Genomic DNA, 144179 nt, shown 5'->3' with positions numbered 1-144179 from the left:
ACCACAAAGTCCAAGCCACAAAGTCTAAAACATTTGGTGGAAGCAAGTAGACCTACACTCTCTCTAGGACTAGAGAGTTCAAGTGAAATCCACCCACACATACAGCTTTCTACCCTTCTATAAACCCTTATGAATCACTAAGTCGTTCTATAGAAATAAAAAAAAAATCTTTGTGGTTGTTGAGTGCTTCGTTTAAAAGAAATTGTGATTGTCTTCTCATTAATTTACTGCTATGGCGAGTATCTCTTCCCCACATTTAGTGGAAAGAAGGGAGAAGACACTACCATAGACTTTTTGGATAATTTTGAAATTGCTTGTGTGATCTCCAACATGGATGATGATGCCTCGCGGCTACAAATCTTTCCTCTACTAATGAAAGTAGAGGCCAAGTCTTAGTATAATTCTTTGCTCTGAGCTACCAAGTCTGCATGGGACTTACTACGTGCTACCTTTGTAAAGAGGTTTGGTGAAGGCACTACCTCAAAGAAGTTATGGTAGCTACTGACAAAGTTGAAGCAGGGGGGTTTGCTAGAGTAAGCCACTTATGAATCCAAGTTTGTGGATCTATGGGAGCAATGGATTGCCTCACTGGGGAGCAAGGTGAAGGAGCGCCCCATTTTCAAGAAGGAACATTTTATTATTGACATGTGGTCGCTCCTTAAATAGAAGATGAAGGGGAGATTTCCTGGAACATATGAGTTGGTAGTGGAAGTAGCTCGTCTTAAAGAAAAGATGCTATGCATACATAGCTCACTATGGAAATTTCGGATAGCTAAAAAACGGCTATCATTAGCCCTCCCCCAGGATGATGGTACATTCCTATACCATCAAAAGGCTTTTTTTTTTTTAGAGTGGTTTATTTGCAATGTTTTGTGCCTCAAAAAAGTCTTCATTTTGTAGTTCTTCTTCACCTTGTCTTGAACTATTGACACAAACCAAACTACAAGACTTACATGATGATATGGTTGTTGCCGATGCTCTTGCAGATCCTTTGGTAGAGTACAACTCAAGTAGGACTTTAGTCAGTACCCATTCACCTTCTTAGGTGCTCCTTGCCATCTAAATCCATGAGCTGATAGTAACTTGAATTTAAAAATAAATTTTGACCACATACGGACCTTGCCATCTGGTGTTGAATTTGGCATCAAACCTATTGTCAAGTCGATTGTCATACCTTAACACCAGTCCACCTTCCTTGATACCCTTGTCCTTGACCTTCTTATCAAGCTTCTCCTTTTCTTTCATAGCTTTCCTCTTCTAGCACTCATAAGGTGCTTCTCTTTTTCACTCAAGCTCAGCTAAGGTGAGAAGTCGATTCATCCATGCTTCTTGATTATCTTGTGCTTCTTTGCCATGAAATTGCATTGTTGGAATGTTGAGCTCAATTGACTACAAAGCCTCTTGACCATACACCAAGTGAAATGGTGCGAACTCTATGGCCTCCCTATATGTGGTTCGCTATGCCCATAATGCCCCATCAAAGAAGTCTTCCCACAACTTTGTCTTGTTCTTCACCATTTTTTTAATGATGCCTGCAATGACCCCTTCAGCCTTCTCCACCAAACCATTTGAATGTGGGTAGTAGGGTGTGCTATGCCGATGTAAAATGTGAAGCTCTTCACAAAATTTTGTGAGTAAACCCTTCTTGAACCCTGGACCATTATCAAAAACAATTTCCAAAGGTGTGTCAAATCTACAACAGATGTGAGTGTAGACAAACTTGCTGATCATCCTCTCATTTACCTTTGCCACTTTTGTGCTTCTTCCCACCTAGTCAAATAGTCTATTGCCACCAGAATGTCCCACTTTTCAAAGGGTCCATTCACGAGTACAACTTGCCTTGGACCATGCACCAACCTTCTGTTCCATTAACCTGACAATTGATAACTTCTGCACCAATGTTGAACATCCACATGAAGGCTTGGCCAAACATACCCCGCAAGCAAAATCTTTTTTACAATTAACTCTTGGGCAAAATGGCCACCACATGATTCCTCATGCAAACCTTCTAGACTGGCTGGAATTTCCTCCATTGTTGGTACTGTTCTACACACTTGATCTTTTCCTCTTTGATAGAGGGAGACTTCTAGGAAGAGACAGACACTTGCCTTCTTTATGAGCCTCCTCTTAGGAGCCTTTGTAAAGCCTTATGGAAACTTGCCTTCCAGAATGTACCTCACAATGGGAGCCAAGGACTCCATCCCTTGGTACCTTGGTTGCTTTACCACTACTTCCGCCATGATGACATCTACTTCTTTGTCAACACACGCAATTTCTTTCTGTGCAAGCAAATCATTATCATCATTTTGTTTCCTAGAAATATGATACAATTGCGCTTCTTCAAACTGATTAAATAGTTTGCAGATAGAATGAACCTTTTGCCTTAAATCTTTCATTTTTACATGCCCAAATGCCTAATATTTGCTTTACAATAATGAGAAGTGTATCCCCTTTTACCATGAGATGTTGTATCTTCTAAGCAACACACATCTGCAAGCCATGGAGTAGTATATCATACTCTGCTTCATTGCTACTTATGGAGTCTCGTTGTCGGGAGTTTTTTGGAGCAAGGGATTGCGCATATGTACATATACATGCATGGTGCATCAAATAAATAATTGCCCATTTTTCAGAGCCAGGTGGTTACGTGGGGCCCACTTGTGTACAGGTAGGACAAGGTGTACATAGTGCATCGATTTTCACTATTACCAGTACCACTGTGTTTTTTCTACAATAAGGAGGAGTTGGTAGCGCGTAAAACTTCTCCAGGAAGCTATCCGCAGGCCGACGACATGAGGTAAGCAGGTGCGTCAGATGGCATCGAGTGGCGTCAGGAGGTCGAACGGGGTCAATACTTGCACGCGGAGAAGTATGGACACGACGTGGGTGTTTTCTTGTGATAATTATGCAGAAATGTCATCATGAGGACCACTTCTTGGGGCCACTTCACGTGGTTGTGGGATGAATTATTTGGAAAAACTGAGTGCCAGGTGTGCAGATGATGCAAAAAGGTGACAACTATGCACTGCGAGGTCTGTTTTTGGCATGTTCGGGGTCCGTTTGAGGTCATCTAAAAGGCCACGGGTGCCCAACTAATAAAGCTAAGTGTGGGAACTAAAAAAATAGAGAGAAGACCAGAAACAACGTGGAGAAGAGAGGAGGAACAGCCGCAACTATGTTTTTGTCCATTTTGGAGCCTGTTTTGGCTGTAAACTGCTTATTCGAGGTTGGATTTGAGCACTTTGACATTGTAGACTGGGGTTTTGGGCCGTTCCGAACGCGATGGCGCTATCCATTTTGCCAAATTCCTCACTCTTTTTCTGCTATTTTTCTGTGTAATCTTCTCCGGTGAGTGAAGCCTCTACTTAACTTTGTGGTTGTATCTGGTGTATTTCCTCAATACTGTGTAAACTATTTGACCCATTGGTGTTGGGCTGAGCTTCATTGAGTCTAAACAACAAGAATTTTCCTCCTTTGAGCTGAATTGAGAGTGTGTGTTGACGGGAGCAAAGCAAACCCCGAACCCCCGACGACCTCTAAAACACCGGGGACCGAATGGAGCGCCTCGAGCCTGTCATGGTAAAGCAAACAGGGGCACCACCTAGCTTCAGCGGCTAGGACGCAAACAACACACCACCATAACAAAGTTTTCATCCAAGACAGATGGATGCTTGGGAGTAATGATGAAGAGGAAAGGGAATGAGATCAAGTGAGAGAGAGAGAGAGAGAGAGAGAGTGTGAGGGAGGGGGTATAGAGGCTTAGTACTTAGGCACCACAAAAGGATGGAAAATCCGCACACCCTTCACACATACACAAGCTCACTCCAAACACAAGATTAGGTGGCGATTCCGCACACCTCATATGGGCAAAACATTGCAAGAAAACTTATACTCACAAAACCTCAAGCTTTATTTAGAGAATAAGGCGATGAAATGGGGAGCATAGGGTAGGGGAATGAGAAGGGAGAGAGTGGTAGAGCACATGGCGGATAGGTGGGAGTTGATGGCGAAGACTCGCACGAGGGTTATGGCCATCATCCTTCATTTAGTTGCCCTTCATCTTCCATAGCCAAGGGTGTAGAGGTCATGCTCAAGACAAGCTTGGTGATTGTGGTGATGGTGATGGTGATGGTGTGGGTGTGTGTGTGTGTGCACTAGGCACACACAGTGCATAGTGTGTTCTTTGGTGATGTTGTGTGTGTATTTAGTGTGATGGTGACCCCTCTTTATATAGGGGAGGAGGGGGGAGAAATTCTAGAATTTAGAAATGAAGAAATCATTATCTACATAGGCCATGTGACTGAGGGCCCCACTTGTCTGGCTGTGTGTATATGTGCCAGAACAGCAGTCTCATGAGAGAGAGACTAAGAGAGAGAGATGGGTGGATGAAAAAAAAGTGAGAGGTGACATGGAGAATAAAGTAATTACAAGAGGGGAGAGAGGGGAGTGTGTTCAGAGGTGAATCTGTGTGCAGATGTGTGTGAACACAAGAAAAATCAGGTAACCACCGGGTGGGGATGGGTCTGTGGGCACCTTTTTTAGTGAAACTGAGTGTGTGTGAGTGTGGGGGAGGTTATTTAGCTACAATACAAGAGACATGGCGCCCTTTAGAGAGAGAGGGGGGTATTTGGGTCATGGGATATGATAGGAGAGAGAAAGAGGGGATGGGGTATACTATTTTGGAAGATAGGGTAACTTGCATGTGAGTTAGGGTGCATTATTGGTGAGTTATAATGCATTATTGGTGAAAGGTGGGGTAGCTTGAGAGGAGAGAGAAAGGAGAAAGGACAAGGGGAAGAGAGAGGGGGTTGACCTTTTGAGTGGAGGAGAGGAAAAGGGACACACGGCGGGGCAACAGTGAAGAAAAAAGGAGGCAAGGTGGGGATGGGCTACCCCGCAGGCATGAGGTGGCCTATTTTACCTTTCTTATATATTTACATAATCATACTTTATTTTTTTCTTACTTTTTCCAATGCCTTTTATCACTCCCTCCCTAAGAAGGGGTTTTCATGGGGTGCGGACGAGAGAAGAGGGGTATGGGAGCTTGGCTTGTGAAAAGCCCTAATCATTAGCCCTCCCCTTTTCGCTAGAGGCATTCATGTCTCTAGCTCATCTGTTTGATGATTATCGTCGGAGGTGGCGGCTGATGGTGTGTCCTCATCTGGAATGTCAATTGGTGGAGCCTGGTCAAATCGAAGAAAATAAGGTTTAAGTCACCAACCATTTACCCTGGTTTTATGAATTTGTCCATCAGCCTCCATAAGCTGGTAGCTTCCATTGGCATACTTTTTCCTGACGATGAAAGGACCTTCCCATTGGAGTAGGAGTTTCTTATCCTTGCGCGTGTCGAAGCGATTGTCGTAGCGGAGCACCAACATTCCTTTCTTCAATTCTTTTTTCCGGAGATGATCGTTAAAGCTAAGCCGTCTATGCTCTGCTTGTGCTACATAATAATTTATTGCTTCTTCTCTGTCCAGCTGCAGTCTTTCCAAGTTGATGATGTGATCTCTCAAATGCATGTTGGGCTGTTGAAGCTGGCTTGCCATTACTCTGAGACTTTGTAGTTGCACTTCAATGGGCAAGATTGCTTCCTTACCAAATACTAGATGATACGGTGTGAATCCCAAGGATGTACGAAATGAAGTTCTGTAGGCCCATAAAGCTGGTAGTAGATACTTATCCCAGTCTCCAGGATGATTGTTTACCTGCTTGGTAATAATTTTAGAAACCATTCCATTTACCTTTTCAACTAGGCCATTACATTGAGGGTAATATGGTGAAGAGTGCCTCCTTGTAATGCCCAGTTTCTGCATTAATTCTCCTACCAAGTTTGCTCTGAAACCTGGCCCTCTATCAGAGATGATCTCTAAAGGTGTACCAAACCTACAGCATATGTGCTCGTAGATAAATTTAGTTACCTCTACCGCTGTGATTCTAGTGGTGGCTGTAGCCTCTGCCCATCTAGTCATGTAGTCGACCCCCATGATAATGTAGAATTTTCCTGAGTTGGCCCTAGGTAATGGCCCAATGGCATCGATACCCCATTTATCAAATGGGCCATATGAGAGAATAGGTGTCTGTGGTTCAGGCATAAGTGACCTAGTGCCGGCCTTTTGACACAACTTACACGTTTTGCACCAGTGGTGTACATCACGGTTGAGGCTAGGCCATATGAAGCCTGCCTGCAAGATTTTCCTACTTGTTATGTATAGGGCAAAGTGACCACCACAAACCCCGTCGTGACAACTAGCAATTACTCCCGTGATTTCCTGAGAGAGAGGGACCTTCCTGAGTATTTGGTCCTTACCCTTACAGTACAAACCGTCATTGATGAGTCGATACCTTGTGGCCTTCCGCGTCAACCATTGCTTCTGTCCCTTTGTTAAATCTGATGGGCATTCCCCTGTTTCCAAAAAATGCATGATGTCAGGCAAGGCATCACTTCCTTGAAATAGAGGGAGCTTTAGTTTTATTGCTCCAACCACCACTTCCTGTAGTCTTTCACTTGCTAGGGCATCTGCTTCTTGGTTTTGAGCCCTTGGGATATGGTGTATTTGAACTTCTTCAAACTTACCCAACAAGGTTTTTACACCACTTAAGTGAGTCCTTAAACTAGGATTCTTGCATGTCCATGCTCCATTACTTGCCTTACCAGAAGTAGAGCATCCCCAAATACATTAAGGCGTTGTACACCTTGTGAGACGCACCATTGTAGACCCTTGGTTAGTGTTGCATACTCAGCTTCATTGTTAGAATGTGAATCTAACAATTGGCCCAACGAAAATACCTTTGTCCCTTTGTCATCAAAGACCACTATGCCTGCAGCTGCTTTGTCGGACGCTCGCTTGTAGGCTCCATCAAAGTAGAGAGAGTATGCTCCTTCTACCATCGGTGGTACTGGAGGTAATCGGACTTCTCCTTCCTTAGATTGCTTCTCCTTCCCTTCAAAGACTTGGTAGGTCATGAGTCCCCCCAAACTTGCCCTTGTCATGCTTTCTACCTGTACCGTGTAGTCAAACTCTTGCAGACGAACTAGCCATTTAGTAATTCTAGCAGACACATCCATGTGTTGTACAACATAGGGAAATATTTCATCCGTGGTTAGAATCACAAATTGCTTAGGCAGCAAATATGACCTAAACTTTGTAGTTGCAAATCTAAGAGCTAGGACTAAGTGTTCCACATGGGTGAAACCTTTCTCTCCTACTGTCATCATTCGACTAGAGAAGTAGATTGGCCTCATGAAAGATGTCTTCGTATCCTTTTGGAGTAGCACAGCCCCCAATGAGTCATCACCAACACTTGAGGTGACATAGAATTTTTCATCCCACTTAGGTGGTGATATAGTTGTCAGAGTGGCTAAGACCTCCTTTACCTTGTTGTAGAGATGTTCGCTTTCCTCGTCCCAAGTGAAAGTTGATCTTTGAGTGAGTTGTTGCAGTGGTAGAACAAGTTTTGATAGTAGATGTATGAATCTACTTAAGTACCTCACCTTCTGTAGAAAAGAGACCAGTTGACGTGCGGTCGTTGATGAAGGTAGGGCTATGAGTGCGGACACCTTACTTGGGTCGGCGTTGATACCTCTTGCTGAAATTTCATGGCCTAGTAGAATGACTTTACTCTCCCCAATGTGACATTTATCCACATTTAATTGCCCACCTAGGCTCTGCAACCTGGCCAAACCTTCAGTTACCTTTTCTAAATGTGAAATACGGGAGCTATATATACAAAAATCATCAATGAACACTCTTATGGATGTTCCAAAGAACGGTTGAAAAACATATGTAACATATCTTTGGAATGTGGCAGGTGCATTTGTGAGACCAAATGGCATAACCCTGTATGCAAAACAACCCCATGGCGTGATAAAAGTGGTTTTTAGCTGATCTTCCAAGGCTATGCGTATTTGAAAGTATCCTGAATAACCATCACAGATGGTATAGCATTCAAAACCCGCTACTTCATTCATAATTTCATCCAAGAAAGGGAGAGGAAAGTGGTCTCTCTTTGTAGCTGCATTTAGTGGTTTGTAGTCAACACAGACCCTCCACTTACCATTCTTTTTAGGCGTCACCACTACGGGTGACACCCATTCTGAGTTTTCTACAGGATAGATGAATCCCGCCTTCAGCAGTTTCCTTACCTCGGCCAAGAGTGCCTTTTCTTGTATGACCCCCAGTCGTCGTAGCTTTTGCACAACTGGTTTTACCCCTTCCTTCATCTTAATATGATATTCCACCACTGTAATGCCTGTGATTCTTTCATAGTTGTCAATGAACAGGTTAGGAAATCCCATCAACATTTGCAAAAAACTATCTTTCTCCTCAAGTGTTAATTCCGTAGACAACATACCCTTCAACCTACTTCCTCCTAGGCCAGGTGATTTGCTCTCCTCTTCATTGGGTTGCCCTTTTGGTGATGGATCACCAGTTGTGCTTACCCTTTGTGGATCCTTCATAATGATACCCATCACATCAATGGAACTGTCACTTTCGTCGGTGGATGTGGTCTCCTCCTCAGAACTGGAAGATTCGCTAGTGGTTTCATCTGCGGATGTTTCCAGATTCATTTGCTTCTGCTTGCCAATCCTCATGTCGTAGTAGATTGTCTCCCCTTTCTTACCGGTCATGCGTAGAAGGCCAGTACCCCAGTCCTGTTTTGCCTTCATGGCCATCAACCATGGCCTTCCCAAAATTAGTGGATAGCCCTCCCCCTTAGTAGGCATTACAAAAACATCTACCTCTACCTCAGTGTTGAAAGCTTTGATTTTCACGGCACTTACCACACCCACACACTTTACTTTTGCGTTGTTTGCCATCTTTGCCTTGCATGGAGAAGGCCTATCAACCTCGAGCCCTAATCGAACCATCATAGCTTCGCTCATTACACAGATTTGTGCACCTCCATCAATGTAGGTGTTTCCAACCCTCTTTCCTTTTATGTTTACGTCGATAATTGGAAGGATGTCATCCATGTTGCATCCCGAAATTGCTCCGGCTACCTTTGTTTTGGAGCGTCTTGTACTTACCATTTTAGACCATTGTCGCCTTACTTTAGGTACAAGATGTAGCAGTTGTGGCCATGTAATCTTCGGTCCTTGCTCTGCCACATCCAATGTTAGATCATAGGGCTTAGAACTTTCCCCTAGCTGGAAGTCGGTGATGCCCAATTTCCATCGTGGCCTGGATGGCCTCTTGCTAGTTTCTCCTCTCATGCTTCTCTCATCATCTGATTGTGTAGCCTTCTCCCTCCTAGCTCTTTTCACAGTCATGGCCTCAAGTGGTTCTAAAAAGGTTACCTTCTCCTTACCCTTGTCCCTCTCCTTTTCTATGGGTGGATCCACTACTACGACTTTTCCTTTCTCTTCTAGCCTTATGATGTTTACAGGGCGATCAGGTGGTGGGGCTGGTGGAAGAGGTGGAATGGATGCTTGTAGTGGTGTTTGGGGTGGACGTAGAATTTGTGTTGGTGGGGGTGGTGCTCGGGGTGGGGGTGTTCTTTCTCTAGGGGGTGACAATTGGTTCCTCCTACCTCCTCTATTATAGTTTTGTCGTGGTTTGGGACAGTAGTACATACCGTGACCGTCTTCTCCGCATTTGTAGCAATGATACTCCCTGTTTTGTCGTCGTGCTCTTCCAGGGTCTTGATCTCTTTCTTGACTCCTCCCTTGCTGTATTAAGTGGACAGACAAATTCTGCAGTTGGTCAGTATTATGGGCCAACATATCTTGTTGGTCATCTCTTACCCCAAGAGCCGGTGGTGGTGGTATGGTGGTTGTAGTAGTTGCTGGTCTACGCGATGTTCCTGCTTCTGTTGACTCGGTTTCTTTGGCTTTCATTCGCAACTTCTTGTCCTTAAGGCGAGCAATCTCAACGGCTAACTCGTACGTAGCCGGGAATCTACCTTTCACCTTCTCCTTGAGAAGCGGCCATAAGCCATGCGTGAACCGATCTTTTTTTAGGAAATCGGGTGCGGCTTCCCCCCTTGCCAGTGACTCAACCCACCGTTCCCACAAATCCACAAATTTGGACTCATAGGTGGCATATTCTAAAAGACCCTCCTGCTTCAAGTCTCTCAACTTGTCCCACAACTTTTCTGAAGTGGTACCTCCCCCAAAGCGCCTCTTAAAAGCGGTTTTTAAGGGTTCCCAGTCATCCTTGGTTGCTTGTGGAAGTGTATTGTACCATGATCTAGCTTCTAGCTTTATGAGATGCTTAAAGATTCTAACCCGGGATTCATCCGTATCTTTGTTGCTTACTACACATGCTACTTCAAAGTCATCTAGGAAGTCTATTACCAAATCCTCCCCCTTCTTTCCTTTAAATGTTGGAAATGCTATTCTTACCATGATTACTGAGAGAGAGCTAGAAAGACACACTGCTTAACTTGCAAAAGTTTTTTCTTCTTTACAAGGAGGCGTGTATACCCTCTTATACTAGGACATAGATTAAAACTTCAAACGGTACATTGCCTTGTACCAAAGGTAAGACAAATGGTTGATCCGATGCCAGAACCTCAAAAAATCGCTCCCCACCTAGCATGGTGTCAATGACGTGCTGGTAGTGAGCCTTCAAATCCAGTATTACCTTGATTGAGCGTACACGTGTTGGTATGTGTGATCTGTCTTGAGGTAGGTTGTACTGATTCATGTGAAGCTTAGAGGTGCTTAGTCACTGTCCAAGCTTGTGGGAGAGGGTGGTGTTCTTTCCTGAAACAAACTCAGTAGATCCCTAGTTTCTCTAGTGAGAGTGTGAGCCAATGATTCCGTTATCTGTGCTGCAGCATCAGGTGCGACTTGAAAACTGACTGTGATAATTACCTCGGTGACTTGAGTTACCCGATTCTCAAAGTAGAATAGTGTTGATTCTCTATTGTGTAGAGCTCCTTCCATTTTGTTGTTGTGGGTTGGTTGTAGGTTGCGGACATGGTTTCGACCTTCTCCTTCTTCTTCTTGGCACTTGGCCTATGTATATCCACTGGGTTTGGCGTGTTGGTTGACTCTCCCACTGCAAATCGATTACCGTTACGCCTGGCACTCGAGCTTCGATGGAGATGCGGAGTTCGTCTAGTTGTGCTTGGAGCTCTTCTTCTTCTGTCGTCCAATTAGCAAATCCTGCTAGCCATTCATCCATTCACAATAGTTTAGGGGTTTAAGTCTTGTAAACTGAAGGGTTTCATGAAAAGATCTTCAGTGGGGGCACCAAATGACGGGAGCAAAGCGAACCCCAAACCCCCAACGGCCTCTAAAACACCAGGGACCGAATGGAGCGCCTCGAGCCTGTCATGGTAAAGCAAACAGGGGCACCACCTAGCTTCAGCGGCTAGGACGCAAACAACACACCACCATAACAAAGTTTTCATCCAAGAGAGATGGATGCTTGGGAGTAATGATGAAGAGGAAAGGGAATGAGATCAAGTGAGAGAGAGAGAGAGAGAGAGAGAGAGAGAGAGAGGGAGGGGGTATAGCGGCTTAGTACTTATGCACCACAAAAGGATGGAAAATCCGCACATCCTTCACACATACACAAGCTCACTCCAAACACAAGATTAGGTGGCGATTCCACACACCTCACATGGGCAAAACATTGCAAGAAAACATACTCACAAAACCACAAGCTTTATTTAGAGAATAAGGCGATGAAATGGGGAGCATAGGGTAGGGGAATGAGAAGGGTGTTGGGATTAAAGCCCAAGTGGCCTCTTATGCGGATATGGCTGGCCGCCCGCCTAACTCACTTCCCTCTAACTCTTTGTATATACTAACTTATACTTTGTGAATACTAAGGAATTGGGAGATAACCCTTCTAACAGTTCTCTGCGTACTGTACTGTGTAAGCTCACTGTGTGTGTGTGTGAGAGAGAGTCGACCCACGCTCCGCTCCGTGACTTCAATTGGTATCAGAGCCTTGGTTCAGTGCGATTTTGCGCAATCGCGCGCGCGCACTTTTCCAGCAGATTCTGGATCCGGAGTTCGAAAATTCACACTCGGCGTTCCGGGAGCGTTTCCACCAGGCGACCTAGGGTTTTACCCCCCTTTCGAAGCCGTTTATGCCCTCAGAATTCCGTTCTGAGCACTACAGCAGAAGATAGATTTCAGCCGCAAAGAAATCCGTCTTGTGTAGATTGGCAAGCAGGAGGTGGCCGACATCAATATCGGCATCGACATACATCACTCATTAGTCTTCAGAGCATCATCTATAGACCAGGTACACATATATATCATCAGATATATATATTGCAGTTTGCATTGTTACTTCTTGTGCTTGCCAGGTTCCAGGGGAGGTGTGGCCATACGACGGCTTGACACCACTGGCATGTATTGCAGATTGATGTACTGTGATTGTGGGTCTGCTAGTTGTGAGTCACGCTAGCAGACAGACCGTCGCAGCGGTCATAGGACAGTGATTGGTCTATTATAGGATGTATGCTAGTTCTGGGCAGTTTGTTGAGCCATCTGAGAGGGTCGTGTGTGAGGTTTTTTGAAGCCAAGCACTGGGGGCTGGGTTACCCAGTGTGAGGTGGATTAGGTTGCTAGAGTTCCCCTCTACACGCATCCTCTTCGGCGACTTTTATCCCTTAGGATGTATGACTTTGTGTAAACACTGAATTGCATCTTATGCGTCAGGCCGTTGAGGCATTGATCAGGGTTCAGTCTTGAGACAGATACAGGTTCTGTCATCGCCCAGAGAGGAGACAGTGTATGCTTACAGGACAGCATATTACAGAGATTTTTTAGATTTGTCACTGGTCAGCTATTTATGATTGTTTTTTGAGCTATCTTTTGGTTCCCAGAGCTCAGTTTACAGGGGAGACTCTGTCAAAAATTTTCAAAATACTGACAGTTCCTGAGGAGAGGTGTTCAGCTTGTTGATTACAGCTTGTTTACTGTGTACAGAGGCCAGTTTACAGGGGAAACTCTGCCGGATTTTCCTCAGGAGTAAGCAGTTTGGCAGATATGGCATCTTCTCAAAGTGAGACTCTTTACAACATAAAGAAGCTGGATGGCACAAACTTTCCATTCTGGAAGAAGCAGATTTGGCAGGTTTTGGTGCAGAAAAAACAAGTGAAGCCACTGAAGCTCAAAGGGGAGAGACCAGAAGGTATGGCTGAAGATGAGTGGGAAGAGCTTGACGAGTTAGCTTGTTCCACAATCATGCTGACACTGGCAGAAAATGTTTACTTCAACGTAGCAGAAGACACTACAGCGTATGGCGTATGGCAAAAGCTATGTGGTATGGACGAGAAACAAAGTGCTGCTTCTCAGATTTACTGGCTCAAGAAATTGGTGGATTTGAAGATGAAGGAAGGGACAGCCATGTCAAATCATCTGAATGAATTTCACACAATTTTCAGCCAGTTAACAGCACAGGAGATAGTCTTTCCAGATTCAGTGAAGGCTATGTTTCTCTTAATCACTTTGCCAGACAGTTGGGATACTTTTCGTACAGCGTTAAGTAATTCTGTTGGGCCAGAAGGTCTTACAAGTGCCAATGTAGAAGGCAGCTTGCTCACAGAGGAAGTGAATAGGAAGAACATTGACAAAGGCAAAGGCAATAGTGCTTTGGTCGTTCGAGGGAGACAACAGTTTAAAGAGAAGAAGGGTAAGAAGGCACAAAACCAAAGTAAGTCTCGTGATTCGAAGTCAAAGGATGACATAGAATGCTACCATTGTGGCAAGAAGGGTCACATGAAGCGAGACTGTACGAAGTGGAAACAAGAAAAAGGAAAAACAAAGAGTTCTGAGCAAGATGAAAAGAAGAGTTCAGTGAAGATTGAAGAGGTGAATGTCACAGGATCTGGTTCAGACAGTGATTCTCGTATAGCAGCTGGTGACATCTTCCTTACAAGCAATCTTGATTCTGTTTTCTTGACTGCAGAGGATGGACATGCTATGAGTGATTGGATTATCGACTCAGGGGCATCTTTACATGTTTCTCCGCACAAAGAGTGGTTTACATCATATGTGGCTACTAAAGATATGTCAGACTTGGCAATGAGCAGGTTTGTGACATACTTGGAGTGGGAGATGTGCAGTTGAAGTTTCAGAATGGCTCTTCTTTATGGCTCAAGAATGTCAGACATGTTCCAGCAATCCGAAAGAGCTTGATTAGTACAGGGAAGTTGGATGATGCGGGTTATGTGACAGTTTTTGGGAACAGCGCTTGGAAGATCTCCAAAGGTTCGATGACTGTAGCACATGGCAGCAAGTCAGGAACTCTGTACACTTTACATGTTTCAGAGGTTAAAAACCATGTAATTAATGTGATTGAGCAGCCAAGTGTGTCACTGTGGCATCGTAGGTTGGGACATATGTCAAAAAGAGGAATGGAAATACTTTCTCATTATGGTTATTTGCCTGGATTTTCATTTCAAGATTTTGAGTTTTGTGAGCATTGTGTTTATGGTAAGCAAACACAGGAACCGCACAGATCAAAGAGGAATTGTAGGGACGAACGGTTAGCTCTTGTACACAGTGATCTATGCGGACCAATGCCTAGTTTGTCACTAGGGGGAGCAGCGTACTTTTGTACATTCATAGATGACTATTCTCGCAAAGTATGGGTTTACTTCTTGAAGCACAAGGATGAGGTGCTCAAGGTCTTTAAGACATTCTTGCAGCTGGTGGAGAATCAGAGTGGTCAGAAGCTGAAGTGCTTGAGAACTGACAATGGTGGAGAGTACGTTTCCAAAGCTTTTCAAGACTTTTGTGAAACAAAAGGGATTAAGCGGGAACTTACTGCACCATATAATCCTTCACAAAATGGGGTTGCAGAACGTATGAATAGGACCATACAAGAGAAGGTCAGAAGCATGTTGTCAAATGCTGAGTTGCCTGATGGATTTTGGGCGGAAGCAGTGGCTACAGCAGTCCATTTGATCAACAGGTCTCCTAGTAGGGTTCTGGATAAGAGTGCAGTGGCCGAGATGCTATGGACAGGCAAGGCACCATCGTATAAGCATCTCAGAGTCTTTGGTTGTGAAGCTTATAGCCATATTCCTAAGGAGTTCAGAAATAAGTTAGAACCAAAGAGCAAGAAGTGTATATTTCTTGGCTACGGAGAATCGGGCGAGATGGGTTACCGGCTTTGGGATCCTGAGTCCAGAAAGCTTATTCGTAGCAATGATGTGCATTTCAATGAAGCCAAGTTTCACGCTAAGCCAGAGAAGAGAGAGGAGATCAGAAGAGTTGTCTTCAGGGAAGATGGACCTAGTGCTAGCACATCAAGACAGCATGGTCAGGCTCAGGAACAGCCTATAGTGGCTAGAGAGGCAGAATCAGTTGTGGTGAGACGTTTTGAGCGTGTCTCCAAACCACCTGATCATTATGTGCCATCTCTAAATTATGTCATGCTCACAGATTGCGGAGAACCATCTTGTTACAAGGAAGCATTACAAGTGGTTGACTCGAAAAAATGGCAGTTGGCCATGCAGTCAGAGATGACAGCTCTGCATAAAAACCAGACATGGAAGTTGGTTAAATTACCACAAGGCAAAAAGGCTCTACCTTGTAAATGGGTTTACAGGTATAAGATCACCGCTCATGATAGTCAGCCAAAGTACAAAGCAAGGCTTGTTGCCAAGGGCTTTAAGCAAGAACAAGGCATTGACTTTGATGAAGTCTTCTCTCCAGTGGTCAAGATGACTACATTGAGATGCTTTCTTGCATTGGTTGCTATATTGGATGTGGTGTTGCACCAAATGGATGTCAAGACAGCGTTCTTGCATGGTGATTTAGATGTGGAAATTTACATGCAGCAGCCAGAAGGGTTTGTTGAGAAAGGCATGGAACATTTGATATGCCAGTTGTTAAAGAGTCTTTATGGCTTAAAACAATCACCGAGGGCATGGTACCATAAGTTCCACCAGTTTATGCTTTCTCAAGGCTACAAACGTAGTGAGTTCGATCATTGTCTATATACAAAGAAGGCTAAGGATGGCAGTTGGCTGATCCTTATTTTGTATGTGGATGACATGTTGATTGCTGGCAAACACTTGGAAGAAATTTCAGCTTTGAAGTCAAATTTCAGCTTTGAAGTCAAAGATGGCAAAATCGTTTGACATGAAAGACATGGGTGAGGCAAGTCATATACTTGGTATGCGCATTGAGAGAGACAGATCAAAGAAGTTGATTTGGTTATCTCAAACAGAGTATATTGACAAGGTTTTGCAACGTTTCAATATGGAGAAGGGAAAGGCATTGAGTGTTCCATTGCCACCATATATGAAACTTAGCAAACAAGATTGTCCTGTGTCTGAGGAAGAAAAGGCTGAAATGGATAAGATTCCATATGCGTCTGCAGTGGGTAGTTTGATGTATGCAATGATTGCTACACGTCCGGATATTGCATTTGCAGTGGGAGTGGTTAGCAGATATATGTAAAATCCCGGCAAGAAACATTGGGAGGCAGTGAAAGGTATCATGAGATACTTAAAACATACAAAGAGTATGCGCATATGCTATGGTAGTCAGGATTTGAGTGTCAGAGGATACACTGACTCAGATTATGCAGGAGACTTGGATAAGAGGAGATCTACATCAGGCTATGTCTTTACATTGGCTAGAGGTGCCATATCATGGCGATCCCGATTACAAGATTGTGTTACGCAGTCTACTACAGAAGCTGAGTATGTTGCAGCAAATGAGGCATGCAAAGAAGCTATTTGGCTTGGTAGATTGGTTGCAGACTTGGGAATCAAAGTAGATATGCCAGAGTTATATTGTGATAGTCAAAGTGCTATACAATTGGCAAAGAATCCAGTGTTCCATTCGAAGACTAAGCATATTGATGTCAAATATCACTTCATTAGGGAAGTACTTGAAGACAAGCAGATACAACTGCTGAAGATCCACACCAAGGACAATCCTGCTGATCTACTCACAAAGGGACTTCCAGGAGAGGGCTTTGTGCATTGTCGTGAGTTATTGGGCATTGGATAGATGGCAGCCATGTAAATCTTTGTACATTTATGTTCATAGATTTACAGTTACTTAAAGTGCCACATTGGACTTTAAGTGGGAGGTTGTTGGGATTAAAGCCCAAGTGGCCTCTTATGCGGATATGGCTGGCCGCCCGCCTAACTCACTTCCCTCTAACTCTTTGTATATACTAACTTATACTTTGTGAATACTAAGGAATTGGGAGATAACCCTTCTAACAGTTCTCTGCGTACTGTACTGTGTAAGCTCACTGTGTGTGTGTGTGAGAGAGAGTCGACCCACGCTCCGCTCCGTGACTTCAAAGGGAGAGAGTGGTAGAGCACATGGCGGATAGGTGGGAGTTGATGGCGAAGACTCGCACGAGGGTTATGGCCATCATCCTTCATTTAGTTGCCCTTCATCTTCCATAGCCAAGGGTGTAGAGGTCATGCTCAAAACAAGCATGGTGATTGCGGTGATGGTGATGGTGTGGGTGTGTGTGTGTGTGCACTAGGCACACACAGAGCATAGTGTGTTCTTTGGTGATGTTGTGTGTGTATTTAGTGTGATGGTGACCCCTCTTTATATAGGGGAGGAGGGGGGAGAAATTCTAGAATTTAGAAATGAAGAAATCATTATCTACATAGGCCATGTGACTGTGGGCCCCACTTGTCTGGCTGTGTGTATATGTGCCAGAACAGCAGTCTCATGAGAGAGAGACTAAGAGAGAGAGATGGGTGGATGAAAAAAAAGTGAGAGGTGACATGGAGAATAAAGTAATTACAAGAGGGGAGAGAGGGGAGTGTGTTCAGAGGTGAATCTGTGTGCAAATGTGTGTGAACACAAGAAAAATCAGGTAACCACCTGGTGGGGATGGGTCTGTGGGCACGTTTTTTAGTGAAACTGAGTGTGTGTGAGTGTGGGGGAGGTTATTTAGCTACAATACAAGAGACATGGTGCCCTTTAGAGAGAGAGGGGGGTATTTGGGTCATGGGATATGATAGGAGAGAGAAAGAGGGGGTGGGGTATACTATTTTGGAAGATAGGGTAAGTTGCATGTGAGTTAGGGTGCATTATTGGTGAGTTATAATGCATTATTGGTGAGAGGTGGGGTAGCTTGAGGGGAGAGAGAAAGGAGAAAGGACAAGGGGAAGAGAGAGGGGGTTGACCTTTTGAGTGGAGGAGAGGAAAAGGGACACACGGCGGGGCAACAGTGAAGAAAAAAGGAGGCAAGGTGGGGATGGGCTACCCCGCAGGCATGAGGTGGCCTATTTTACCTTTCTTATATATTTACATAATCATACTTTATTTTTTTCTTACTTTTTCCAATGCCTTTTATCACTCCCTCCCTAAGAGGGGGTTTTCATGGGGTGGGGACGAGAGAAGAGGGGTATGGGAGCTTGGCTTGTGAAAAGCCCCCATCAGTGTGTGAGTGTCTATGTGTGAGTGTTGAGTGGGCAAGTGGGAAATGTCTCTCTTCTCACTCCGTCTGTGTGTTTCCTGTCTCGGCCAAGCTGGTTGTGTAAGCCGAGTGGTGCCCCATAATGTGTGTGTGTATCATCCCAAGAGTGTGTGTCGGGTCATTATAGAGGCGTTGTGTGTGTTTCCATCCCGCCCACATTCTTTTGGCGCCCCCACGGAGGATCTTCTTCGAGTACCTTCTGCTTCGAGCTTCAAGCTTCGAGATTCGGGGTTACAGGTTACAGGTTACAGGGATAGGTACAGGTACAGGTGATTCACACAGGTACAGGTAGCTGGAGTACAATGATATACTAGCAGTGATGTCACTTGCAGTTGTTTTGGGTATGCATCACTTGGCGCCTATTTGAGCGCATTGTCTGTTGGATTGTACGTTACTTGTGGAAACTGCCACTGTACGCATTTGTGGAGCCATACTTGGTTGTATTTGGAAGTCCCAGCCATTTCTGAGACTTGGTCTGGAAGATAGTCATTTCTGAGACTTGACTATACGCGATTTGCATTAGCCTTCGTGTGAGGGTCGATAGCGTGAAGTTTTTATTGAGCTGGGGGATTCTCAAATGTGGAGATCCTTTCGGTGATACAGGTAGCTGGAGCACCCTTTTTGTGACCTCGCCATAGGCTATGTACTAGTGAGTCCTACTTGATGCTCGGGTTCTATTATTGGCAGTTTATGCATACATATACAGTCTATGTTTTGGGTTCTCATTGCTCTACTTCTGGGGAAACTCTGTTGAATTTTTTCGAAGTTATGATGGCTGGTTTTTTGGTCTTTTGAGCCATTTATGTTGTGATGCTGCTGAAATTTTGGCAAAAATCAGAGGATAAGTCAGGTGTGCCTTCTTGGGAGCTTCATGGTTGGCTTTAATGGATGATCAAAATGGCCCTCAATTCACTCCATTTCATTTAACTCAAAGAATCCAGATAAATGTTCATGTGTCCAGGAAGATTTTTTTCCAGCAGCGCATAGTCTTTATGTTCCGGCCAAGAAGATTAAGAGAGATCCTGGAATGTCCTTTGCCTGTTGTAATTCCGATGATCAACTATGAAAACTCATTTGATGTGCATGTGTTTGTCCTTATCTAAAGTTGAGCTCCATTGAAGTTTCTGGGAATTGAGTCAGTAAAAGTTTTGGGTTCTTGCACGTGTGTTCAAAGGGGTTCTCAAAGCATTGTAACTTGGGTAGCCATGGCTTTCTCTTATCCGGAGTTTCATGGAAGAAGTGATGAAGATGTGGAAGATTTTTTGGAAAAGATGGAGGTTGCGTGCATTAGCAACCAGATTCATGACCCTGCGCAGATGTTACGCCTTCACCAAATTTGTTTGAAGAGTGATGCACGAGTTTGGTCTAAAGCATTTGAAGAGGAGTTGCGTGTGGTTGATCCACCTGTAAGGTTGAGTTGGGACAATCTACGACATGGGTTGGAAGTGGAGTTTGTGAAGATAGAAGATCCTGACAAAGTGTGGCAAGAAGTACAGGCTTTGGTGCAAAAGGAAGGTGAGCCAGTAGATGCGTACATACGTAAGTTCTCATTGGCATGGGAGCGGATGTGCAAGGCCTTAGCACCACAGGTACCCCCACCTGACATGATGAAGAAGGACAGGTTCTTGGCTGGTCTTTGGGAGAATATACGTTGGAGAGTGGAGCTAAAGAAGCCTAGGACATATGAAGATGCACTAGAGGTAGCAAGGAACAAAGAGTGGAAGTCGAGGAAAATGAGCCAGTTAGGGGTGGAGTCTTTTCCCATGAGGTCTGAATTTCATCCTATAGAGTCTTTACAAGGTCGCATGTCAGGGGTTCATCTTGAACCAGGGGTTCCTGTTACTACTCAAGTTATGCCAGCAGTGGTCACTACATCGGTGCAAGATGATGGGCTAAGGCAAGACATGAGGCAAGTGGTAGATTTGATGAAGAATCTCAGCCTAAACATGCTAGGTCAAGTGGGAAATAATCGAGGTCGAGGGAGGTATGCAAATCAGCCAGGAGGTGAAGAAAGGCCTAGAAATGGTGTTGGCCAAAGCAATGGTAGGTTTTGGAGGCAGACGCCCACATGTTATAATTGTGGAGAGTTGGGTCACATCAGCCCGCAATGTGATAAGCCACCAAGGATGGGGGGAGACATGTATCCATTGCCAAGACAGGTGCTAACTAGGTCAAATGATTATGGCATCGAAATTAAGGGAGACGAAGGAACCAGTGGACTGACCCAGGAGGAAAAGGGAGAGACAAAAGTGCTAAGTGTAGTCACCTTGGAGAAGGCATCAAAGCTAGAGGATACATTAGTGATGCCTATTGGGAACAGGACCACAAAGGATAAGGAAGGAAGAAGTGCCCCAGGTCCTAGTGAGAAGAAAGGAAAGAGCCAAGGCCAAGAGGAAAAGGAGAGCTCGTCGAAAGTTTCATGTTTCAGATTTTCCACTAGGGGATGGGCAATTAAGCTATGACTTGAAGGAGGATCTGACGAGCAGGAAGGCAGATGTTACTTTTGGGCAGCTTATAGAGATGGTGCCTAAGCTAAAGCGACAGTGGAAGAGGATGGTTAACCCAATGGAGAAAGAGCCAGAGAGAGGTTCAGTAAAGGTGTTGGCAATGGATGAGCTACCAGACATTTGTCCAATAGTAGATGTGTGGCATAAAAGGAAAAATTTGGGACAAGGTTATGTGGATGGCGGAGCCCAAATATGTGTCATAACACACTCATGCGTTGAGAAGATGGGTCTCACAGTGGCTGGGGTGTCAGGTTTTCGTATCAGATTGGCAAACCATCAAAAAGTAAAATGCTTGGGTGTTGTAAAGAGCTTAGCAGTGGAGGCATATGATGCAAAGGCAGTGGTTGATTTTCATGTGATGCCAACAGGGTTGGGAGCATATCCTATTATACTGGGCAGACCATGGTTACGTGCAGTGGGAGCTGTTCAAGATTGGCGACATGGTACGATTAGCCTCTATGGAAAGACAGGTACCAAGAAGCTTTATAATATGGACACAAGGAAACGATTAGAGGAGCTTTATGAAGATGAGGATGAGTCTAGTGATGAAGACTCTTCCACGGTGACAAATGAGGATAGTGATAGCACTACCAGCAGTGATGAGGATGCTGATGTTGCATTTCTTTTGATGGACAAAGAAATCCAGGAGTTTGGTTTAGTTGCATTTGCGAATGAGGTTGAAGATGAAAGTGAAGGGCCTTATGAAGTGATTGAAGGGCTGATGCAAGCCAAGGTTGAGTTGTCAAAGAAGCAGGAATTGATGACACAAATGATCAGTGGAGACCTCTCAGCTATGGAGAAGGATATATATTTGCACATGCTGGCTAGTTTTCCTGACTTGTTCATTACTTCATATGAAGAGATCAAAGGGTTCAAGGGCGAAGAGATGCATATAGAGCTGAAAGAAGGTGCTAAGCCAGTGCGGCAAAGGCTAAGAAGGATGGGTCAAGAGCAAATGGAAGCCTTGCGAGAAGAGGTGGACAAGTTGTTGAAGGCAGGGTTCATAGTCCCTGTGGAGACCACAGAATGGGTGAGTCCAGTTGTAGTCAGTCCAAAGAAGGATGGGAAGTGGAGACTTTGTGTAGATTTTAAACCCTTAAATGCAGCCACTAAGAAGAACCCATATCCTCTTCCATTCATCAATCAGATCTTGGATTCAGTGGCAGGTTATGAGAGGTACAGTGTGTGTGATGGTTTTTTAGGCTATTTTCAATTGAAGATTGCTCTTAAAGACCGCACAAAGACCACTTTTATTACGCCATGGGGCTGCTATTGCTACACAGTATTTCCATTTGGGTTGTCAAATGGACCTTCCTTCTATCAAGAGAGAGTAAATTGGGTGTTGGAACCATTCATTGGTAGTTGTGTTAAAGATTTTATGGATGACTTCTGTGTTTATAGCAATAGGGCTGAACACCATGAGAAGCTGCAAATGGTATTGGCTCGATATGATGAATGTGGAGGACAACTAAATCCAAAGAAATGTCATCTAGCACAGCCAAGGGTGAAGTTATTGGGCCATATGGTGTCAGAAAATGGCATTGAGGCAGATCCAGACAAGGTTAAGTCTATTATTCTTCTTCCATCACCTACGAGTACAAAGCAATTGGCAACTTTTATACACAAAGTGAAGTACATGGCACGGTTCATTCCATTGCCATTGCAATGGGATGACAAGTGTGAAGAAGTGTTTCAAGAGGTGAAAGAGGTGTTAGGGGGGTTGTCAGCCATGCAGGCTCCTGATTGGGAGAAAGTGTTTTATGTAAATCCATTAGTAGGGGATGATGCCATTGGAGCCATGCTATTGCAAAAGGGGAAGGGCAGCCATTATATGAGGCCAGTGTATTGTGCAAGCCGAGTGAAGTTGGTAGCGGAGAGAAAGTTATCGGAAGTAGAGCTAGTGATGGCCAGTGTAATATTTGTTTGTCGACGATTTCATCATTACTTGCTACCACGGCCTTTTGTTTTCTTGACGAGTTATGCCTTTTTGCCACAGTTAATTAATGGTACTAACATGTCAAATGTGGTGAAGAAATGGGTAATTGAGCTGCAAGAGTTTGAGTTCTCTTTTCTAGTGGAAGATAGTACAAGGGCTACCCTAGCTGATTTGTTGACCTACAAGGAGAATCCCCTTATTGTTAAGGAAGAGGTGGTGAGAAAGGTAGTTGAAGAAGTGCCACAGATCAGCAATGCACATGTGTTGTTCTTTGATGGTTCATACAGAAAGAGCCATGATGCAGCTTCAGGGGGTATAGCACTTTATGATCCATAGGGGAAGCTAGTATGCAAGAGAGGGTTCAAATTGGATGCTCATAGTAACAATGAGGCTGAATATGCTACTCTGGAAGCCGGATTACACATTTGTTTGAAGCATGGGGTTCGAAGGTTGAGCATAAAAGGTGATGCCTTGTTAGTGGTGAAGCAAGTGCTAGGTGTGTGGAAGAGCAAGAACACCTCATTGAAGGAAATGTGCTTCAGAATTAAAGGCCTGTTAAAAAAGTTCGAAGCATGGAGCATCAGACACATTGAACGTGCTCTAAATGGAGAGGCACATGAAGCAGCTCAAGGCATGATTGGGGAGCTATTTGTGTTGAGGACCACTTTACCTCTTTATCATGGCCGGGAAAGTTTGCTAACAGGAATCATTCCAAAGGAGATTCAAAAGTCTAAGAAGTATGGCTTTGTGAGTAGAGCATATAGGTACAAATTGATTGGTGATGTCTTATACATGAAAGGGGATGATCTCGTGTTGAGACGTGTACCTTGGCGGGAGGAGCTTTACAGAGTGTTGGAAGAGAATCATGAAGGCGCATGTGGTGGCCATTTTGCTCTAAAGATCACCTTGCATAAGATTTTGCAAGAGGGGTATGTATGGCCTAGTTTGCACAAGGATGTTCACCATTGGTGTAGGTCTTGCAATAGGTGTCAAGCATTTGGGAAGAGAGTGTTGAAGCCAGAGCTACGAAAAACCATTATGGCGTTTGATGTGTTTGAAAAGTGGGGGATTGATGCAATAGGCCCGTTACCTATCACAAGTAGGGGCAAAAGGTATATTTTGACTACAGTGGACTATCTCTCTAGATGGGCAGAGGCTATAGCAGTAAAATAGATCACTGCAAAGGATGTGGCAAAATTTGTGTATGATGAAATATGTTGCAAGTTTGGGGTGCCATTAGAGCTACTTTCAGATAAGGGGCCAGGATTTAGAGCTAAACTGCTAGACTTCTTATGCACAAAGATGAAGATTAGGCACCAGCATACCACTCCTTATTACCCGCAGTGTAATGGCTTAAATGAAAGATTCAATGGTGAGTTGGTACAAATTCTTTCTAAAGTGACAGAGCACCAAGGAAAGAATTGGGATTTGGAATTGCCTAGTGCATTATGGGCTTACCGTACTTCGGTGAAGACAGGTACTGGGTTTACTCCATTTCATTTGGTGTATGGAAAGGAAGCACTATTGCCTGTGGAGGTAGAGTTGCCTGCGGTGAAGATGTTAGAAAAGTTGCTTGGGCCGCCTAGTGATGCATTCAAAGAGAGGCTCTTGTAGTTACAAGAGGTCCAGTTGGATAGGATGAGCGCATTGGAGCATTATGGGCAGATGCAGGATAAGGCTTTGGCAAAGATAAATGAAAAGGTCAAAAGTAAGGGTATCAAGAAACATGACTTGGTTTTGCGCTACAATAGTAAGCTGGACAACACCTTCCAAAAGAAGTTTCAAATTAAGTGGGAAGGCCCTTTCAAGGTAGTGGAGTGTTTTCCAAATGGCACATATCAGCTGGCTAACCTAGATGGTGTTCTACATAAGTCAAGGGTAAATGGATTGCGTCTTAAATTGTATCATGCTAGATTGATGATGGTGGAGCAAGATGAGTTGTCTGTGGATCAAGCAGTGTTGGTGAGGGATGAGGAGACGTGTGATGCGGCGAGTCTCATATCTCTCTTTGTTGCTGCTGATCATGAATGATCTAGCAGGCTAGGGGATGCGCAAATTATGTCAGGAGTTTTTTGGAGCAAGGGATTGCGCATATGTACATATACATGCATGGTGCATCAAATAAAGAATTGCCCATTTTTCAGAGTCAGGTGGTTACGTGGGGCCCACATGTGTACAGGTAGGACAAGGTGTACATAGTGCATCGATTTTCAATATTACCAGTACCACTGTGTTTTTTCTACAATAAGGAGGAGTTGGTAGCGCGTAAAACATCTCCAGGAAGCTATCCACGGGCCGACGACATGAGGTAAGCAGGTGCGTCAGATGGCATCGAGTGGCGTCAGGAGGTCGAACGGGGTCAATACTTGCACGCGGAGAAGTATGGACACGACGTGGGTGTTTTCTTGTGATACTTATGCAGAAAGTTCATCATGAGGATCACTTTTTGGGGCCACTTCACGTGGTTGCGAGATGCATTATTTGGAAAAACTGAGTGTCAGGTGTGCGGATGATGCATGTTGGAATTAGGGTTGCAGAGAAACACACACAGCTTGGAGAAGACGAAGGAAGCTCAAGGCACACAATAGAGAGTGTGTTACTTAGTGTGCAATGGAAAGATAGATAGCCCTAGAGTGATGGGCGTATATACAATGCACGGGGGAAAAAACCTCCTAAAGAGGGAAAAAATGCCCCGGCGGTCCTAGTGTGTTCACACACATCACTACCACATGTATATGGTAACAAATCCCCCCTGGAGTGATGCGGTGAACGAGAGCTGGCACATGAGTAAAGGGAAGTGCCATGCCCTGAGGACAGGATCAGTCCACAAAGGGGAGTAAGCCCAAAGCTTTGCGGAAAGCTTCAAGCTTCTCACGAGACAATGCCTTTGTGAAAAGATCTGCAAGGTTGTCCTGTGTTGGCACATAAGCCAAGCTGATCTCTCCTGCTGAGAGCCTCTCCCTGACATAGTGGTAATGCACCTCAATGTGCTTTGTGCGAGCATGAAAAACTGGGTTCCTCGCAATTGCCAATGCGCTCTGACTGTCAGTGTAGATAGTGTTGGCAGTGTCCTGTCCAACACCCAAGTCAGCCATAAGGCGTCTGAGCCATACACACTCAACCGTAGCTGTGAAGACTGCCCTGTACTCAGCCTCACAACTCGAAGTGGCCACAGTAGGTTGCTTCTTGCTCAACCATGATATACATGAACTGCCAAGCATGAAACAAAAACCACTTGTGGACACTCGCGTGTCAAAACAACCAGCCCAATCTGAGTCCGAAAAAGCATGTAAGTCTGGCGGCAATGATCCCCCCTTGGGATAAAACAAGCCAAGATGTAAAGTGCCACTAAGGTAGCGGAAAATCCTCTTGACAGCCTGCCAATGCTTAGACCCTGGGCTATGCATAAATCTGCTGACTTGCGAGACTGCAAACTGAATATCTGGCCTCGTGTTGCATACATAAATGAGGCAGCCAACAGCAGTTTGGTAAAGAGTGACATCAGCAGGATCACCAGCATCATGTAGACTCAACTTCAAACCTGTTTCCATGGGAGTGGCAATAGGTTTGCAATCCTCAAGTCCAAACTTACAAAACAATGTCTCTATGTAACTTTTCTGACACAAGGCAATACCACCATCACACTGCTTAAACTGTATACCCAAGTAATGATGCAACAGCCCCAAATCTTTCATCTTGAAAGTAGCATTCAAATCAGCCTTAAATTCAGCAATATGTCTCTCATTTGGTCCAGTGATCAGCAAATCATCAACATAAAGAACCACAATGAGAAATACATCATCCTCACGCTTTACATACAATGTGCTTTCTGTTGGACTGTTACGAAAGCCTCGTTTAACCAAATGAGTGTCAGCTTTCTCATACCAAGCACGAGGAGATTGCTTCAACCCATACAAAGCCTTCTTACATTTGCACACTTTGTCCTCTTGTCCTTTTATGACAAAACCGCGAGGCTGCGTTACATAAACTTCCTCAAATATGTCACCATTCAAGAAAGCAGTAACAATGTCTGATTGATGTACATCCCAACCAAAATGAGCTGCCAATGCACATAGAAAACGCACAGTAGTCATACGACAAGTGGGAGCAAAAGTCTCTTCATAATCTATGCCTTTTTGTTGTGCATAACCCTTTGCAACAAGTCGAGCCTTATGGCGATCGATCTCACCATCCGGCTTGCGTTTCAACTTGTAAACCCACTTCGTACCAATGGCCTTTTTGCCAGGAGGCAAATCACATAAAGTCCATGTGTCATTCTCTATAAGTGCATCATATTCTGATTTCATGGCAGCAATCCAATTTTTTGAATTCTGTGCTTCATCAAAAGACAGAGGCTCCTCAACATCATGTAAACTAGACACAGCCAAAGCATAACAATCTGATGCATAAGATGCATGGCGAGAGCCTGAACGAGTACGACTAGATAAAGGTGCATCCAATTTACTGTCACGCAAAGTGTGCACCAGCCATTTTGGCATACCTCTAGCCTGCTCATTTTCAGCCCTTTCCTCATCAAGTACATCATGTACATCTGCATCAGTAATAGGCTGTTCTAAAACATTTTCAGAAACCCCCATAGGCTGTACATTTGCCTCATTGGAACTTACATTCGTATTTCCACCACTGAAAAGAGGCAACAAAGTGTCATAAATGTCCTGTGAGCTTACATTACTGTCTCTAGTACATGACAGCAAGGGTTGAACAGAATCTTCCACAAACACTACATCCCGTGAAACCAAAATACGTTTTGTTTGCGGATGATACAACCTGTAACCTTTGCTTTCAGCACTATAACCAACAAAAATACATTTGACAGCCTTATCATCCAATTTTCTGCGCTGCACTTGTGGCACCAAAGCATATGCCAAACAGCCAAAAACACGCATGTGCTCAATAGAAGGTTTTCTATCATGCCATGCTTCATATGGAGTAATAGACTGCAAAGCTTTCGTAGGACACCTGTTAAGTACATAAGTGGCACACATGATGGCCTCAAGCCAAAAAGAATGCGGCAAAGCTTGACTTTTGACCATACATCGTGCCATTTCCGTTAGTGACCTGTTTTTCCTCTCAGCAACACCATTTTGCTGAGGTGTATAAGGCACTGTACATTGGTGTTTTATCCCACGACTAGCCAGAAATGCATTAAATTCATGAGACATATACTCCCCCCCTCGATCGGAACGGAGGGTGCCCATAGTACATTTTGAGACATTTTCAGCCATAGCCAAAAATTGTTTGAAGCACATAAAAACTTCGGACTTTGCTTTAAGCGAAAATACCCATGCATGCCTGGAGTAATCATCAATGAAAGTCACGAAGTACAGGTAATTGCCCAAGGACGGAGTTTGCATGGGCCCACAAACATCACTATGCACAAGCTGCAACCTGCATGTGGCCCTAACTGAACCATCCTTTGGAAACTTAGAACGCTGCATTTTACCCAGAATAAAGTGATCAAGTGATCATTGGCTTTACAATAATGGCAACGCATCTTCTTTTTGCCCTTATCACCAGAATTGCCAGACGAAGTGCTGCCAGCAGAAGCATTAGGAACAGAATTTTTGCCACTCGCAGCAGAACCATAAGAAGTGGCTGCATTATTGTTACCACCCTTTCTTTGAGAAGCAATAAAAGCCTGTTCAACTGCACGCTGCCTAGTCCTGTTTTTTCTAGAAAGTGACTCTTGCAACAGCAATGTGCATAATGCATCAAACTTGACAACTTCAGGATTTCCTTGGGTCATCAGTCTCCAAGTACTAGCAAAAGTCTGGTAGGAATCTGGTAAGGCATCAAGAACAGTCTGCACAAGGGAACTGTCAGAAATGACTTCACCTGCAGAAATGAGTTGCTCATTGATATCCTTGACACTAGCAAGGAAAGTGTCCATATCATCTTCCTCATGCATAATCTTCGACTCTAGCTCTTTACGCAGCAAAGCAATTTTAGCCTCATTGCGGCTTGCATAAAGACCTGCTAGAATATCCCAAGCCTGTTTTGCAGATTTTGCTGAACGGATGTGAGGAATAATGGTGCGCTTCACAGACAACGCAATCAATGCATGAGCCTGCGCATCCTTAACATCCCAACGAGCTTGTTCTGCTGTAGGCAAAACAACTCTAACAGCTGCAATCCTTGCAGCAAGACCTGCAACATCCTCAATATCGCCTACATCTTCAGAACCAGGACGTACATCAATGCCTTGCACAATGTTCCAGACACCTTTTGACACAAGAACGTGTTGCATCATATAAGCCCACATAGGGTAGTTGTCCCCATCCAACCTGTCCTCAGCACCAAACATCTTGAACACATATGTGTTGTTGTTGTCAGCCATGGTAAATGCTGCACCTGATGTGAAAACTGCCCGAAAATAGGAGAAATGGAGCGGGAACAACTTGTGCTATATAGCACAAACCGTAGAAGACTATAAGGCACCTGTTATGCAGAAAACGGCACTGACAGAAAATCTGCACAAAATGACGAAATAACCTGTGCAGTACTGCCCGTAGTGGAAACGGAGGCCGAAATGAGCCCAAATCAAAATTCTGAGCAGACCGAGCTCTTCGAGCAACCCCAAAATATTTGTCGACCTGCGAACGCTTGCCAAAGCTCACTGAAATCGGAGAAAGTGAGCAGGCGTGTGCTGGAGCAGCTGGCGACTAAGCCCGGGAGGACGTGGCCTGCTCTGATACCAATTGTTGGAATTAGGGTTGCAGAGAAACACACACAGCTTGGAGAAGACGAAGGAAGCTCAAGGCACACAATAGAGAGTGTGTTACTTAGTGTGCAATGGAAAGATAGATAGCCCTAGAGTGATGGGCGTATATACAATGCACGGGGGAAAAAACCTCCTAAAGAGGGAAAAAATGCCCCGGCGGTCCTAGTGTGTTCACACACATCACTACCACATGTATATGGTAACAATGCAAAAAGGTGACAACTATGCACTGCGAGGTCAATTTTTGGCATGTTCGGGGTCCGTTTGAGGTCATCTAAAAGGCCACGGGTGCCCAAATAATAAAGCTAAGTGTGGAAACTAAAAAAATAGAGAGAAGACCAGAAAAAATGTAGAAGAGAGAAGGAACAGCCGCAACTGTGTTTTTGCCCATTTTGGAGCCTGTTTTGGCTGTAAACTTCTCATCCAAGGTCGGATTTGAGCACTTTGACATTGTAGACTGGGGTTTTGGGCCATTCCGGACGCGATGGAGCTATCCATTTTTCCAAATTCCTCACTCTTTTTTTGCTGTTTTTCTGTGTAATCTTGTCCGGTGAGTGAAGCCTCTGCTTAACTTTGTGGTTGTATCTGGTGTATTTCCTCAATACTGTGTAAACTATTTGACCCATTGGTGTTGGGCTGAGCTTCATTGAGTCTAAACAACAGGAATTTGCCTCCTTTGAGCTGAATTGAGAGTGTGTGTGTGAGTGTGTATGTGTGAGTGTTGAGTGGGCAAGTGGGAAATCTCTCTCTTCTCACTCCGTCTGTGTGTTTCCTGTCTCGGCCAGGCTGGTTGTGTAAGCCGAGTGGTGCCCCATAATGTGTGTGTGTATCATCCCAAGAGTGTGTGTCGGGTCATTATAGAGGCGTTGTGTGTGTTTCCATCCCGCTCACATCGTAAACTCACATGGTCTTCCACAACATCCACACCATTTGGATCAAGCAACACAAGCCCTTCCCCTAATTTTCATGTGGCCTTCCTGAATGCTCCATCAAAGAACAATGTGAATAGATTAGGTATGCTTTTAGGTGTTGGCAAGGGTAGGCTTTTCACTTCAGGCACCTTAATATCCCTTTTGTGCTCTCTATAGGTGAGAATCCCTGCCAATTGTGCATGTACATTGTCTTCTACCTTGAAAGAGTATTGGAATTCTTGCAATTTCATAAGCCACTTTGAGATCCTGGGACTTAGTGTCATTTGAGAGGACACCCAAGGAAACAAGTTTTCAGTATTGAGTATTACAAAGCGTTTTGGCAACAAGTAGGATCTAAATTTTCTCGCCGCAAACATGAGAGAAAGCATCATGAGTTCTACTTTTGTGTAGCCTCTCTCTAATGCATTCATGACCCTACTAGCAAAGTAGATGGGCCACATCCTGGTAGTGTGGGGATCTTGTTGTAGCAAAATAGTGCCAATTGTTTCTTTCCCAACACTAGAGCTAACAAAGAATGTGTACTCCCAACAAGGAGGCATGAGTGTTGGTAACTCTGACAGAATGACTTTAATGCTACAAAAGTACTCTTCAAGCTCATTAGACCAAACAAACTCTACTTGTTGTGTCAATTTCTGCAAGGGGTGAAGTAACTCCAAGGATAAGTGAATGAAGCATAACATATACTTCACCTTTTGAATGAATGAGATGACCTCCTTAAGACTCTTGGGTGATGGTAACTCAATAAGAGCCTTTGCCTTTGAAGGATTTACCTCGATGCCTTTGTAAGAAATTTTGTGACCAAGCAAGATCACTTCATCCTCACCTATGGCATTTGTCAAGATTGAGTTGACCTCCCAGGTCATAGAGTTTCTTCAAACCTTCTTCTATGGACTTTCCAAAGAATGCTTGAAACACCATGTTCATGAAATGTTGAAATATTGTTGGAGCATTTGTCAAACCAAATGGCATGACTCTAAAAGCATAACAATCCCAAGGAGTGATGAAGGTTGTTTTCAATTGATCCTATAAGGTGACACCTATTTGAAAGTAGCCCAGATAGCCATCACACATAGTGTACTTCTCATGACTAGATACCTCATTTAGTATCCCATTCTGAAATGGGAGGGGAAAGTGATCTCCCTTGGTTGCCTCATTGAGTGGCCTATAGTCCACACACACACCCTCCACTTTCCATTCTTTTTAGGAGTGACCATAAGTGAGGAGATCCACTCTGAATTCTCTACTAGATAAATGAAAACTGTTGTTAAAAGCTTTCTTACCTCCTTGAGTAAAGCATGCTCCTTGATGACTCCTAGCCTTTGTAGCTTCTGAGCCTTAGGTGTGGCCTCTGGCTTTAACTCGATCTTGCGTTTATTTCTATGTACATCATCAAATAATTACTTTAGTAATACTTTTGATGCTGATATAGTAATGCAATAATGCACGTGTTACAAATGCACTTTTTTCACTTTGGTTATCTAGGTGTTTTACCTCAATCTAGATTTCTCATCTCTCTACTTCTCTTGTACATACTTCTAATAAATAATGCGAAAACCTAGACATTATACTTCTTCAATGAACAATGCTTTAACATCAACTCACACTTCAAAGATTTACACAAATTTGGACCTTCAAGATGCTACCAGAAAATTCATCAACCCATGAAGAAAACCAACCAAAAAGCATCCGCCTCCACGGACACTTCTCAACAATGCTTGCGGATGGGCACTAAAATCAGAAGGGGGAAATGCTAGTTGAGGTGGTGCCCATTAATTATAAGCTTCCTAATTCTCAATCATTGTAAGAATTAAGATGATATTTAGGACTCATGAGAGTTCAAAGCTATGAAGGGATGTTAGTTAGTGTAACTAGGTAGCAGATACAGTAAGTATGGAACCCTAAAGGCCTTGGGCGCATGAACATTGTAGATTTTAAACTCTAGGTATAAAAGGTAGTGTGTAAATGAAAGTAGGGTGTTGAGAGCACTTTAGTGAGAGCTCATGTGGTGTATGGCTATGGATTCCTTGAGCTTCTTTATGCTCTTGTGACTTGATTAACACTAACCAATGCTTTTAATTCTCTTTCAATATGCCTCTCTTACTCTCTATTGATAGTTTTTTATTTTAACTAATTAGATCTCAAATAATTAGTGACTAATTACCCTCTAATCTTTTGTGATCTCTCTCTTCTTTGTATGTGCATGTATGATTTGATTGAAGGTTGGTAGCTTGGTAGATCTACATGTGTGCACTTGTGATTAGTGTGTGGCATAATAGGATTATGGTTTTTTTGCAGCATTGGAATCTTCACTGTGTTTGATGAGTTTGTTTAGGTGAGGAGAAGAGGAATTGGAGATTTCTAATCTTATGGCTTAGCTCACCGATTAGCCAATGGCATCTCATAGAATTAACCTCCTTTGATAGGATTATGGATTTTTGCAGCATTGGAATCTTTAGTGTGTTTCAGAGTTTGTTTAGGTGAGGAGAAGTGGAATTGGAGATTTCCAATCTTATGGCTTAGCTCACCCATTAGCCAATGGCATCTCATAGAGTTTGTAATGGAATTTGCCTATTCAATTTGAGAATAGCGGAATTTAATGAGAGTACTTTCAAGAAATGATTTTGTGAGCATAGCGGGTAGACATAATTGAAGATAGCAACATAATCATAGCAATTAGTTAACTTGGCATAGACAATACTTTTGCAAGAGAGAGAGTTTAGAGAACATGACAACAATTGAGGACCGGATTTATGTGGAGCCGGTCCCCCCCTCCAATAGGCATTTGTATTATGATTTCTCCCATAAAGAGAGACTTGTTACAATACAGTCTTTGTGTTCCTTGTGACCTAGGTGATGCCATGAAGATGGAAGGCTTCATGCACCACAAACATAACATAAACTTGAAGAAAGCTTTAACTATCCCAAGCCTCAGTCCCAAGACCTCAAACACCTTCGAAGGTGGAGAGAGCTAGCAGGGAATGAGGGTAGGGAAGAGGAAGAAGAAACATTTCGTAGGAGAAAGAATTAGTTCCTCACTTATCATACTCTTGTTGCTAGCATACATAATAGCATAGTAATGAAGAAGAAGGATATGGCAAGCTTAAGCATTGAAGCATGGCTCTTGGTTGGATTTGCACTCCATAGCCAAGAGTGTTGGTGTAGGCTCTCAACCTCTACTTGCTTGGAGAGGGAGCTCTTGCACTTTGCATATCACACACAATGAGAGTGCTTGTGAGTGTGTGTGGGTGAGTATACCCCCTAGGCACCCCCCTAGCTTGCTTGGGTCGACCCCCCCTTGTAGCTCATGCCTGAAGCTCATTGGACCCTTCCAGGCCTAGCCAATCACAAGCAAGAGCCATTACAAGCAATATGGGTAGCCTTGGGACAAGTGTCCCCCTTTCCCCTTTGAGAGAGAGGACTTGATAAATGCTAAAACAATTAGATAATTCATGTAATTTATCATTGGACCCCTTTGAAGCCTAGCCAATAGGCTTCAAGCAACACATGAAGGTAACATGGGTAGGGCCTGACATGTGTCCTTGCTGCCTCTTCAAGTTGGGCTTCCCTTGTGTGTGTGAGTGGGTGTTCTCTCTCTAGCCCCTAGGAAAAGGGCTCGCCCCCCCTCTTGTAGGAATGCTTTTGACTTTTAGGTGATCAAGCACCTTACTCACCAAGCATGACAAAGCACTTGAACTAGGGGGTGTTCCCACAAGCATCTCAGGCAAGCTTCTCAAGGCACCTCAAGTACTTTAATCATGCAGCAAGTCAAGCACCTCAAGCATGGAGCCAGTCAAGCACCTCAAGCATGAAAAACACCTCAAGCATGACAAGCACCTCAAGCATGACAAGCACCTCGAGCTTGGGCCGGGTTCCCACCTCAATCTCAACCCTAGCTTACTTAAGGTCAAAGGACTTTTACACACATTTATTGGAGGTCTTCAATGAAGCTAACCCTAAGGTCTTATGCTCCATTGGTTAGCCTTGCTCTTTGATAGACCATCTCCCTTTTGGGCCCCTTTACCATTGGCCCCGTTTTGAGATAGATCTATAAGCACATACCTATATCTTAACACTTGTTCCCGTTTATTCTCCCACATTAAGTGATCAATTTAATATGAGAAAATCATTTGGGTTAGTTAGATATTAGATTTTATGACATTACCTCTCTCTTGAAATCATAGTCGTCCTCGACTATGAGGTAGAAAAGATAAAGTCTTAGTCATTAGTCAATCGTACTTAGCAGGTAAAGGATCCCTTTTTACCCTACAACATCTTTCCAAGATGGATGACTAATCCATTTGGTGCTTGGGAGACATAGCTGCCGCAAGCATGTCTGCTCTTTTAGTCCATTTCATTCTCCCATAGTAGAGTGACAAATTCTACTTGGTGTTTGAGAGATGTCGTCATCACAAACATGATTCTAAGCATGCATACTAGTTAAATTTGTGCACCATTAAAAAGAGGACTAGTCATATAAGACAAAAACATGAGTTATTTAAAAGAAATTTGTACATTTGCTTACTCTAATGTAGCATTGTAAGCATTGACAAGGTTCATACTATTCTTAAGTTGTACTCCTTGCATCCATTTAGCATCTTCAAAAGGATAATTTTTGAACTTAATAAGATACCGTCGGATAATCTTACCATGTCGTAGTACTTTGTCTTCATGCCGAAGGATAGCTTCGGGTTGTAGCACCTCTTCTTGGTCTTCAACTTCGGGAGGGTCTTCAATAATTGGTTCAATTGGTGGCTCTCCTTTGTAGGGCTTAAGTAAGCTTACATGAAAGGCATTGTGTATAAGCCAATGGTTGGCCAACTTGAGTTGATAAGCCGTCTCATTGATAGGCTTCAAGATTTGGAAAGGACCATAGTATCTTTTTGCTAGTTTAGCATAATACTTTTGATGGCCCGTAGGATTTTTGCCCGTCGTTTGCCTTAATCGAGCCTTAGGAAACTTGAGTAAGACCCAATCATTTTCTTTGAACATTAAGGCTCTTCTGTGCTTATCAGCAGCAGCTTTTTGCCTTTGTTGAGAGATGGCTATAGCCTCCCTAATCTTTTGAAAAGATTCTTGTAGGTCACGGCTATACTCATCGGCGGCGAAGATTTTCCCATGTACTTTCAGTAGCAAGGGACTTTTAGGTCTTCCTTCTATGATCTCGAAAGGTGCTTTGCCCGTAGAAGTATGTACAGTATTATTGTAGGCATACTCTACTAGCGGTAAATACTTTTCCCATTGTGAGCGTTGATCTACTTCGGTAACATAAGTCTTGAGTAGATCGAGTATCGTAAGATTGGCTATCTCACTTTGGCCATCCGTTTGTGGGTGATAGGCCGAAGAGAAATTCAATCTTGTTCCTAGATTTTCAAAGAGACCTTTCCAGAAATTACTGGTCATTCTAGGATCTCTATCTGACACGATGGATGTGGGTAATCCATGGTGTTTGAAAATCTGAGATATGAAGAGAGTTGCCATTTGATGTGCCTTAATAGTCTTTTTGACAGGAATAAAATGTGCTTGCTTGCTAAACCTGTCGACTATTGTCCATATTCCTGTATTCCCATGGATAGACTTGGGTAATCATGGTGAATTTGGAATAGGCAATGGATGGAGTAATCCAAGTTGCTTCCCTCTATCATACTTGGTCTTTTGGCATACTACACATTTTGAAACATACTCTTGTATGTCCACTTTCATGGTAGGCCAATAGAAATACGTCTCTACTCCTCGGAGAGTAGGTTGAATACCTCTATTCCCTGCATATGGGGGAGCATGGGATTCATACATAACCTTTTCACGAAGGGAATGGGTAACACATAGCCTATTGCCGTGGAGAAGATAACCATCCTGCAAGGTGAATGGTTCCTCTTTCTTCCCCAAATCAAGGGCTGACATTATGTCTCTAAAGTCAGGGTCAGTAGCATACTCATCTATCATAGAGGATAGATCATTGTGAGTAGCTATAGACACCGCATTAACTTTTGGTCGTCGTGAAAGTGCATCGGCAACTTGATTGTGCTTACCAGCTATGTGAGCAATATGGAAATTAAATTGCGAAAGAAAATTTGCCCACCTCATTTGTTTGTCGGAAAGCTTGGTTTGCGTCATGAAATACTTGAGACTTTGGTGGTCGGTTCGTAGGATAAATGGAGTCCCCAATAGGTAGTGCTTCCATGTGTCTAGGGCATGTAGAACAGCTAAAAGCTCTTTCTCATAAATGCCCAAGACTCGTTCATCACCATTGAGCCTTCGGCTCTCATATGCTATGGCATGCCCTTCTTGAAGCAAAACCGCTCCAAGGCAATCACCACAAGCATCACATTGGATCTCAAATGGCTTTGAGAGATCCGGAAGCACGAGGACTGGTTGGGAAGTAAGCTTCTCTTTGAGTTTTTCAAAAGCATTTTGCTCCTTAGCAATCCATACAAACTTAACGTTCTTCTTGGTTAAGTCGTGTAGTGGTCCTGCTACTTGAGAGAATTTTGCTATGAAGCGTCTATAGTATGCACACATACCAATAAAGCTTCTTAGCTCATGTAGATTCCTTGGGTTAGGCCATGATTTTATTACCTCTAACTTTGATGGATCCATACGAATACCATCGTGAGAGATAATATGGCCTAGGTATTGAATCTCTTGAAGGAAGAATTCACTTTTCTTTTGGTTGAGAAAAAGTTGGTTCTCCCTCAAGGCTTGAAAAATCACTTGGAGATGTTGCTTATGTTCCTCCAAAGACTTGGAGTAGATGATGATATCATCAAAGAAAACTCCAGTGAATTTTCGATATGGTCTAAAAATTTTCTCCATCAAACGATTGAACGTAGCTGGTGCATTAGTCAAGCCAAAAGGCATGACTAGATATTCATAAAGACCAAATGTTGTGCGAAACGCGGTCTTTAAGATATCCTCATCCACTATCCTTATTTGATGATAGCCACTCTTAAGGTCAATCCTACTGAAGTAGGTAGAGCCTTGTAGCTTATCAAACAGATCTTCTACCCGAGGTACGGGAAATCTGATTTTGATAGTGATATGGTTTAGTGCTCGATAGTCCACACACATACGGTATGTACCATCTTTCTTTTGCACTAAAAGGACTGGAGAACAAAAGGGAGAGGAACTAGGCCTCACCATCCCTTTGTCTACCAGCTCTTGTACTTGCCTCATGATCTCCTCTTGTTGAGCTTGTGAGACTCGATAAGGAGGTTTGTTAGGCAGTGAGCTTCCTGGAAGGAGCTCAATATGATGGTCATCATCCCCTCGTTTTGGAGGTAGGTCCATAGGGATATCATCGATGAACACATCTTGGAATCCTTTTAGAAAAGTAGACAAGTCTAACTCTTCTTGATTCCTATCATTTTCATTTGATGAAACATTATTAGCTTTTAGAGACTCTTTGACATAAATCATGTACGCAGAAACTGAGCTCTTCATTGATTTATCAAAAGAAAGAGGATTTACAAGTGGAATAGTGCGACCACGCTCACTAGCATCTATATAGATGTTCTTTCCCTTGTAGGTGAAGTAAATTCTCCTTTCAGGGAACTTCATGTTGGCAGCCATGCGATCAAACCATGGTGCCCCTAGGATAACATCCTGATGTTGGAGGGGAGAGATGAAGAAGTCTTCTTTGTCGACATAGCTTTGGACATGAAGCCACAACTTCCCAATCAAGGGAGTAACTGAGGCTTGTTGTCCCTTGAAAGCTGCATCAGCTGTTACTATATCTCCCATCTCAAAAGCTTGAATGCCCAACTTGGTGGCCAACTCTATTGATATGAAGTTGAGAGTAGAGCCAGGGTCAAACAAGATGAAGGCATCATGCTCTCTTACCTTTCCCCAAGCATAGGAGAGTGATGATCCTTTGCAATGAGCATCCTCTTTTGGAGCTTCGATGGTGGAAGCCCTAGGAGTCTCATTGCGAGTATTCTTCTTGGGGCAAGAACGATAGCCATGTCCTTGCTCCCCACATTTGAAACACGTAGGGTCCTTGCGAAAAGCTTCAAGCTCTTCAGGAGAGAGTTTGTTTTTACCTTTGTAAACTCTCTTCTCCTTGGACTGATTGTTGTTGTTGTTGTTGTTGGAAGTGCCTTGGGAATTATTTTGAGCATTGGATTTCCCCTTTGCATCATTTTTATCTTTGTTTTCCATGGACTTGACATTACGTCTAGCCCCTTGATGGAAATTGATGCGTGAAGCAACCATGGGGTGGTGGATTACTTCGGTAATAGTACCGGGCCGTTGAGAATTGATATATTCGGCCATCTCTTCAGGTAATCCCGCACAGAATTGCTGTCTTTGCTCGGCAAAGTCTATCTTTTGAAAGACAGTAGCTTTGAGATGTAAATCCCAAAACTTATCTACATACTTGTTGATAGACTCATGAGAGAGGAGCTTCAAGCCGCGCCATTCGGTAAGAACTTTATCTTTAGTATCGCTTGGAAGAAATTGCTTCATGATGGAAACTCGTAGAGTTTTCCATGTCTTTGGGGCTTCTCCATTGCCACGAAGGCTAGCCCACCATTGACGAGCTGATTTTTGGAAGTGCATAGCTACATGGCGTAGCTTGGAGGACTCTGTGAAGCCCTCGTCCCCAAAGGCCGCATCAAATTGATGGATGAAGGCCAACACTTTGTCGGTAGCACCAAAGGTGCCATCGTAGGTGAGAAAAGAGATACTCTTTCCTCCCTCCTTGAACTTCTTTAGCTTTTGTGACCTTCGCCATGCAGGAAATGATTTGCGATGCCCTCCCCTCTTGTATTCTCTAGGAGAATAGCCATAACTTTCATCGGAAGAGAAGGAAGGTGAAGAAGAAGGAGAAGAGGGTGACCTCTTCCTAGCCCTTTTCTTCCTTTGTTTCCTCTCTTGCCTTTGAGAGTGATGAGGAGAAGGACTATGGGTTGCTCTTTTCCTCTTGGGAGGAGTAGGCGATCGTCTAGACCGCCTTCTTCGTGGAGCCACATCTTCAGAAGAACTTAGACTTTCATTGCTTTCTTTCTCTTTGGATTCCTCCTCTCGAATGGGAGAGAGTCTTCTTTTGGGGGTCTCTTCAAGAGGCCTCCTAAGCTCTCTCTCCTCTTGGAGAGGAAGGGAAATTCCATAGGCACGAAGTTGTTGAGTAACTTCGGCTTGCAAGGTAGGGTTGCCCATAGCTTGTTGCAACCTAGTCACAAGATAATTCACAAACATGGGAGCATCATCATTAGCACCTTCATGTGCAAAATCAAAGCTATCAATGTTCATTCTACTCTCTTGATTATTGTCAGCCATGTTAACAAAATTTTATGTATGTACTTAGTGTATGCTTTGGCAATTCAAAACCTTAGTTGCCACTCCTCTTAGCCTTCGAAAATCGGCTCTTAAGTATCTACACCCACGGCTCAAAGTGGTTAATTATAGAGAGTAGAGGAGTAGGTCTAACATAGCAGAGTTGCCAAGGGCTAGCTCCTTTCGGACTTCTTATGGCTCAATAATGGTAAAGCCGTAGGCAAGTCTAAAAAGACTCCATTATTAAGTCCAAAGCTCCCGAGGTGTGCACCATCCCCCACATAGTGGGCTTAACAAAACCGGTATTAGATCCCAGTTCCACTTACTCTATTATAATTAACAACATCAACCATTTATAGGCTACTTAAGGACCTCTCTTCTTAAGCAAGAAAAGAGAAACCAAATGCTCTGATACCAATGTAATGGAATTTGCCTATTCAATTTGAGAATAGCGGAATTTAATGAGAGTACTTTCAAGAAATGATTTTGTGAGCATAGCGGGTAGACATAATTGAAGATAGCAACATAATCATAGCAATTAGTTAACTTGGCATAGACAATACTTTTGCAAGAGAGAGAGTTTAGAGAACATGACAACAATTGAGGACCGGATTTATGTGGAGCCGGTCCCCCCCTCCAATAGGCGTTTGTATTATGATTTCTCCCATAAAGAGAGACTTGTTACAATACAGTCTTTGTGTTCCTTGTGACCTAGGTGATGCCATGAAGATGGAAGGCTTCATGCACCACAAACATAACATAAACTTGAAGAAAGCTTTAACTATCCCAAGCCTCAGTCCCAAGACCTCAAACACCTTCGAAGGTGGAGAGAGCTAGCAGGGAATGAGGGTAGGGAAGAGGAAGAAGAAACATTTCGTAGGAGAAAGAATTAGTTCCTCACTTATCATACTCTTGTTGCTAGCATACATAATAGCATAGTAATGAAGAAGAAGGATATGGCAAGCTTAAGCATTGAAGCATGGCTCTTGGTTGGATTTGCACTCCATAGCCAAGAGTGTTGGTGTAGGCTCTCAACCTCTACTTGCTTGGAGAGGGAGCTCTTGCACTTTGCATATCACACACAATGAGAGTGCTTGTGAGTGTGTGTGGGTGAGTATACCCCCTAGGCACCCCCCTAGCTTGCTTGGGTCGACCCCCCCTTGTAGCTCATGCCTGAAGCTCATTGGACCCTTCCAGGCCTAGCCAATCACAAGCAAGAGCCATTACAAGCAACATGGGTAGCCTTGGGACAAGTGTCCCCCTTTCCCCTTTGAGAGAGAGGACTTGATAAATGCTAAAACAATTAGATAATTCATGTAATTTATCATTGGACCCCTTTGAAGCCTAGCCAATAGGCTTCAAGCAACACATGAAGGTAACATGGGTAGGGCCTGACATGTGTCCTTGCTGCCTCTTCAAGTTGGGCTTCCCTTGTGTGTGTGAGTGGGTGTTCTCTCTCTAGCCCCTAGGAAAAGGGCTCGCCCCCCCTCTTGTAGGAATGCTTTTGACTTTTAGGTGATCAAGCACCTTACTCACCAAGCATGACAAAGCACTTGAACTAGGGGGTGTTCCCACAAGCATCTCAGGCAAGCTTCTCAAGGCACCTCAAGTACTTTAATCATGCAGCAAGTCAAGCACCTCAAGCATGGAGCCAGTCAAGCACCTCAAGCATGAAAAACACCTCAAGCATGACAAGCACCTCGAGCTTGGGCCGGGTTCCCACCTCAAGCTCAACCCTAGCTTACTTAAGGTCAAAGGACTTTTACACACATTTATTGGAGGTCTTCAATGAAGCTAACCCTAAGGTCTTATGCTCCATTGGTTAGCCTTGCTCTTTGATAGACCATCTCCCTTTTGGGCCCCTTTACCATTGGCCCCGTGTTGAGATAGATCTATAAGCACATACCTATATCTTAACACTTGTTCCCGTTTATTCTCCCACATTAAGTGATCAATTTAATATGAGAAAATCATTTGGGTTAGTTAGATATTAGATTTTATGACAGAGTTAACCAGTCATGTTGCCTTGATTAGCTCAATAATCGTTTGAGTGTTTTTATGCCCTATCCAAGTAGCTCATCTCTTCGGATTGACTTTTTTTTTTGAACCATTGGAGCTATGCTACGATGGTACCCCCAATCAAAATTCCTACAAAATCTTAGACTGCTAAACCTATAGAAAGCAATACATGGCATGTAGAAAACTACGTAACAAAGAATCTGACATGGAAAGAAAACACATGCAGTCTCAATGAAAATCGTGTTAAAAAAAGTCATGGAATAGTACACCTATGTAAATGGGGAAAATCTCTTGAAAAATTGTGGTGAAAGCATGTGATGCTCAAGCTCCATGTATCTCATGCTCAATGAAAGCTTAGGTCCATCTATGCTTCAAAAAATCAATAAGAAAAAACGCTACCAATTGAAAAGATGTGTCAGCATAGAAGTGATATTTTTATAAACTAAAAATATATGAAAATAAATCCTATAATAAGGTCTCAAACTTGGATAGCTAGAGGGAAAAACCTGAAGGAAAAATGTCTCTTGCATGTGCACATGTGTCTAGTGCACCATAGTCAACATGTGATACGAGAGCTTTCACCAAATAGTAAAACCTTCAAACTCTTAGCTCTTTGTCTAATGGTTGATGCCTGGCTAGAACCTAGCTCCATATGGATAGTAAAATTTGTAGGACAAATGATAGATCTAGGGATGACAACAGTATGCGGCTATGTGGTGAATGAAATCTATGGTTGAGGATCCCTCAACAGCTGCATCCTACCTAGCTTTAACTCAATAGGATGGTCAATAGAAGTATACGATGACCTATGGCTCATGTCAACTTGCATTCGAATAGATGGTCGGCTCTTCGGTAGTCAAATGTACAATTAGTGCGGTAATGAAATGGAATGATGGCTCTTTGGTAGCCAAATCTGCAATGCCCTCAATCATAATGGTCTAGCTCAAACTTGGTACTCATCATGGTGTAGCCCTTTCTATAGGTTGTGGACGTGGTCTACATATATAGGTCATGGTGTAGGTCTCTTTATAGGTCATGAACATGGTCTAGATCTCTATAGCATGGATACGGTGAAAGAACCTTCATGAGATCTATGAGGACGTGATAGTTTTTGTGGTCTAGGAATCCAAATCTTTCTATGTCCTCTATAGAATTGAGTGAGTGTCTAGATGTGAGCCAAACATGGGATAAACCATCATGTGTAGTGTGGCCTGAATCCAAACTTGCATATCATCACAAGCTAATGGTCTTGTATGTTTCATCATGCAAGACACATAAAAATGCCTAGTGGCCCTAGACTAAGCTCTATGTGATGAGATATAAGCTTGGTAAGTTTTGGGTCTCTCATGAGTAGTAGCACTCCTATGATCATGTCCTATGGAAGGCTCTACACGATCCCGCCTATGGTGGACTTATGATCATGGAGTCCATCTATCGGATCTATTATCAAGTGTCTTGTATGGCAAAGGGGTATGCTCTCTAGAAGTTTCACTAAGTAATGGAACAACGGGAAGGTCATGGGCAACCTATGTCCTTGCCATCTCTTCATGGTATGGGTCTCTAGAACCATGGCATATCAAGGTGTCCTCAAGGGGAGACATGGTCAAAGTAGTCTCCAAGTAATCTTCTTGTGATGTCATAGATGAGGCACTATCATGTGTCATAGCGCCCTCTTGGGTAGAAGCTCTAGAGTTCAATCTCATCATGCTAAACTCAAAAATGCAAGATGTGACCTTAGCAATTGTGGTGGAACAATCGTGCTATCATGAAGGTCCACTTCCATGATGGAAAATCTCTTGTGATTTCATAGATGAGGCACTATCATATGTCATGGCACCCTTGTGGGTAGAAGCTGTAGAGCTCAATCTTGGTGTGCTAGACTCAAAAATGTAGGATGTGACTTCAGCAATCATGGTGGAACAATCATGTTGTCGTGATGGTCAATTTCCATGGTGGAAAAAAGTGTTACTATATATGTAGATTAACCTTGCTTGAAGTATATATGTTAAGTTTGTAATGATGGGAGCATGATGATAGGCAAGTGTAATGGTGAATGTATGCAAAAGTGGTTTTTGGGGCCAATAAGTATGTTTTTGATGCATGTAATCTAGGATGCTCAAAAAATTTCGAAGTACAATTTTATAGGTTGATTATGTAGTGCTTGAATTGTTCTCCAAGCTTGTCTTTATGGCTTGCTGATCAGACTTTATATGATGGAAAAGCTATGGGCACTTTAATATTTTTAGGGGGCTAGGTTTGCAATTTATTGTCCAACCTCAAATGCATGCTTGAGTGATTAACTTCAAGTTTGCAGGGATCTAATTGATAGCCTCTAACACAAGCTACAAGGTGTACTTTGGAGTGTCCAAATCAAAAAAAAATTGGGCAAGACATGCTGATTTGAGTTACATGGAATATATCTATAGTTTTTAGTGTTCTTTAAATTGAGAAAATGCATTTGGTGGTGTGCAAGTTGAAGGTTGCAACAAAATTGAGTCTTTGGATCCAATTGACAAGATTTGCTACTAGCTAGTCTAATTTTGATATAATCCAAAAAAGATACATTCCAAATTGGGTTATCCACAAGGCTTTTTGTGGGTTTCAAGGCCTTCCTATGAGGAGTCAATGTAGTAATTGGTGGTTTGTGGATCAAAAGGATGTTTAGATTGTAGATAGAAAGATCTGGATCAAGTTGGGTTTCATTGAGTCCAAATTAGATTAAAATGGGCAAATTTTAGCCACCCACTTTGGGAGGAAAAGGGTTTTTGTGGTGTGAATGGAGTTGGAAAATCGATGAACCTTGCCAAGGTGGGAAGGCAATTAAATTGATAGTTTTAAACTCTAAAAATAGGGGTTGAAATTATGAATAGTGATGGCATCCTTGCTGTATATCAAGGAAAGAGAAATGGAAGAAGGAGACGGGGCTACTCTAATCTAGAGTGTTAGACGTGCCCTTCACCTTGTGAGCATGGGTCTCAGGGGAGGGAGGACACAAAGGGAACACTTTGGGCCAACATTGGTGAATTGCATAGCTATGGTGGATGCCTTTGTGTGAGGGATGAGGGATCACTCTGAGTGGGGACACCTTGCGACCCCACCATTTTGACTCTTCCTTCCTCAGCCAATTAGAGCCTATTTTTGTTGATAGTAAAGAGCACTCCTCCATAACATGTTTTCCATGGAAAAATGGCATCTATGTTGATGTTAATGTATGTAGGGGATTTTTGTTCCAACAAGTGGCAATTAGAGATAGCCTTGTGGGACCCTATGATTGCGAGTCTTGGGCCTATGTTGTTTCTCTTTGGTGTGGACCATGGTTTGGGGTATGTGTGTTATGCAAGATGGAGCCCTATTGGTGTCCAAGTTTCTTCTTAGAGTTTTGGTCGACAATGGGGAGTCTCTCTATGGTAGTTGATTGTTACCCATTGGCATCTCCTTCTACATATGCTCAATAGGTGATGAATTTTTCAAAGTCCACCCTTTTTGTAGCTTTATTTCTAGTTATAGATGGTTCAATTATGCAAGGTGGATCCCTTGTTAGTCTTAATGATTTGTATTGGGCGGGGGATCCTTGTAAAGGCTCAAGAATAGGATTTGATGATGGGTTGTTTGTTTGTGGTGCCCATGGTAGATTTTTACATGGGCCATATGTTATTGTTTGTAACATTTAATGCACTCATAACTTGTGTGTAGCGGAAATTGATAACATAGTGAGCATTTCATTAAGGACAAGTTCCTAATGAGCATAGAGGGAGTACTTAATTTGAGAAAGCAACATAGCAATTTACACCTAGCTAATTTGGCATTGACAATGCTTGAAAAGAGAAAGAAATAGAACAATTGACAACACTTGAGGATCGGATTTACATGGAGCCGGTCCCCCCTCCATAAAGGCTTTGTATTATAGCTTCTCCCATCAAAGTAGACTTTTGTACAGTACAATCTTTGTGTTCCTTAACAAAACTAGTTGGTGCAATGAAGATGGAAGCTTCATGCACCAAATTATGCTTGAAAAACACACCTAGTGTCCCTAGCCTCAGTCCCAAGACCTCACACACCTTCAAAACTGGTGAGAGCTAGCAGGGAATGAGGATAGATTGAGAGGAAGAAGATGCATCTTACAAGAAAGAAGTATTCTCCTCACATGCAGATCACTCTAATAGCATAGCTTGGCTTAGTAATTAGCATGGTGGAGGAGATGAGCATGCCATTGAAGCTTGGCTCTTGGTTGGATTTGCATTCCATAGCCAACAGTTGTTGGTGTAGGCCTCTACTTCTCAATGCGTGGAGAAGGAGATGGAGTTCTTTTTGCACACCTGAGTTGTGTGTGTGTGTGTGTGTGTGTGTGTGTGTGGCAATGTGTTGAGGTAAAATGCAGCCGTCTCTCTCTTCTTGTTCGACCCCTCTTGCTAATTGCTCATGTTGGCCTCGCATTGGCTCCTGTAAAGCTTAGCCAATCATAAATTAGAAGCATAATTGATAGCCTTGTGACATCTGTCCCCCTTTTCCCTTTTGTGAGAGCTTTAGGTAATTAAATGTTAAGTATGGAGCCTGATTTACCCTTGTAATTTTCTGTGGTAAAAGCGCACATTTATAAGGCCCCCATTATGAGGAGAAGCCATCGTGCGTGAAGGAAAATCACTCACCAGAAACCAAAATTTTCACGGAAAAGAATCAAGGGCAACTTTATTTTTTTTTGCCAGAATATTCTTTTTCGCCAGAATATTATGGCCGGACGGCGGCCGGAAAGTGGTCGGAAAACAACCGGTCGGTTGGCCTTTGGCCGGTAGTCAATGGCCGATGGCCGGTGGTCGGAAGCCAATGGCCGGTGGCCGGTGGTCGGAAGTCAATGGCCGGTGGCCCGTGGCCGAATTCAATGGCCGGTGGCCGAATTCAAAAGCGGACTTGTCTTCTCAAGGGCGGCCACACATGGGCGGATTGGAGGGTCCGATTTGGACTTATTCGCACAAGGGCGGCTACACATGGCTGTCTCTCATAAGAGAGGGCAACCCTTTTGGCCTATAAAAGGAGGCCATTTCTACACACATTTCATAGTGTGAAGTTGATGCAACAAGGTGAGTGTGAGGTGGTGAGAGTGAAGCAAGGCGGGAGCTCCATTAAGGGTATAATCCCTTTGTAAACTACTTCTTTTTTTGAAGTACTAAAGCCATTGAGTGGCTGCTTTCCCATGGACGTAGCCCACATTGGGTGAACCACGTATATCATGTGTACTCTCTCTCTCTCTCTCTCTCTCTACTCTATAATCTCGTGTATATAAATCTGTCTCTCTCCATTAAGTAATCTACTCAATTATCTATTTAGCTACGTCTTATTTCCTAACAACTGGTATCAGAGCAAGGTTTGCTCGTAGCTAAATTATCTCAAGGAAAGGATTCCTTGAATTGAGTGGGAGTTATGGCGGAGGAAGGGAAGCTCAAGATTGAGAAGTTCAACGGCAAAAACTACCAACATTGGAAGATGCAGATTGAAGACTATCTCTACCAGAAGGACCTCTATTTTCCACTAGGCGGTCTTGCGAAGAAGCCCGCAACAATGGCAGATGAAGCATGGATTGTCCTTGATCGAAAGGCACTGGGAACAATCTGGTTAAGCTTGGCGTCAACGGTGGCCTTCAATGTTTCGGAGATGAAGACCACGGAGGACTTGATGAAGTCACTTGACGACTTCTACGAGAAACCATCGGCATCCAATAAGGTATTTCTTATGAAGCGCTTGTTCAATCTAAAGATGGCAGAGAATGGTTCAGTTGCAGAACACCTAAATGACTTTAACACAAACATATGTCAACTTCGATCAGTGAAAATCAATTTCGATGACGAAGTGCGAGCTCTCCTTATACTATCATCTCTATCGGATAGTTGGGACAGCCTTGTGATGGCTGTAAGTAATTCTATCTCTGGCACAAATACTCTTTAGTTTGATGATGTTGTGGGTGTTCTCCTAAGCGAGGAAATGCGAAGGAGAAGCACAGGAGAATCATCAAGTGTTGCACTATCAGTGGAAACAAGAGGAAGGCTTAAGGAGAGGTTCAAAAACCAAAAGGGTCGTGATCACTCAAGGCGGAGCAAGTCACACACAAAGTCAGTCCTTGAATGTTGGAACTACGGCAAGAAGGGCCACGTCAAGAAGGATTGCTGGTCCAAGAAGAAGAAGGAGACAGAGTCTCAAGACAACAAGCCAACATCGGAGGCCAATGTGGCAGGTAAAGTAGAGCAAGATGCTCTAATTCTCTCATTAGACAATGTGTCTAATTCCTGGATAGTAGTTTCCTTTGCTTTATTCCATGCGACACCACACAAGCAACATTTCCAAGACTACACCAAAGGTAATTTTGGGTATGTATACTTGGGAGATGATGAAGCTTGTGAGATTGTCGGCAAAGGTACAGTTTCTATCAAAACTGCTAACGGAAATGAATGGAAGTTTAAAGATGTTAGGCATGTTCCTTCTCTTCGCAAAAATAGGATCTCTACAGGACAATTGGACGATGAAGGTCACAACATTGCATTCGGAAACAAACGGTGGAAGATCTCAAAGGGATCTTTGGTGGTTGCCAAGGGTGAAAAAGTCGGTACACTTTACTTGTGTACTGTTAGCACGCAACCTTCAGCTTGTGCAGCAACTACAGAAGTTGACAGTGCGGTGTGGCACTACCGACTTGGGCATATGAGTGCCAAAGGAATGCAAATCCTTCAAACAAAGAAGCTTCTACCAGGTTTGAAAGAAGTGGACTTAGAGTTCTGTGAAGATTGTGTTTATGGTAAACAAAAGAGGGTAAAATTTCAAAAATCAGGAAATGAAAGAAAAAATTAAAAACTTGAGTTGGTTCATTCTGATGTTTGGGGTCCTGCAAGTACCATTTCCATAAGTGACCAATTTTTCCTCTCAGCTACACCATTTTGTTGAGGCGTATAAGGCACTATATATTGGTGTTTTATCCCACGACTAGCTAGAAATGCATTGATTTCATGAGACATATACTACCCCCCTCGATCGGAATGGAGGGTGCCCATAGTACATTTTGAGACATTTTCAGTCATAGCTAGAAATTGTTTGAAGCACATAAAAACTTCAGACTTCAATTTAAGCGGAAATACCCATGCATGCCTGGAGTAATCATCAATGAAAGTCACGAAGTACAGGTAATTACCCAAGGACGGAGTTTGCATGGGCCCACAAACATCACTATGCACAAGCGCAACCTGCATGGGGCCCTAACTGAACCATCCTTTGGAAATTTAGAACGCTGTATTTTACCCAAAATACAGCCTTCACAAACATGTTTGACAGGTGCTTCAAGAGGTGGCAAAGACGCAACCATATCAGATTTCTGCAAACGCAACAAACTGGCAAAATTCGGATGCCCAAAATATGCATGCCACAGTTTTGCATCTGAAACACCCCTTGAATATGCAACTGCATTTGCAAAATTTTGTCCACACTTGTCATACAAAGTGAGCTTATACAGCCCATGGCACAAAAGGCCAGATGCAACAATTTCATCACCAAAACTGAGATCATAAATTATACATTTGTCATCCACAGATTTGACTACAAGTCCAAGTCTAGCAAGTGAGGATACAGAAAAAAGATTCTTCTTGATCCCAGGTACATAAAGTGCATCAACAAGTGTGAAGGAACTGCCATATACAGCAGTAAGCACAATCTTTCCAACTCCCTCAACCAAATAAGAGACATTGTTGGCACAAGTGATTGAATTCCCATGAGGGACAGACTCAAGAGAGGTGAACAATTTACGATGTGAGGTAATGTGCTTTGTAGCACCACTGTCAAAATACCACACGTGAATCGACAACAATTGACATGCATGCGTCATGGACAACATGATTATAAGTGCACTCTGCACTAAAAGCCAATTCTGCATCAACATCAGCATCACAGTCTCCTTTCACAGAAGACTCAACAATGGCTGCATTTGTAGTGGAACCAGCATTTGCAGTGGAATCACCCTCTTTCTTCTTAGCCTCTTTCGCCTTCAACTTAGGACACTGCTTGATCAAGTGATCATTAGCTTTATAATAATGGCAACGCATCTTCTTTTTGCCCTTATCACCATAATTTCCAGACAAAGTGCTGCCAACAGAAGCATTGGGAAAATAAGTTTTGCCACTTGCAGCAGAACCATAAGAAGTGGCTGCATCGTTGTTACCACCCTTTATTTGAGAAGCAATAAAAGGATGTTCAATTGCATGATGTCTAGTCCCGTTCTTTCTAGAAAGTGACTCTTGCAACAACAATGTGCATAATGCATCAAACTTGACAACTTCAAGATTTCCTTGGGTCATAAGTCTCCAAGTACTAGCAAAAGTCTGATAAGAATCTGGTAAGGCATCAAGAACAGTCTGCACAAGGGAACTGTCTAAAATGACTTCACCTGCAGAAATAAGTTTCTCATTGATACCCTTGACACCAGCAAGGAAAGTATCCATATCATCTTCCTCATGCATAATCTTTGATTCCAGCTCTTTACGCAGCAAAGCAGTTTTAGCCTCATTATGGCTTATATAAAGACCTGCTAGAATATCCCAAGCCTGTTTTGTAGATTTCGCTGAACCAATGTGAGGAGTAATGGTGCACTTCATAGACAACGCAATCAACACATGAGCCTACACATCCTTTACATCCCAACAAGCTTGTTCTACCGTAGGCAAAACAACTCTAATAGCAGCAATCCTTGCAGCAAGACCTGCAACATCCTCAACATCGCCCACATCCTCAGAACCAGGACGTACATCAATGCCCTGCACAATATTCCAAATGCCCTTTGACAAAAGAACATGTTGCATCATGTAAGCCCACATAGGGTAATTGTTCCCATCCAATTTGTCCTCAATAGCAAATATCTTGAACACATCTGTGTTGTTGTCAGCCATGGAAAATGCCTGCACCTGATGTGAAAATTGCCCAAAATGAAGAGAAACTGAGTGAGACCAGCACGTGCTATATAGCACAACCCACAGTAGATTGTATTGGACCTGTTATGCAGTATTTGACAGTAACAGAAATTCTGCACAAAATGACAAAATTGCATGTGTAGACATGGTTGTAGTGTAAACGGAGACCGAAATGAGTCCAAATCAGAAACTTGAGCTGATTAAGCTCTATGAGCCATCCCAAATTTTTTGTCGACCTGCGAACGCTCGCCAAAGCTCACAAAAATCAAAGAAAGCGAGCAGGCATGTGCTAGAGCTGCTGGTGACTAAGCTCGAGAGGACCCAACCTACTCTGATACCCATTGTTGGAATTAGGGTTGTTGGAAAACGCACACAGCTTGGAGAAGATGAAGGAAGCTCAAGGCACAACACTCAGAGTGTTTTACTTAGTGTGCAATGGAATTATAGATAGCCCTAGGGTGATGGGCGTATATACAATGCATGGGGAAATAACCTTCTAAAGAGGAAAAAATGCCCCGGCGGTCCTAGCGTGTTCACACATATCACTACCACATGTATATGGCAACAAGGGTGAGAAGACCACCAAAATGACACCATCTAGATTGGCAGAGGTTGCACGGGCACGCATTAGCCCACAAGAGTAAGTAAATGTTTGTAAGTCATTTTATATCTTTCTCTTTTGATCATGTCTCAATGAAAAAGAAGACTCCCTTTTCCTATGCTGGGAAGTGTCGCTTAATCGACTTGCTCCAAGGTGGTGCTGCAACCTTGAAAGAGGATAGCATAGGGTTGACGGAGAAGGCATGGATCCAATGGCTTTGCTATCACATGTATTGGTGTCAATTGGAAAGGTGGATCAAGTGATCGAATCACTATGTTGGTGATCTAACTTGTGTCCTTTTATTTGTTGTAGGAGAGTGCTTGAGATGGCCGAGAAAATGGAGGGTGAGAATCAACATGTTGCAGACCTACACGAGAAGGCTGAAGAGAGGCATGGTTGCACACTCGCACACACATTGTAGAAATACAGACAGAACCACTTTGGCAAAGCCTTCAAGAAGTGGAGTGCATGGATCAAGTCCACACAAGATCCTGAAGAGCAACCCCACTTCGCTTGCATGGCACGATGCATGTTCTAAAGGTTGTATATCTTTACTAGACACATCACGTATGTTTTGTAGCACACACTAATCTTGTCATGGTGGCACAAAACATTAATTTTTTGTCTTGTAGATGGTGGAGAGATGCTCTACTCTTCCGCATTTCCGAACACCCCAGTGATGCATGGTGCATGTCGGAGAGAGAGGAGACGGGCTTATATCCGGACGCATAGATAGATGACTTGTGGCCAAAGGGAGTGTGGGGAAAGTGTCCTTGGTGGCTGGATTACCCGGATAAGGAGTACCCACCCGAAGAGGAAGCGCTTTACATAGGTATCGTACTATGTATATTTTTCCTTTGCAATACTACATGGGCACAATAACCTTCATTTTTTAATTAGTTGCGGAGCATAATGCTTCACGGAAGAAATCCATTGTGATAGAGGATGCACTCTCTCCAAACAAAACAAAGAAATCATCCTCAAAGAAAGACCCAAAGATTGGCTCCACATCGGTCCCGCAAGCCCCCTTGACTGACCGACAATGTGGGAAGAGAAGGAAGAGAGCTATGGCCTCTAGTGATAGTGAGAGCGAGCATGTAGTTGAGGAGCATTCTATAGAGGTCAGCGATATTTCTCAGAGCCTTGGTGCTATGAGCCACAGTGTACCAACACTTTCCTTCACTCTGAGACAAGTAGGGGGCACCCAGGAGTCAGCTTCATCTTTACCATCACAGGGCAGGGCTGCAGAGGACCTATCGGACATGGCCAGAGTGGTCAGAGAAAACCCTCCAGGTATGTGAAAATGGTTAATGTTGAGTTGTTCTCTTTAGCATTGCATGCAAGATATATTTAATCTTATGTTGAGCATACAAATATGCTTGTAGAGCCACGCCACCTTGCAGTGCATGCTAGCATAAAGTGTTTGGCAAAAGCTATTCCTGATGTGTTGTGCAATGACAGGTAAGCCACACTATTTTGCCTTCCTAGTTATGGCCACAATTTTAGTGCTAACAAAGTTTTTGTGCAGAGCTATGCAATTGCTACGTAGATTCTTGGGCTCTCTAACAGAAATAGGACAGATAAACCCCAACTTGAGATTACATGGCGTACGTTTGATGTACATGGCCTTTCCCATACACACTAGGCCACATGCAGCTAGCACAGGTGGAGTTCCTTTATGGAACCAGTGGGATAGAGAGCTTGTGGATGCTGCATTCCTTCTCGCGAGTTTCTTTGGGTTGATGGCATGGTTGTGGCGACATGTCGTGCAGAACATCTGTCCATTGTCACTTCAAAGGCAGAGGGAGCTCATTTCCAATTGTTGAGGATATTGTACATACACCTGTCTAGCTGCACGACTGTTCAGGACTATGTAGAGGGGGTATGTTGATTTTTGTTTTAATGTTGATGAGTATATGTGGTGTTCACATTTCAAAATATCTTATTGTTTGTAGGTTGGTACTTTGTTGCTAGTCATTTTTTCACCCCCTAGAGAGGGCGGGTGTCGGCTTTCGAGGTATGATCGAGCGGATGGAGAGATTGCAGCAAATGTACGTGGCTTCTCTGGAGATGACGACATGTTGTGGGAGAAGCTACCAGGTGTACGGATCCCACACAGTGGACGCTTGATCGTATGGGCAGGCCTTATCGTAGAGGTGTTGAGAGGAGTCCAACGTTTGCCAGGTGCTAGAATCTTATTGGATGTTTTGACTTCATGTTCTTAAAGAATTAGAGGTATAAAAAATCTAAGGATTTTTGTTGCTTTGTAGGTGGCTACTAGGTACCTTCAGAAGCATGGGAGCTGCTATGTTTCACTGTTTTGTAGGAGTGGGGATATTGGTAGCACAATGTTTATTGCTACGCAGGCATTTCATCAATTGTGTGAGAAGGATTGGTCAGTTTTCAATGCTTATTTAGGACCAGCTCATCGCCTACCTTCCCGATTTCGACATTGATGTTTTGTAGGGTAGATAGAGCTCATGTAACTGAGCATCCGGAGTAGGTGACATAGCAGATTCGTCCATGAAGCCACCTTTGCCGACACAACTCAGCAGTCAGGCGGGGGCAATAACAACTCCACATACGACTTTCATGGCCCCAATCTTGGCATGGCCTGCAAATGGACCATCCCCCATTGCATTCATTGCCTCCACATCTGAGGCCCTGCCCAGAGTTGATCCATTGCCCCGCACACTACCTACTACAGGCCTCCTCACATATAATTTGTACCCTCTACCATTTGGAGGAGTGCCCCCATCATTTGGTGCACTGCCCCCGTTGGCACAACCTTTGTTTCCTCCAGAAGCATATGGCCCTCCACCACCCTTCTTTCGTTCACCTCACCCATGATGTATTCCCCCCCCCCTCCCCCCGCAAATATGTATTTACTTTTGATGCAATGGAACACATAGTTTTGGGGTTTGCTATATCAAATATACCATAATAGTGTGTAAGACACTTCTCTTTGTCTTATCAATAGTGTATTGAATGCAACCATGGTGGTAAATCATGTTTTTGTTTGAATGTAAGTTGGCCCTGAACGTGCAATCTTCGATGTTACATTTTAGTTGAAAAGGGAGCATTAGGCACGTAGCTAAAGGTTATGGACTCTGAAATAGCAAAGAGAGAGAGAGAGAGAGAGAGAGAGAGAGAGAGAGAGAGAGAGAGAGAGAGAGAGAATCTTATGGGAATCCACTCGCCCGATTCTTAAAAAGCGCTCGCCAGAAATTGCTCGCCCAAAAATTGTGTCTCACTATGATCATGTTATTATGAGTCTCTAGGTCAATATCTACACTCTTAGGCTCTAGTGCTCGATCTAGTGTTCTATCACCAGGCTATACATCATGTGTAGAGCATGCAAGGTCAAGAACAACACCCACAAGTGGCCCAACTGTCATCTTCTCAAGAGAAATCATCCTCTTGTCAATAATGGCATTCATCTCCATCACTCTAGATCTGAATGAATCTACGGTACTTCGTGGAAAAATATGCTTACATGGCATAAACGAGGAGGCAATCTTGTAGGGGATTTTTGCCTAGATTGTGTCCTTGGACTATGTATGGCCGTCTCTACATGATCGTGGCCATGTCATGGAGAATATGAAAATCCAATTGCCACAAAATATGTAACTTCAGTCATGTCCTATAAATTCTATCAAGGGGATCTCCTACAAGGTATACCATAATGTTGATGGGTGGCTCAAAAAATCCAAATGTTCTATCTCATCACAAAAGCTACATACACTATCATCAATATAAGTCAAAGTGTCAACTATTCTATGTAACTCCATAAGCCTACGATATATTTAAGTGTCTAAACAATTTTCAAGATGTGTTCTCACAATGTTAGGCAAAATAGTACTTAGACGAGTGCTATAGTAATCCCCAAACTCATCACAAGAATGCAAGTAGATTGATGGGACTAAACTCCCACTACCTAATGAATGATGGTCATAGGGAGATGTGTGGTAGTGCTAACCTCAAATAATAATGGTCATGCAAATCAGCATAGGAAGCCAAACCTCTAGTATCATGGCCTATGAAATGAAGAACCTGCTTAGGAGGATGTTGTGTCCTAGACGCAATGGTATCTCCAATTTCAAGATGTGTTGATGTAGTCTCTATAAGCAGTGGCCTATGGGTAGCACTCATGTCTGTACCTTGTGGTATAATCCACTTAGTGTCTGGTGCTCTCATGGTGGCTCTTGTGGTCTCTATAGCCTGACTATGACGATCTCTCTATGCAATGTAGCCAAAGGCTCTGATGGGTGTCCGTGCTACTCAATGGGTGCATATGCAAATTCTTTCTAAACATAACCTCTATGGGGCTCTACATATCAAGTTGTAGCTCACGCCTAGGGGTATCCAATTGGTCAATACTCTCTGTAGCTTAGGCCGGAAGGATTTACTATGCGGTATTGGTGATGGCAAAGACTTCATCTAGTGGTGATCACGTCATTTATCAATATCAAGGAAGGAGTATAACCTCGTGGGGTTCACCCTTCAATACCTCCCTATATAACGTGTGTTTGTGGGGTATTAAAAAAAACCCTCTTTCAACATGTTTAAATAAATAAAATGACTCCTTGTTTTAGGACTTTTTCTCCAAAATTGAATATAAAACCCCCTTATTTTAATGTATCTCTGTTAAATTTCCTATAATTTTTGCATTTCAAAACCCCTCCTTTCGAACTCACGTTATACATTAACATGATTACGTAGTGCGCCCCCCGAGAGTATAAATGTATAAATGCTAAAAGCACTATGGTATACTCTTAGCTGTGCATCTCCATATCGTCTAGCAAGCCAAAAAGAAAGGAGTATAATGCAGGCCAAAACCCAATGTATAAATTCTAGAATCACTCAAGTATATCCTCAGATATGCATCTCTGCATCGTCTAGCAAAGTTTGATCTCGAAAATCTTACTATCAAAGTCAATGTCCAATCTCAACCTTTGTTCCAAATTGGGGTCTAATAGTGCACAAGCATGTGATCATCAACAATTAAAGCCAAGCCAAACTGGCATGTAACGTGTGGCACGCTATGCATGCATATAAAAAAAGAGTGATAAGCCTTTGGCTTGCACAATGGTCCAGTAGTTTGAGCCGTGCCATACGTGCCTTGCACAATTTTTAATGGCATGGATACATCAGATTTTGTTGTTGCCAAACGTTGTGAGCTTATATCATGTGATTGCCAATTTGCCAAATCTATGTGCCATTATCTTTAATTCTAAATCAATGGATAATACTATGGCACGGAATAGAAGCCTTGGTTCACTGTCAAGGAACTTTGCTTTGCACAACAGAGAAATCTTTTTCAAATGAAATGTTAAAAGCAGAAAAACAAGTAGAACTTGAAATTGGCTAACCTTGTCGCTCCTTTGAGAGCAGTTGCCTTTGCTTGAATCTGCCTCCTAGCCATGTATACTGAGAAACTTAGTGATATCGGATGTACCTTGCATGCCATCATGGGTTGGCTCATATCGACCTCCAAGAAGAAAAAAAGATCTGGTTGACATGTTGCCAAGAGTCCCCAAATTCGTATGCTAATAGCATATTCCAAACTTTGGAAGCTTACATGCAATATGCCTTAAAGTGAAGCCTTGGTTTGCATAAGTTCATTGAAAAGATGAGATAGAATGCAACATGAGTGCTCATAGCTAACAGGTGCTAGTGTTGACACACAAATGTCAAAGCAAAAGAGAATCAACCTTGTCAAGCTTGCATAGACAATCGGCCTTGCCGAGGTGTACATCTTATTGAGAATCCTTAATTTGCCCAATCTTGAAATAGATAGCTTAGGAAGCTTAGCTATTAAATTTCATCCTACTACCAATCTCTACTTGACCGAAGCACCATTTTCTTGTCAAGTTGGCATGGTAAAAACTTTTGCAAGATTATTTTAAAATTGTAAACTATAGCTTGCTTACTAACTTGCTTGAATTGACATGTTTGGTGCTAGAATTCGTAGCATTTCTTGGTGTCATTTACTTGTCGATTGTCGTCACTTATTGACCTTGTTGAGTAGGATACCAAACTGAAAGCATAAAAATATTGACAGTGATTGCACATACAAATTATACCTGACGTGTACAAAACATTGGCAAAGACTCATTTCATGTGACAATGCTATCCATCCATTGTGTGATGCATGGATATTGGCTTTTAAGGCATATAGAAGAAAGAGATTGTTCACATAACTTACAACCTAATGTATACTAAGTCATTGTATGGCATAAATGATGATGGGTAGCAAGTGTAATGATTAGGAAGTTCTCCAAACTCTCACCCCTGGCATGATCATATGCAAGGACTTTAGAAAGTCCTCCATACAGCCTAAGGTATTAAATCGAAGTCATTGTATGGCATAAACGATGATGGGTGACAAGTATAATGATATCTAGTCATTAGGAAGTTTTCAAACTCTCACCCCTAGCATGATCATATGCAAGGACTTTAGCAAGTCCTCCAAACTCTCCAAACCCTCATCTTGGCATGTAAGGACTTCCATTGAGGTGGAGTACTATGCATGATGCCAAAAAGAGAGTTTGAGCACTACCAATCCCAATGTTATCAGAGCTAGTAAGTTGGTTGCTAGCCTTGCCCAATCCTTCCACCATGTTGCCATGGACATCGCCGCTGTTTATGCAAGCCCACTGCCCATGATCTAAAGGTCTCGAGCTCCTTGGCAGCATTGTTGAGCAGACTCATCGGTTTGAAAGGCGACAATAAGAAAGGCTTTTGTGTGCAACGCTTTTAATAATAACCTCATGCTTCTACGACCTAGATTTTAAGCATCCATGGGTTGAGTTTGGGCCAATTGGCTCACTCCATATCTCTCAAAAGTGAAAAACCTCATTAGGCTTACCAAGTAAATAAGCTAGACAAGTGATAGTAAGATCTACCACTATTTAGCACAAAATTTAGATAGATTGGGTCAGCTATTATTAAAACTATGTTTTTTCTCCTTATGTCCAAATCTCTCTCTCTTTTCCCACCCAGCTTTACTCCTTTTGTTCCTTTTTAAGCTCTCCATGGCATCTTTGTTGTGACCTTCTTTTTCTTCTCTCGCTTGTGCTCTGTGCGTGTGAGTCTGTGTGTGTGTGTGTGTGAGAGAGAGAGAGAGAGAGAGCTTGCCTCTGCGTGTGTGCATGAAGAGACTTTGCTTTTCAAACCCTAACATGCCCAGCTCATGAAACTATATTTGCTTCATCTTCTGCAGCTCTTCAAGAAACCCTAATTTGCAGCTTCTTGTCCCATAGATTGCTTGCGTTCTTTTGTTGTTTGGACTTTTGCTCTTTATTGCCATGAAAATTTGGAAAAAAAGCAAGAATTTTCACAATTAATTTACCATTGTGCTCCTCCCCACCTTTATTTTGTATATATACCGTTTGTTTTTACAGGAAATAAGAAATAAGAGGTACCAGGTTATACTACTTTTCCTTTCATATTTGTTTAAACTTTTCTTCAACCTTTTCATGTTTGCTTTATGGTGATCAAATCTCATTGGGTCCTTTGGTTATGCTTGTCATACAGAGCCTCGGAAGCCTTTGTTTTTGCAGAAAGAAGCTAATGGGAAAGCAGGGTCCATGCTGTCATTGCGGAATTGCGAGTAAGCTTGAAATAAATTAACATGAATTCTTTATGCTTATGATAGTTACACCCAGTTTGTGCCTCGCTGAGATGATCACATGCTATAGAAGCATGCTTTGCTATAAGTCACAGGTGCCTAGTGTTTCCTACTTCATGCTTGTGCCTGTTGACAAGGTTGTGTATGTATGGGGACATTCATTGACATGTGCAGTAATTTGGTATGGATGCATGTGCACATTGTCTGCAATGCCTACAATGTGCACATGTCATAATCATTAGTTGTGGGCTCTACGTTTCTAGATTATGAGCGTGCAAATTTTTGCAATCATGCCCCATGCTTTAAAGATTATCACAGCAATTCCTTAATTGTTATGATAGTGCCAAACAGGAAACCATGTAGCCTAGTTACAGTTCCTTCAAGTCTTAGCATGGGATGTCTTGGCTTTGATTCCAGTGCTACGCTCAGTTTCCTAGCCTTTCCCCAGTTGTGAGATTTGGGGATATCTTGCGATCAGTTGTTAAAATCGTTGTTCAAAGGATGGATCAGATTTGAACTGTTGGGCCAGTTTACAATTCGCTGTTTTTGGTAGGGCATGCCTGCATGGATCCTTGTATAGATGTTAAAGAAAGACGGGGTTTTTTTATCCTCAAGCTGAAATTGCTGTGCTATGCAATTGTTCATGAACTGATAGCATGGTAAACCATAACGGTTTTCTGCTTATTATATGCCTGTATGCCTAATGTTTTTCTAAACAGAGTGAAGCATGCCTTGCCCAACATTATTTTTGACTTTGTAAAAGATAAATTTTGATGTCGACTATCATGAGGACCATCAACTTAACATTTGAAAGCAACAAAACTCTCCATGGATTAACACATTCACAATTCAATCATTCCTTCAAAAAGATCAATGATTTTGCTTCATCGAGCATTGTTTTTAAGTGAGAGGGTTGGAATGCTTTGTCCCTTTGTTTTAGTAGCAGTCTTGAAGTAAGTTTTCTTGGAGGTTGTCGTATCATATTGAAGTATCTAATTTGCAAAGGAGGTTTTTAGAAGAGCCTATTTACATGGGAAATATCTTTGATATTTCTGAGTGCTACCTATTGTCTACAATTTCTTCCTTAGATGAGCTTTGAGTCATATATGTTTGTGTGACTATTCAATATAAAAAGAGGCTTTGTTGGTGAGTATTAAAAGGACCTAACTTTATTTGCATGACTATAGCGAAATACAAGTGGCTAGTGGGGAAGAAGAGAAGTAGCATGATTAAGACATTACTAGAGGAGATTGCCTCCTGTGACAACTTTGTCCTTGAATTGTAAGCGACTAGTATTCTAGTTGACATCTTAGGAAGAAGAAAAAGGAGAACGGTTTATGGAATGGTTAATGCCATAGAGATGGCTGTTGAAAAATTGGTCTCTTTTGCAAGTTTGCTTTTGTGTTGCGATGACGAGCAAACGTATTACCCGCTTAAATAGAAAGCACGCATTGGATTTAGAGGGTTTTATTGGGAACGGCATTTTATGCCGCTTTCACATGGGAAGGGTTCAATGAAAAGGACAAGCCTCTTTGATTGTTCCTTCCCTTTGTGTATTATTCCCGTATGATGCTAGAACTAGCTGTTGTGGAATGACAAGCCTTCTTTGATTGGTTCTTCCCCTCTAATATAATTTTCTTATGCAAAAAACTTACGATTATAGAAAGGTACCTAGTGTATGATGGTTTGTATTCATGATATGTCTAACTGTAACCTCTATTTTGGTTTATGGGTAAGGAACTTGAAACTACACGCTTGTCCAAAGTACAAAGACAAAATAAACCTAGGGATGAAGAGAAACTGTGTAAACAAGCCCTTTCAAGGTGTACCTGTAGATAACTTACCATCGTAAAGTAGGAATTGAGTTTATTGTCAAATATTAGATATGATGAGAGTGTCACAACGTAAGGAAATCAATTTGTGCAAATGTGAGAGATTGACTTTATCTTCAAAATCATGTTGTTAAAATGCTTTGATTTTGCTAATCTCCTTTGGCAACTCTAAAATAAGTAAGCACAATACCTGGAGTTATATTGTCAAATGTCTTTTTCTGTGTCTTTTTACTGCCCTCATCAGCGAAGGTAATGCAATGAAGGTTGTAGCTATAATAAAGTTATATTCGTTGCTTGGTAGAAACAGGTCATCCACTATCGTTGAACTTGTTGATTTGAGCATTTTTTTGAGAAAAAGCTCTTAACGTTTTGGCCTCCTCTATCATTGCACTTATTGAGATTAAATGAATAAGTTTTTGCGAAGAAAAGCTAGACCTTGTTTTTGTTAATCCTAGCCTTTATCTCTAGCGCTTCTAGTATTCCTGCTCTAGCTTGAAAAATGCTAGCCTTTATCATGGCTGAGTATGCCCATCACCTCCGGAGGGTGATAGAAACTCAGCTCGTTGGTGTATAATTACAGAGTACGTTCAAAGCATGAATGACCTCTATACAAACCTGCACCTACTCTTGGGTAATGACGACATGAGTAGGGATGTCATAGTTGATCATTGGGAAATGCCTAGACCTCAAGGTTGGTCTGTCTTAACCACGTAAAAGACTTTCATCATCTAAACTCGATATTGTCACGTGCACATCTAACCCTATGTGCATGTGGACAAGCTAACTCCTACTTCTAGGGTTTCTGACAACCTAGGAAGTGTTCTGGCACCCTTGTGAGCTTGTATGTAGGACGTGCATGTGGAGGCACTTTAGAGTAGTTGCATATCCTTTGATTGCACATGAGCACAGCCAGTGTCTACCAGGTGTAGTCATTGGGAAGTGTTCCCATATAGTTGCATCAATACCTAGCTAGGTATTTATCTACATCAGCAACACCTCTTATAAGTAAGTTTATTAACTCATTAATAAGTGAGATTTTAAGAAATTGTAGGTTTTTAGTGGCATTGACTGACCTAGCTTTAATTCCATATATAAGAGACCCTAGGGGTAACTTCTCGTGGTGATGAGGTCACGCATGGTTGCCTTTCTTGCCTACGCGCCTTGACTTCAGCCTCATGCTCCCGTCCACGGGCCTTGGCGTCTGCCTCGCGCTCTCGTCCACGAGTCTCGGCTTCGGTCGCGAATCGACGTTCCTCTCGCTTCGCCGCTTCCGCACGCTATAATTGACTTGCCTCCTCGGCTTCCAAACGCTCTTGTCGTCGAGCTTTGTCTTGTTGCATCATCATCTCCATCATCATGCGCATCATAGCATCCATGGGGCTTGGTGGCAAAGAGGGAGGGGTAGGGGGAGGGCTCACGGGAGGATCCATAGATGGGACTTGCTCGCCTTCTTCATTGTTGGAGGTCTCCATACAGCTACGAGTCTTGACCATGCAAGGATTCGTAGACTAATCTTCGAGAGACTATCTACCCCCTCGTCGCACCTCGCATGCAACACCGGGTATACTATTGGTTGCTATTTTCCGACGCGGAAGGCGCACGATCCTACACGCAATGGTAGGCTAGCCTAGCCGTTCCAAGAGAGGGAGGAGTATACAACCAAAGGGTTGCCAATTGCCACTTGGGAATCCGATTGACATGCGGAATGGCTCGTTGGATTCCTCTAACCTAGAACTCCATGCTCGTCATGCCAGATGTCCACCGTAGTGTAATAGCATTTGTCAAAACGGGTATACAAACCATTTATGCAAGAGGGTTCCAAAGCTGGAAAACCTAATCTAATGGATTCGTTGGGACATGCAGGTCCTATGAACAGACTCACAAAATTGCCTGTACTAAGCCTCCTAGGATTCTAGGCACTTCCTATCTAGGAAGAAGTGGAAAACTAGCTCTGGAAGTCCGTGGAGCATGTCCACGTGGCACACAAAGCAATGTGCACGTGACAAAGGTACAACTCAAACTGAAGAAAATTTGCAATGTTCTCCTCCCCCATCCACTTTGCATCGAGAGCCAAGAGCAGTGGCCGAGGGCCTAAAACCCTAAAAATCAAAAGCTTGATCTCTGGCTCGGTTGCTTGTAAATCATGCTGACATGACACATGGCAGGTGTCACGAGGACGTGGCAATTGCTAACCTTAGTTGTTGGTTTCTTTCCCTTGATTTTTGTTTAATTTTTGGGACCCTCTTTATGAAGTTGCAAATGGTTGGACACTGTATGGCCAGTGTGAAACGGCCGACGGCCGAGAGTTTCACCCGCAGACAGGCAGGCCTTGTTACCACGACTTGGTCGGGTCTATCGACACTGGAATCCGAGCTGTAAAAGTATGTCTAGGCTCTACTCAAAATTTGAAGAGATCACCCGATAACTGGGATACATTGCATTTTTGGATGTGATCTAGTGGTGATAGATGGTCAGATGACTAGTGGAAGTGCCATGGAAGCATCTCCTAAAATTGAGGGAACTGCTATATTGGGCCATGAAATCTGTTCGCGTCGTTAGCTTCGGAATGACAAGAGGAACATTTTATTACTCTGCCGCTATTTTTAGATATTTTTAGACCGGAAGGTGCAAAATGGGAAAACTCAACATATTGATCTGCCTCAAAGATCTTGTTCTTTGTATGCAAAATGGGAGGAACCTTTTTGCCACTTTCAACAATCTCAAAAGGTGCCTTGCTTGTGGATGAATGCACCGTATTGTTGTACGCATACTCTAGCATAGGCAAATACTGTTCCCACTTGCCCTTATTATCTAACACATAGCATTTCAGCAGATCCAAGACAGTAGAATTAGCCCCTTCTGATTGTCCATCAGTTTGTGGATGAAACGAAGACGAGAACTTGAGCGTAGTGTCCACGTTCTCAAAAAATCTTCTCCAGAACAAACTTGTCATGCGAGGATCACGATCACTTACAATTGATTGTGGCATACCATGGTACTTAAACACATTGTACATGAACAAGCGTACCATCTGGTCAAATTTTATCTTCTTCTTGACAGGAAGAAAATGGGCCTGCTTGCTGAACTTGCAAATAATGGTCCATATACCATCATTCCTTGTTGGCGTTCTTGGAAGATTAAAGATAAAATCCATAGCAATTTTTTCCCGTGGCTTATTCGGAATCGATAGTGGTTGTAATAACCCTGGTGCCTTTGCGTGTCAAACTTGACCTTTTGGCAAATCACGCATGCTCGCACAAAGGCATCCATATCTCTCCTCAAAGTAGGCCAATAAAAGAATGTCTCTATCGCTTTAACTGTCGCATCAATTCCATGATGCCCTGCATACTGTGGGACATGACTTTCTACCATGACCTTATGTCGCAATGGCCTAGTGACACAAAGACTGCCATGCATCATCATAAAACCGTCTTTGAGGAGGTAGTGCTCATGACGTTGCCCATCCTGCAACTGTTCAAAGATCCTTGCAAAATCTTCTAAACCTTGGCTTCTGCACCAGTCGAGAAAACACATTCAAAGCGGCAACCAACTGAATCATGAACGCACCATCTTCAAGTTGCCGAGTCATAAAGTCCTGCATTGGTAGAACATTCACATCAACAAGAGGTACAAATAGACGTGGCCGTGAACGCTCGCCAACCTCAAAACACTATAGGAATTGCCTGTCTGTCCTGTGAAGAGGAACCCTCTTCCATGATGCCTTTCCCTTTGTCTGCCATAGTGTAACCCCCCGTTCTTGTACTCTGTGTCTTCGCCACAATCCCGGCGACGAAACTATGAAACTGGCCCGTAGGGTGGTAGGCATACGCTTTTACTTGAAACTTTACGTTAGACTTTAGGACACAGAGAAACTTTGCAAATAAAAACCTGTAACCATACTTTTTCTATATGTCAATCACACGTCGGACGCACACGGGTACGGAAGTACAGAATAAATACGGATCAGACTACCTGAAATTCCACACACCATGTCACAAATCAATGATGTGGCATGGCTTGGCTATGGACAGCATTACACACAGTCTTGGAAATTCCGCGCAGAGGCTGATGTGGCATTGCCGATGTGGAAGCCCATGAATCGCGGCGCATATTGCGGAGTTGACGTGGCAGCGTTGGTAGATTTTTTGGCAATGCTTTTTGGCAGTGCTTTTGCGTGAAGCTTTTACGGTAGCCTTTGGCTACGCAAGAGATAAAAAGAGGTCTTTGCTTTATTTTACACAAAGGATGGGAGAGAGAGAAAAAGCCTCTTTGCTTTATTTTATTAAGCAAGAGAGAGAGAGAGAGGAAAATCTTCTGCTTTATTTTTAGAAAGCTTTAGCTCTGCTTTTGGCGTCCCATGTAACCTTTAAATAAACGGGCTGGCCTCTCACAACTCAAAGCATCTGGACGCAGAGTTTGAGTGTGAGCACGTGTCCGCACTCTTGTACTTTGAACTCAGATTAATACAAAAAGAAATACTGAAAGGGGGGTCAGTCTTTGGGGCCAATATCTCTAGGCACGAAACTTCGCCGGGCCAGTGTCGAATAAATTGTGAACTGTGGATTGTTTTGAAGTGGTTATTTGGTATTGTCGCGGTAGATTCTTGACTTGGAGTGTCCAAGTCTGTTACAGTGGTATCAGAGCACGGCCGATTTCTCTTCTACGGGAAATCCGATCCCCAAATTTTTTCCGCGGCACCTATGGCTTCAGGCAAAGATTAGTCGACTCCCTTTGCATCCGGAGATGCGGGAAGGGATCACAACGAAGATTCCGGCAAGGAGTATGGCCCGCCTCGGCCTACTTAGGTGAGTGTCGAGAGATGGAGCGTCAACGATTGATCAGCGACGCAACAAAGATGATGCTTAATTTTGCCAAGGACCCGAAAATGGCAAAATATATGAGCAAGACCTTGTTGGAGGAAGTGCATGCGTAGTGGCAGAAAACCACACCACCACCCCCAAAACCCGCTCTCAAGAAATCTCCTGCTCCCAAGAAGTATACAGGGAAGGAATTAGAAGAGGTGGTTGATGCACGAATTGCTCAGCTTTTTGACCCGCAAAACAAAGCTGAAAAGCACGACAAAAAGTCGAAGAAAGGCACTCACTTCCCGGGCTATTTGGGTCGTCAGTCGACATTTGAAAAGGAAAGAAAGTAGAAGAAGCGTGTTCGATTTGAAGGAGTACCCAGTTCTTCTTTTGACAGTTCTTCTAGCTCATCTGATTTGAGCGAAGAAGACCGAAAAGGCAAAAAGCGAAGCAAAAAGCAACGCTTCGGAAAGGGCAAGAAAAAGACAAAGAAGTCTAAATCTTGCCCAGTGAGTGACAGTTCTGCAAAGGACTCGTATACAAACAGTTCAGACTCTGACGACAACAACTTTTATGCAAAGAAGAAGAATTTTTATAAAGCCAACCAGTATGACTTTCTGGAAGACAAAAGCAAGAAAGTCCGAGAGTTTAAGGAAGGTGGTCAGTTAATTAAATTTGACACTTTTTCTGGTTATAGAGATGCTTCGAAGGCTTTGTCTTTTGTACAGCAGTTTGGTTCGCTTTCGCGGGAGGACGTTACTCAAAGCACTCTTAAGATTCAGAGAGCTGCCTCTTACTTTAAGGGGAATGCTCGAACTTGGTGGTCCACGCTTCTTTTAAGCAAGATTGCGCCAGTTAAATGGTTGAAATTCAAGAGGATTTTTATTTCTTCTTGGTTGACTCGAGAGTATGAAGGTGATATACGAACTGCTTGGAACCATCTTCGGATGACCAAGAAAGATACAGTGGACGCTTATTGCGAAAGATTTTGGAGCTCTCTTTTACCCGCCTCTTCATTTAAGAAGATCTCGTTCAAGGAACAGATTGAGCGGTTTACCTTGGGTCTACCTATAGAGATCCGAGACCACTGCTTGGAATAGAAGTCTGCTTCCATTTAGGAGTTGATGAGTCATGCGAAACGTGGTTTTGCCATTCACTCTGGCGGTTTGACCTACCCCACTGATGAGATCATGACACAAAGAGCTGAACAGACTTCGACAAATGAAAGTAGAAAGAGAAAGAGCAACCCAGAAAAGAAGGATGACGACTGAAGCTTACTCCTCGGGAGCGGGCTCGCTACATGAGGGAAGGGAAGTGCTTTGGATGCGGGGAAACTGGACATATCTCCGCGAAGTGTCCCTAAAAGGCACAGAAAGAACGGAACGACAAGGACGATGAAAGGCGTGAGAGTTCGAGAGCAACCGAAGAACGTGGACGAAAAGGCAAGATGAAAACAGGACTGGTTCCAGATTGCGTGGACGAGAGTACAAAACTTTGCCGATCTTGGGGCAAAGTGAAAGATCAAGAAGCCCTGATCTTCTTTGATGGAGGAGCCAAGGCCAACTTCATTTCATCGGAATTGGCGGTAGGGCTCGAGATCACTCTCGATCGGATGGGACCACTTGCGAGGCAGTTCTAGCGGCACCCGACAGGGACGTAGCCATTACACCTGTCATTGGCAAACTTCGGTTGCATTGTCAGGGCTATTTGGGTCATGAGGACATTTACATAATGCCTTTGGAAGGTTGTGATGTTCTCTTGGAAATTCCCTGGTACCACAAGAACAACGCCATGGTCGACTATCGGGCGAGGAAAGCGACATTGACTACAGAGAAGGGCTGAACCATTGTACTCGATATAAAACTGAAGGGCGAGTTTGTGCTTATTGTATTGGCTTCGGCCATTTCTAAATTAATGAAATCAAGTATGTTTGTTTACTCGATCCTTTTGAAAGAGTTGAGTGATGAGGATAAGACAAATATGTATGAACTTCGCCAAGATTTTCTCCACTCTCATGCCAACTGCTTCTCAGAGGGCCTGCGTGGCGAGTTACCACCTGCCCGTCTTGAAGATCATACCATTGATCTGACACCTAGAAGCACACCACCGAACCGGCCACCTTCCGCTTGGAAAAGGGTCTTCTCCAGCCTAGTAGTTCACCCTATTGCTCTCCAATGTTGTCGGTTTTGAAGAAAGACGGATCTTGGAGAATGTGCATCGATTATAGAGCTCTCAACAAAATCACCATCAAGAACATATTTCCAATTCCTAGGATCGATGATATACTCGACAAATTACAGGGATCCTCGTGTTTTAGCAGGATTGATTTGAAGAGTGGATATCATCAGATCCGAATCGCGCCGGGAGACGTCTACAAGACAGCCTTTCGGACGATTTTTGGGTTATTTGAGTTTTTGGTGATGGCCTAACCAATGCTCCTGCGACATTTAACTGGATGATGGACATGACCTTTCGAGAGTACGGGCTTGTTGGCACTTTCTTTGATGATATCATTGTTTTCTCCAAGAATGAGGCAGAACATAGAGATCATCTGCTTCAGGTCTTTCAGGCATTACGAGATCACAAGTTAGTGATTTATGCAAAGAAAAGAGAATTTTTCCTACCAGAGATACACTTTTTGGGACACATTGTGTTAGCAGTAGGAGTGCATATGGATCCGGCCAAGATAGAGACTATCCGTGATTGGCCCGATTTGAAGAATGTCCATGAAGTTAGAAGCTTCTTGGGACTGTGTTCATACTACAGCCGGTTCATTCGAAAGTTTGCAGAGGTTTCTTTCCCTCTGCATATCTTGACACAGAAAGGAGTCGTGGGGACCCACAGAGGTGACTGCCTTTCAGACTTTGAAAGAGAAATTGACTACGGGACGAGTTTTGACTTTGCCGGACTTGCAGAAGTCATTTGAAGTATATTGTGATGCTTGTGGTCGTAGTCTGGGCGCGGTCTTAATGCAAGAATGTTGAGATGTTGAGCTCTACACCTTGAGCTGGCATCCACTACGGGTCTTGGCCGCTTACGGCATTTACTCACTGGCGCGTTAGGTGACCGACACGGAGGATCTCTGCCAGTGATTCTACAGCTGGACTACACTTATAGTGCCAGCCTAGTATGCTTCTAGCGAGTTCACACTTAGTGACCGCATGTACATATGTGCTACTTTTCAGCTTTAGCACTTAGTCATTTTGTACTCTCTTTTCTGTGAAGAAGAAGAAGAAGCTTTCCATCTCTGTGTACTTCGTGCTTGTCTTGTGTAGCTCTCTTGCATCCTCATTCTTTACATGGTATCAGAGCCTGGTGCAGGCAAGAGAGCAAGAGCATCACGATCCCTTCGTTCGCAATCCACGACCAGATGCCGAAGGCGCCTCGTGCAGCGAAAAAAATTTTATGGGTTTTTCGCACAAGTTTCTGAACAGGTCTCCAAAGTGCAGTATACAGAGATTTACTGTACAAGTACAGTGGTTGTGAAACGCTTGATTGTGGACACTCGTTGAGTGTAGAAAGCGTTACAGGAACCACGATAGCAGGTTCAGCAGATTTGCAGGTTTTTGCAGATTGCAGCTATTTTGTCTTAGTGCTTCAAGATGTCTGACGGTTTCAATCAGATTGTTACTGAGAAGCTTGAGAAAAATAACTACCCTACATGGAAGTTCAGAATAACAAATTTCCTAAAAGGAAAAGGTTATTGGGACTATGTAGAAGGAGACAATGAAAAGGAACCAGAGATTCCCGAGGCAAATGCTACAGCAGAACAAAGGAAAGCTTTGAGGGACTGGCAACAAGGCCAGAGCAAAGTGATGTATTGGCTGTCTATGAGCATCACAGATGGCATGATGGGCTATCTACAGGATGCTGAAACCCCCGCCATTGCATGGAGAAACTTAGGCAGAGTGTTCGAGGTGAACACCAAGGCCAGGAAGCTTCAACTAAAGTCGGAGCTAAATCAGGTTAAGAGGAACAACCTCTCAATCAATGATTATGCCTTGAAGATCAAGAGTATCATTGAGGCTCTTGGATCTATTAAAGTGTCAGTGGAAGACGATGACATTGTCCGTGCATGCTTGGATGGTCTAGGAGATGAGTATGTACATTTTAGGTCTTCCATGAATACAAGAGACGACATCCCCGTGTTCCAAGATTTGATTTCTATGCTTATTCTTGAGGAGAAGAACCTTGACACATCTTCTTCTCATGGCAGAAATAATTCTGAACAGGCCTTCTATTCTAACTCCAATAGAGGTAGAGGTAGAGGTCGTGGTCGAGGCCCAAGGGGTTGCAGGGGCCAATTTCTGGAAGGTCAATCAAATCAAAACAATACAGGTGGCAGGGGAAACCAGTCTCAAGGCAGGGGGAGTCAAAGAGGTCGTGGTGCAGGATCAAGCAGGCAGCAACATACTCCAGATAGTAGAGAATGTTGGACTTGTGGTGAAAGAGGTCACATGTCACGTGACTGTCCAAAGGGAAAAGCAAGTAGAAAGAGAGAACAGGGCAACTATGCATCTACTAGCAGAGATGCAGATGACAGCAAAAACGAGCGCATGTTTGTTATGTAGCATGTAATGAATACAATGACTGCAGAGAATTCCACCCAAGATGATGTTTGGTATGTGGATTCAGGTGCCTCTAATCACATGACGTCTCGTGGAGAGTGGTTTAGAGATATGCGCAAACCAGATGTGTCAGGCTATGTGCAGACAGGAGATGACACAGCTCACCCCATTGCTCATGTAGGGGACATACCTCTAAATACGAAGAATGGGAAATCAAAGTACTTAGCAGATGTACTTCATGTCCCAAACATTACAAAGAATCTTGTTTCTGTTGGACAAATGGTTGAGCAGGGTTTGCAGGTTCGCTTCAATCCAAATGGCTGTTATGTAGAAGATTTCCAGAATGGCTGTAAGCTGATCACAGAGGGCAAATGTGTGGGCAGAATGTTTACGCTGAATGTAGACATGCCTGAGGTAAAAGCTGCATTATTTGCACAGGGCACAGGTGTTGTGGCTGATGTTGACATTTGGCACAAACGCATTGGCCATGTCAATGAGCAGAGATTGCGCAGCATGCAATCAAAACAGATTGTAAAAGGTTTGCCCAAATTCAAGGTGGATGGTATGCATAAAGTGTGTGCAGCATGCCAATTTGGAAAACAGTCAAAGGGCTCATTTCCACATGAGCGCAATGTATGTAAAAAGCCACTTGAGGTGGTGCACACAGATGTTTGGGGTCCAACCGATACTGCAAGTATACATGGTTGCAGGTATTATGTCTCTTTCATTGATGACCATACAAGGAAAGTATGGGTCTACTTCATGCGTAACAAAAGTGAAGTGTTTGGTCACTTTCAAGACTTCAAAGTCATGATTGAGAAGGAGAAAGATATGCAAATCAAGACATTGAGGTCAGATGGAGGGGGAGAGTACTTCTCCAATGATTTTTCAGATTTTCTACGAATGCATGGTATACACAGGCAGTTTACATGCAGATATACTCCACAGCAGAATGGGGTCGCAGAAAGGAAAAACAGGCACATTGCAGAGGTTGCACGTGCATTGATGAATGAGAAGAATATGCCTCATCATTTCTGGGCTGAAGCTGTAAATACAGCTGTGTACATTATGAACAGGACACCTACAGCTGCGGTGCATGATGTAACACCTGAGGAAAAGTTTACAGGTACAAAGCCTGATTTGGCACACTTGAAAGTGTTTGGCTGCATAGCTTACGTGCATGTACCAGATGAGTTGCGTAGGAAATTGGATCCTAAAGCAGAGAAATGTATTCTTGTGGGATATTCCCTTGAACAAAAGGGGTACAGGTGCTACAATCCTACTACACGAGAATTACGAGTGAGCAGAGATGTAGTCTTTGATGAGATGAGCAGCTGGTACAGTAATGCACATGGCACTATTGGAGCTGATGTAAAAGATGATGTGGTTGTACAAAATGTGAGGCCACAGTCACAGGTTTTGAGTGGACCACAAGAGTCCTCTTCTCGTGGCTCTGTTGAGAAACCATGGAATGGTAGACTACGTACGCAGGTTACTCCACCAACAGGTACAGGGAATGTATCACGAAAAGGAAAGGAAAAGGTTGATGAACCTCCCTTTATGGCTGATGCATCATCAGGTTTTTCACATGTAGACATGGATTCAGATGGTTCTGAACAAAGTCTTGATGAGGAATTTGGAATTCCGGCTGTCAGGACACCTGGTGTAAGGAAAGTACAAGAAGATGCTAGAGGGCAAAGGAGTGACCAAGGACGCAGATCTAATAGAGTCAGAAATCCAGTTCAGAAATTGACTTATGATGGGTATCTAGCGCATCACCAAGCCTACATGGCTAAGGTGATACAGGATGTGGAGCCCACATGTTTTGAGGATGCAGTTGGAAATGTGCATTGGGATGATGCAATGAATGAAGAGATGGCTGCATTGGAAGCAAATGACACATGGGAGTTGGTGCCATTGCCAAGTGGCAAGAAAGCTATTGGCTGTAAATGGGTGTATAAAACCAAGCATAAGGTTGATGGTAACATTGAGCGTCACAAGGCAAGGCTAGTCGCAAAGGGTTATGCACAGACGTATGGCATAGACTATGAGGAGACCTTTGCTCCAGTGGCAAAGATGACAACTGTGAGAGCTGTCATAGCAGTGGCTGCATCTAGAGGATGGATTATGCATCAAATGGATGTAAAGAATGCCTTCTTGAATGGTGAGTTGCAAGAGGAAGTGTATATGGATCAGCCACGTGGTTATGTCGATCCAGGTTACCCAGATTATGTATGCAGACTTCTCAAAGCTTTGTATGGTTTGAAGCAGGGCTCTAGAGCATGGTATGACAGGATTGCCAAGTATCTTGTCAGTATTGGTTTTAGGAGAGCTCATGCTGATCATTCACTCTATGTACGTGAGAGTGATGTGGGGATTGTGGTCATTACCATATATGTAGATGACCTTATTATTGTTGGTGACAATGCTATGGAGATTGACCATGTGAAGGGTCTTCTCAAACAAGAGTTTGAAATGAAAGATTTGGGCGAGTTGCGCTACTTTCTTGGCATTGAGGTGATCAGGACTCCAGAGGGTGTATGGCTGTCACAGAGACAATATGCTTTGGACATGTTGTCAAAGTATGGTATGGCTGATTGTAAGCCGATTTCCATTCCCTTGGATGTGAATGCAAAGCTGAGTGCAGAGAAGGGTGATGTTGTTGAGGATGTCAATATGTACAGGAAGATGGTGGGTAGTCTAATCTACTTGACTATCACAAGGCCAGACTTGAGCTACACAGTAGGCTTGGAGAGTCAGTTCATGCAGCTTCCGAGGAAGCCACATTTGGATGGAGTACGACGCACACTTAGGTATGTGCAAGGGACTCTTGACTACGCATTGTTCTATGCAGCAGATGCACCATTAGCATTGTATGGGTATACAGATGCAGATTGGGCAGGTAGCATTGTTGATAGGAGATCTACGAGTGGCTTCATGTTCTCTTTTGGGAGTGCTGCTGTTACTTGGAGCAGCAAAAAGCAGCCTACGGTTGCTTTATCGAGCACAGAGGCCGAGTACAGAGGTGCAGCAGTTGCGGCGTGCGAGGTAGCTTGGCTACACACATTACTTGAGGACTTGGGAGTGCAGGTGGACCAGCAGATTGTCATTCATTGTGACAACCTCAGCAGCATGCAGTTGGCTAGGAACCGAGTGTTCCATGCTAGGACCAAACACATAGAGGTCCATTACCACTACGTTCGAGAGCGAGTGTTGGCGGGCGACATCGACTTGGTCTACGTCAGCACAGAGGAGCAGATAGCGGATATCTTTACCAAGGCCCTCGGAGCTGAGAAGCTTCGACGTTTCCGGACTATGCTTGGACTCTGCGACATGCAGAGCTCGAGGGGGAGTGTTGAGATGTCGAGCTCTACACCTTGAGCTGGCATCCACTACGGGTCTTGGCCGCTTACGGCATTTACTCACTGGCGCGTTAGGTGACCGACACGGAAGATCTCTGCCAGTGATTCTACAGCTGGACTACACTTATAGTGCCAGCCTAGTATGCTTCTAGCGAGTTCACACTTAGTGACCGCATGTACATATGTGCTACTTTTCAGCTTTAGCACTTAGTCATTTTGTACTCTCTTTTCTGTGAAGAAGAAGAAGAAGCTTTCCATCTCTGTGTACTTCGTGCTTGTCTTGTGTAGCTCTCTTGCATCCTCATTCTTTACAAAGAAGGCCATGTCATTGCTTACGAGAGCCGATTGTTCTTAAGGCCCGAATTGAAAGCACAGATTTATGAGAACAAGCTTTTGGCAGTTATCCATGCTCTTACTCAGTGGCGGCATTACCTACTCGGAGCGGATTTTTCTATCTTTACAGACCATCAGAGTTTACGCTACTTCTTGTCACAAAAGCAGCTATCGGAAAAGCAGATGCGGTGGGCGAACATCTTGTCATAGTTTTCACTTCCAGATTGTCCATGTTCAGGGACAGAAGAATTTGGTGGCAGATGCTTTGTCTCGGAAGCCGTTGGTTCTGGCTATTTCCGTGATACATCATAGGAGCTTCGAGGATATGGTCGACCAGTATGCCACAGATCCGGATTTTGCAGACGTTTTCACACGGATACGGGATGGGGAGAGAGTAGTGGGATATTCCATTCGGGATGGCTACTTGATGAGGAAAACCATGTTGTGCGTTACACAGCCGTTGAGGGAAAAGGTTATGATTGTGTAAGGTGTAGCGGAATGAATGTTGAACTTTGCTCAAGATGAGTGCTCCGAACTGTGCTCAAGGTTCCTTTTACTTATGGAAGGGAGAGCCTTCCGTTCTTAATGAGAAAGTGTAATAGACACAAATAAAGTGAATGGACACTGTGCGTGAAGGTGCATGAGACTGAGAGAGAGAGAAGAGAATACGACACTAGAGACATTGTAAAACCCTCCTTCGAAGGCCCCACTCTCGATGGCGAGAGTGGTCTACTATTGATTGCACAAACTCTTACAAACTCGGATGCAACTTGGAAACTATAATGCAATGTGTGGAGACGACGGCGACGACTCGACTTGCTACCTGCGGTTGTGGACTTGACGGCTAAAGTTCTTCACGACGGCTAGGTCCCCAAAACGCTAATGGCTGTGTATGAAAACGCTGATCTTTGCTGTCTGCTTTGGACTCACAAAAGCTATCGTCTGATCCTCTAGAGGCTGCTGGAAAACCTTGTGGTAGTGCTGTCCAAAAACGCCATAGAGGGCTGCAATCTGCTGCTTCAAAAACGCTGCATAAGCTGCTGTAAAATACTGTTTATGGTGCTGAAAATCGCCCTAAAACACTGGCAAATGTTTGAGGTACTGCTGCTGAAAACCGCTACATGCTGGTGCAGAAAACGCTAGCTATGCTGGCTGAAAAACGCTATACAGCAAGGTGGGAAGATGCGGTCCTGCTGGGTCCTTCAAGCGATGGAGAATGAGGCTATGGGCGATGAGGGATTGCTGAAAACGCCAGGGCTTGAGTGGAAAAACGCTGGAGTAATCTTGGAAAATCGCCAACCAAGGGAAGGGAGTCTTACTTGAGAGAGAGAGGGGGGAACCTGTTGCACTTGTGCCTGTGTTCTCCTTGCTCTTCTGCCAAATAGTGCTAGCCTAGGTTTGCTTATATATTATCTTAGCAAAATTGCCCTACCTAGTTCCCAAAAAAAGTCACTTAATAAATAAGTGAAAAATGTCAAAAATAGGGAAAATGGGTTTAATGCACTGGAAAATTCCCCCGATGGATTCTGATGGGAATGCTTATGATCATGCTGTGTGCAACCGGAGGATATGCATCCAATCTAAGTGATTGGTCATGCACGGTCCGCGAATAGACACACAAAAGTGCCAGATCACTTCCTATTCTAGATTGACTCGACGGAACTGAACCTTGGTCATGCTGTAGCTTGTCCACGGACACATAGGGTTGGATGTGTCACGTGACATCCCCTCCTTTTTCAAAGTGAGGTACTGGTATCGAACTGTATGGCGTCGAGGGAGATCGCCAACAGGGTCTGGAATCTTGGGAAGGACTCTTTGTCGGCCCACTCTGATGTGTGGGTCGTGCGGTACTTGAACTTCATAAAGGTTTGCAATGCTTGCTTCTTTGGGCCGCGCCGAAAGCGACACAAAGTCTTCTGTGGCTCCTTCGATGCTTCAACTTCGTCTACAGTCATGCTTCTTTCTTCTTCAAGAATCTCTATGGTTGAAAATTCTTGAAACCACTTTCAACACAAAAACATGAACATACCTATTCCATGTGAAGTGACTGAAAAAAATCTTGTCTTCCTTAAAGACTGCATGCAATGTAGATGAACAAATAGATTGAGTGCCAAACGGTGCACCACACACACGCAAACAATGAGATCGTATCTTTCTCTTCTGATCTAAATCAATCAATTCACAACGGAAATGCCCATGCTTGGTGCTCAATCTTTTTGGTGCTCTTGCTATGACTGTGTCGTGCCAAGGAAGAGACATGAAATGTGACTTTCTTGAATGCATACTTTTCAGCTTTTCATGAGAAATCTGCATACATCCGTGTTCATTCATGAGTGAACGTGCTCAACGTACAATATGTCATGCCTAGGAAAAGGGATCACATAAAGACGGTGACTAAAATACAAGAAACAATCACGAAGGAAACACTCAAACAGTGCGTGCTGACGAATCATTCGAACACAGAGTACTTCCTGTAAGGGTCCTTTGGACCTAGGCTCGAGAGCCAAGATCAGTTCTCCCTGAGGGGGTTCTTTGGACCTAGGCTCGAGAGCCAAGATCGGTTTTTCGTGATCGATCGAATTTGCAACGAGGTTAGCTTCGCTAGAAAAAGCATTAACTAAACCATCATCCTTGTGAACAATCACGTCTTGATCATACAAATCATCATGCTTGTGAGAAATCACCTCTTTGATCATGCAAATCATCATGCTTGTCATTGTCATGCAATTCTTCATGCTTGTCATTATCATTCAAATCATCATACTTATCATCATGGAAATCCAGTGTGACATGCTTTGGAGAAGAAGAGACAGAGAGAGTTTTCCTTTCTTGTCTTTTTCGCTCGAGTCAGAAGAGCAAGAGCAAGAAGAAGAAGAAGAAGAAGAACTGGATACTCCTTTAAATCCCACATGCTTCTTCTGCTTTCTTGCCGAGGCAGAAGTAGATTGACGACCCAAATAACCCGGGAAGTCAGTTTTTTTCTTCTGCTTTTTGTTGTGCTTTTTGGCTTTGTTGTTCGCGTCAAAAAGCTGATTAATCCGTGTATCAACCACCTCTTCCAATTCTTGCTCTGTAAACATCCTTAGAGTAGGAGGTTTCTTGAGTGCCGGTTTGAGGGGTGGTTCTATGGCCTTCCGCCACTTGGATTGCACTTTGTCGAAGGATGTTTAAGTCAAAAATTTTGCAAATTTCGGTGTTAGGTGCAGCGGAATGATTGTTTGCGCTTTGCTCAAGATGAGTGCTCCGAACTGTGCTCAAGGTTCCTTTTGTTCTTATGGAAGGGAGAGCCTTCCGTTCTTAATGAGAGAGAATGCTATGATCACAAACAAAGTGAATGGACACTGTGCGTGCAAGTGTATGAGACTGGGAGATAGAGAGAGAAGAGAGATACGACACCAGAGACGTTGTAAAACCCTCCTCGAAGGCCCCACTCTCGTCGGCGAGAGTGGTCTACTTATGATTGCACAAAGTGGTACAATGATGATGCAATGGACTGATGCAACCTTGGACTATGCCGATGACGACGACGGTGATGACGACGACGACTTGATGGCTGAAATCTGAGATCTTCTATCTGCTGAATTTTGGGACTGTTTCGGTGGCTGAAAATGACTCTTTTGGCTGCGTTTTCATGGGCTGAAAATGAGGGAACTGCTGCAACCAATGGGGATGAATCTGCTGCTTTGCTATAGGCTGAAAATGCTGTGGTTCTGATGTCGCTGAGGCTAAAAGACCAAAAACGCTGATGCTTGCTGATGCTAGCAAAAACGCTAGTGCTGTTCTGGGGTTGCTGATGGAACTCCAAAAACGCTAATGGCTGAAGTTGGAAAACGCTAGGGCTGTCTGATGATGGGGGCGATCATGCAATGGGTGAAATCTCCAGGACCTTGTGATGCTGACGATGGTTTGCAAAAACGCTACACAAGCTGAGGTGATGGCGATGATGCACTGAGAAAAACGCTGGGGCTGATGTCTGCGGCGAGGATGGATGAACCAAAACGCCAAGTGCTGGGGTTCTGCTGAGAAGGTGCCTGTTGAGCATGTGCTCCTGCTGCCTCTTTTCCATTTAGTGCTAACTTGGGTTTGCTTATATATTAACTTAGCAAAATTGCCCTACCTACTTTTGTTGGAAAGTCACTTAAAAATAATAAGTGAAACTAACCAAAAATAGGGAAAATAGGTAAATGCACTGAAAAATTTCCCTGACTGAATCTGATGGATTTTGAAGGGAATACTGATGATCATGCTGTGTGCAACCAGAGGATATGCATCTACACTCAATGATTGGGCATGCACGGTCTACGAATAGACTCATAAAAGTGCCAGATCACTGCTAATCTAGACTTGACTGGATTGACTGAACCCTGCTGTGGTGTAGCTTGCCCACGGACACATAGGGTTGGGATGTGTCACGTGACATCTCCTCCTTTTCAAAGTGAGGTACTGGTACCGAACTGTATGGCGTCGAGGGAGATCGCCAATAGCATCCGGAATCTTGGAAGGGACTCTTCGTCGGCCCACCCTGATGTGTGGGTCGTGCGGTACTTGAACTTCATAAAGGTCTGCAACGCTTGCTTCTTTGGGCCGCGCCGAAAGCGACACAAAGTCTTTTGTGGCTCCTTCGATGCTTCAACTTCGTCTAGAGTCCTGCTTCTTCCGTCTTCAAGAATCTCCATGGCTGAAAATTCCTGAAACCATCTCCAACACAAAACCATGAACATACCCATTCCATGTAAAGTGAAGGAAAAAAATCTTGTCTTCGTTAAAGACTGTGTATGCAATGTAGATATACATAGAGACGGAGTGACAACCCGTTCATCAAACACATGCAAACAATGAGATCGAATCTTTTCTGTTTGATCGAAATCAATCAACTGTGGCAAATCACAATGGAAATGCGCATGCTGGGTGCTCAATACTTTCATGTGCTCTTTCGGAAACTGTGTCATGCCAAGGAAGAGACATGGAATGTGACTTCCTGACATACAAACTTTTCAGCGTTTCATGAACAATCCGCCTACATTCGTGCTCATCTATGAGAGAAACGTGCTCAACATACAATATGTCATGCCTAGGAAAAGGGGTCACATAACGATGTTGACTAAAATACAGGAAACGATCACGAATGAAACACTCGTACAATGCGTGCGTATCAATCATGCGAACACGTAATACTTCCTGTGAGAGTTCTTTGGACGTAGGCTTGAGAGCCAAGATCGATTCTTCCTGAATGATCGAATCGTCCTGTGGGTGTTCTTTGGACCTCGACTCGAAAGCCAAGACCGGTTCTTTGTGATTGATCGAATCTACAACGAGGTTAGCTTCGCTAGAAAAAGCATCCACTAACACATCATCCTTGTGAACCATCACATCATCTTCATGCAACTCATCATGCTTGTGAGAAATCACATCTTGATCATGCAAATCATCATGCTTGTCATTGGCATCCAAATCATCATGCTTAGCAATATCATTCAAATCATCATGCTTATCTTTGTCATCCAAATCATCATGCTTGTCATTCAAATCATTGTCATTCAATTCATCATGCAAATCATTGTCATTCAATTCATCATGCTTCTCATAATCATGCAAATCCTGTGAGTCAGGCTTTGGAGAAGAAGAGACTGAGAGAGTCTCCTTTCCCCAAATCTCTTGCATCTGTGCCTGAACTTGAGAATAGAGTCGCCAAAACTCTTTGTTGTGGTGGTCGCTCTTTTCTTTGAGGGCTTTGTTCTCACGATCAAATTCTGCTTGTCTTGCTTTGTTCTCTCGATCAAATTTTGCTTCTCTTGCTTTGTCTTCTAACTTCTTGTCCATCATCCTCTTGTCGAAAGCCTCCATAGGAGTTAGTGCAATCGGTGTCGTAGATGAAAAAGAGGGAGGGTCGGAAAAATCTCCCGGTGGGAAAAATTCTTCTTCGCCTCTCTCATGCTCATGACTTCCAAGCGAAGTATCCATTCCGCTTCGAGTGATGACCATTCTGCAATCGTGGGTTCTTGTGGGTTCTTGAGTTCACGAGGAACTTGGGTTCTTAAGTTCACGAGGAACTTGGGTTCTTGCGGGGCTTGGGTTCTTGAGGTTTTCTTTTGCTTGCAAATCGTGTTGGAGAAGGATCTTCTCTTCACCTGAGTTCTACTCTTTTCCGCGGGCGCACCGCACCCCTTGGCGGCCTTGCGCTCACACCAAGGTTGTTTTTTCCCACCTCACGTCGATTGGCCGGCCGCTAAGTGCACGGTCCGCTCTCAATGAGTGAAAAGAGACACAAGGGGAGGTTGGACAAGCCCTTCTTTCTTGGGATTCCTGTCACTCTTCAACAAAACACGATTAGGAATCGACACGCCCAAGCAAACTTGGGTTCGTGCGACCTCAACAAGCAAAAAAGTTCTTGTGGTTCTTTCCTTGAGTGATACAGAATACTGCCAAAGCTCTGATACCAATGTTAGGTGCAGCGGAATGATTGTTTGCGCTTTGCTCAAGATGAGTGCTCCGAACTGTGCTCAAGGTTCCTTTTGTTCTTATGGAAGGGAGAGCCTTCCGTTCTTAATGAGAGAGAATGCTATGATCACAAACAAAGTGAATGGACACTGTGCGTGCAAGTGTATGAGACTGGGAGATAGAGAGAGAAGAGAGATACGACACCAGAGACGTTGTAAAACCCTCCTCCGAAGGCCCCACTCTCGTCGGCGAGAGTGGTCTACTTATGATTGCACAAAGTGGTACAATGATGATGCAATGGACTGATGCAACCTTGGACTATGCCGATGACGACGACGGTGATGACGACGACGACTTGATGGCTGAAATCTGAGATCTTCTATCTGCTGAATTTTGGGACTGTTTCGGTGGCTGAAAATGACTCTTTTGGCTGCGTTTTCATGGGCTGAAAATGGGGGAACTGTTGCAACCAATGGGGATGAATCTGCTGCTCTGCTATAGGCTGAAAATGCTGTGGTTCTGATGTCGCTGAGGCTAAAAGACCAAAAACGCTGATGCTTGCTGATGCTAGCAAAAACGCTAGTGCTGCTCTGGGGTTGCTGATGGAACTCCAAAACGCTAATGGCTGAAGTTGGAAAACGCTAGGGCTGCCTGATGATGGGGGCGATCATGCAATGGGTGAAATCTCCAGGACCTTGTGATGCTGACGATGGTCTGCAAAAACGCTACACAAGCTGAGGTGATGGCGATGATGCACTGAGAAAAACGCTGGGGCTGATGTCTGCGGCGAGGATGGATGAACCAAAACGCCAAGTGCTGGGGTTCTGCTGAGAAGGTGCCTGTTGAGCATGTGCTCCTGCTGCCTCTTTTCCATTTAGTGCTAACTTGGGTTTGCTTATATATTAACTTAGCAAAATTGCCCTACCTACTTTTGTTGGAAAGTCGCTTAACAATAATAAGTGAAAATAACCAAAAATAGGGAAAATAGGTAAATGCACTGAAAAATTTCCCTGACTGAATCTGATGGATTTTGAAGGGAATACTGATGATCATGCTGTGTGCAACCAGAGGATATGCATCTACACTCAATGACTGGGCATGCACGGTCTACGAATAGACTCATAAAAGTGCCAGATCACTGCTAATCTAGACTTGGTTGGACTGACTGAACCCTGCTGTGGTGTAGCTTGTCCACGAAAACATAGGGTTGGGATGTGTCACGTGACATCTCCTCCTTTTCAAAGTGAGGTACTGGTACCGAACTGTATGGCGTCGAGGGAGATCGCCAATAGCATCCGGAATCTTGGAAGGGACTCTTCGTCGGCCCACCCTGATGTGTGGGTCGTGCGGTACTTGAACTTCATAAAGGTCTGCAACGCTTGCTTCTTTGGGCCGCGCCGAAAGCGACACAAAGTCTTTTGTGGCTCCTTCGATGCTTCAACTTCGTCTAGAATCCTGCTTCTTCCGTCTTCAAGAATCTCCATGGCTGAAAATTCCTGAAACCATCTCCAACACAAAACCATGAACATACCCATTCCATGTAAAGTGAAGGAAAAAAATCTTGTCTTCGTTAAAGACTGTGTATGCAATGTAGATATACATAGAGACGGAGTGACAACCCGTTCATCAAACACATGCAAACAATGAGATCGAATCTTTTCTGTTTGATCGAAATCAATCAACTGTGGCAAATCACAATGGAAATGCGCATGCTGGGTGCTCAATACTTTCATGTGCTCTTTCGGAAACTGTGTCATGCCAAGGAAGAGACATGGAATGTGACTTCCTGACATACAAACTTTTCAGCGTTTCATGAACAATCCGCCTACATTCGTGCTCATCTATGAGAGAAACGTGCTCAACATACAATATGTCATGCCTAGGAAAAGGGGTCACATAACGATGTTGACTAAAATACAGGAAACGATCACGAATGAAACACTCGTACAATGCGTGCGTATCAATCATGCGAACACGTAATACTTCCTGTGAGAGTTCTTTGGACGTAGGCTTGAGAGCCAAGATCGATTCTTCCTGAATGATCGAATCGTCCTGTGGGTGTTCTTTGGACCTCGACTCGAAAGCCAAGACCGGTTCTTTGTGATTGATCGAATCTACAACGAGGTTAGCTTCGCTAGAAAAAGCATCCACTAACACATCATCCTTGTGAACCATCACATCATCTTCATGCAACTCATCATGCTTGTGAGAAATCACATCTTGATCATGCAAATCATCATGCTTGTCATTGGCATCCAAATCATCATGCTTAGCAATATCATTCAAATCATCATGCTTATCTTTGTCATCCAAATCATCATGCTTGTCATTCAAATCATTGTCATTCAATTCATCATGCAAATCATTGTCATTCAATTCATCATGCTTCTCATAATCATGCAAATCCTGTGAGTCAGGCTTTGGAGAAGAAGAGACTGAGAGAGTCTCCTTTCCCCAAATCTCTTGCATCTGTGCCTGAACTTGAGAATAGAGTCGCCAAAACTCTTTGTTGTGGTGGTCGCTCTTTTCTTTGAGGGCTTTGTTCTCACGATCAAATTCTGCTTGTCTTGCTTTGTTCTCTCGATCAAATTTTGCTTCTCTTGCTTTGTCTTCTAACTTCTTGTCCATCATCCTCTTGTCGAAAGCCTCCATAGGAGTTAGTGCAATCGGTGTCGTAGATGAAAAAGAGGGAGGGTCGGAAAAATCTCCCGGTGGGAAAAATTCTTCTTCGCCTCTCTCATGCTCATGACTTCCAAGCGAAGTATCCATTCCGCTTCGAGTGATGACCATTCTGCAATCGTGGGTTCTTGTGGGTTCTTGAGTTCACGAGGAACTTGGGTTCTTAAGTTCACGAGGAACTTGGGTTCTTGCGGGGCTTGGGTTCTTGAGGTTTTCTTTTGCTTGCAAATCGTGTTGGAGAAGGATCTTCTCTTCACCTGAGTTCTACTCTTTTCCGCGGGCGCACCGCACCCCTTGGCGGCCTTGCGCTCACACCAAGGTTGTTTTTTCCCACCTCACGTCGATTGGCCGGCCGCTAAGTGCACGGTCCGCTCTCAATGAGTGAAAAGAGACACAAGGGGAGGTTGGACAAGCCCTTCTTTCTTGGGATTCCTGTCACTCTTCAACAAAACACGATTAGGAATCGACACGCCCAAGCAAACTTGGGTTCGTGCGACCTCAACAAGCAAAAAAGTTCTTGTGGTTCTTTCCTTGAGTGATACAGAATACTGCCAAAGCTCTGATACCAATGTTAGGTGCAGCGGAATGATTGTTTGCGCTTTGCTCAAGATGAGTGCTCCGAACTGTGCTCAAGGTTCCTTTTGTTCTTATGGAAGGGAGAGCCTTCCGTTCTTAATGAGAGAGAATGCTATGATCACAAACAAAGTGAATGGACACTGTGCGTGCAAGTGTATGAGACTGGGAGATAGAGAGAGAAGAGAGATACGACACCAGAGACGTTGTAAAACCCTCCTCCGAAGGCCCCACTCTCGTCGGCGAGAGTGGTCTACTTATGATTGCACAAAGTGGTACAATGATGATGCAATGGACTGATGCAACCTTGGACTATGCCGATGACGACGACGGTGATGACGACGACGACTTGATGGCTGAAATCTGAGATCTTCTATCTGCTGAATTTTGGGACTGTTTCGGTGGCTGAAAATGACTCTTTTGGCTGCGTTTTCATGGGCTGAAAATGGGGGAACTGCTGCAACCAATGGGGATGAATCTGCTGCTCTGCTATAGGCTGAAAATGCTGTGGTTCTGATGTCGCTGAGGCTAAAAGACCAAAAACGCTGATGCTTGCTGATGCTAGCAAAAACGCTAGTGCTGTTCTGGGGTTGCTGATGGAACTCCAAAAACGCTAATGGCTGAAGTTGGAAAACGCTAGGGCTGCCTGATGATGGGGGCGATCATGCAATGGGTGAAATCTCCAGGACCTTGTGATGCTGACGATGGTCTGCAAAAACGCTACACAAGCTGAGGTGATGGCGATGATGCACTGAGAAAAACGCTGAGGTTGATGTCTGTGGCGAGGATGGATGAACCAAAACGCCAAGTGCTGGGGTTCTGCTGAGAAGGTGCCTGTTGAGCATGTGCTCCTGCTGCCTCTTTTGCCATTTAGTGCTAACTTGGGTTTGCTTATATATTAACTTAGCAAAATTGCCCTACCTACCTTTGTTGGAAAGTCGCTTAAAAATAATAAGTGAAAATAACCAAAAATAGGGAAAATAGGTAAATGCACTGGAAAATTCCCCTGATTGAATCTGATGGATTTTGAAGGGAATACTGATGATCATGCTGTGTGCAACCAGAGGATATGCATCTACACTCAGTGACTGGGCATGCACGGTCTACGAATAGACTCACAAAAGTGTCAGATCACTGCTAATCTAGACTTGGTTGGACTGACTGAACCGTGCTGTGGTGTAGCTTGTCCACGGACACATAGGGTTGGGATGTGTCACGTGACATTTGGATCCTTCACAAGATTGATCATCATCTTTGTCGCATTGTTAACCAATTGTCGACGTTCCATCTCTTCAATCTCCGCCTGAGTAGGCCGAGGCGGGTTGTACTCGAATCCTCTTTGTAATCTCTTCCCGCATTCCTAGATGCAGAGGAAGTTGACTGTTCGTTGTTGAAATCCGTAAGTGCCACAAGAAAAAATCGGATTTCCCGGTAGAAGAGAAATCGGCCGCGCTCTGATACCACTGTAACAAACTTGGACACTCCAAAAGTCAAGATTCTACCGCGACACAACAGAGATTTACTGCAGAACAGTCCACAATTCACAATTGATTCGACACAGCCCGACAGAGTTCTGTGCCTAGAGATATTGGCCCCAAAGACTGGCGCCCCTTTCAGTATTTCTTTTTGCATTAATCTGGGCTCAAAGTACAAGGGAGTGGGAGGGTTCTCACTCTCTGACTCTGCGTCCAGATGCTCTGAGTTGTGAGACCCTACCCACCTATTTATATGTTTACAAGGGATGCCCAAAAGCAGAGCCCCAAAAGCTTCCACTTTTTAAAGCATCTAAAATAAAGCAACTTATCAAAAAGCTTCTCCAAAACTTGGCGTACAATTCTGTTGCGCCAAAAAGCAAATCTCCGTACAGCTGCCACGTCAGCCTGCTACCGCATTCTGTGCCGCAAATTACGGAAGTCTGTACGATGCTGCCATGTCAGCATGTTAGTGGGGATTTTCGGGTGCCACGTCAGCAGGGTGTGTGTGTATCTAGTGCCCCACCATAATTGTGTCCAGCCATGCCATGCCACGTCACCCATTTGTGACAATGATTCCTATGTAGAACTGTTAGAAACTGGGCGAAATCTAGGTTTCTTTGTCTTTTTCTTTCCCTTTCCGGAGCTTTGCTTTTTGCTTTGCTTTTTGCCTTTTCTGTCCTCCTCGCTCGAGTCAGAAGAAGTAGAACTGGGTAGTCCTTCAAATGGTACACACTTCTTCTGCTTTCTAGCCAATGAAAAAGAAGATTGACGACCCAACCCCGGGAAGTCAGTCCCCTTCTTGTGCTTTTACTCTTGCTTTTTGGATTGGTTGTTTGTGTCCAAAAGCCGACTGATCTGTGTCTGAACCACCTCTTGTAATTCTTGCTTTGTAAACATCCTCGAAGGAGGAGGTTTCTTGATTGCCGGTTTGATGGGTGGTTCTGTGGCTTTCTGCCATTGGGTGTGCACTTCTGCGATGGATTGTTGAGACAAAAATTTTGCAAACTGTGGATCCTTCGTAAATTTAATCATCTGCTTTGTGCACTCGTCAACCTGCCTTCAACGTTCCATCTCTTCAAGTTCGAACTTCGTACAGAGCAGGCCGAGGTGGCCCATACTCTTCCTCTGTTAAATCATCAAAATCTTCTTCGTGATCTTCTCCCGCATTAGCGGATGCAGAAGAAGTCGACTGATTCTTGTTGGAATCCATAAGTGTTGCGAGAAAAGGATCCGATTTCTCGGTAGAAGAGAAATTGGCCACGTTCTGATACCTCTGTAACAAACTTGGACACCCCAAGTCTAGATTCTATCGCGACACAGCAGAGATTCACTTCAAAACAGTTCACAAAAGACGACATGGTTCGGCGTAGTTCAGTGCCAAGAGGTATAGGCCCCAAAGACTGGCGCCCCTTTCGGTATTTCTTTTTATATTAATCTGTGTGCAAAGTACAAGGGAGTCTTTGGGATCTTACACTCAGACTCTGCGTCCAGATGCCTTGAGTAATGAGGCCCAAAAGACCTTTTTATTGTTACAAGGGATGCCCAAAAGTAGAGCCCCAAAATCTCAAACTCAAAAGCTTTTGAAACTCCAAAAGCTTCTCAAAAATTAAAGCATAGTGCCCAAAAGCTGGCCAACTTAATTTCCGGAATTTCGTACGACATGTCAACGCAAAAAGTGGAGCTTCCGTACTGTTGTCTGTACGACCTGCCACGTCAGTATGTTAGCATGAATCCCGTCGCATTTTCCACAGTTGCCATGTTAGCAAGGCTGTGTGTGTATCTGGGAGCACTGCCACGGCACTAGTTTGTGACAATGACCCTAGTAAAGAGCAGTTCAAGCATGGCAAGTACTAGGTGACCCTAGTAAAGGGCAGTTGAAGCATGGCAGATGCATGACAACACAAAGGCCTGCCATTTTCAGCCAAGACGCCTACACACACAGATGAGGAACAAGCAACTTGTCCAACCCAGCCCATTAGAGGCTCAGAAGAAAGTGCACATACTTGGCACTTGGACTTTGCTTACACACACACACACACACACACACACATTTCTATCAAGGGTTGATTTAGCCAATTGTGGAGACGAATGCTCTCTCTCTCTCTCTCTCTACAAAGGAGATCTATAGCCGTCTATGCACATCTAGTTCTGGTCTCTGAGTGGAGGAGTGTACCACTTCACTGACTGAGACACTGCATGGTGCAGCATCAGAGGCATACCCACACACTGAGCGGGTTGGAGGCGACATTCTGGGAGCATGCCCCAGAATAGTTGGTATGATGAAGAGTGCAGAGAGATGAGAGCCCAACTCCAGAGAGATCTTCTAGTCATCACTTACGGACAGTCTTGAATTGCTTCCAGGCGCCTTGTGTGACGGAAGAAACGAGCTTATTTGGCCCAGATGGAGCGAGACTTGTATCAGCTGTTCTCGAGAATATTTAGGAGAGGCATGGCGATTCTTTCATGAGCACTCCCCTCTCCCAATGATTACTTCTCCTGATGTGTGGGGCCAGTATGCGACATCCTTATATACAGTTTTCGGACAAGACCCCCTTCTAGATCCTACAGAGCCGTGCCCACCTACCAGCACCTTCTTTACCACTGAGATGGTAAAGAGAGCCATTGACAGGATGAGAACCAACAGGGCATATGATCATGATGGTCTAGTAGCAGAGCACTTTATCCATGCTAGAGATATGTTGGTAGAGGTTCTTGCAGTGTTGTTCAATCGTGCCATGTGTGAGGGGTTACCTGAGACTTGGAGGCTGTCAACTATTGTGCCTATCTTCAAGGCAAGTGATCGTACAGAGCCTGGGAATTACCGTACTATTATGGTTGGGCACACATTGGCACGGTTGTATGCATCCATTCTTGAGCAACAATTGAGTAATTGGGCAGAGGGTGAGGGTGTACGAGCAAAGGGCGAGGCCGGTTTTAGGAGGGGTTTCTCCACTCTTGATCATATTCTGACACTCAAAGCCATCATTGAGGAGGGCAGGTCACATGGGAGACGGATTTATTGTAGCTTTGTGGATTTCCGCAAAGCATTTGACATGGTACCGAGAGCTCGATTGATGCGCAGACTGCAGGAGATGGAGGTGCCCATAGTGTTGATTTGGGGGATTATGGCTCTATACAGATCAGTGATGTGACATGTACGCACCCGGGAGGGGATATCTGATTTAGTTCACTCCACCATTGGGGTGAAACAGAGTTGTCCATTGTCTCCTACTCTATTTGGTATGTATGTTGATGAGGTGTCTGATTACATTGAGAGAGAGGGTGATAGAGGTGCCCAGCTGGCAGGGACATGGATCCCATTGTTGTTATATGCTGATGATATTGTGTTGATCTCTGACTCACCAGAGGGTATGCAGCGACAGTTGGATGCATTACACAGTTTGCAGAGGATAGTGGATTGTCTGTAAACCTTGGTAAAACCAAGGTTATGGTGTTTAACACCACACCATAGTGGATCAGGAGATCAGCACCGACTTTCACATATGGTCAGGAGATTGTAGAGTATACAGATGCATACACTTACCTTGGGGTTGTTTTCATTGGGTTGAGGTTTTCTTTGGGGAGAGCTAGACTGACTAGAGCTTATGCGGCTTTGGGAGGCTTGGAAAGAATGTGTTCGCGGGTTCAGTTCCAGGAACCTCGGACAAAGTTATGGCTCTTTGATACTATAGTAGCCTCAGCTATGTTGTATGCGGTGCAGATATGGAGGTAGGCCAAGATGGCTGGAGACATATGGAGAGGCCCTTGGTATCTATGATCTCTCGACTAATCAAAGCCAAGGCCTCCGTGTAAGGATTCTAGGTGCTAATCCTTAATTAAGTACTTAAACTCATGATTAAGACTTAAGAAACTGAAACTGAACTTAGAACAAGACTTAGAAGACTCTGTGTTTAATTGATTGAAAGTGTGATACAAGGGTTCCTTTTATAGGAATTGGATAGTCATAAGTGAAGAGGCATGTCTCTTTGTGAAGAGACATGACTTTAGGCGAAAAGACACATCCTTTCGGCGAAGAGCTACAACCATTGGGTGAAGAGTCGCATCCGTAAGGTGAAGGGGTGTGACCAGTCGTCGAAGGAGTGTGGCTTTTGACGAAGAGGTATGTCTTTTGGGCGAAGGGGTGTGATCATTCGAGAACATGAGTCCTCCTGGGTTAGTCACACTTCGCATTTGCATCTGAATGAATCAAGAAGAGTGTAACAAGTCACAATCGTGAGATTCCCTCCCATTTAAATTAAAACCCCGTGTTCAGATGAAAGTCTTCCGCTTGCAAAGAATTCGTGAAGAAGGTTTGGGTATTGCTGCATATCTTCATCCGTCTGTCAAGTTGAGTCTGACTCATCAAGATCCATCCACTTGACAAGAAATTCTGTTGTGATCTTTCGTCTGGTTTCTTTTTGTCTAACATCAAGAATCTTTTCTGGAACAAGAATTATGTGTTCATCCTCAATTTCTGGCACATAAGAAGATAAGTCTGGAATTGGCGAATCTCCTTGTATGTACTGTTTGAGCCAAGAAATGTGGAAAGTTGGATGAAGTTTTCCCCATGAGAGTGGAAGTTCCAACTTGTAACTGACAACTGAGTACTTCTTGATTATTTTGAAAGGTCCATAGAAGCGAGGGTGCAACTTTGGAAAGACCGATTTCACAGTTTTGTAGCGATGAGGTGCTACATATAATAAAACCAAATCTCCCTCTTGGAAATCTGCATGTCGTCGATGCTTATTGGCTTGTTTTTGGTACTTTTGTTGGACATGAACCAACTTGTCACGTACTTGAATAAGTACATCTTGCATTTCTTGAACCAACTGATCTGCTAGAGCTACTTTGTGTTGAAGAACAAAGTTTGTTGGTGTAAGAGGAGTATGCCCATAAGCTGCTTGGAATGGAGTCATGCTAGTTACTGAATGGATAGAGTTATTGTATGCGAACTCTACAAGTGGCAAATATTCTTCCCATGATCCCAATCGAATTTGTATGTAATGTCGAAGCATTTCTTCCAAAATTTGATTCACTCTTTCTGTCTGCCCATCAGTTTGAGGATGGTATGCTGAGCTGAATAACAAATTTGTACCAAGGGATTTGAAAAGGGATGTTCAAAAATGCCGTGTGAATTTTGGATCTCTGTCTGAAACAATAGACTTTGGTAATCCATGTAATCTGAAAATGTGTTGCACAAATAATTGCGCAACGTCTGGTGCCGAGGCAGCTTTCTTGCAAGGAATAAAGTGTGCCATCTTTGAAAACCGATCCACCACTACGAGAATCTGTGCATTGCCTTTTTGAGAACGAGGCAATGTAGTGATAAAATCCATGCTGACACTTTCCCATCTTCTTGAGGTACGGGAAAAGGATGAAGTAACCCTAGAGGAAGTTGTCGAGAGGCCTTCATTGTTTGATAGGAATGACAAGCTTTGACAAACTTGATAACATCTTGCTGCATTTGTGGCCAAAAATATGTTGCAGATAACAATCTGTATGTCTTGTTGATGCCTAGATGAGCAGCAAAAGGGACTTCACGATGTTCTTGGATCAAAATTTTCCGCAATGGTGTATTGTGTGGAACACAAATGCGATCAATGTAATACAGCAAGTCATTGACAATGGTGTAAGCTGCGAACATATTCATCTCTGCAAGAGTCGGAGTAGAGGATTTAAGGGCTTGAAATGCATCCCCAAAATCTCGATCTGTCAAATACTCATGCTTGAAACAAGTAGGTATTTCCATCTGCACACCGGAAATGGCAAAGTTGATGGCTCGAGGAAGACGGCTTAAGGCATGTGCAACTGCATTTGCAAGGCGTGGCACGTATTGAATAATCATATGAAAATTTGCCAAGAACTCCACCCATCGTCCTTGACGAGGATTCATCACCGGTTGAGTAAAAATGTATGTCAATGATTGATGATCTGTCTGCACCACAGAATCTGTGCCAAGAAGATAATGTTTCCAAGTACGGTAAGCATGAACAATGGCTAAAAATTCCTTGTCATAAATTGGGTATCTCATTTGTATGGCTGAAAATTTGCGGCTGTCAAAAGCAATGACATGCTCATTCTGCATAAGAACACCTCCAGAAGCACAATCTGATGCATCGGTCATGACCTGAAAAGGTTGAGTAGGATCTGCAATAGCCAAAATTGGAGTTGTCGTCAAGGCATGTTTAAGGGCTTTGAATGACTGTTCTGCTTCTTCAGTCCATTGAAGTTTATCCTGCTTGGTAAGCTCAGTCAAAGGAGCTGCAATGTCGGAGAATTTGTGGACCTTGGTATGATAAAAGTTTGTAAGTCCCAAAAAGGAGCGCACATTTGAGATGGTGAGCGGTAAAGGCCAATCCACTATGACTTGTATTTTCTTGGGATCGACTGCAACGTCACTGGCAGAAATAATGTGACCAAGGTATTCCACCTGATTCTTGAAGAAATCACTTTTCTTCTTATTGATGTATAGCACATTGGTTCGCAAAACTTGGAAGACAAGCTTCAAATGTTCCTTGTGATCAGCCATCGTTCGACTGAAAACTAAAATGTCATCCAAATACACGATCATGAACTTGTCCAAGTATGGTCCGAATATTTCGTTCATCAGCGTCATGAAAGAGGCCGGGGCATTGGTTAACTCGAATGGTAATACCACAAATTCATAGTGACCATACTTTGTGCGAAAAGCTGTCTTGTACTCATCACCAATGCGAATGCAAATTTGGTGATACCTTGATTTTAAATCAATTTTGGAGTAGATCTTTGCTCCCAGTAACTGATCAAATAACTCGTCAATGCGAGGCAGGGGAAACTTGTTTTTGATCGTCAACTTATTCAAAGCACGAAAGTTGATGCAAAGACGCATAGATCCATCTTTCTTTTTGACCAACAGAACAGGAGCTCCAAAGGGACTTTTGCTTGGGCGAATATGACCCTTATCCAACAAATCTTCTAGCTGCCGTTGTATCTCTTGAGACTTTGAGTATGAAACTCGATAAGGGGCTCGAATTGGTGGAGGTTGGCCGGGGATCAAATCAATGGGATGATCCACGGGACGCCGAGGAGGCAAAGTTGTTGGTAGCTCGTTGGGAAACAAGTCCAAATGTGGCTGAAAGAAGGGTTGCTGCAAATAGGCAATATTTGAGGAGGATTTAACTTCTGCTTCTTTGGCACCGGGTTTAACATCTCTTAACATGATTAAAGCAGTAGCACAATCACGTTTTCGAACCAGTCGTTTGACTTGTAAAGCAGAAACCAATATAATGGGTTTGGCACTGAAAAGACCCTGGAGCTCTATTTCCTGTTGCTTGTGAAAGAGCCGAATTGAGTGATCTCTGAAACTGATTATTGGATCATACTGAAATAACCAAGATTGGCCAAGGATCAAGTCATAATGTGACAAGGACATAACTGAAAAACCAAGCTGATCTTGGTAATCCTGTATCTGAAAATCCAGCTTTTCAATCCTTTTGTTGCACTCGAGGAAGGAACCATCAGCAAGTTCTACTTGGTAAGCTGTCTCACTAGGTTGAGTTTGAAGGCGCAGCTTAGTAATCAAAGATGTGCTGACGAAATTAGTAGAACACCCACTGTCCACAAGAACGTTGATTGGCTGCTTGCCAACAAAGCCAAGGAGGCTGAGAACCTGATTCGAAAGATCCACTGGAGCAGTAACGTGATTCCGAGCATTCATCATTAAGGCACTTACAACCTTGGAAACTCGAACACAACGTGCTGCTTGTTTGCCTTTGTTTGGGACAGGAGGTTGACTGTGGATAGGTTCTGCAATTGTGGTCTCCATGTGAGAATTTTGGCGAGGATTTGAAGGATTTGGCTTCTTGGGGCATTCATACCATCTGTGATCTCCATGACAAATTGTACATAATCCTGTACGGTTGGAGTTGGAGGTTGAAGGAGCTGATGAAGAGGATTGTTGTCCAGAGGACATATTCGGCCGAAAATCACGACGACCATTCCTTCTATGATTGGGACGATTGTTTCATAGATTCTGATTATTTGCAGAAGAGGAGGCTCTGGAAGTGGCTGCTTGTCCAGAAGATTGGGGTCGAAAAGAAGTTTGTCCAGCAGAGTATTGTCTCGAAGAGTAAGCTCCTGAGAAAGAATGCTGATTCTGACCACCTTGTCCTTGGTAATTACGTTTTGAAGAGCTTACAGAATTGGAAACTCGATCACCAGGAAGGAAACTTCTCAGTGGGCGCCGATTATCACCAAGACGCTCGACATAAGCGATTGCAGCATCCAGTGTGGCAGGGTTAAATTTATGGACATCATCTCGCAGGGAAGGCTCAAGTCCATCAACAAAACTGTGGAGTTTGTCGGAAGGACTGAGAGTCTCTATCTCAAGAGTTAATTTTTGAAACTTTGAGATGTACGTGGCCAAGGAACCAGTTTGGCTCAGGCGATGGAGAGAAGACCGGGCGTGAAAATCGGCATTTGCAGGCTCAAAAGCCTTGCAAAGAACGTGCCGGAATTTGTCCCAAGTAGCGGTGATTTTTCCATCTTTAACGCGGCGACGCCACCAAAGATCAGTATTTGAAAAGTAAACCTCCATTTTGAAAAGCCAACGGTCCAGCACGTGCTTATCGCGGCGACTGTTGTATGGCTCGGGCAACTCTGCATCAATTTTCTTTTTTTGTGTTGTGTTTATTATCTTAAAAAGATATTTTAATTCAGGATTGTCTACCTCTGGTTCCGGAGCTTCGACTTGCTCAAGAATTGACTCTGCTACCGAAGAAACTGAATGTGTAGCTGGCTACGTCCTCGAAGAAGAAAAGGCCTGTAAGACATCCAAACGTGCGGTCATCGATGCAAGACCGGTGGAAAGGGCCTCCTGGAGGATGGACATCTGTTCTCGGAGGGTGGCTATCGGATCGTTGGGTGCAGCACTGCCTGTCTCTGACATTTTGACAGCTCAGAGGGAATATCTCGGAGAGGCTGGAGAGGTGTGGTTGCCGTAAAAGGGTGAAGCTGCTGCTGATGCTGCGTCCCACTCCTCTAAGAAATCTGGTCCAAGATCCGAATCCTCGATATCTTCCACCTCGTTGATAGGAGGTGTGTCGTCTGGCGTCAAAGGCGTATAGTCCGGAAGCTATAACTCACTGTGAACCCGAACTAAAGGCTGCTGGGAGATGATGTCGTTTACTGTATCCACGTGACACTCCGTCAGAGAATAGGCCAAGTGGGGGTGTTGGGGTATAGGCGCCTGTGCCTTGCCCGGTCGCCCAGAGTCTGGGCGCCCACTGACTTGTATACCTTATACATAGCATAAGTGTATAGGGGGCTGCTCACTCTTGGAGTCTCCCCACCCATATCTGTGTCGTGTGTCTCCTTCTCTCTCGCTCACTCTCCGTCTATGGTGCTCCCCGATCCCCTTCAATTGGTATCAGAGCTATGGTGACCGCGGAGAGCACGACGGCTTTGAGAGCTTCGAGACGATAGCTCGCGCGATAGCTCGCTCGCTCTCGACGGTGGAGTTGAGCTTGGTGTGGTCAAGCTTGGTCGAGGAGGTGGTTGCGGCTTCCTTGGTGAGAGGAGCTTTTGAGCTCAGTGGAGCTCGTTAGAGAAGTGCTCGGCGGAGGAGAGCTTGACATTCGAGTGCTTGGATGTTGTTGTGGCAGAGCTCTTGCGTTGGAGCTTGCATTGAGAGGACATTGCATCATGCAGAGTGGAGCAGGAGCAGGTTCAAGACTGTGTGCAGCTCGTTCTTGCCATTTTCGGGCTCTAAAACGCAGTTTTTTGCGTAGCTCCGTCATACAGAGTCAGATCTACATGATCCAGGAGTCTAGGTCAGGGTTTTGGCACGCTCTGGACGCGATGGTGATGTCTATTTGCTGAAATTTTGCTTTGAATTACAGCAGGTACAGCAACAGGTTTATTTGTGCACTTTCGGGTCCCAAAAACACTGTTTTTGGTATATCTCACACACACGGAGTATTTTCTGTAGCAACCAGCAAATTCATAGGTGTACACAGGTTTTTGTGGATATGCATTTGTCCAGAGAGCCACTCATGCGAGAGTGAGCTATGTTGCCATGGTCTTGGCGGTTTATGTATGCCATATATGGATTTGTGTATTTGTTTATGGCTGAGATTATTTGAGATTTGGCTCAATTTATAGAAGAAACTCTGTTGGATTTTATCCAGGTTCTCGCCATAGCTTCTACGTATCCGTAGGTTGCTCTTTGACAGTTTAGTGGTTGAGTTTACTCCCACTTTGACAGGTGATTTTCAGTCATCATTTGGTTGGAGTTTGGAGTCACTTGTGTATGCCCTTGTGTGCCGTATTTCGTATTGCGCATAGCGACAGATCTTGCAAGGTTTTGCGAAATGTTGCTATAGTTATCTGGCAGACATTTGGTCATCGATTGAAAGGTATTTTGGCAGCAATCATCACTCACATGTATGTTATTTGGGAGCCGTTGAGTGGTACTCCGGCAAGAGCGGGTATGTTCATATGTATGACTTTGTGAGGTGATTCCGGTCGAGTTTATTCCTGGATTGGCCATTGTGGCATATATTATTGTCTCTTTGAGGTTTACTGTTGAGATTTTGCTCCAGTTACAAAGGAGACTTTGCCAAAATTTTGTCAGATATTTATGCGGATTCGAGTCATATTGGCTTGTGATTTTGTGCAAGGTTTTGCACGGTTATTGGTGCAACTTTGCATCAGATTTTATAGCCATATTTTGCAGACTTTTGTTGATGCGATTCGAGCCAGTTTAGGGCTGATTTGGTTGACATTTGCTACTCATTGTTGGTTGCTCTTTTGCGAGCATTATGACTGATTTTTCATTTGACTTCCAGCGTTATGGTCTGACACAATTTGATGGTGCAGATTTTGTTGCTTGGAAGGAGCATATGCTTGTTGCATTGGCGGATTTGGGGCAGGATAAACCCTTGTGTGGTTTATCGGCAAAGCCCAAGTCTATGCGTGATGATGATTGGCAGGATCTTGATGAGTTAGCCATGTCTACGATTCGTTTGCATCTGGTTGAGTCTATTGACTGGCAGGTCTCGAGGGAGACTACAACTCATGCTTTATGGCAGAGTTTACATGCTATGTACGCGACATCCATGTCTACAGGGGAGTCTAGTCCCACTTCTATGTCCATGGGAGAGATTGATCCCACACGCAAGTCTCGACGGCATAGAGACTTGACATGTTGGCATTGTGGACATAGAGGGCACATTAGGCGTCGATGTTTCAGGCGTTTGAGACAACGGAGGCGACAGATGCGTGATGCAGACTTGAGCATGACACATGCTAGTGAGATCAGTACGGTGGTTACTGAGTATGCTTGTGACGGTGATGTCACATTTACATCTAGCTTGTCTTCAGACGATTTTATGTCTACGGATTACATATCGGATTGCACATTGTCTTCACATTGGTTACTAGATTCAGATGCTACTTTCCATGTCACGTCGCATCGTGAGTGGTTTAGCACGTTTTCTAGTGGGAGACTTGGTTGTGTGCACATGGCTGATGGTGTTGTGTATGACATTGAGGGTACAGGAGACGTATGTTTGTCCTTGCCCAGTGGTATGAGATTTACCCTGCGTCATGTGCGTTATGTGCCAGATCTGAGACGGGATTTGATCTCAGTCAGACAGTTACGGGATAGTGGATGTCAGATTTCGCTACGAGAGCGAGATTTTGTGATGCATTTGGGTTCGCTAGTGATTGCGAGAGGTGCCAGGAGTGGTACAGGTTACCCATTGCATGTGGATCACGGGAGAGACGGTGTTGTCTCTGTGATCATGCAGCCATGTAGAGAGCGAGAGAGCAGGCGAGTCGCTTTTGCTCATGGGTTGTAGGGTACTTTGCATGGAGTGCAGAGTAGTGAGCTCGTTGTGCGCACAGTTGGGGCACGACTTGAGCAGTCACACAGAGAGGTGACAGAGTCAGACATGCATGCTTTGCTAGTGACTGAGCAAAGCAGAGAGTCAGTTGTGCGAGATACTTCTATGCAGGATAGACAGGTAGAGCGGTCTTGCTCTAGTGAGTCACGACAGGAGGACGTTGTGCAAGAGTCTATGCATACGGAGTTAGAGCATGAGAGCTCTAGTGAGTCACAGCAGATTGAGTGGTCATGTTTGCAGTGGATGATTGCAGAGGAGACTGAGATGTCAGCGATTATGCAGTCATTCCTTTCTATGCTCGACAGTGAGCATGGGGATATAGTTGTGCAGGATATGTCTTCCAGCAGACACCTAGAGCAGCTGGTTTGCTCTGAGGTTGCACGACAGGTTGATGCGTCTTTTGCGGACAGTCAGGAGATGCATGTGGTTGACACGCCTTGTTAGTCAGAGATGCCTATTGCCAGGGATATATATGTTGATGCATGCTCCGTAGAGCTAGCAGGGCCCGCTAGCATTGCATCGGCATTCGGTGGTCTCATGTATGAGATGCTGATCTTGAGACCAGATATCGTAGCTGCAGTGGGAGCATTTGCAGTTGGGGTTGTCATTCGTTTGTTGACTGATGATGGCATAGTGCACGAGGGAGATATGCAGGTATTGCGTACATACTTGCAGTACGTGTGTAGTACGTCTGGTGGTGTATGGACTTACACGGGAGTAGGACAGTCGGATGCACACGATCACAGCCAGCCAGTGGGCATCGGTTGAGAGCGGTTTTCTCTCACCTTTTGTAGTCTTTAGACTAGGTTCCCTTGCTTAAAGGCACAGTCGCCTTTAAGTGGGAGGTTGTTGGGGTATAGGCGTCTGTGCCTTGCCCGCCCGCCCAGAGTCTGGGCGCCCACTGACTTGTATACCTTATACATAGCATAAGTGTATAGGGGGCTGCTCACTCTTGGAGTCTCCCCACCCATATTTGTGTCGTGTGTCTCCTCTCTCGCTCACTCTCCGTCTATGGTGCTCCCTGATCCCCTTCAGGGGGTACCGGCCCAGTATGTGCTCGTAGTGTGGCAAATGAAGAGGCTCGCACATAACAATGATATGCCACACCACCCAGCCCTGTGAGCGCGAGGCATGCCGATGAGTGACATAAACCAGGTAATTTTGTGGCAACACTGTTGGCTGTAGTGCAGGAACAGGAGCAGGCTCAGGTGCCGGAATGAAGTCAGGAACCTGTATTTCCTCTGGAACTGGAACGGGTTCTGGAGATGGGGAATCCGAAATGAGAATTACTTCCGATCCGAATGCGGGTTCCGGTTCGGGTACGGGTTCCGGTTCAGGGGTATCTGGTATAATAATGACTTCGAGAGCCTGAGGAGGATTTTCCGGCAAGATATCTTCGGGCACCTCGTCTATGTACGAGAGAAAGTTGATTGGAACGTTGAGGGCATCGTCTGCCATGACTGTGAACAAGCCCGCGTGCGCACCTGGCGATGGCCAGAATTGGCAGCGTGAAGGATTGGCAGAAGAGGAGACGGAAGATGATCTTCACGCTGGCGTCAACTGTTCATTGCGCTGGCTGATTAGTTGTCCTTTTTCTTTTTAATGTTGGATACCCAAAGGGTTTCCACTTTTAAAATGATGTTGGGCGGCCGGCCAATAACCCTTTTAAAATGAAAAGGTGGCCCCAATTTAATCCAGCGCTGGCTCAAATAAATCGAAACGTTGCGCTGTTTTAATAAAATCCGAACGTTGCTCCCTATTCGAAAACAGCGTGCACTGCCAGCGTGTACTGCCTGTCGCGAGTAGCTTGGTGAAGGGATGGCCTGGAAGCACCGGCTTGCATCACTTGCGCATGGGAAGGGTACAACTCTTCCTGTCCACGCGAAGAGTCTCGAAGTGCAACCGGTATGCCGCAACACCTACTCTGTCTGCCGTCTTCTGCTTGTCTTTATGTAAGTGTAGAAGAAAAGATTACCTCATGTTGACGAGGGTCTTGTCCATCTTTCTTCTGCTTCCATACAACTCCGGGAAGGGGGGGGGGGGGGAGAGTAGCGGTGAGGGTGAGAGGCTCACAACCTTCGGGTCCCGGGAAAAAAATTGCTTTGATATCACTGTAAGGATTCTAGGTGCTAATCCTTAATTAAGTACTTAAACTCATGATTAAGACTTAAGAAACTGAAACTGAACTTAGAAGTTAGAAAGACTTAGAAGACTCTGTGTTTGATTGATTGAAAGTGTGATACAAGGGTTCCTTTTATAGGAATTGAATAGTCATAAGTGAAGAGGCATGTCTCTTTGTAAAGAGACATGACTTTAGGCGAAAAGACACATCCTTTCGGCGAAGAGCTGCAACCATTGGGTGAAGAGTTGCATCCGTAAGGTGAAGGGGTGTGACCAATCGTCGAACGAGTGTGGCTTTTTGTTGACCGCTAGGTCAACAACACAACATAACTCAAGTTTCGTACCAAAGTCTTATCTTTTGCGAGTTATGAAATGCTGCGGATTATGGCTATAAATGTCATTTGTAATGAGTAGTTATTCTAGTTTCAGAAGCCGGGGTGCAATGGCACTTCCAGATTGTAAATACAAAGCCATTTGACCCTTTCAACCCCATTTTTGGTTAAACCTAAGGTAGCCTTAGTATATAAGGTACCTAGGTCATTTTGTAAGAAGACTTTTATCATAATCAAAATTTTAGCGCTGCCGTCTACTGTGTGTGAGAGAGAAAGAGAGTGAGTGTCACCAGCGTGTGACTACTATCTATCCTTTTTGTTGATTTCTTTCTTATTATCTATTTACTTTCACTTTTTGGAAACACCCCTCGGGAAATCTAACTGCCCTGCATTGCATAGCTAGTGTGGAACTGTCCAGAGGGAGTCCAAGCCTGAGGGCAAGAGAGCACTAAGGTTGGACAAGGACTATGGTTAGCCAAAGTGGGGTCATTGACTAGCCAAAGTGGAATCCTTTGCTACAGAGGCTACTTTTTAGTTCTGGATGTGGCCGTAGTGTACAAAGAGGGTCGGATGACCTAGAAAAATACAATGGCAGCATCTCCTAAAATTTAGGGAACTGCTATTTTGGGACCTGAAAATGTGTTTGCGTCATTACCTCCGGAATGACAAGAAGAACATTTTCTTACTCTGCCGTGAAGTCAACTGGGCAACCGGTTGGGAGATTTTTAGGCGGCAACCCCGAAACGGGAAAATGCTTGTAAATGTGCCAAGTGGCACCTTCTGGTGCACTTTCCTCATGCAACAAGAAGTGGCGCTGAATTTGAAGGAGGGAGAGCCTCATTTTCAGAATTTGTCACAGGTTAAGAGCTATGGAGTGCTTGCTTTCCCTCTTATGCACAGTGCGGTGCCAGGAGTGATGCCCTGCACGCTACGCATTGCCCTCTCTCCCCCCTATGGCAGTATGTTATGCCCCACTAGTGGGCTTTTCAATTGACCAATGTACAGTTGTGTGGGTTCATGCGCGATTGCCGAGGCAAGAGCCTCTTGCACAAGTACTGGATTAGCTAGCGGCTAATCCCCCCGCAGGTACAAGTGAATTCGGAGAGGTTTCACGCCAGAAATCTCGTCCGATTCAAAGGGCAAGTAGCCCTACAGGTGCGGGAGCTCGAGGACTTGCTACGGATGCGACCAACACGCGAAACGGAGCCCGAAACAGTAAATTACAGCCTGCTGTGTATTTTTGCAGGTTTAGGGTTTTGGCCCTAAACGGTCCCTAATACCCCCAGGAGGGTCGGGGATCCGAGGGGACCGTTGTACAGGTGATCTGGCGCAATTTCGGGGCTGAAAACAGAGAATTCAGCGTGCTGCAGATTCTCGCCAGGTTTTGCAAAGTGCCCGTATGCGTCGGGAAATTCAGTCAATGCGTGGGAATACTGACTGTGAAGTGTTCTAGTACAGTTATGTTGCCGAAATCAAGCCAGAACAGTCAAAATTCAGCCAAGGTTGTGCGGGACAGCTTGGAAAGAACCACAGCGTTTATTCCCTCTTTTAAACAATAAAGAAATACCGAAAGGGGCGCCTAAGTTAGGGGCCAATCTGGTGTCGGTCTACGCATACAGGTGCAATCTAGCAGCCTGTATCCCTTTCCCCTTTGTTGTGTCTTGAAAGTACAGGTATAATAGACGACTAATAATGGGTGAAAGCTTAATCAAGGTTTAAAGTAAAGTCTACCGCCCTTTTTGGATTGAACAGGCCGGTTTTAGTGAGCGTGAGCTTTATCCTCTCGCTACGCCCGGCTCGCTCAACACATTGGAGATCCGACTGCACCATTGCTGTAGGCTCGAGGAGAGCTACGCGACAACGCCAAGCATTCCAAAAGCATTCCACGCGAGACGAAGCGCACACGCCGACGGATCTATGAGCTATTTGTGGTCGTAAGTGTATCAAACGATGTCTGTTTTCTGTGTGCTAGTAGTCTATAGAATCGCGGCGACATAAGCTACGCATAGGTACTCATAAATTTCAGTTTCGGGCACTTTCAAAATTCGGCTCTGTCATCCTACGCGTTTTCCGCAGACGGGTTTAGAGTGAGGGTTTTGAGTGTAGAAGCGTAGGGACAGGTGTATCCTAGTGAGGGGATGGTGTTCCTTAAGTTTCGTATGAATCTGGCATGATTAGGTGAGTTACCTTCCGTATGTGTGTATGTGGCTACGTGGTGTAGTTGAGAGCAGTGAGGTTCTTGATTGTGGTTTAGTTGGCCTTCCCGAGTGTTGTATGTGTAGGATGGTCTCAGGTTGACAAGCTAAAGAGATTTCCTCCGTGTGCCTATCGTGTCATCTGTGTCCTCGATTGACATTATGTTGATCTAGGTAGTGTTTGCATGCACTTCATGGGTGTGTGAGTCGCTCCTCGTCCAACATAGGTGCCGCTGCCGGGGACACAAGGACCTAAGTAGGTTTCCTACTAACACTCGTGTGATGGTTGCTCGATTTAGTTTCGGCTAAAGAAAGCGTTTTTCTTAAGTGGATCCGGAAGAGGATATTCCGCGATCAAGTGGATAGCCAGGAAGCGTGTGTCTTGCCGAGGGTCTGCGACTAGATAGGTTTAGTTAGGATGTGTGGATTAGAGTAGTTGTTGGTGGTCGAGTGATTTGTGAGGTGATAAAAGCGTTTACTAGTTCGTGTGTGGCAGTGAAGCGTTTTTCTACTCATAGATGCAAAACCCCATATGATTTGTAGGAGTAGCTTTAGGTAAGCTATCTGATTCTGATCTAGAGCTACTCCTGAAGATCCAGGGCCTGCTTTTTACAGATGATTTAGTTTTATTTGCGGAGTCTAAGGAGGAGTTGCAGGCTAGTTTAGATAGATTGCATAGTTGGGTGGAGAAGTGGGGGATGAAGTTCGGCATAAAGAAATGCCAGGCGACCGTGTTCAACGGGGACCTTGAGGAACTTATTGCCTTCAAGCCTCACATCGGACCTGAGGAGATTCAGGTAGCTTCGGAGTATAGGTACTTGGGCATATTAATAGACAACGAATTTCGATCGATACTATCCTTAAAGATAGGATTGAAAGTGCACGTAAGTCTCTGTATGCCCATAAACATCTTCTGTGCTCTAAGAAAATTCCGATGTGGTCAAGGTTGGCCTTTCTCAAGGCGTGCGTCTTCCCAGTGGCGACTTATGGAGCGGAGATTATGGGTTCACATGACATGAGGAAGCTGAACCCATTAGAGACGCTTATAGCAACTGGAATGAGGTGGGTAGTCGGTAAGGCCGCGAAGTCGAGTTCTGTGGCAGCAGCAACTCTTCACCGGGAGTTAGGGCTCCCCCCCGTACCAGCTTACTGTGCAGGACAGAGGGTACGAGCTTTTACCAAATACGCAAGTCTAAAGACTTGGATTGCAGATTTGGTTAACAATATACCAGACTGGAACCAATTCAAGAAGTGGACTTGGTGTAAAAGGACAAAGTTTTGGGGGGAGAAGTAAATCAACGGCGCTTCTGTTGAAACCGCAAGACAGGAGAGCTGGAAGCTTTGGGAACACTCACATCAATGTGTCTCCCTTGGTCCTTATATCGAGAGGAAGTACGAGGACACGCTTGGATACCTCTTTAGGCAGAGCATTGGGAAGAACCCCGGTGGGATGGAGGAGAAAGTCTTGTTACTAGCAAGAGTGGATGGCTTAATGCTTAAGGATAAGATTGAACGGGCACAGTCGAGGACTTGCCCGTTGTGCGGAATGGAAGAAGGTTCAAGGTCACTTACGCACCTGTTGGTACAGTGCCCTGAACTGGACAATCTCAGAAGCACAATACGACCCTGTTTGGAACATGCTAGACGGCTGTTAAACAATCCTAGCGGTGAAGATACCGAAGTGTTACTCCTGGGAGGGGAGATTAGCGGAAAGCGATTGCCAGGTTGGGTTGTCCCTCGTGGGGCCCATAATGGTCGTCGTGGACCGCAACTGAGGAGTGCCTATGCGGATAACGTTGCAGCATTCCTCTGCGGGGCCGTACCGCGGTACTATAATGCTCTGGCCCATGAGGGTGTTTGAAGCTCGTAGGGCTTGTAGTTATTGCGTACGGTGCGGTCTCGCCTAACATGGTCCTGGGGCTTTCCGAGCGGGCCTTGGTGACCATGGTTGGCCGGATCGGGATGCCTCCTTTGAGCCGACGCCCACTTTGGGTATGGCAGTCCTACCGGACATCCGCTGGACGGGGGCCTTTTTCTACCAGGCGAAAATCTTGGAGTACCTGGGCAGGATTCAGCACGGTCTGTGAGTTACAAGGGTATGTCCCTCTCTCTCAGCCTTGGTCCTTAAATGCATCACTGAATTCGTTTGGTGATTTCCCGACGTTACCCTCGGGTGGCGTGACTAACAAGGGAACATGGACTGATTAACATGGCATGAAAAGACTTTTTACTCCCCCGAGGGGGAAACCTGCTTCCATTCCCCGTTGACATGCCACGATACGGCATGGAGGCGCTTTTCCCCTTGTCGGCAAGTCCGCAGGATAACTTGTCTTTGACTCGTTTGCGTGCACGCGAAGCAAAGGCAGTTCCTTGTTGGCTTGCCGGCTCTAGCCCAAAAAAGTAAAAAGTAAAAACTATTCAACACTGAATTATTTGCTAAAGTGCTTGATTGCATTTGAAATCACGGAAAAGTGTGCTTTTGAGGGTAAAAATGCATTAAACAAGCTTTTGTGGACATTTTTGTATGACTGACTGATGCTGTGCATATAAAAGAGCATTTGCAAGGGTTCTGTGAAGAAAACCTGCAATTCTGTACACATAGACATCCTACGCGTAGGATGTCTCAAGGGGGTTCTGGAGACCAAATTTGAAAATTCTGACTGCACCAGTGGGTTCAGAGGGTAGGTTTTACCCTATTTTTATATTGACTTGGGTGTTTTTCCCTATTTTTGTTGACCAAAAGCCAAAAGGCGGAGTCAAAAAACGTAAAATTTCAGAAAAGGCTTAATTGAGTGATTTTTGCATGTTTTTGCAATTGTGAAGCATACTTGCACTTGCTGAGAGCATAAGGAAGCATCAGGGACACTTCAGTCTCAAAAAATCAGCAGGAGACATCCTACGCGTAGGATGTCTACAGGTGATCTGGTGGAAATTTTGAAAATCTGAGGTTACCAGTGTGTTTAGTAGGTAGGTTTTACCCTATTTTCACCTGGAAAGTGGAAATTTGACCAAATTTTGACAGATTAAAGCCAAAAGACGAGAACTGCCAGACATCCTACCCAAATTGTGCCCAAGGCATAATTTTTGAGACCAAACCATAGGGTGACTTCATGTGCATGTTATACATGATGTTTTGAGTGCATGTGATAAATTTCATCTCATTTGGGTCAGTGAAAGGAAGATTGAACAGACTTTAGCATTTTTGACTGAAAAAGGCAAGAATAGCTAGTTTTGGGGTCTTTTGACATCCAAATTAAAATCTAAGCATACCATTGGGTTACTGACATCAAGGGGAAGCTGTGGGACAAGTCGGGGGTCAAATAGACCAAAAAGATATCCTACGCGTAGGATGTCTTCTGTGTGATTTGGGACTCTAAACACATTTCTGAGCATACCACAACGATCAGCACTTTAAGGAGAGTCTGTGGTTCAAATTTGGGTTCATTCTGAGCAAAAAGACATTCTACGCGTAGGATGTCTATTGCATGATTTTGAGACCAAAATTCTAGTGTGACCATACCATGCTGTTGTATAGCCTTAGGCAAGCCTCCTAGTCAAATTTGGTCCAATTTGGAGTTGATTTGACTTAGGAATTCATCAGAACAGACATCAGGCTTTTGGAACAGTTTCTTGAGCATTTGACCAACCTATAGGTGTCAGAATCAAAAAGTAAAAATAGCTCTGAGTTAAGTACATCAAGGGGAAGCTACAGTGCAAATTTGAGTTGAAACAGAGCAAAAAGACATCCTACGCGTAGGATGTCTCAAGCTTGATTTAGAACTCCAAACCATTTTATGAGCACACCACTGTGATCAGCACATCAAGGAGAAGCTGGGGTGAAAATTTCAAGTCATTCTAAGCAAAAAGACATCCTACGCGTAGGATGTCTCAAGGCCATTTTTAGGTCCAAATGAAATTCTGAGCATACCATTGTGTATCTGGACTTAAGGGGAATCTCTGGACCAAATTTTGTTAAATTCTGAGCATATAGACATACTACGCGTAGGATGTCTCTAAGCTAGTTTTAGGGTCCAACTGTAATTTTGACCATACAGGAGTGTTCACAGTCTCACAGAGATCCCAAATCTTGTTTTAAAATTGAATTTGGACTCATTTTGACGAGTCGAAACTGCTGTTTTGACCATAACTTTCACAAATGGTATCGGATCGGAAAAGTTTTTATATCAAAACGTAGCTTGAGAGTGGCTCTACAGATCTTAGAGCAAAACTTGAACTAAATGTATGCCAACGGCAACCATTTAGTTCAACTTTGAAAAAAACGTCGTTTGAGGCCTCAAAATTCATCCGCAAGTTAGGGGTGTCTAAAAGCGACAATTTGCGAGAATTGTGACGAAACGGTTGCGGTTTTGGACATAGTTTCGACTTTTCCCTAACCAAAGCACTTGAACACAGTGGACCAAGTCTACTTGAACCAAGCAAAAGCTCTTAAGCCCAGAAATCATGTCTTCCCTAGATTCAAACGCGGCTTACACAAGCTTGGAGATCCCGACGATAGAGGAATATCCTCCCACAGTGGATCTTCCAAACTTGCAATTGATAAAGACCCATCTTGTTGAGAGAGTTTGGACGATTGGTCATGAGAGTGAAGGACTATATAGATACATTGACGACAATGAGGTCAATCTTTATAGGTGCTCAGATCCATACCTAGAAGAGATAACGGATTACAAGCTCTTATATGTCTACACATACGGAGTCGACTGTCAATGGAGATCTATAGTTGTCGACAAGTATGGACGAGAATACAAAGTTGTAGAAAGCACAAATCCACAGACTGTACTAGAAAGAGGTGGATATTTGGTCAATGAAGGACCACAACTACCTCCACCAAACACGAGAATTCCAATAGGAATTCCAAGAAGAGAGCCACCAGGATTCCCTTCAAGAGAGATAATGATAGAAGGATTGGGAGAGTCTCTGGTTAGACTTGTAGACAATCGACGAGTTAGACCATCACAAGTCCAGAAATGGGTAAACAGAAAATATTCCGGAGATAAAGATCCGAGAGATCACGTAGCGGCTTTTAGAAGAGTGATTAGAGCAGAGGAAGTTTCAGATTTTGCGACACAGTTTGCGGGATTTGGATTGACTCTAGAAGATGATGCAGCTACATGGTTCGACTCGGTGGAAAAAGGGGATTTTGAGACCCTAGATGAGCTGTTTGAGGAGTTTATTGAAGAATTCTCGCCAAAAGGCATTGCTCACAACACGGTTTCGCAAATCCATAGATTCAAACAGAAAGAGGATGAATCAGTACGCAAAGCATCATTACGGCTCAAGAGATATGTTAAGCTCTGTTCGAGAGCGGAATTACCTACGCAAGCACGATTGATGCTGATCTTTATCCAAGGAATGAGACATGTGGGCCTTCAGAAGGATCTGCATATGATAAGGAGGATGACGCTAAACGAGTTGATCAAAGAAGCTCTTTATCTAGTGGATAACTGTGAGGCATACAAGGAAAAGGACTTGAAGAGTCAAGGAGATTTTTGTGTCAATTCAGTGGAAGAGCAGGGGCAGTTACGTGCAAAGACAGTGAAATTCAAAGGACAACCAATACTTTGATACATGGAAGTTATCGTTTCAGGAGAGTCTAGTAGGCCAGGCCCCTTTTTCAACATGCTATGGGGTGGGGAGCCAGAGCGTAGTGATAAGACACATCCTCTCAGCACAGTGTTTCACAGATAAGTGAGTCCATTGCCAAGCCAACGGCACCTATTGATCAAGAAAAGCTTATCGACGACTTGGTCAAGAGGTTGATTCCTCTTGTAAGGTCTGATTCGGGAGAGCCGAAGTGGTGTGAAATTGAGAGAAAATGGACGAACCATACGGGGGAAGAGCATGGAAAATGCTAGGGAGAGGTATGTACAACCTGTTCCAGAAGCACCTACTCCACCTAGATACATTACGGGGAATGCGCCAGGACCAGTAGGAGTTTTAAGGCCTCAACTTGTCTTAGGACAACAACCTCCGTTGCCAGGTGCTAGAATGCAAGTAGACATGGGATACATGCCAATGATGGAAGCTTCAAATAAACCAACGCCAGTACCAACTACAATGTGGTATAGAAACCAAAGTGAGTACTACCCTTCGGAGCAACAAAATGTGAGAGAAACACATGGAGTGGTGAGGCCGGTACAACCTCCATCTCCTGGGTTTCAGTCAAAAGAAAGAAGGTATGAAATGGACGAAAGGACATTGCGATTCATTGCAAATAACGGCCTATTTAGGTCAAAGCTTGCTTATAGCCAAGACGAAATGCTAAAAGAATCTCCTCAACCAAAGACAGATTGTCACAAAAGTCGTGACAACCACTTGGTCAAACAATGTCCTCATACGGAGATCACTGAAGTAAATGCCTATTGTCTTGAGTGTGGCATCACTCACTTGATCCTCGATTGCCCGAAAAAACCAAACCAAATCAGGAAAATCACGACAAATGTATCAGGGATTGTTCAGCTCCCTAGTAGCTCAGAAAATGAAAATGTTGTACCAGTCCAAGTAGTTATGAGAGCACATGCTCAAAAGAAAGCTGATGAGAATCCAGAGACAAAGAACACGGAAAGTGACATGAGTCCAAAGACAGATGATGGACCAAAGACAGACGCACCTAGTCAGAAAACCAAGAGCAAACGAAATAGTTGGAAAGCTAGAAAGACTAGGATGAAAGCACGCAGGGAACGAGAGCAAAAATCCCTAGTTGAGAAGCTTACCGAAGCTGAGGAGAAGATAAAACAACATGAGAAAAAGGAGGCACCTTCTCTTACACAGAGGGTTAAACCTCTAGAAGAACCATCCACGGATGAGAAACCGAGAAGTGCTAGTTCAGGAGGATCTGTGTTGGTAGAGAAGGTTAATGAGACATTAGATGCCCTCTTGAAAGCCTATGATGCGAGGCTCAAAAACAACCAAACCCAAGAACACAGATGGATGACATATCCCTATGTGGAACTAGAAAAGCAAAGGTTTGAAATGTGCAAGAAAATGATTCAAACAGTCCTAGAACCACCAGTTGCAAAACCTGAGGATGTGATCTGTGTCATGCCTACACAAGTAATCCCACCAAACCAGGAACTAAAAGAGCCAGATTCTAGTCATAAGCACAGACCAAACCTCAAAGACCCAACATTAGAACCAAGGATAGTATTGAATACCACGGATAACTCTTCCGAGGGATTTCACCAAGCTATACCTGAGGATTGTAAAGAGATAGATGGTTTTGACGAATTGTGGAAACAAGTCAGAGAGGCCAATGAAGCCGATAACCTAAGAAGACGAGTAGACAAGACTGGTGATGAACGAGGAGTGTTTCTACCACCAATAGAGGAATTTGAGACTGGATCTCAAATGAATCTAGACGTGCAATCGTGTTGGGGCGACAAAGGATCTGTACAATCTATGGATAGTCAACCCCATTCGCTAAGAACACTACTGTCCTACATGGGAGAGTACGAGACCAAGTCAGATGTGGTTGCAGTCCCATCACAGAGACTGTCTCCGAACAAGGCCATCGATTCAAAGGGGCTAGTAGATATTCTATCTACCCCAGTCACCTGTACAATAATGTTAGCCGAGTTGCTCAGAATAAGACCAAACATGTGGTCTAATGTGGGTAAATGTCTAGAGAAATTTGGTGTAAAAACCTCAATGACTCAAATCAAGGCAGGCATCAAAGAGCTTGAAATGCCTCAACTAAATACTAGGCCAGTGTCATTAAACAAGGTAGGCGAGTATTACGAGGGAGAAGATGGAAACACCACCCTTCCTTTGGAATTCAATGGTGTAAAAACCATGGCAATCCTTGACAGTGGAGCTGGTGTGGCCATTGCAACCAAAGAGGTTTGGAAAAAGTGGGGAAAACCTGCCTTGAGATCCACACGAATGACCCTGCAGCTTGCAGACGGACACAAGGAAAAGCCCCTAGGACTGCTAGAAAAAATACTTGTTACTTCTTGTGGCATTGAATATGAATACACTTTTGCTGTTGTTGACTTTGGCAAGAAGAACAACTATGACATCATTCTGGAAAGACCATTCATGCGACAATTGAAAATGGTCCAAGATTGGGGTTATGACCATATATACCTGAGACATATGGAAACCATAACAAAGATAAACTTGAGGGACCATAGCTATAGGGATGTGACGAGAACACCGGTTGAGGAGTTTGAATCCGCCACAGTAGCAACAGGATCAGAACTTCCAGCTTGGTTAGGTAAGCCTAAAGAACTGTGGATGTGTGGAGCTTCACAATGTGGTAGCTTGAAACGTGAGGAATGTATCTTAGAGCGTGTTATAGAGGATAAGGACTATATCCCAGAACCATTTCCTGAAGAAGAGTTAGAGCCTTTTGGATGGGAACACATCTTGGCTACTCTGGACGTGTGCGCCGTGGAGGATGCTCCCACAACAAAGTTTTGTGATGAAAATGGCTATGATGTCGTTCCTTATTCTGCAGTGAGTGTAATCCAGGAAAACGAAGAGAACCAGACATCAGCAAGCTCTCGAAATAAGGAGCAAACAAAGAAATGTGGAGAATCAAAAGATGAAGAAGACGACGAGTTCTATGACTCTATAGAACACTTTGAGCTTCAAGAAGATCGACGACCCAGGAATCAATGTCATCGCTACACGAATAAAGTGCATCTAAAGTGGATTCCAAAGTCCTCGGTGAAGACACAGTCACCACAAGTATCCTCATACATGGCTCTTAATAAGGATGCAAAGACTCAGCTAGGAGAAATACGACCAGAGCAACGAGCTAACAATGCTCTAATCAATGGGCTAGAAAAGTCCTCCAAGAAACTACCACCCATGAGCAAACAGACAGTAACTTTCCACTACCAGCCAAAAAATCAAGGGAAAGTACAAGAAGTCAACCTTGCTGAGGATAGTAGCGATAGTGATGAATCTTACGACATCCCCTATCATCAACTCAGGCCATCACTATCACCAACCCCTTCAGCAACAACCATGACAGGTCAAAAGAACAGGACAACAAGTCAAAGCCAAAAAGCTCGACAACTCTGGATACCAAAAAACCAGATCGGCGAGAAACAGATATGGATCAAGAAGACAAAGATCTCTAATGACGAATCCCAAGATCCAACATCAAAACAAAAACAAGGAAAGCGTGCACGAACGGGTAAGAATATCACAAAGTCGCAAGCTTTCACAACTCAGGTTTGGGCTCCAAAGAAGTTGATTCAAGCACAAAAAAGTAAGGAATTCATTTGGATTTCAAAACAACCACAGTATCAACTTTCAAAGCCTGAATCCCGTCACCAACCAAGCGTACTAGGGCTGAAGCAAAGACCACAGGTGACTCATACAACAAAAAGGTGGATCCCAAAGAAGTCTCTTCAAACACAAACGAAGCACGGGCAAGTATGGGTTCCCAAACGAGAGTCAGCAACAAAACAGCCAATAATCACAAAGAAATGGGTCCCAAAGAAGAACAACAAAACTGCTGTAAGTGCATCGCCGCTTGAATTCTTACAATTCTTCCTACGATTATAGTACAGTTAGAAGAGAGCAAGTCGCTTCAATCAAGCAACGATACAGGAGCTTCAAAGACCATTACATTGCTTAGAATAGGAAGCCTCGCCAACAAATGCCAATAAGCAAATTGCTTATACCCACATCTTGCACAACATAAATCTTTTCCATGCATTGACTGTGTTTGCATAATAGGGCTACATTACAAGGCCTGCATAGGCACAACTTTTAATTGCCCAAGCACAACACATACCCTTTGCGATACCCTGTCGTAAAGGATGACTCCAAATAGGAAGGGGGGAGGCATTCTGAATGCGGACCTAACATTATGACTATTAGAGGGCAATGTTTTGTGAGATGCATTGAATTTTTGCGTTTTATTGTGATAATTTTTTTTTTGGACGAAATTTAGAGTATATGCCCTCATAGTAGTGTTACAGAGGATGGGGACAAAATTCATATATGAGCCCCTAGGGACATGTGTATAGTCTACATAGCATTTAGATTTCTATTTGAATGATTTTTCTTTTGTTGAGTTGTTTTAAGATTTTCTTTGTCCATTATTAAGAAAAAATAAAAAATCCATAATCCAGATGAAGAAAAGATTGACGAGAGGCCTGAGCACTACAAAGAGAAGAAGGTATAGGGAAACGATGAAACTTCACGAAGTATGTCTCAACAGCCACTACAACAGCCGAAGAACTTGTCACAAAGCAGTGTCAACATGCAACCGACAATTCATAAAAGTCAGAGTCAAGTAGCTAAGCCACAAAATGAGTTAGGTGTTAGTCCCAAAGCTTCAAGTAATATTCTCTGTGGTCTAAGCGTCTTAGCTATTCTAGGTACTGCTCAAGCTGGAAGAGTTGAGCATATTTACGTTGTGTCGCTCATGCTGGTATAGGTGAGCAAAAGAGTCGAAGTCTAAGTACTTAAGTCTGGTGAAGTGAAGGAGAAGGTCCAAAAGACACTCACGTACTGAGCACAGTGAGATACGAGTGGAGAAACTTCTACATCGAAAACCCTTCTTGGAAAGGTGGAAGCTATTGAGACATCTTTTGATGTCACATGTGCTACATTTATTCCTCGAAATACCCATCATCTCCTTCTTTCACATTGCATGCTTTTGTTGACAAATTTCTCATATGCATATAGAGTGTCCCATAATTGGCACTTGCATCAGACACTCTTTCCGTGTTTCACCCAAGCACTCACCTTTCATGAACATGTACTTCACGTTCAACAGCTCAACTCCAATAAGAGCGTATACCAAAGGTATTTTTTTCCCACCGGGTTTTTTCCCTTGGGTCATCCAGGTTTTAGACCCTAATCTAAAGACACCTATCACCATCCTCTTGTACATATTCCTTCTACATCAACAATAAGGAAATGCTACTCAAATCAATTGACAAATGAATTGGAGCACCAATTTCAGATCAGAACATACTTCTCCTTAATGGCGAGTCGAAGAATGGCCTACAATGACAAAGCTGCAGACAACACTAACAACATGATAGCACAGGAACAAAGAAGTCCCCAATGGAAAAGAGCAGACATAAAAGTAATCAGAGGATCTCAAAAGATGAATGGTTATGCTGATAGATGTCCGCTCTAATGGATCATAGTTCTTGTTGTGGTTCGACAAAGTTACAAGCAGTGCAACAGATGAAGCCAAAACGACAGCAACGACCACATCGCCATCGACAATCAGGTCATGTCGGGGACGACATGAACGCGGAAGGGGGGAATGTTGACCGTTGGGTCAACAACACAACATAACTCAAGTTTCGTACCAAAGTCTTATCTTTTGCGAGTTATGAAATGCTGCGGATTATGGCTATAAATGTCATTTGTAATGAGTAGTTATTCTAGTTTCAGAAGCCGGGGTGCAATGGCACTTCCAGATTGTAAATACAAAGCCATTTGACCCTTTCAACCCCATTTTTGGTTAAACCTAAGGTAGCCTTAGTATATAAGGTACCTAGGTCATTTTGTAAGAAGACTTTTATCATAATCAAAATTTTAGCGCTGCCGTCTACTGTGTGAGAGAGAAAGAGAGTGAGCGTGAGCTTTATCCTCTCGCTACGCCCGGCTCGCTCAACACATTGGAGATCCGACTGCACCATTGCTGTAGGCTCGAGGAGAGCTACGCGACAACGCCAAGCATTCCACGCGAGATGAAGCGCACACGTCGATGGATCTATGAGCTATTTGTGGCCGTAAGTGTATCAAACGATGTCTGTTTTCTGTGTGCTAGTAGTCTATAGAATCGTGGCGACATAAGCTACGCATAAGTACTCATAAATTTCAGTTTCGGGCACTTTCAAAATTCGGCTCTGTCATCCTACGCGTTTTCCGCAGACGGGTTTAGAGTGAGGGTTTTGAGTGTAGAAGCGTAGGGACAGGTGTATCCTAGTGAGGGGATGGTGTTCCTTAAGTTTCGTATGAATCTGGCATGATTAGGTGAGTTACCTTCCGTATGTGTGTATGTGGCTACGTGGTGTAGTTGAGAGCAGTGAGGTTCTTGATTGTGGTTTAGTTGGCCTTCCCGAGTGTTGTATGTGTAGGATGGTCTCAGGTTGACAAGCTAAAGAGATTTCCTCCGTGTGCCTATCGTGTCATCTGTGTCCTCGATTGACATTATGTTGATCTAGGTAGTGTTTGCATGCACTTCATGGGTGTGTGAGTCGCTCCCCGTCCAACACTTTTGACGAAGAGGTATGTCTTTTGGGCGAAGGGGTGTGACCATTCGAGAACAGGAGTCCTCCTGGGTTAGTCACACTTCGCATCAGCATCTGTAATGAATCAAGAAGAGTGTAACAAGTCACAATCGTGACACTCCGTACCGTACCCCACGCTATCATTCAAGCAGAGCTAGCTGCCCCTCCTATGGAGATTGAGGCGCTTACCAGATCAGTCTCCTCTGTGCACAGCTTGTGGGATATTACTAGGGATAGATATGCTAGACTGGCCCTTGAGTCTTCCAGACAGTTAGCTCTTCAGGGGGACACTTCATGCTGGTATGCATAGCTTATGGGATACTACTAGAGACACATATGCTAGACTGGCCCTTGAGTCTTCCAGACAATTAGCTCTTCAGGGGGACACTTCATGTTGGTATACATAGATGACATCATGGTTTCAGATGCATGGCTTCACCATGGACAGGCTGCCCCCTTTCTAGTTGTTGCTAAATTGGCTTTATCTTATAGAAAAATAATTCTAAATGAATTATCGGATTTATAAGTGAGAGGGTTTTCTCGCTTGGAACACCAAGGACAAATAATTCTAAATGAATTATCGGATTTATAAGTGAGAGGGTTTTCTCGCTTGGAACACCAAGGACAAATAATTCTAAATGAATTATTGGAATTTTAAGTGAGAGGGCTTTTCTCACTGGAGACATCCGAGTACAGAGTATTCCTAGTGCGTCTGATGACGGGAACACTGAGAATGGGAATATCTGTAAGGCCACCAGGAACGGGTACTTCTGATGCGTCACATCGAATGGGTGACAGGGAGCATCGGAAAGAAGTATCCGACCATTCGGGAACGGACATCTCTGATGCGTCATAGGATGGGTGACATAGAGCATCGTGAAGGAGATTGTACTGTAAGTTTGGTAGGAAAGGACTAGGTGATGGGTATTCCTGATGCGTCACAAGGTGGGTGACGGGTGCATCGGAAAGGGAATATCCATAGTCGGGAGGAAATTCCGAAGTGTGTTAGAATTGTGCACAAGGAAAAAGCAAGCACTTGAATGAAGATGGGTTCAGAGGAAACTTTGAGGAAAAACAGATGCTTTTTGAGAAAGCGGGATTGCCTTTCGGGAAAGCAGATGCTTTCTCGCGAGGAAGTTTATGTCTGCATTGCAATTGTGCATGTGATTGCATCCAGGGATGCCTGGGAAGTGCTGTGAAAGCATTGTTTTTAACTTATAAGGTTTTATTGAGTTTTTGGACAGATTCAGACCATTTTTAAAGGTGACCGACCGCCCACTTAATAAGTGGGCAGCCATCTGATAAATAAGGCAACAGATCAGCCAGCGTTTTCTCTCTCTCTTTTTCTGGAAGAGCAGCGAAAAAAAAAATTGAAAAAAAAAAAAAAACCGGCCGCGATCTCTACGCGAGCAACTATTCGTGCGCGTGGCTAGGAGCTATAAAAGCATCGCATGCCCTTACTCAGAGAGAAAGACCAATCTTTACAAGGAGGAGATGCTGCTGCAGATTTCAGCCGTAAAGAAGACGTTGCCGATGATGCCCATGGCTGCCCCAAGTGTACCAGATGTCGCCAAGACTCAATGCGCGAGTTCCGTCGCGAAGAAGGGCCTACGGAGCGTGTTTCCATCGCGAGAAGTTGCTGTTTTTCTCTGTTTTCAGCCCATAAACGTCGTAGACGGGGCTGATTTACGAGAAGGAACCCGAGAAAACACCTCTTCTGTGTGTAAGATTGGAAGAGAGGATTTTCTATGTAGAGATCTCTTCCGGGGAATTGTTTTTCGAGAACCGAGTTGCGTTTCGAGCATCGAGACTTTGAAGGGAACGTTTTTCATGTTATAATCTCTGAGTATTTGATTGCAGGTGTACTTCCTCTTCGTGAGGGAGTAGGAGCAGAGGAAGGCATGAGCCTCTGCACGAGAAAAGCGCTCTGAGGAATTCGAGCTAGATCAGCCCAAGGGTTTCGTACCCAAGTTTGGGAAGCAGATCCACGGATCGAAGAGAGGTAGACTCTCGAGATGTGATCCAGAAGTCGAAATTCCCAAGGGAAGGACTTCGTGTTCAGGAAAGTGGAGTTAATCTGCAGGAAGAGGACTCTGGAAACAGAGTTAGAAAAGAGTTGCAGGGATGTCATGCCCTGAGTCTGGAAGGTGAGATCCAGAGGCGAGAACCTTGGTTCTCAAGGATTTGGAATAAGGAACGGAAGTTCCTTGGAATAGGGTTTTGCCCTAGGAATCGGAAGCTAAGGCTTCCAGGAATCATGAAGTCTTATTCTAGAACGAACGTGGTAATACGTTCGGTTCAAGTGCTTGTATAGACTTCTCCTTAGTAATAAAGATACTATTACGGGGGGGGGGGGGGGGGGGGGGGACCAACCCATCTACTAGTCCCCAGTACTGTGTCGATCTTCTCACTTTATCTCTCTCTCTCTCTCTCTATCTATTTCTCTCTATATCCTCTGGCTTCAATATTAAGTGATAAATTTTATTTATCCGAGTATATTTTATATTGCTATGCGCTCCCGTTTGTGACAGTGGTGTTAGTGCATGGTCTCCTCTCTTTCTCTGTAAAGGAGGACGACTCTGGGAAGATACGGGAAGAAGCCATGACAAGCCAAGAGAGAAGTAAGTAGGCGGAACCCTAAGTCTTGCAAGGAAAAGCTCGTAGAGTTGGGAATATTTTTTTCTCTCTCTATGCAAGAAGTCGACACAAGACTTGGGATTCTCTGAGAAGGTGACAAGAGCATGATGCTCATGAACCTAGAGAATCCAAGGAGCGGAATGCTCAAGATCCTTCAGAATCCAGAAAATATCCATGAACGTCAATCCAGAACTATAGCCATGAAATCCCGTCATTTCGGGAAGGATATGAAGAAGGTCTTAAGACCTCAGAACACTCCGGTCAAGTTTGACAAAAGTAACGGAAGATGCCCCGAAAGCTACCGCTTTCATTCGACAGTTTGAAGTTGCCTTTGCAAGCGGCAATTTTTGAGAAGCGTCGAAGATGAGGCATGTGATTAAACACCTTAAGGGGATTGCAAGTACTTGGTGGTATACCAAAGCTCTGCAAGGAACTTACAACAAGACTTGGATTCAATTCAAGGCTGAATTTTTCGACAATTTTTTTTTCCTCTACACTTTGAGGAAGGCATCCAAGAAGATTGGGATGGGTTTGCCCAATAGGAACACGAGTGAGTCAAAGCAAGTAGTGGTTCACTCTTGCCAAGGTAGCTCCACTCTCGATCCTCTCTGAGGAAGGAAAGATGAAGAAATTCAACAAAGGACTTTTGCCCGAATTTTGTAGACGCATCTGCAAAATACTTTGCAGCAGATGGTAGTCACCAATAAAAGCTGAAAGTGTACACCTTAGTGTACATAGAATCCAATCCTTGTAGTGGGACGGGAATCATTGAACACAGAAAGTTTGGAGTAAGGGAATTCAATCTAACTCCTGAGTTCTTGAATGGAAGACCCTCGAACTTTAAGTGAGAGGGCAGGTTTTCAATCAAAGTTACATCTTTGAGTAAATCATAAAGTGCATTGTGCTTGTTTGCTCTTTTGCACAAGATATGGTTATGTCTAACCGGGATTACCACTCTCGAGTGTTTATGAGAGCAGGATCAAACTGAAACATTGTTTTCTGAGATGAATTGTTTTGCTTAACTAGCCGGAAGGTCAACTATTGATCTGGTATCCGGTAATTCTCGAACAGATTACCTGCTATTGCGGATAGGAAATTATGAAGGAACCGTTCTTTCAAGCAAAGAAAAGCTTTCATGAAGCTTGAGTACTCTTTAAGCTCACACCCCCTACACGGTAAGGGAAGATATGGTAGTGCTTTTTGCACAAGTGAATGAACACTCTCTTTAGGAGGGAAGGAACAAGCGACGACTACGGCCTGTGCTTGAGGAATCCAAGGATTAAAATCCTAGATTATTTGATGAGCGGGTCTTGCTCTAAGATCGAGCCAAGTGATCATCAAGTTGAGCGTCTTCGCTCTAAGGATCTTACGAAGGGAAGGTAATTTCCCAGGTTCACCGAAACTTTAACACAGCTTAAGAATTATGTACACTTTTGAGTACATGGATAACACACGAAGATGCAGACCTATCCCAAGGAACTGGACGAGAGTTTGTTATACTCTCTTGAACGCCTTTTTGCGTGCAAGAATATTCCGACACGAGAATCTCTATTTGAGATGTGTTTGGTAGAAGGAATTTGAGTTTCTCTACGGAGAAGAGGTTTTCCGATGGTCGTTGATCATTGAGTACGCTATGTGCTTTTACCATTATCGTAGCAACTTTTGGTTGCAGTATATGTTTCTCCATGAGCAGGTCAAGTAGCATTTACACGCTGCTGGAATAAATTTGAACTATTTTGTTCATAAGAATATAATTCGCCAACCGTTTCAAAATGGTAAGAATTACAAATGGGAGAATATCCCTGAGAATCAAAGAGGGTTCGCTCTATTGTGAACCGGGTTTGAACGTACGTTCAGAAAATGCTATGGCTAGAATCCCAGCTGCCTGAGGTTTTGCAAATCGTCATTGATGCTCGCAAGGTGAATCATTTTTTATGATTTTGTAAGGAAGAGACGCTAATGGGCGTCGGGAAATCACTACTGGTGGTAATAACTCGCAGGAGGAAACGATTGGAAGGAAGTGCTGTCATGCACAAGGAATCTTCGGACTGGAACCGTCCGCCTACGTTGAGCGACGGCTTGGAACAAGAACCTTCTTTAAGGTGATCGCAAATTGTGGAAGAAAGACATCGAACTTAATGCTCTATGACTTGGGCATTCCCTATGTGGGAGGACACAAGAGGTTTAATACCCTCTGGACTAACACTAATGGGCGTCGAGAAATCACTACTGGTGGTAATAACTCGCAGGAGGAAACGATTGGAAGGAAGTGCTGTCATGCACAAGGAATCTTCGGACTGGAACCGTCCGCCTACGTTGAGCGACGGCTTGGAACAAGAACCTTCTTTAAGGTGATCGCAAATTGTGGAAGAAAGACATCGAACTTAATGCTCTATGACTTGGGCATTCCCTATGTGGGAGGACACAAGAGGTTTAATACCCTCTGGACTAACGGCGTAGGATTATCCGCAAGGACAAATACCTAGATTGATATCTAGGAAGATTATTCTTCTCGAATTTGAGAAGACAGAATCAAATTAACAGAGTCTTAGATAAGGAAACTTTGGATCAAAACAATTGGCCTACCCAAAGCAAAGGCCCGGAATAAGAACTTACTTTGGTAAGATGACACACTTGTTATGCCATAGGAAGATTCACATGAGCTTAATGCTCTCGACATGCCCTATGCGGGAGGACACAAGAGGTTTAATATCCTCAGGACTAATAGCGCAAGGTTATGCGCAAGGACATAGACCTAGAATGATTTCTAGGAGGTTTATTCTTCTCGGAATTGAGAAGGTGGAATTGACTTAACAGATTCTCGGATGAGGAAACTTCCAATTTGTTGGAAAGACGCGAATGACAAGTTCTTACATGGCTCGTAACTTTAATGAAAGGTGAAGGATATCCTCGAGGTCCTAGAGGAAAGACATGAACCGGTAAGGTAAGTATTGAATTATTGAATTTTTGTTTAATTAAAGTTTTAAGTTTTCTTTTGAGAAAGGACTAGCTCAACTCACCATTAAGCAAGATTTGGAATCTTTCCGGTTTCTCCCCGGCAGTTCAGTTGGACCTCTACAGTTGAGAACAACTGTTTATAAGTGAGAGGGATGTTGCTAAATTGGCTTTATCTTACAGAAAAATAATTCTAAATGAATTATCGGATTTATAAGTGAGAGGGTTTTCTCGCTTGGAACACCAAGGACAAATAATTCTAAATGAATTATTGGAATTTTAAGTGAGAGGGCTTTTCTCACTGGAGACATCCGAGTACAGAGTATTCCTAGTGCGTCATTTAAAGTGATGACGGGAACACTGAGAACGGGAATATCTGTAAGGCCACCAGGAACGGGTACTTCTGATGCGTCACATCGAATGGGTGACAGGGAGCATCGGAAAGAAGTATCCGACCATCCGGGAACGGACATCTCTGATGCGTCATAGGATGGGTGACATAGAGAATCGTGAAGGAGATTGTACTGTAAGTTTGGTAGGAAAGGACTAGGTGATGGGTATTCCTGATGCGTCACAAGGTGGGTGACGGGTGCATCGGAAAGGGAATATCCATAGTCGGGAGGAAATTCCGAAGTGTGTTAGAATTGTGCACAAGGAAAAAGCAAGCACTTGAATGAAGATGGGTTCAAAGGAAACTTTGAGGAAAAATAGATGCTTTTTGAGAAAGCGGGATTGCCTTTCGGGAAAGCAGATGCTTTCTCACGAGGAAGTTTATGTCTGCATTGCAACTGTGCATGTGATTGCATCCAGGGACGCCTGGGAAGTGCTGTGAAAGCATTGTTTTTAACTTATAAGGTTTTATTGAGTTTTTGGACAGATTCAGACCATTTTTAAAGGTGACCGACCGCCCACTTAATAAGTGGGCAGCCTATTAAGTGGGCAGCCATCTGATAAATAAGGCAACAGATCAGCCAGCGTTTTCTGTCTCTCTTTTTCTGGCAGAGCAGCGAAAAAAAAAATTGAAAAAAAAAAACCGGCCACGATCTCTACGCGAGCAGCTATTCGTGCCCGTGGCTAGGAGCTATAAAAGCATCACATGCCCTTACTCAGAGAGAAAGACCAATCTTTACAAGGAGGAGATGCTGCTGCAGATTTCAGCCGTAAAGAAGATGTTGCCGGTGATGCCCATGGCTGCCCCAAGTGTACCAGATGTCACCAAGACTCAATGCGCGAGTTCCCTCGCGAAGAAGCGCCTACGGAGCGTTATTCCATCGCGAGAAGTTGCTGTTTTTCTCTGTTTTCAGCCCATAAACGTCGTAGACGGGGCTGATTTACGAGAAGGAACCCGAGAACACACCTCTTCTGTGTGTAAGATTGGAAGAGAGGATTTTCTATGTAGAGATCTCTTCCGGGGAATTGTTTTTCGAGAACCGAGTTGCATTTCGAGCATCGAGACTTTGAAGGGAACGATTTTCATGTTATAATCTCTGAGTATTTGATTGCAGGTGTACTTCCTCTTCATGAGGGAGTAGGAGCAGAGGAAGGCATGAGCCTCTGCACGAGAAAAGCGCTCTGAGGAATTAGAGCTAGATCAGCCCAAGGGTTTCGTACCCAAGTTTGGGAAGCAGATCCACGGATCGAAGAGAGGTAGACTCTCGAGATGTGATCCAGAAGTCGAAATTCCCAAGGGAAGGACTTCGTGTTCAGGAAAGCGGAGTTAATCTGCAGGAAGAGGACTCTGGAAACAGAGTTAGAAAAGAGTTGCAGGGATGTCATGCCCTGAGTCTGGAAGGTGAGATCCAGAGGCGAGAACCTTGGTTCTCAAGGATTTGGAATAAGGAACGGAAGTTCCTTGGAATAGGGTTTTGCCCTAGGAATCGGAAGCTAAGGCTTCCAGGAACCATCAAGTCTTATTCTAGAACGAACGTGGTAATACGTTCGGTTCAAGTGCTTGTATAGACTTCTCCTTAGTAATAAAGATACTATTACGGGGGGGGGGACCAACCCATCTACTAGTCCCCAGTACTGTGTCGATCTTCTCACTTTATCTCTCTCTCTCTCTCTCTCTCTCTCTCTCTCTCTATCTATTTCTCTCTATATCCTCTGGCTTCAATATTAAGTGATAAATTTTATTTATCCGAGTATATTTTATATTGCTATGCGCTCCCGTTTGTGACACCAGTACTCTCTTTAGACACCCTCGATGTCTCTTACTCGGGTGGAGATTACTAGACTCATTCGTCAGGACCTGATCCAGCTGGATACCAAGAGGAGCGGATACAAGGAGGACATGGATAGAGCCGCCACAAGAGTTGGGCACGAAGATGGCTTTCTATAGAGAGCATCTTCTCCACCTCGCAGGAGATGGGTTTGTAATTCGACCCAGCTACATGGATACACATATGTCTCATGGTTTATGGTGTGCCATTGGTCAGATACGCACATCCTCACATCAGCTGGAGATTGAGATTGGTAGATTCAGAGGGATACCAGCAGACAGCAGGATATGCCGCTTATGCCAGCTAGAGCCAGAGACAGAGCTACGTTACATATGTCATTGCACAGTGTACTATGAGATTCGGGGCCGTTTCCACCGCTTATTCAGAGAGGGTTTCGGTTCTTTCTCTAGGGTCATGAGTTATGAGGATCAGAGATGTCTTGGGCTATATCTACTTGAGTTACACAGATATAGAGACACTTTATTGGGGAGAGCTAGAGAGAGACAGTCCAGAGACGGATTACAGATTTCTTTCCACTAGATATGGGACAGTTAGAGGAGTAGCCATCACTGCAGAGCTCGGCCCACACTCATTTGACCACTACCGGCACTCTCATCGACTGAGCACTGGAGCTACGGAAATCTAGACGGCCACGATTGAGGAGAGGGGCTACACAGCATTGACGGAGACTACAGCAGAGGATTCGAGCCATACTCTCTCGACATTCAGAGTGCAGATGGGGATGGATTCTAGTAGTAGTAGTATTTTGTTCTAGTCTTTTTGTACCCAGACATGGTATCAGATTCACAATTTTGTAACAGTTTGGTCTCATAGGTCATTTTGGCCTTTTGAAGACGTTAATATAATATTTCATTTCGTTTCGTTTCTCTCGCTCTCTCTCTGCTCAGGGCCATCTCTCATGGGCATTGTATTGTAACTCTCTACATAAATAAAAGAATTACCGAAAGGGGCACCTATTCAGGGGCCAGTACTGCATAGGGGAGGAACTCCACCTCTCCATCTTGCCCGAGCCCATCTCTACCTCTCAGTCTCTGTATCTCCTAATTACTGTGTCTATATGTCCAGTATCTAAGTGCTGAATTCTGGTTTACAGAGCTGGAAATTACTGTTTATGCAGTTCTGCACCGACTGGGCAGTAGGCCAGCCGATTACAAACTCAAACTGCTTTTCTGTTTCCTCCAAAAGTGTGAGCCAATTCTTGAACATCTGAAATGCCTCATCTTTGTGCTGATGAAAATACACTAAAGTGAGACAAAATGCAAAGCTCTGCCTATGCAGCAATTTCCTGTCTTTTTCTTTGATTTATGCTTGTCTCGTTAATTCTTACTATAAGCTATCTGTAATGGTAACCACCTCCTTGTGTTTTATTAGCTGCAATGGGGTTGAAGTTTGAGTCACCATTGAAGCATGTTTTATGAAAGAATATTCTCTTATGGGCGAGTTCAAATTGTTTCGTTCGCTTCTGAGAGGGGAGGTTGTTTGTCCATCACGAGATGAGTTGGGTTCTCACATTTGTCTCTGCTGTAGTGTGATGTCTTTTTAGAGCAAGCAGCTGTTTTACATTAGATTGTGGGTATTTTGCAGCCACCCCTTTATGGCGTAATGGTCCAGCTGACAAACCAGTACTTTGCAATGCTTGTGGTTCAAGATGGAGAACGAAGGGCACTCTTGTGAATTACATGCCTATGCACTCAGGAGGTCTTGGACTCAAGACCAGCTCATCAAAAAAAAACATTCAGAAGATAACTGAACATCATTCTCTGAAAAGAAAGGAACCTTCAGATGGCCTTTTAGATTTCTACTGTTCTTATCAAGGGGCAGACCACAGTAGGGGTATGCTGCATGAGGATGATGCTTGCACCCGATCAAGTACAGGATCAGGGATGTCAGTTTCAGAAAGTTGTGTACAGCGGACGGGAACAACAGGCAGAGCTCCAGGTTTTTCATATTTATGACGTGTTGTAAACAGTTGTAGGGGCACTATCAAATATTTTTGTTTCCTGATCTCTAATATGGAATCTGCTTAATGTAGATTGCTGGCCTCCTTGGGGCTGCCATGTTCCTTCAAAGAGACGGTCTATACTGCATCGCCATCGCCCATCTGTAAACAGAATATCTTACAACTTTCCAAGATCAGATTTCCATGTAATCAAATCCCCCTCTGAAGAAGATTTGTTGGTTGATTATACACCTTCATCCATGTTAGTTGAAATAGGGCTAGGGGGGGTTCTTATAAGAGCCCCTCCTCCTGGAATCCCTGCTCAAGAATCTCAAGCAAGCTCACTTATGTATGAGAAACAGGAGATAAAGCAATCAGTTACATTAGAGAGCGACGTCACAAAAGTTGGCATCATGGGTACTCCTTTCTCAGAGGGAAGTAGTAAGCACAAAGGAAAGGAAAAAGCGAAACAATTTGCAAGAGGTAGCAGGGCTTGTGGAAATGGTTCTACAAAAAATTGGGTTCCAAACAAAAATCTTTTGTAAGATTATTGACCTTCTCGTATATTTTTTGCTGCATTAGAATGATTTGAAGGAGATATCAAGGTTGTGCTAACTTGTTAGCTTCCTTAGAGATGCGACAGGGATTGGGGATTGCACACACATATACGTGACACACAACTTTTCATTGTTGGCTTGTACAGAGAGAATTTTCCTTACAATAAACGCGATGTGCTGCAAAGTTGCCATTCACCGTTGGTTTTTGTGGAATTAAAGGTGAATTTCACTTATGCAAACGCTGCATAGTAAGAAATAGGTTATGGACACTGTCATATCTAACCTCTTTTTCTGGGTTTGCTGCAGGACATTATCAACTCTGAGACATTTATGGGACTTACAGAACAAGAGAAACAGCAATTGATGAAGCATGTGTCTCCAGTAGACAAGCCTGATAGGTTAGTCATTTTTTGAATCACGAATCAGTCAAATCATTGATAGGTGTGTGAGTCTGTGATGCTTTGCAAGTTGTCATCAACTTTTTCTAGAGTAAATCAAATGAAACACCTTCTTCCACCTTCGCTTTGAAGGTCTAGCGAGCCCCTTGTGAATTTTTGGCTAGCTTTCGGGCATGCACTTCTACTTAGTTTCCAATAGTCCTTTTGTCTTTGTAGATTGGGCAAATTTTTCCACAATGAGATTGAGAAAATGGCCTTTGAATTCTGATTTGAGAGGATTTCCTTCAAAATACTTCTCTTGTGTTTTAGAAACTGTCAGGTTGGTCCTTTTTGTGCCTGTCCTGGGGAGCCTTACCAGCCTGTACGTTCTAGGTGGAGATATCAAATAATTGTATGTATTGGGTGGAGATTTCTAACAATACAGTAGTTGTGGTAGACACGTCTTCAACATATTCCTGTCTAGATCTTTCCCCTGGAAAATTTTATCTTTTGTCCCCTTGTGCCTACTGGGGAGCTTAGAGCGCAACCCTTGTGTCCATATTAGGTGGTGACTTTATCAATGTCTGTTAATTAGTGGTACACAATGTTACTTACCATTGCTGAAGAATTGAAATGCACATGATTATGCGTTTTTCTTGTAACAAATGCAATTTTTGAACAACTCATAGACATGTAAGTCTTTGTACTAAGAGAATCTCTCATACTATTGACACTAGTTGGTTGCTTGGCAGTCTGAAGTATATGTTCAGCAGCGCCCAATTTGAGAGTGCCTTAAGAGGCTTTCAAGATCTTTTGTCAGGGGGCATGTTTGACTCACAAGAGTCTGGAGTGAGTCCAAGAGTGCTACAACACTATCAGCAGCTTTTGACAATTTCAGACTTGACGAGTTCAGGCTGGATAGAAAGGTGCTCTCAAATGGGAAGGAGGAAGAGTTCAGTGGAGTATGCTAAGGTAGACAAACACAGGCCAATTGCTACACGCTTGAATTCTTACGCCTTTTTTGCATGCTATGCTACAAGACTAGCACACACTTGTGCACACTGATGCCAATGCACTTGCATTCCCATTTGCAGGGTCTTTTAAAACTTTTACTAGTAGGAAAGTGGTGTCGGCATTCATGGAGTGTTTGTCAGGTTTCCTGGGTTGCCGTAGATTGCCACTGGTTCAGGGTCTGGAATTGGATATATATAGTCACTTAGTGTGTGAGCTTCGTCTGATGCCCATAAATGTTTCAGGTGAATTTCCTAACTCTTGTTGTTTGAGGGGGAAATTCAGATCATGCAAGGGAAGGAGTACTTGAAAGAGAAGCTGAAAGGCTTGAGCAATCATGGGGCGGATGGCCTGTCGTCTTCCACTGACCTTGTGACAGGAAAACATTTGCCAGCTGGTAATCTGGGCTCCGTCATCACTGGTAAGATTCTGAAATGCATGTAAGCTATCCGTGTCAAATCTGCTGCATCTGAGGATGGACACTCACATATACACAAACACACCCCTTATGCTTCATACTCTCCTGAGTCACTTCTTTGGCCTCAGAGGTAACATAGAATTTTAAAACGTTTGGAACTCCTGACATTTCTGAAATGCAGAAGTAGATGAAACACCCGACTCATCAGCTCCAAGTACTACTAGGTGTCAAACTTCTACTCCAACCTCACACATGATGTTTGATAGAGAACGTCATCCACCTGAGTTGTCCAGCAGACACAGGAAAAACTCCTTCAAACCATTTGGATTTGATGAAGAAAGCAATTTGAAAGCCATCCTCAGTTCTCGAACTCATTATCTTTCACATCACGGAAGAAAATTTGCCATGGAGGCACCTACATATGGACTGCTAGAGCAGGATGTGCTGCTCGATCTCCCCTCGAATTTAACTTTTCAGCAAGCGGAGCTACTGCATCAACCAGTTCGCTGCAAATCTCCACCCAAAGACACAGAGAACCTTGCAAGTCAAAACAGTAAAACCGGAAACGCACCCATACAGGATAACATTTGGCCTAGTGAACCTAATTTGGACTGGAGCGAATTTTTGTGGAATTCACCATCTGCAGGGTCAGTGAATGATACCTTTTAGAAGTGCATGTTCACTGCTTACAGAGCTTGCTGTTACAATTTATAGGTTTGGGATGATCCAAGCCTCCTGGTTACCGTTTTCTACGTTGTTCAAAGGTAACTTGTATGATAGTGTACCGGTGTTTCTTTTGTACCATTGGCAATCGGCAGAGTTACGCGCCGTTTTTGAGAGTTATGGAGACTCACGTTCTCACCACTTCCACAAAAAACCAATAATAGAGAGATTCTCCAAGTGCCTTTTCAGGGCATTTTCATGAGTGTACAAGCAGTTTTGCCATAGTGGGTGGATGTCATCATTAAGGGCCTTGGGCAAGTGTATTACATTTTTCCCACTCTCGTATCTCAGATGGGAGCTCCTCAACTTCAAGAAGCAAGAGAGTTCACCAAAGCAGAGTTTGTAATTTTTTCTTTCAACTGATAAAATTTTTAATGTAATCAATACAAGGTTAGGACACAGATGAGTGGACTTGTGAACTTTTTCTTGGATTATTTGGTGGTTCTTTGTCCTGCAGAGAAACCTTTTATAACAAATGATTCTCTCGGTGGATGATTTGTTTGACATGGTGACAGATCAAGATGGTAATGCATATGGGAGGATGATAGTTTGAAGTTTTGACAGAGGACTGGTGGAATTGCCTGATTTTGACCCTTTGCTTTCTGTGCATGCGCACTAAGTACGCAGGCAGACTGTTCGCATTAACAGATGCTGTGAAGTGGTTCCGTGTTCTTGAGCGCAAAAGATTGTTCACCTGTGAGTGTGGTTGTTTCTGAAAAAGACCGTCTTAATGGATGTGCAAGCCGTTATTGCTTTGGCTCACAAGGACGTGGTTTGAGTTTAGGATGAATCAGGAAATCACCTACAACGTGTGAGGTGATCCAAGGTACGAAAAAGTATGACACTCTGGATTTGAAAGGTCTGTTGGCCAAGGCTACTGCGGCTTTTGTTTGGAAGAAAAAAAGTAGATCTAAGTGAAAGTTGCAAGTTTATGCAAGACATACAATCTCCCCTTCAAAGAGTATCAGCCCCTGGGGTAGTAGTATGTAGTGAAGTGTCCCAACGGTTGCTCTGTTATTGCAAACACGGATGCTATCTGCATAGTCTCCTGTAGGGAAGACTCAATTACATTGATAGTAATATCAACCTCGCTCACAGTAAAGTTTTAACAAATATCAATCTCACTTGAGTGTGTGAGAAAGAGAGAATTATGTGTAAGATTCGTATGACTAGTGCTACTTTCAGAGCAAGAATTTCATTGCTGTGATGCGCAGCAAATAATGTATCCTCTTCTCTTACTGCCAATAAGGCCCTATGTCTTGAAGACCAAGCAGCCAATAAGCCTCTGTCATGGCATAGGTAATTTTTAGTAGATAGTCTGCGGCAGCTGACATTGGAGGGGCGGAGATGATATTGCATCATCTCGATAGGAGTATGGACAGTAGAGAAATTTAACAAAAAGTAGTGAAACTAAACTTTGGTGGAGGATTATTGTGCGGTGAGTGCCACTTTGCTGCATGCTTTGACCCCATTTTCTCGTTTGTAGTAAAGAAAGAACAAAGTACCTCAGCAGATTAGGAAACTGAAACATTTGCAAGGGTGCAGAACTTGGTTGATTTGCCCAGTTTAATCAACTGTTGATTAAAGCATATTTGAACATTGCCGTTTGATGGAAGTAAATTCTTTGGCTGTGAACTTAGCTGCAACCTCTCATTTACTAATCGAAATCATTGCCAGTCTCATTACATGACTTGCATGCATCTTAGAGGAAGTTAAGGGAAGTGCCATGCCCTGAGGATAGAATCAGTCCACAAAGCGGAACAGGCCCAAACCAAACCCTTTGAATCCTAAATGGTGCCCTAAGAGTTGCTTCGTTTTGGGAGTGACTCAAGTGATGTATTCTAATGAAGGGAAATTGTAGTGACAAGAGCTACTGTGTTAGTGAAAGCCTACCTTGTGTACTCGCGATGTGAGAGGAATCAAGGGCTGAAAGTTGGTTGCAAAACCGCAGATTTGGCACGCAAAATGTAGTAGATTTGTCGCGCAAAGCAAGGTTGAAAACACACATGATGATGGAGTGTTACAAACTCCTAACGTGTCAAGTCAGTAAAGTCTAGAGCCAACCTTCAGATCACGGCCGAGGGGCCTAAACCCTAAGAAGAACAAGCAATAGAAGAGGAAGTCCCACCAACTTATGGGACCCCGTTCGATGGGGCCCAAGTGACAAAGGATTAAAATAAAGCAAGACCCACACACACACTGAAAGACTTGCGTAGCAGTTGATGATGTGGCAACTATACGAAAAAACCCGGAAATTGCGTTTACATGATGACATGGCAGACCACAGATTTCCACGTTTTGCATTGACTGTTGACGTGGTAGTTGTACCGAATTCCGTGATTTACGCTAAGATTTAAAAGATGCAGACATTGTCTTTGTATGATGAGAATCAAGCAAGGCACATAAGGGCACCCCTTAAATTGATGGGTCTGCTCTAGTCTTGATAATAATTTTGGTTGAATGATCAAGAGAGAGTCATTGTGACCTATTTGTCCTCTACAATTCATCACAATACTACTTGTAAAGTCGAGAATGTAAGCTATGATTATTACATTTGGGTGTTTCCTTACTTGTGTTATATCTTATTGGTTTCCTTGCCCTTAACTAACTTTAAGACGCAGACATGATTTCTTTGTTACATTTGAAAACGATGACTATTCTCTATCTTGTCTAAATTTTTTAACTGTAAACAACCTTGGTAGTGAACAAAGATGTGAAACAATTTGTACGACACCTACTCTAGAAGTAATGGAGTAGTAAAAAACACCCTAGGAGCAGGAAAATGCTTTGGACGTTTTTATGCACAATGGGCGTATATAAGAGTTATTTGTAAGTGGTTTTGCTATAAACAGGGTTTGGTTTCCATAAAGGTTGTTCATATTGTTTTCTTGTGTGTTTGGTCCTTTGCTCTCACCTTGACCATCTTAATTTAAAAATTCTCTATTATCTTCTTTGTTTTCAATATATAAATCTTTGTAAGTCTCGAAAACACCATCTCTATCATAAGATCTAAGTTCCATTACCATCCAAGCATATCAAAACTTCTCTTTCTATCAACCACATTTCTTCATCTCCACACCAAGAACTCTCACAATCAAAGACTGAAGGATGGAAGCATGCATAACAAAGCTTCAACTACGTCTTCACTCGATTTCTTGGCGATCCCCATGTTGACTTAGAGGTGGCTTGCTTTTAGGTTCATGTCTCATTTCTTGTGGCACGCAGTACAAATTTTCTAAACTCTATAGTGGGAAACTCTTTTCCACTTTGTGGTAAGGACAAGTAGAATTGGACCCTGGATTCAACACTTGTGCTTTGATTGGTGGTGAACATGGTGGATCAAGTTGACAATTCAGATGTGTCCAACAAGTATCTCAAAATTTATGTAAGGGTTTTTGGGGTTAAATAGAGTTCCACAACAATAAATGATTGAAAGCTTTGATAGGATGTAGTCTTATAAATTTGTGCACAAGTTGTAGTCTCAAAAATCAAAGAGCGAATTAGAGAGTTACAAGACAAGCCTGCTAATAATTGGGATGATTTTAAGAAATCCAAGCCTAAGAAGGCTAATGTACTTTTGCACTAGGAAGTGAACACATCAAAGACAATGAAGATTTCTAGAGATGATCTGTATCAAGCTAAAAATTGCATCAACAAGCAATAGGATGGAATATTCTAATGGATTCTTTGCCAGTGTATGCATACATTGCTAGAAGTCAAGATAGTGAATCTATTGTTGATAAAATCCCAAATGAGAAGAAGGCAATGACGTTACCTTAGGGAACTGGAAGAAAGGAGGTACAACTACCTCGTGATGTAGCTTTCACGTAACGTTATTCCACCTGAAACCTGCACCAAGGGAGAAAAAAAACAACCAATGTAATGGTAAACTTAAGAGTCTAGCTTATAAATTGCAAGTTGACACTGAGATGGCTACAAAATTGAAGAAAGTACTTGAAGAAAAATCCTCAATAGCAAAGTGGTCTTTACCTTGGAAGAAGTTCTTGGTATTTCCAAGCGTGAGTTCCATGAGGAAATCATTGATATCATCACTAAAAAATTGAAGAAAGTGCTTGAAGAAAGATTCCTTAAGAGCAAAATGGTCTTTACCTTGGAAGAAGTTCTTGGTATTTCCAAGCATGAGCTCCATGAGGAAATCATTGATATCATTACTAGGAAGTAGCAAATTTAGGAAGAGCATATCAATTTTGACTCATAGGGAGATGGTGAGACTTTAAGTCACAAGGGATACATGGCATTTAAGATATGTAGAGGGCACAAGCACATGAAGAATAGGATGTAGGAGTGTGGTAGATTGTAACTAGCTTTCTCAAAAGGTACCATTGGAGAGCTTGCAACTATAACTGATTAAAATATGGTAATAAATTTTCTTTTTATCTGTCGCATGAAACTGAATGTAGAAATCATAGTGCTTTCCTCCCTATGGTCATTTTTGTTTTGCCTATGTGCCATGGAACTTGCGACCCATTCTAGAAAAGAAGAGATATAGTATGAGACAGTGGATTAGAGTGGGTTACAAAAGTTTGTTACATAGATTATTGTTGATTGTGAGAAGATCCTATTTTGGTTAGAAGAGACAAATCTTCCTCTTTTTTTGTCAGAAGTCAATTTTGGGCCTTACAATTAGAGACATTGAAAAATCAAATCTTTTCCAAAAAGATAAAGGAGACTTATAACTTCTACTATAGAGGAACTCTCCTTTGACTTCAAGTGGGGAACCTTCTACCATTGTGGATTCACAATTAGAAAGAATGCCCAAAGACTCAAGACTATAATGATGCCTAAACCACTTGAGCAAGGGGATAAGGTGCTAGTTCATGACAATAGTCTTGAACTAGCAATCAAAACAGTACAATCAAGAAGGTTTCAATGAGGTGCTTTGGTCAATATACCACGGGAAATTCATTATATAATACTACTATAACATCACTACATAATACTACTATATCACATACGTTCAAGTGGTATTATTAGAATCCCTTACTTACGAACTTTACAAGATTATAACACAACCTTTTCCTATGCAATCTGTATTTGTTTTGGAAGTTTTTCAAAAAATACCCCTCTATAAATAAAATGCAAGTTCTTCTGAAGTTAGAAATATTTTTCTATTGAACCCATGTGATAGGTTCATATATTGTAGGTGACCTCCCCGAGCCACATATTATGCAACATGTGCATGATAATGCTTCATATTCTAATTTGATGGCACATAGTTGAAGATTAAAGGGTAAGGATCAATTTATTAAGAAAAAAATTGCAAATGAACCATTTGAAGTCTATGTGCAGAATGAAGCTAGGCTATGAAAACTTTGATAATGGACATGATAGGGAAGATGGAAGGGCTTGAAGTTGAAGGAATTCGGTATGAGAGAAGGGCTTGAAGATGGTCATGATAGGGAGGACAAAGGGCTTGAAGGAATTCAACATGAGGAAGATGAAGATGAGCAGATGGATGCCATGCGGGTACACAACCATGGTGTGAAATATCATAGAAGTATTCTATTTGTTTTTGTTGTCTATCCCTTGTCTACCATGCGAGGATTGGTGACTATAAGATATGGTCGCAAGAAGAATGTTTGAAGAAATTATGGGCCATTTTAGGCTACTTCTTAAAAATTTGAACATATATATTATAAACAATTCTTCTATATTAGTGGGAAAGCATTACAACCTTCTAGGATAGGGGCTTCATCCAAAAAGAAACTAATTTTCATTTATTTTAGGAGGTGACACGCAAGGATCAAGGGCTCAAAAGTTTTTTGTCTTTTATAATTGATCATGATTGGATTCATGGTATGCATACACCTAGAACTTATGAACATTTAAAAGAAATCTTACAGTCAAAATAAGACAAAATTCTTTATAAAATATACTTTCTTCATATCTGATTCTTACATTTGCCAGGAGTCATTGTAAGTATTCACAAGGTTTACATAATCCTTTAGCTAGATTTCTTGCATCCATCTTGCATCTTTAAAAGGATAATTCTTAAATTTTGACGAGATATTGTTGGATAGTCTTACCACTTCTTAAAACCTTGTCTTCATGTTGTAGGATGCTCCTTGTTGGCCAATAGAAATACATCTTTACTCCCTTGAGAGTAGCTTGAATTCCTCTATCGCATAAGGTGGAACATGAATTCATACATAGCCTATTACCATAGAGAAGATAACCATCTTGCACATTGTATGGATCCTCTTTCTTCCCTAGTGCAATAGATGAGATTACATCTTTGAAGTCCGGATCTGTAGCATACTCATCTATCATAGAGGATAGATCATTATGAGTAGCTATTCATACAACATTCACCTTTGGCCTTGTGAAAGCGCACTAGTCTTCCTAACCATACCCGACATGCCACACTACTCCTTCAACGACTCATTCACGACATCCACAACTCAAGTAAGTGTTCTTCAATCGATACCTCTTCGTCTGAATCGTGCATGGGTGGAAAGAAAGCATCACAGTATATGAGGGAATCTATGGACACGATGCAAGCTCAAATAGAGAGCTTTAAGGAGTCACTAGGTACCATACCCCATAGCAAGATAGCGAAGTATGTGTTCCAAGAAAGTGAGCAGAAATTGCTCAAGTCATGGGGCCTAGAGGTGATTAGGGAAGTTGCAACACTTCCTTTCAATGGGCTAATCAGGCAACATGTGCTCAATACGTACAAGGCAATAAAAAAGCAATGTAGTAATTAACTCAAATTTTCAAACTTCCCAATGATTAGAAGGCCATTTCAGCGACTGCTGCTGAAGAGATTAGTTAGTATTTGAAAGAAGACAATAAGGCCAGGTAGAAAAGGAAAGATGGGGCTCAAGGTATTCCAATGGCGGCGCTGGAACACACAACAGTATACAGGTTTATTGCTGAGACCATCAGCTTGACGAACAACCCTACATATCTGTCTGAGAAATTGTTTGCAATGCTATTAGCCAAAATCTTAGACCCAAAAGCATATATCAATATTGCATAGTTTTTGTTCAGCAGTGTCATGCAGCAGATTGCCAATACACGACAATACAGGACTACACTGACCAATGAAGCTATCATGGAATTCATTGGTAGCCAAAAATTTGAGGAGGATGATGAGGATGATACAGAGGAGGATCAAGATCAACAACATCAAAAAAAGCCCGACGATGATGATGATGAAGATGGAGCTGGTGGGCATAACAATGGAGCATCCGCTGGGTGCACATCAACGGGGAATCCACCTCCCAATCAAACAGCAGGAAACCCAACATAACATCATGAACCACCAGCAAGAGACTATCCATCATCACAACAAAAAACTAGGGGACAACAGGATCAAGTGGAATCAACTTCGAATAAAGAGAAAGCTGTGCTATTAATTACTGATTCTAATTTTGACCCTATCAGATCCATTGAGCTGCTAGCACTTAATAAAAACCTATGAAGATAAAAAAGTCTTCAAATTGACCAATTTTTGGAAGATGATTTAGTATACTCGGATCTAGAGCGATTTCAGATGCTCTATGTGGGAGCTAGACGTATGGTGGCATACTAAAAGTTAGCCAGTTATCATGACCAAACTATCTGTCAACTACCAGCTCACCTTGCATGTGTTGAAGTGTTGGAAAAGATTCCAGAATGGGACCTCACTAGCAATGATAGAGCGGTGCATCCCAAAGTTACAGAATTAACCACAACAGATCTCAGGTCACCGAGACTTCAGATGGAAATACTCCTGGGCAACAAGCCCACATACCAGTGTATGAACGAGATCCAACACCAATTGAAGGATGTGCTCATTCAAATGCAAAGTGCTAGAGGAGTACTAGATCTCAGAGTCAAGGATTTAATAGAACGCAATGAGGCTAGTGGTAGAGGACTCTAGACTAGGATGTCACTCAAAGAGCACGAGACACACCTCAAGCGTCTGTTTCACCTAGTTCAGCTTACAAGGAAGATGATGCAACAAGAAAATTAGATAGTGTTAAACTTCTTAGAATTTGTCCCTGACTCTCTAGCTTTGCTTTATGCCATTACAGTTAAGGAAGTTGAGTTGCCTCGGTTCTTTCCAGCTCTTTTTCCACCACACACGGAGCCATCAGATCAAAACAAGTAACTAGAACCAAAATGGAATGAGATGGATGTATTCAGACAGCTATTCCAGGTTGGTACTTAGAACTAGAGATGTCAAAATTAGAGATTTGATGATTATTGGAAACAAGACTGGAGCTAGACTGGAAAACAATGGAACTAAAAGTTGAAACACTGGAACTAAAAGACAAGACACTGTAAAGAGAACTGAAACTGAAATTGGAATTGTATTTCAGATATACAGAGTACACTGGGGCATTTGATATTTCAAAAGTTGGATTTATCATAAAAGAAGAAAGAGAGCGTACCAAAATGAATACAAGAGCAGGAGTCGAAAGGCTAGAGTAGAGTCTAGAGAGTCAAAAGTTGTATAAAATGAGTAATGGGCCCTATTTATAGGCTGTCGACTGACTGACTGCACACTGTCAATTACTGGGGTAACTCTCTGGTTACTACTTCTAGGAACTTTCTTTGTCTGCCAATCCAACTTGGGATTGGTTCTCACCTTCTACATTCCTACTCTCCTTTCTTGAATTTTGTTATATACTACTGTGTGTTTCAGCTCTGCCATTGGAATACCTTGAGCCCTATCTTTCCTTTTCTTCCTAGCTTGATCATCTTCTTTCAGATACTGACTAACCTCTTAAGCACTCACTAGTATGGCCTTCTGGTCATTGGGAAGTTTGAAAAGTCAAGCTAATTCACCAACAGCCAGTTCTAATGTGCGGCCCTCAATTACTACAATGCTTTTTTCTCCCTTGTACGTGTTGAACACCTGTTGCGTGATTTGCCCATTGAAAGGAAGTGTTGCGGCTTCCCTAATCACCTCTAGGCCCATGACTTGAGCAATTTCTGCTCACTTTCTTGGAACACATACTTCGCTATATTGATGTGGGGTATGATACCTAGTGACTCCTTAAAGCTCTCTGTTTGAGCTTGCATCGTGTCCATAGATTCCCTCATATACTGTGATGTTTTCTTTCTACCCATGCACGATTCAAACAAAGAGGTATCGATTGAAGAACACTTACTTGTTGTGGATGTTGTGAATGAGTCATTGAAGGAGTAGTGTGGTGTGTCGGGTATGGTTATGGTTGAAGGAGTTAGGCTCTCCACATGCAAAGCAAGTTGTGGTGGGTTGGATACACTATGTGCAGGTGGAGGAGAAAGTGGCACCAAAGTTTGTAAGTAAACTGTAGATGGGTGAATCTGTCCCATAGTTATACGTATTCTTGCCATGAATGCTCCACTAGCTGGCCGCCCTTGATCTCTACGCTTTTCTTATGATGTGTCAAATATGCATTGGCTTGTCCGGTTAATCATTAGTAGAGAGATTTGATTCGGGATTTGGTTCACTCTCCACTTGGAGTTGGCTGGGTTTTTAAATGGTTTTGTTGTTTGAGATTGGATTGGTTGGTTAACTGGTGTTGGTTTAGGATTGGACTGGTGACTCACTGCTACTGGTACTGGTACTATGTAGAACAAATCCAATAGTTCTCCTTTTGGGTTTGGTTTTGGTTTTGGAACACCTTCTGCTCTTGAATAGTAGAGATTGATCTTGGCCCTGTTATACACTCATGGAAACAATAGACCAGATAAATCCTTGAGTCTCAGTGTTTCATTTGAAAATACCCAATCCACCTCATAGGGTCCTGACCATGCAATTTTTAGATTCAGTTTCTTTGGTCCCAATCTGGATTGGTAGAGTAGAACTAGACCCCCTCTCTGAAATTCTCTCACCTTGATTCTATTGTCATGCCAATTCTTTCTTTGTTGTTGTACTACTTCTTGTTCCAGCATAGCCCTCTGTGGGTTCTCATCCAGGCGTAACAGATCATCTAGTCATTGCTTTAGGTTCTTATTGAAATCCATCCCATATTCAACTGTCAGTCTTAAACTTGGAACTACAAATTTCATAGGTACAACTTCTTCTGTGCCATTAACCAGTTTCAAAGGAGTCATGCCCGTGGTGACTATGTAAGTAGTTCGATAGGCCCATAAGCTGTCTGAAGTCTGGTATCCCAGTGGTGTGGCTCCTTCTGAACAATCTTTGTAAGAATAGTCTTGATAGTTTTGTTACTTCTTTCAGCCTGACCATTGCATCTGGGATAATATGGTGTTGACTTCTTGTGTTTGATTGAAAACATTCCCGTAAGAATCTCCATCGTATCGTTAATGAAATGAGTGCTTTGCTTTGATAGTATCTCAATGGGACAACCATTTGTGCATATGATACATCCTTTTAAAGGTACACAACGCTGAAGCACTCCATCAATTCCCATTTTGTAAAGAACTCCTGCAATAATGGTGAATTTCAGACTTTGAATGACCAATGTTTTCCTCTTATTCTGAGGCCAATCTTCTGGGAATTTCCCTAGCTGAAATAAATCATACACTTCTTGCCATTCTGGGTCTGGTTCTTCCTCAACTGTGCTTTGAAATAGTTCAGCGTCTACTGGTTCGTCCCTCAAGGATGTTTCAGAGTATCCTTCAGTGCTTCTTGAAATAAAGTCTGCTCCACAATGTGACTTTCATGGTTTGCGAAAAATCTTAAATTTGAATTCCATTAAAAACATCATCCATCCTATCAATCTTCCTTGTATGATCACTTTATTGATGAGAAACAATAAAGCCAGATGATCCACATAAAATTGAAATAGCTTCCCCAATAGGTAATGCTTGAGCTCAGTTGCACTAAACACCATTCCCAATGCCTCTCTTTTTGTTGTTGAATACCCTTGTTCTGATGAATTGAACCTGCGAGACTGGCAAAGTAGACTGGGTAGTCAGTCTTCCCCTCAGGCTAAGCCAATATAGACCCCATCACCATCCCTAAAGCATCAGCATGTACATGAAAGATAACATCCCAGTTGGGTTGGCAAAGAACTGGCTTCCTACTAATCGCGTCTTTCAAGCATTGAAATCTTTTCTCACATTCTTTAGTCCAGATGTATTTACTTCCTTTCTTTGTGAGCTCATAAAGGGGTAAGGCTTTAGCTGCAAACTTATGAACAAATCTTTGGTAAAAATTTATATACCCCAAGAATGAACTCAATTATGAAACCGTAGTTGGCGCTCTGACTTGCTGAATACTCTTGATCTTGTCCTCAGTCATTTACCAGATAAGGTGGAACATGGATAGCGATCCATGACCCCTTGAAGCATCTGAGGTTGAGATTTGGGCAGTGAGTAGCTAACATTTCTCAAAACAATGTGTCCCAGTAATTTTCCCTTCTAGACCATGAAAACTGACTTAAATGGGTTTAAGCAGATTCTTTTTTCCCTGCATCTTTCAAAAACCATCTCCAAAAATAATATGTGCATCTCTTCAATGGAAAACACAGTGAAATCATCCACAAAGATGGCAAAAATTTATGCAAAAACTCACTAAAGATTTCCATCATGCACCTCTAAAATGTAGCTCGAGCATTACAAAGTCCGAATGGCATTACTAGATACATAAATGCTCCCCACTCAGTTATGAATGTTGTTTTTTCTTTGTCTTCTGATGTAATCTTTAGTTGGTTATAACCACTATAGCCATCCATAAAGCTATACATTTTGTGGCCTACAATTTCACCCACCATCATATCTATAAATGGTAGTTGAAAAGGGTTTTTAATGGTATGGGCATTGAGTTTCCTATAGTGGCTAGCTGTCAGTGCGGAATAGGGGATTCGAGGGCCAAGGGATATATATGGGCGTTTGGGTTGTGAATCCGGACCAGGTAGTCCTCTGGGCATTATACTGGTATCAAAGCATGTTCTATTTTGGGAAGAAGGCGTGGAGCCACTCTTTCATTGCATGTTCATGCAAAAGAGGGCATGCATGGCCGCTTGCTAAGCGAGGAATGTGAAGCCACAATGTGTGCAGCAAACCTAAGGGGGGGAAGATGAGGGCATCCGACCTGCACAAACTGCCTCGCGGGAGGTCTTGAAGGGTGTGCATCACCGAGCTGGGGATTTTTTGTCACAGGCTACGAGCAACATAACAGGCGGGATCTCATTCTCTCTCTCTCTAACTCTCTCTCTCTCTCTCTCTCTCTCTCTCTCTCTCTCTCTCTCTCTCTCTCTCTCTCTCTCTCTCTCTCTCTCTCTCTCTCTCTCTCTCTCTCTCAGGTGAAGCCTGCTCGCGGTGCCGCCATAGACAACCTCAAGCTTACACACCAAGGGCCTCCCACGGTGGATTTTTTTTGACCCTTTGAAGCAAGCAAGGGTGCATGCCCACCCCGGCACACACACCGTTTACATAAATTCACCGTCGGAGCTCGGCAAGGTGCCGATTGTTGGCCAGGGTCTGACCTAATTTCAGGCAAACAATAATTTTTGCGTAACCTGCAAAGTCTTACTTCTCAATTTGAGATCAAATTTCCAAGACCTTCATTCAAAGTTTCCTTCACATCTACAAAAGGCGTCGGCTGTAACAAATTCGACATCGAAATTGGCATCGGACTAGTTAGCGACTGATCAAGAAGTGCATCTTTGGAAATTTATTCGGATCACATACATTGCGGTCTTTTTCGACAAACATATCCCAATTGGAAAGGTTCATATCATTGACGACCAAAAGCGGCTGGGAGATTTCAAAGATTCAACAATACCAGCACGGCTTGGCTTCTCGACAATCATACATCTTTGAATTGCGGTTGTGGGCCTCATTAGCACGGTTAATTATCGATGTTGCGGTGCACACTCCGGTTACAAACTTTTTTAGAATCAAGGTATTGTTTTTTTTTCCTAGCACTGCACAGTGTCGCCCTGGATTTGGATATCAACATGACTTTTGATTTTGAGCACCATATGCCCGATCCTCCCAATGATGGCTCATGGTCGGATACTCTCACAGAGGGTACCCGCGCAAAGCTACGGGAAGAGATGACGGTTATGAATTGATTGATATTCAAGAATTTTGAGCACTTCAAGCACGTATGTCGGTGATAGAAACAAATTTTGCATCACTAATTGAAAATGTCAGTAAATTATCCACTTTAGTGGTACAATTTATGCAACAACAGGCCAAGGGTCCCATTGACACACATGCATGAGCACGTAGCCAATCACGGGCAGGGTCCTCCTGGTCGGGGACAAGGTCCCCCTCTGGATTCTCTACACTCTCTCACTGTGAAGGAGGTGGATGAGTTGTTGAAAAATAAAAAGCCACCAACTTTTAAGGGAGAGGACCAAGAGCACAATAAGGATGCAGTTAATATCTTTTTCAGCAAGTGGGACGAAGTTCACGCCTTACAGTGTACTCCGGATGCAGTCAGGATATTGCAGACAAGTATGACTCTAGAAGGAAAGGCCTATAAATGGTGGATGTCTCTCAAAGAGAAGAACATCATACCATAGAGTTGGGAAGATTTTGAGGCTATATTTAGAAAAGTGTTCCTGCCCACAAATGAGGCATATAGAAATTGGACGGCTTGGGACACGTGTTCCATGCACTGACACCCATCATTGCTTGAATATATCTCGCACTATCAGGATGTTATCCTCAAGTTGGAAGGGTTAGACACCTTTCAACAAGTACTTGGGTTTATTTGTGGTTTGACACCATAGCTTAAGAAGCACGTCAAGACTTAGGACCCTACAGCTTTGGGGGTGGCCACATAGGAGGAGGCCTTCTTCATCATCACCCTCATTATAACCATGCCATGGACTCATGTCCCTCATTAGGATTTACATCTATAATACCACCTAAATAAAGACAATAATGCATCATATACATTCTATGATCGCATATCTGGCTTATTGGTGCATGCAAACAAAGGATGAATAGCATCTTTAAAAAAAGTAACATCTCAATAAATCTAGAGATTTCTAGATTGTAACCAAGAGAAGCATATCTCACAAACTTATCAACAAAATTTCCGCATTGTTGCCTAGGAACCAAGGCATAAGCCATTATACCAAAGAAACACAAGCGCCCACTAGATGCATTCTACCCATGCCAAGCCTCATATAGATCTAGTGGGACACCTCTTTAGTGATTACATTGCCCACATGCTAAACTCAAGACAAAAAGCATATGTCAAAGGTCATCTTTTGACCAAACATTGTTCCAATCTCCACAAGTGCCTCATGTGTGCTTACATTGCACACATGCTAAACTCAAGCCAAAAAGCATATGTCAAAGGTCATCTTTTGACCAAACATTGTTCCAATCTCCACAAGTGCCTTGTTTTTCCTCTTAGAAATACCATTTAATTAAGGCTTATACAACCATTTATATTGTTGTATTATCCCAAGAGTCGCTAGAAAATGAAACAAAAGACCCTCATCTATCACCCGCTCTCATCCTAACTTGGAGCTCTCTCTAGACTAACAGAGCATTCTTACTATAACTTTAGAGCATCCATGCTATTGTGTGACTTTGCACAAGATCCAATCCCATTGAAAGCCTCACCAAGAGCCTTTGATTTGGGGTAGACTCTGATGGTCAGCAAAATGATATCTTTTAACTTCATCATGTGCTTCAAAAATCCCAGTTATCTCCATAAGAAACCATTATAGTGCCAAATAGAAATCTTTAGCTTCAATGCCTCTTCATCCTTCGTCGCATAGGATGTGAGTCCCTATGCAATTGGCTATCCATCAATGAATGCTCTCCCATCTCTATAAAATGTCCATTTTCCATCTTTCTATGCTTGTATGATTTTGGGTATACAACCCTTTCTATGCACTATCCTTTGGTTTTGTGAGCTCGTCATCCATGCATGAACACGCACGCGCATCTGTGTGTGTGTGTGTCTGAGAGAGAGAGAGAGAGAGAGAGAGAGAGAGAGAGAGAGAGAGAGAGAGAGAGAGAGAGAGAGAGAGAGAGAGAGAGAGAGAGAGAGAGAGAGAGGAGAGAGAGAGAGATTTGTGATTGTTATTTTAATTTTTGTAGCTTCCTTTTAGAGTGCAAATGTTGTGGTTCACTGTAGTCTAGTCTGAGGAATATTATGACTTTTGATCACCTTATCTTATATCTCCTATAGGTCCTTTGCACCTTAGCCTTGAGCAAAAACTAGGATGCCTGAGGATTGTTGTACGGTGCAAGATAATATTCTTGGTAATTGTTTCCTATAAAGGATGACAATTTTGTAACTTAATCCCAAAAATATTCCTACGTGTAATGGGGGCTGGAAGCCAGTCAAAGCTCCTATTCAACGACAGAATTGTGGGCTCTTTTGAGGTCAAAAGGTCTATTAAACAGGGATGCCCTCTGGCCCCCCTACTTTTCGCCATAGGATCACATCCTCTAATCATGACGCTTGAGGCTAGTGCTGAATGAGGGGAGGTGCAAGGCCTTGTCTTACTTGGAAATAGCCAACTCCTGGCAAAACTTTTTGCAGACGATTCTCTCCTCTTCTTGAAGGCGTGCCCCCATGTCATTAGAAAAGCTATGGAGATTGTACAAATATTCTCAGTAGCTTCGGGGTCCCAGTGTAATATAGAGAAGTCAAGGATGATTTGCCTATCAGAAAATGACTCATTTGACCCTACTGCCTGGTCGGGGGAGATTGTCACAAAAGGGAATATCTTTAGACATCTGGGAGCCCCCTTGGGGGTGGACGTAACTCACAAGCAAAGATTCGAGTGGGTGCTTGAAAAAATCAAAACAAAAATGAGTAGGTGGGAGTATGCTCTTCTCCCATTCCCAAGTCGGATAAAAATGATGAATGCCTTTATGATTCCTTATATTGCCTTCACTAGCCCGCTTCTCAAGATGGCTAAGTGTCACTAGAAAGAGTTCTTAAAACCAGTAAAAAGATTTTTATGGAGAAATAACACGAAATCTTCCAGGCCATGGCAATGGGCCCGTTGGGAATCAGTTGCTCGGCCGGGGAATCAAGGAGGCTTTGGAATTCTCAACCCTATGGCCCATGCAGAAGCTTGTTGAGCCAAATTTGTGGTTTCCTTGGCTAAACAGGATCAAGTTTGGGCTTTCATGATCAGAGATATGATAGAAGTAGCTAAACTTGGCTCGAAGGGTGGAAAGTGGAGAGGGGTGGAGGTTCATGACAAACTGTTAGCCCCGGTGTGGTCTACTTTAAGACTGGGGGGCAGCTCAAGAGAATTGGTAAGAAAATGCAATAGAGTAGCAAGAGTCTTAAGGTGGGGGGAAGAAGCCCGATACTTCAAGAAATCCATCCTACATTGGTCCCCCTGGCTCTCCCATGTTGTAGATCCGCCACAAACTCCCTATTGGATTGAGACAACAAGGAAGCTGAATAATAAGGTTCTGAACCGACTTGAGCACTTCTGGGACAATGGCAACAAGAGCTGGAAAACCATTGAACTTATGGTTACCCAGTACCAACTTAATAGCTTGGAGGTCTTGCTTGTCCACAAAGTGATGAAAGAGCTTGACAATCTAGTGATGAAAGAGCTTGACAATCTAGTGATGCCAATCTGTGATTCGGATTTGGATTGGAATGCCTGGAAATGGCCCGGAAGAAGTCTCTTGTGGAAACCCCATACTAAAAGCATCTATTAGACAATGATGCAAAAGAAGAATTGGTCTAGCCCCCTTAACAAGATATTGAAAAAGCAATGGTCGGGGGAAAGGTGGGAGCATGTAATGGAGAACATATGGAAGCCAAAGGTTCCGCAGTACATGAAGGTTTTCTTATGGAAGGTTATTTAGGGTGCTCTACCGACGGGGGTGAAGATTCAGGAGAGAGGGATTGGGTCAGATTGATGCTTGGGGTGTAGGGTAGCTAGTGAAAATTTGGTCCATCTATTCATGGACTGCCCAACTATCAAAGGCCTCGCAGGGAAAGTATGCAAGTGGGTCCAGAGAACATGGTGATAGCCGATTTTCGGAAATCAAAGAAAAAAAAAGAAAAAGGTTTATTTTTCCTCTGCCAGAGCCTTGGCTACACCGTCGAAAGGCTCGGCAATGCCTAGTCAACCTCACAACGCTGGTTTTTACTGGCATGGCCTCGTCACATGGCCCCCCCCGTCGATTGACCGATCTTATCACTCGTCCATACCCCAGCATAACAAGCTGCCCTCAGTTTCACAGGCCGCCATCTCTCTCTCTCCCTCTTGTTTTATTTCCCTGGTGGTCCGTCATAATTCTCTGTCTCTCTCTCTCTCTCCATCTCTCCCCCCATCTATCCAGCTCTCTTCCCCTCTCTCGGAGAAAAGGCCCCGTGGGCATCGAATGAAATATCCCTCTCTCTCTCTCTCTCTCTCTCTCTCTCTCTCTCTCTCTCTCTCTCTCTCTCTCTCTCTCTCTCATTTTTCCTACACACCTCCCTCTTCCCCTCTCTCCCTTCTCGGAACCCACTTTCTCTCCCTCATCCACTCCTTCTCTCCCGTTGACAACTCGCTCTCTCTAGCTCTTGTCGCGACCACATGGCCGCAGGTGGCCAGACAATCCTCTCTCTCTATCTCCCTCATGGCTTACAAGAGACCGAACACACACTCTCTCTCTAATATCCTCTCT

General features: G+C 43.5%; 1 protein-coding gene across 2 annotated transcripts; it reads left to right on the top strand.

The window, feature by feature from the left end:
* Positions 1 to 58320: 58320 nt before the first annotated feature.
* LOC147452570 (GATA transcription factor 27-like) lies at positions 58321 to 127139 on the top strand. 2 transcript variants are annotated; one of them, XM_086518206.1, is made up of 9 exons: positions 58321 to 58746; positions 58863 to 58938; positions 123207 to 123560; positions 123655 to 124102; positions 124265 to 124337; positions 124425 to 124516; positions 125248 to 125467; positions 125792 to 125927; positions 126106 to 127139. In XM_086518206.1, exons 2-9 carry the CDS (start codon positions 58899 to 58901, stop codon positions 126591 to 126593), a joined length of 1851 nt encoding a protein of 616 aa, XP_086374332.1. In that variant the 5' UTR covers positions 58321 to 58746; positions 58863 to 58898; the 3' UTR covers positions 126594 to 127139. The 2 variants fall into 2 exon arrangements, with proteins under 2 accessions (XP_086374332.1, XP_086374333.1); XM_086518207.1 differs by having other exon boundaries at positions 58321 to 58753.
* Positions 127140 to 144179: the final 17040 nt, after the last annotated feature.

Source organism: Adiantum capillus-veneris, chromosome 8 (genome assembly GCF_014529385.1).
Source record: "Adiantum capillus-veneris isolate H3 chromosome 8, ASM1452938v2, whole genome shotgun sequence".
Taxonomy (NCBI): Eukaryota; Viridiplantae; Streptophyta; class Polypodiopsida; order Polypodiales; family Pteridaceae; genus Adiantum; species Adiantum capillus-veneris.
This window is presented reverse-complemented; position numbering and strand designations above follow the sequence as displayed.

Excerpts from the sequence above, each read along its gene's own strand:
- LOC147452570 (XM_086518206.1), top strand. The coding sequence starts at position 58,899 with ATGGGAAAGCAGGGTCCATGCTGTCATTGCGGAATTGCGA. Across the intron at positions 123,561-123,654 it reads AACAACAGGCAGAGCTCCAG|ATTGCTGGCCTCCTTGGGGC; the intron begins GTTTTTCATATT and ends TGCTTAATGTAG. Across the intron at positions 125,928-126,105 it reads TCTGGGCTCCGTCATCACTG|AAGTAGATGAAACACCCGAC; the intron begins GTAAGATTCTGA and ends TCTGAAATGCAG.